The sequence below is a fragment of the Pyrus communis genome, chromosome 10, assembly GCF_963583255.1.
Source record: "Pyrus communis chromosome 10, drPyrComm1.1, whole genome shotgun sequence".
Lineage (NCBI taxonomy): Eukaryota > Viridiplantae > Streptophyta > Magnoliopsida > Rosales > Rosaceae > Pyrus > Pyrus communis.
The window spans coordinates 1,246,648-1,359,700 of record NC_084812.1 but is presented as its reverse complement, the minus strand read 5'-3'; the positions used below and the strand labels follow the sequence as shown (position 1 = coordinate 1,359,700).

The window sequence follows — 113,053 nt, the reverse complement described above, 5'->3', positions numbered from 1 at the left end:
TTTTCAGTCCTGATCTGAACCATTGCAATGTCATAACGGTGGATACCAGTCACACTTATTTCACTATTAATATTGTGATATGTAATGTTTCGTATACCAATCACACTAAAAAATCTCTCTAATATGTCCTATCATTTTTCTTTTCTTTTTTTCCTCTTTTCCTCTCTTTCCCTGCACCCTCTCTAGTCTGTTCTATCATGTTCCCTTTTTTCCTCTTTTCCTCTCTCTTTCCCTGCACCTTCCTCTCTCTTTTTTTCCTCTGTTATCAGGTCCACACGCCAACAGTATTAGATATTAAACTTTTGCTTTTGTTGACTCAATATCTTGACTTACGTTCAAGTATCATCCTTCGGCAACGGAAACGCAGCTGTTGCCATTTTTTCAGTCTGTGATCTGAGCCACTGCTATGCCATAACGGTGGATACCGCCATGACAGCCCACGAAGCCTCCTCTTCGTCCTACTCCCAGTCCAAACTCTGGAAGTACGACGTATTCTTGAGCTTCAGGGGTGAAGACACGCGCTATGGCTTCACGAGCCACCTCCACGCGGCATTAAAAGCCAGAGGGTACCAGGTCTTTATTGATGAGGACGATCTACCAAGAGGGGAAGAAATAAAAGAGAAACTGTTTCGTGCAATCGAAGAGTCGAGGATCTCTGTCATTATCTTCTCAAAGAGGTATGCGGATTCGAGTTGGTGTCTTGACGAGCTGGTGAAGATCATGGAGTGCAGATCCGAACTTCAGCGACGTGTTTTGCCAATATTCTATCACGTCGATCCTTCGCATGTCAGGAAGCAGGACGGAGATTTAGCCGAAGCATTTCAGAACCATGAAAAGGACATCCGTGAAGAAAAAGATGACAAGAAACGTGAAGCTAAACAAGAAAGGCTAAAGCTGTGGGGAGAGGCTCTCACAAAAGCTGCAAATTTGTCTGGCCACCATCTTAAAAACGCTAGCAATGGGTAATCATTCAGCTGCTTTTCAAGATTTAAGTTGTATTACTCTAATTAACATGCTTAATTAATACACCTTAATCTCTCACATTGATCCTTCACAGAAGCTGCAAATTTTAGTGAATGACTTAATCTCTCAATTAATTGACATGCTTAATTTATATTTTACATAATCTAAACATTCATTCACATGCTTAATGAATACACCTTAATCTCTCATAAGTAACCTAAACCGTAATTGGAGTTTAATTCATACGCCTAACTTTTAGTTATCAATGAATTCTTTTATTCAAGTTCATCATAAAATCACATACTAGCTGGTAGCTAGTTAATATACACACACACACACACACACACATATATTATATGAAGGGAAGAAGGAAAGAAAATTGTTATGTACTGATATCTCCTACCGAGCCTTCATTGAGTCCCACTAATGCTTATGAATTCAATTTTCAGGCCCGAAGCAGAGTTCATTACAAAAATTATTGACGAGAATATTTGTGAATGGCTCACCAGCACTAACGAATTACATGTGGCCAAGCACATAGTTGGAATCGATTCTCGCGTTCAAGATATTATCAGTTATCTTTCAAGTGGTGGATCAAATGATGTTCTCATGGTTGGAATTTGGGGTATGGGTGGATTGGGTAAAACAACAGCTGCCAAAGCCATTTATAACCAAATTCATCCTCAGTTTGAATTCAAAAGTTTCCTTGCAGACGTTCGTGATGCTACAAGGAAACATGATCTGGTTGATTTGCAAAAAAAACTTATTTCTGACATCTTGAAAAAGAAGCATGAAATAAGCTGTGTTGCCGAAGGTATCGGTCTGATAAAACAACAATTTCGACATAGAAAGATACTTGTTATCGTGGACAACATAGATAAAAAGGAACAACTGGATGCAATAGTTGGAAGTCATGATTGGTTTGGTCCTGGAAGTAGAATTATCATAACAACACGAGATGAACGTGTACTACTAAATGTGGACAGAGCATGTCAGGCTAAGAAAATGAATGAAGAAGAAGCTCTTGAGCTATTTAGTTGGCATGCCTTTAAAAATAGTTGTCCTAATCAAGGATATCTTGAAGTTTCAAAAAAGGTTGTTTCTTACTGTGGAGGTTTACCACTAGCGCTTGAAGTTTTAGGATCTCTTTTGATTAAAAGATCGTGGGCAGAGTGGGAAAGTCAATTGGAGAAATTAGGAAGATATCCAGATGGACAAATTGTAAATCGACTCAGAATAAGCTATGATGGGCTAGATGATTCAGAGAAGGCTATATTTCTTGACATATCTTGTTTCTTTATTGGAGATGACAAGGACTATGTCGCAAAAATATTAGATCGATGCGGATTTTTTGGAACAATAGGAATCACTGTCCTCCGTGAACGATGTCTTGTAACTGTTGACGGCAACAAGTTGAATATGCATGATTTGCTTCGAAAAATGGCCAGAGTGATCATTTCTGAAAAATCACTTGGTCACCCTGGAAAATGGAGTAGGTTGTGGAACCATCGAGAGGTCGCCAATGTCTTGAGAAATAAATCTGTAAGTACATTCCCAATAAAATTTTGCATTAATGCATCCTACTTGAAAACATATATGTAACGTACGTATGTCTATTATACACTAAACAACATTTACGTGTAAATATATTCACCGTAGGTGATTTTGCCTAATGAATAATAATGCGTGTAAATATATGCAAATAATCCGTTTCTTACACATTTTTGTTAACAGGGAACTGAAGAAGTTGAAGGACTTGCTCTAAATTTCCCTGATCCTTGGCCTCGAAGCTCTAAATTGTGTAGTTTCAGTACAGAAGCATTTGCCAATATGAAGAAACTGAGATTCCTTCATCTCAAATACGTTCAGCTCAATGGAGAATACAAACATCTTCCCAAAGAGTTAATATGGTTGTGTTGGGTAGGATGCCCCTTAAAGTCCATACCAGATGACTTTTTTGATCAACCAAGACTAGTAGTTTTAGATATGCAGTATAGCAAACTGGTACAAGTTTGGGAGGGTTATAAGGTACGATCAATTACACATGATGATGTTCTGTTTCTATTTCTTTTTGGATTTCCTTCTTTTTTTTATGACATCTTCCCTTTGGATATTAATTTCAATTTTCCTTTGGTTTTCTGTAACAGTTGCTAGAGAGGTTGAAAATCATGAATCTCAGTCATTCCGTATCTCTAATTAAATCACCGGACTTTTCACAAGTCCCAAATCTTGAAGAGTTGATACTGGAAAATTGTCGGAGTTTGTCCGAGATTCACTCCTCCATTGGTCAACTTAAAAGACTTTCTTTGGTGAACCTTAAAAAATGCGAAGAGCTTCGTTCTCTTCCAAGGGATTTCTATAAGTTGAAATATGTTAAGACTCTTCTTCTTAATGATTGTTTCGAATTCAGAGAAGTGCATGAGGATTTAGGGGAGATGATATCATTGAGAATACTTGAAGCAGAGTGTACAGCCATAAGACAAATACCATCTTCCACAGTTAGATTGAAGAATCTCACTCTTTTATCCTTAAACAGTATGGAATTAGGTCATGATGCAATCCCTCAGGATCTTGGGAGTTTAATTTCTTTACAAGTTTTGGATCTTCAAGGGAATGATTTTCATATCCTACCCAGCCTCAGTGGTCTTACAAAGCTTGAAACATTGTGGTTAAATGATTGCTTTTACCTTCGTACAATCCCTGATTTACCAACAAATTTGAAATTTCTGTATGCCACTAATTGTCCTGCATTGGAAACAATGCCTAATTTTTCGGAAATGTCAAAAATGAGAGAGTTGAAGGTAGGGGATTCACCCAAACTCATTGAGGTTCCAGGCTTGGATAAGTCATTAAACTTCATGACATTGATTGATATGAGTAACTGCACCAATCTCACAGCTTATTTTGGGAAGAACATCCTACAGGTATCTCCCCCTATCCCTCTCATTACCTTCTTATCGTGCACATGCACACACAAACGCACGTCTTCATGTAGATATCCATATATATATATATATATATATATATATATATATATAAGACACTTGCATTGTATATGTAGGGATGGACTTCATGCGGATTTGGTGGCATTTTACTCTATGGGAAGTTTATTCCTGATTGGTTTGCATTTGTTAGCCATGGCAATAAAGTTAGTTTTGATATTCCCCCGAATGATGGTCGTACTTTTGAAGGGCTGACTCTGTGCTTCTTGCACAATTTTGCATTTGGAAGTAATTTTGAATTTAGCATTACTGTTATAAATAATACCAAGCGTACCAAGTTGCAGGTTTACTTAGGCAACGGATATTGGGATAAGCCTTCAAACTATAATGTTTGGCACATACTTTGGCAAGGACAACTCTCGAACGATAAGCTCAAATTGCAAAGTGGGGATAAAGTTGAAGTTATAGTACTTCCACATTCAAGAAAATCTGATTATTATAGGTCATTAATGAGAACAATGGTTAATCTAGTGTGGAACAAACCTATGAAGGAAAATACGCATGATTTGGACCAAGCTAGTTACGTTTTTGACCAACATCCAGCCCGGTTCTATGAGGAGTCATCTGATAATTATGAGCCATCAAATGATTATGATCTCAGTAATTCCATCGGTAGTACTATAGCAGTGCATGCTCATGGTCCTCTCAGCCTTGCGCATTCACGTTTTTCCTCGTCGTCTAATACTTTTCCTGCAGGCCATCATATTGAGCCTCAAACTCGTCCTGAGAATCTCTCAGTACCCTACCCAGTGGACGAAGATCCTCTTACGCACCTCTCTCTGTCTCTTGATTATTCATCATCTACTTGTTCAGGTAACATTCAGCCACACACCTGAGTCTCTTGGCCTTTACCATTTGGAGTTAGTGAGACTATGAGAGTTGAATAGATTGTAGGGCTGTTCATGTTAAGATAAAAATATCCTCCACAAGACTAAGAAATGATGGATTTCTCAATAGAAAATCTCCGAAATTTTCTCCATTTTCAAACATTTTGCCATCATTTGCTATCAATGAGAACAATGGTTAATCTAGTGTGGAACAAACTTATAAAGGAAAATACACATGATTTGGACCAAGCTAGTTATGTTTTTGACCATCATCTAGCTCGGTTCTATGAGGAGTCATCTTATAGTTCTGAGCCATCTAATGCTTATGATCCCAGTAATTCCATCGGTAGTACTATAGCAATGCATGCTCATGGTCCTCTCAGCCTTGCGCATTCACATTTTTCCTCGTCTTCTAATACTTTTCCTGCAGGCCATCATATTCAGCCTCAAACTCGTCCTGAGAATCTCTCGGTACTCTACCCAGTGGACGAAGATCCTCTTACGCGCCTCTCTCTGTCTCTTGATCATTCATCATCTACTTGTTCAGGTAACATTCAGCCACACACCTGAGTCTCTTGGCCTTTACCATTTGGAGATAGTGAGACTATGAGAGTTGAAATGATGGATTTCTCAATAGAAAATCTCCGACATTTTCTCCACTTTTCAAACATTTTGCCATCATTTGCCATCAATGAGAACAATGGTTAATCTAGATTGGAACAAACCTATAAAGGAAAATACGAATGATTTGGATCAAGCTAGTTGTGTTTTTTACCGACATCCAGCTCGGTTCTATGAGGAGTCAGCTGATAATTATGAGCCATCTAATAATTATGATCTCAGTAATTACATGGGTAGTTCTATAGCAGTGCATGATCATGATCGTGTCAGCCTTGCGCATTCACGTTTTTCCTTGCCTCATGGTATTTTTCCTGCAGGCCCTCATATTCAGCCTCAAACTCGTCCTGAGAATCTCCCAATACTCTTCCAGCTACAGGGTCCGGCAGTCAGTGACAGAGGAGATCAGATATCCAGCCCAATGCAGGAAGATCTTCTTGCACGTCTTTCTTTGTCCCTTCATCATTGGAAGCCACAAAGTCCGGCAGTCAGTGACAGAGAAGATCAGATAGCCGACCCAATGGACGAAGATCCTCTTTCGAGCCTTTCTTTGTCTCTTGATCATTGGAAGCCACAGGGTCCAGCAGTTAGTGACAGAGGAGATCTGATAGGCGACCCAATGGACAAAGGCCCTCTTACGAGCCTTTCTTTGTCTCTTGATCATTGGAAGCCATAGGGTCCAGCAGTTAGTGACAGAGGAGATCTGATAGGCGACCCAATGGACAAAGGTCCTCTTACGAGCCTTTCTTTGTATCTTGATCATTGGAAGTCACAGGGTCCAGCAGTCAGTGACAGAGGAGATCAGATATCCGGCCCAATGGACGAAGATCCTCTTACGTGCCTCTCTGTCTCTTGATCATTCATCATCTACTTGTTCAGGTAACATTCAACTAAACACCTCAGACTTTTGGCCCTTTCCATTTGGAGAGAGTGAGACTATGAGAGCTGAATAGATTGTAGGGCTGTTCATGTCTCTGCTCGCCATTCCTTTGTATTTTTGGCATTTCAAATATTTTGTTTTTATATGATTAATTTAACTTAATTTTAATTGGGTGAGAATTATTAAGGACTCCCAAGGAAATGATGTGTTTTATTGTACCGCTAATTAAACCAGGGGCGGATTAATTAATGAAAAATTCTGGGAAAATAATCTTTTTAGATTACATTTTAAAATCAAATGAGATGATTATTAATAGTTATTTTAATAGTTTAAAGAAATAATTTAATCATCAACCTTCACATCATCATCATGTGATCTATAAATATAGTCCAAAAAGATGATCTTTTTAGCTTCACCCTTAATTAATGTTGAATCATTTTTTTGAACAAACGATATTATCTGCATATCCAGATGAAAAAATGATTGCGGCCTAGAGAACTCTTCATTGGTTCATTGGATATACTATCAATAACTCCCTTTTCGTTCCCTGGATCCTTTGATATTGATATATTACTCCACGTTTGCAAATGATTGATATATTATAACTTTGTTCGACCTCAGAGTTGCTAACTTGCTTGCAATTATATGAATTCAGAGAACTTGTCTAATGGTCGATTTCATCAATCTTCGTCCAAGAATTCAGAGATTTGTCATCGTAGTCGATTTCATACAATGCAAAGCGAGTTACGCGGAAGGTCAAGCTAGTAATGCCCTCATCCAGAGCATTAACCAGTTCTCGAGCTTTTTTCCTCTTCTTCTTCTTCCGTCGACTTCCCGTAGAGGAGGCTCAAATATGGCATAGAACCTGCATCCATCAAATATTGCAGACAGACGGATCATATGAACATTCCCGTAACCAACAAGAAGAAATTAAGATGGAAGCTTTCGTGAAAACAAAAAAATAACAGCTCAAAAGTTAATGTAAACAGCAAACTTGCTGTTTACAGGGAAACGCACCAAACTCTGCCCGGAGACCCTCCATCACCTTCTTGATTCTATGGGAAACATCAACCGGTTAATGGCCTAAACGGAATATGTGTACCGCCTCCTGCAGCTTTCCCTCTTCCCGTCTACCGCCACCATCGCATCTCCATCTTTGTCTGAGCAATTATTCTCCATGCTCTCAGGCTTGTGGTTGCGTCCCTTGACCGAAACTATGCTATTCACATAACCAACAAACTCACCTTGTGTTGCAATGAATATACATACGCTTTTTAGTACAAAGATTAAAGCAAACTACGCGTCCATCATTGTGAACCATAAGAAACTGATTCATTCTACACAATAAGCTTCAAATCAAGGTCACACCGCAGGGGTAATCGTTGGAGCTCAGATGGTTCGGGTATACTATGAAATACCTTGCCCGCCTTCAGGGTCATCAAAAGTGTCATAAACAGATATTTCCTTATCTTGCTCAATTCCCAGCCAAAAATACATTCCCCTGAAGCACATCAGGAACCTGTCAGGCCAAAACAAAGTAGTTTCAGCTTCTAAAGAACGGTGTCGAGGTCTTTCCAAGAATCACAACTGATGGTGTATGCTCCCGTTTTGTGTGGAGTAGTAAGTGTCATAATGTCATCTAGCTCTTGAGTATAAGTAGTAAAGGCCACAAATTTGTACTCGTTAGATTTGGGATCATAGCCAAATCGAGGATGAAAATCAGTATCAATATGTTCTGGCCAATTGTAATCCTCCTGCGGGTCCAAACCTAATCTGGCCACATTGGAAGGCATGGCTCATCGGACACAAACAAGAGAGTAGCTATTGCTATCCTCGTCATTGATATTATCATCGTCTTTGCATAACTTCAGCAACAGGAATACTTGTTCAGTTTCCTCCTCCTCATGCTGCCGCTGCACTACTAATCTCTTGAAAAGAAGGTCGAGAGTGGTGAGGCTGTTGTTGGCGGAGTTGGAGAGGTGCTTCAATGTGAAACTCGGATTGGTGATGCGAGCATACCACCATTTACAGACGCATTTGAATCGCATCAGAGTTTTGGGAGGCAGATTTGATAGGATTTCCACCAACATATCTTGTCCCATTTTCATTTTGCTGCTGCTACACTACTACTCTCTCTCTACATCATTACACACACAAGCAAAAAACGAAATTAACAATCTAATCTGTAACCCTAATATGAATAAATCAAATACGAAATTAACAATAAACAAAAACTTTTGTATCAATTGCCTAACTAATTATGAAAAAATAATTTACTTTCGGAAGAAAAGAAGAACACGAAAAACTGATTTAGATATTTGATCAAAACTTGGATTAATTTTGGGAATTCAAGGTTTAATCATCATAGAAGCTGTCTGATTAACACTAGAAAGGAGTTTATGATTAATTGTTAGAGAAACTACCTGAGATGAAAGACTTGCACCCTCGACGGATAATACACCAAGTCTTAGGGGCGTTATCCAAATTCGACATACATAGGGTATCCTAGCCTTGCTATGACATGTCATATCAGCCCTCAGACATATCAAATGCGCAGAACGAGCATGTCAAAACATATCTAGTGCCATTTCAATTGAAAGGCCATGATAAGCGAAGTTAGTGGCAAACACTCGACCGAAGGGCAGCCCGGAAATAATAACCAGTAGACTGAGCAAGGAGATGACGGCTTTCGGGGACAGTTTTCGAAGAAGGAAAAACACGATCTCAGAATATATCTAATCTCACATACTCCAAATTTAGACGAGTTACAAAATTTAAGATTTGCATCATAAATTCAAGCACAAAGGCGATATTTGAGATCCCAACTCGAACATCATGAAATAAATTTCAAAACAGGCATTGAAGTCGAAACTGAAATTTCATAGAATTGAGAGTTGATTCATACAGAAAGAACAAGTCCTCGCTAAAGGTCAAAATCCTCGAGCTTTCGAACCCTGTCACCAGCAGGCAGCAACCAAACCCTGAAACCCTAGAACACAAAAACAAAGTAAAACAACAAAAAGCACTGAACTTTAGCATAATTTTCGTGTTCCTTATCTTCTTCGTGAAATGTCAGCGAGGGGAGTGGTATGGCGGCCACTTCAGAGCTCTGTCCCCGGTGAGTTTGCCAGCGCCGGCGTCGATTTTCCGACGAGTTTGCCAACATCATGAATTAAATATCACCGTCATCCCATTGGTAACCACCCTGTCCATATGCAGGCCCTGAATCCAGAAGTTCCCTGAATTCAGAAGGCCATATTAAGCAGGGCGATCACCAAGAGGAGGAGAGTAATGGTAATATTCTGCAACGGCGGCTCCGGCCTCCAGACTCAGGTCTGCGAATTGAAGGTTAACTAATTGTAGGCAGCCATCGTGCTCGTTTTATAGGGTCTGTAACAACTAAAACCCTAGACGACGCCGACAGAAGAAAAGCCTTCTAATTACTTTCACCCAAAAGCCCAATGGACAATTTATTCCAGCCCACATTAAATCGGCCCTTAAATGAAGACAAGACTGCTAGTTACATCGAAAACAAGGCTGCTAGTTACTTTGAATTTCAAATGTGGTTCGAATTTTACTGCATCGAACATCAATTGGGAATACCTCATTTTGCCGAGAAGGCTTATAGGATAACTTCTTTAAACAAGGACTCAATGATTACTTTGTGGAAAAGACTTGAATAGATAGTCAGCCGAACTTGAAATAGTGTTATGTTGAAGTCATTTGAATGTTGTAGAACGCCTTGTATTTATTTATTGGGACATGCAGGCATTGGACGATATTTTGATTTTAATTGTACTATTCCTTGCACCATCATGATTATTTTCCCTTTACGAAGAATTATGAAGAATTGTTGCAATTGACTACGCAAGTTTAGTGATGGTTGTCAATGAAAAAAGGGAAAATAATCACGATGGTTAGTTTCAGTGGTGTAGCCAAAATTTTTTTTGAAGGAGGGTCAACTTTAGTTTTGAAGTAGGCGATGCTATGTACTGCTTCTTGGGCCTCGAAGAACAAGTGAGAGACCGGGAAAGGCGCCTGAATTCATAAGGCTTGCGTTCAGTCAACTCTCGTGCCGTCTTTCTCATTTAGAGACCCTGAAGCTGGACATCAGGGGAGCGGTTAGCATACTTAACCCATGTTATTTGGTTGAGATCGAGTGTTGTCGCGTCCCTTACTCAGTTGTTGTTGGCTTTCAGGTCTACAATCAGAATCATGTGTTTCCCGCATTATCAAATCTAAAGCATTTGGAATTATTAGTGGATGCCGACTACTGTCTGTCCCTTGGTCGCTTAGCGTCTTTCATGAAGGCAGCTCCTGACGTGCGCAGCTTTGTTTTGGGGGTATGTATGTATTGTATGCCTTTGTTATTGATAGGTTACCAAATAAAAGTTGATATATGTATGAATGTTTTTGTGCGTTCATATCCTTTCATCTCTCTGTTACCTGTATTCTCGAAGAACCAAAAGAATGAATAACGGGGTTTGTTTTGAATCTGGTTTTGTTTGCTTTCCTTGTTGCAGTTGGGGTTCAGAACTTCCAACAAGGACATGGCAGTACTAGAGAAAGTTTCCAAACAACCCCATCACTGCCTCAAGGTGGTATTGGGGTCACAAGTGTTGCGTAAAGCATGTCAGGTACTTGGTGAAGAATGCTGTTGCACTGGAGAAGATTGTTATAAATCCTGTCCGGTTTTGGGGTTGGCCTTGGGGATTCGATAGCGATGCCCTACTGGAGAATGAGAAAGAGAATGCAGGAGATCATGCTATCCAACACCTCAAGAAAAAAGTGCCTACTAATATAGAATTTGTGTGCCTGTAGGAGTGCAGCGCCGCAGTGCTTATTCGGAAGCAGCTACTTGAATAACTATTAATTTTAGTGGCTGCAGAACTTGGCATGGAATGAAGATTTGTAAGACAATTTTCACCGGCTTTTAATTTCTCCCCTTAATAATTTTAGTGTTTCTTTAATTGTTTTTGGTGTTTTGTTCTAGATGATCATGTAAAATTATGATTGAACTGAATGAATCCGTTTTTCCAGTAATTTTTCTTTTGATGATTTGTAAATTTGGTGACCAAATAATGGAGTGCTGCTCTCTTAAACTCAACTTGATTTTCTTTTTAAATTGCACAGAAGGAATAATTTCTTGTCTACAGCTAGTTATAATTTAAATTCAACTTCATTAGGTGCGAACACAAGCTTAATTACCGCAAGAAGTTAAACGAATGAGCAGATTTTGGAGAAAGAAAGTAAAACTAACTCCAAGATGTAAGGCACCTCAAACCAGTTTGCAGTACTTGCACATTTCAAAGCAAAGGGCAATACAAGTAGAAATACTATTATTCTAGCAAAAACTCAAAAGGTTAAACAAAGATTAATTTGCATCTACTTTGATCCCAATTAGTTTTGGGTCTGATGTCGAATAGTATTTGCAATAATTATTCTCATATGAATTAATGTCGAGAAATTTGAAGACGGAGTCCAGCACGTACAATTTCGGGACTCCCACACCCATCATCCCCTGGTCTAGGAAACTTCTATCTTTGTTCACTACTGTCATATTGGTGGCAAAGAAATAACCTTGCGGTAGCTGGGCCTTCTTGTTCACTAGAAGTACCCTCAGGACAGACTTTTATGAGTTGGGTTAACTCGAAATTTGTATTGACTTTTTTATTTGTCAGCCTCCCCTGCAAATCTACTTCTGATTTCTATCGTTTTTGGTGCTGATGTGGAGCCACCCACTGGTTTACTAAAAAGGACAAAAGAGTTTAGAGAGACAGAGAGAAACATAATGAAAAGCAACTGACATAAAATTAATAAGAATATTTAAACGACACTTAAACCCAACTTGATTTTCTTTTTAAGGTAGCTCAAACCAGTTTGCAGTACTTGCATATATCAAAGCAGAAGGCAATACAAGTAGAAAGATTGTTATTCTAGTAAAAACTCAAAAGGTTGAACAAACATTAATTTGCATCTACTTTGATCCCAATTAGTTTTGGGTCTGATGTCGATTTGTATTTGCAATAATTATTCCCATATGAATTAATGTCAAGAGAAATTGGAAACGGAGTCCAGCACATACAATTTCAGGACTCCCACACCCACCATCCCATGGTCAAGGAAACCTTTATCTTCATTCACTACTGCCATATTGGTGGCAAAGAAATAACCCTGCGGTAGCTATGCCTTCTTGTTCACTAGAATTACCCTCGTGACAAACTCCTTATGAGTTGGGTCGACGCGAAATTTGTACTGACTCTTTTTATTTGTCAGCCATCCCTGCAATTTTACATTTAATTCAATCATTTTTGGTGCTGATATAGAGCCACTCATGGGTTCACTAAGAAAGAAGGACAAAAAAGTTCAGAGAGACAGAGAAACGTAATGAAAAGCAACTTACATAAAATAAATAAGAAAATTTAAAAGACACTAAAACTCAACTTGATTTTCTTTTTAAGGCAGCTCAAACCAGTTTGCGGTACTTGCAGATATCAAAGCAGAAGGTAGTACAAGTAGAAAGATTGTTCTTCTAGTAAAAACTCAAAAGGTTGAACAAAGATTAATTTGCATCTACTTTGATCGCAATTAGTTTTGGGTCTGATGTCGAATAGTATTTGCAATAATTATTCCTGGATGAATTAATGTCAAGAGAAATTGGAGATGGAGTCCATCACGTACAGTTTTGGGACTACCACACCCACCATCCTCTGGTCATGGAAACTTTTATCTTCATTCACTACTGCCATATCGGTGGCAAAGAAATAACCATGCGGTAACTGGGCCTTCTTGTTCACTAGAAGTACCCTCAGGACAGACTCCTTATGAGTTGGGTCGATGCGAAATTTGTACTAACTCTTTTTATTTGTCAGCCTTCACTACGATTCTACTTTGATTTCGATCGTTTTTTGTGCTGATGTGGATCCACCCACTAGCTCACTAAAAAAGAAGGACAACAGAGTTTGGAGAGATAGAGAGAAACGTAATGAAAAGCAGTTGACGTAAAATAAATAAGAAAATTTAAACGACACTTAAATTCAAGTTGATTTTCTTTTTAAGGCAGTTCAAACCAGTTTGCAGTACTTGCAGATATCAAAGCAGAGGGCAGTACAAGTAGAAAGATTGTTATTCTAGTAAAAACTCAAAAGGTTGAACAAAGATTAACTTGCGTCTACTTTGATCCCAATTAGTTTTGAGTCTGATGTCGAATAGTATTTGCAAAAATTATTCCAATGTAAATTAATGTCAAGAGAAATTGGAGGCGGAGTCCAGCACGTACAATTTCGGGACTCCACACCCACCATGCCCTGGTCTAGGAAACTTTTATCTTCATTCACTACTGCCATATCGATGGCAAAGAAATAACCCTACGGTAGCTGGGCCTTCTTGTTCACTAGAAGTACCCTCAGGACAGACTCCTTATCAGTTGGGTCGACGCGAAATTTGTACCAACTTTTTTTATTTGTCAGCATTCCCTACAATTCTACTTTGATTTCGATCGTTTTTGGTGCTGACGTGGAGCCACCCACTGGTTCACTAAAAAAGAAGGACAAAAAAGTTTATAGAGACAGAGAGAAACGTAATGAAAAGCAACTAACATAAAATAAATATGAAAATTTAAACGACACTTAAACTCAACTTGATTTTCTTTTTAAGGCAGCTCAAACTAGCTTGCAGTACTTGTATATATCAAAGCAGAGGGCAGTACAAGTAGAAAGATTGTTATTCTAGTAAAAACTCAAAAGGTTGAACAAAGATTAATTTACTTCTACTTTGATCCCAATTAGTTTTTGGGTTTGATGTCGAATAGTATTTGCAATAAGTATTCCCATATGAATTAAGGTCAAGAGAAATTGGAGACAGAGTCCAACATGTACAGTTTTAGGACTCCCAAACCCACCATCACCTGGTTTTGGAAACTTTTATCTTCATTCACTACTGCCATATTGGTGGCAAAGAAATAATGATGTGGTAGCTGGGCCTTTTTGTTCACTAGAAGTACCCTAAGGACAGACTCCTTATTAGTTTGGTCGATGCGAAATTTGTACTGACTCTTTATATTTGTCAGCCTTCCTTGCAATTCTACTTTGATTTCGATCGTTTTTTGTGCTGATGTGGAGCCACCCACTGGTTCATTGAAAAAGAAGGACAAAAGAGTTTAGAGAGACAGAGAGAAACGTAATGAAAAGCAGCTGACATAAAATAAATAAGAAAATTTAAACGACACTTAAACTCAACATGATATTCTTTTTAAGGCGGCTTAAACCAGTTTGCAGTACTTGCAAATATCAAAGTAGAGGGCAGCACAAGTAGAAAGATTGTTATTCTAGTAAAAACTCAAAAGGTTGACCAAAGATTAATTTGCATCTACTTTCATCCCAACTAGTTTTGGGTTTGATGTCGAATAGTATTTGCAATAATTATTGCCATATGAATTAATGTCAAGAAAAATTGGAGATGTAGTCTAGCACGTACAGTTTTGGGACTTCCACACCTACCATCCCCTGGTCTAGGAAACTTTTATCTTCATTCACTACTGCCATATCGGTGGCAAAGAAATAACCATGCGGTAGCTGGGCCTTCTTGTTCACTAGAAGTACCCTCATGACATACTCCTTATGTGTTGGGTCGACACAAAGTTTGTACTGACTCTTTTTATTTATCAGCCTTCCCTGCAATTCTACTTTGATTTCGATTGTTTTTGGTGCTGATGTGGAGCCACCCACTGGTTCACTAAAAAAAAGGACAAAAGAGTTTAGAGAGACAAAGAGACGTAATGAAAAGCAACTGACATAAAATAAATAAGAAAATTTAAACGACACTTAAACTCAACTTGATTTTCTTTTAAGGCAGCTCAAAGCAATTTGCAGTCTTGCAGATATCAAAGCAAAGGGAGTACAAGTAGAAAGATTGTTATTCTAGTAAAAACTCAAAAGGTTGAACAAATATTAATTTGCATCTACTTTGATCCCAATTAGTTTTGGGTCAGATGTCGAATAGTATTTGCAAAAATTATTCCCATGTGAATTAATGTCAAGAAAAATTGGAGACGGAGTTCAACACGTACAGTTGCAAGACTCCCACACCCACCATACCTTGATCTAAGAAGCTTTTATCTTCATTCACTACTGCCATATCGGTGGCAAAGAAATAACCCTGCAGTAGCTGGGTCTTCTTGTTCACTAGAAGTATCCTTAGGACAGACTCCTTATCAGTTGGGTCGACACGAAATTTGTACCGACTCTTTTTATTTGTCAGCCTTCCCTGCAGTTCTACTTTGATTTCGTTCGTATTTGGTGCTGACGTGGAGCCACCCATTGGTTCATTGGAAAAAAAAATGACAAAAGAGTTTAGAGAGACAGAGAGAAACATAATGAAAAGTAACTGACATAAAATAAATATGAAAATTTAAACAACACTTAAACTCAACTTGATTTTCTTTTTACGGTAGCTCAAACCAGTTTGCCGTACTTGCAGATATCAGAGCAGAGGCAGCACAAGTAGAAAGATTAATCCAATCCTAATCCACAAATACTTAATGTTAGCCTCTTCAATCAAATTCTACTTAACCTAAGACTAATCAAATCCTAATCAGCGAACATGACTTGAATATTTGTATGGCAAATAGACAGCAAGCGAATGCTCAAACCTGGAATGTGTAGCCACTGGTATTCTCCATGTGTATCACTCCCGAAACACGTTAAAAGCTTTGGCAAGTAAGCAAACTGCAACATCGATACAATGACAAACAGGATTTCAATTACACACTGCCAAACCATCCAAAACTTTACTCAATAAGAGAACAATTAAAACATATTATATTGTAATGAAAAAAATTGTAAGGCCACATCCAAATTGAATCGTGCATCTTTAGAAAAAACTGCAAAAAAAAAAAAAAAAAAAAAAAAGAGAAAAAAATCAGATTGCAAAACTATCTATGTAAACACTTAAAGTCTTTGTAAAAGAATATACTATAATCGAACAAACAGCATAAAACTCACCAAGTTGCTTCAAGTCATGAAGCCTGAAATGCAATGAAACCAATTCATTTGCAGCAAACAACATACACATATTTCTTTTGACACAGAGGTATACAAAAACCAAGCTACCAGTAAAACTCCTACGTATCAATAAACTGTACCCAACACCAATGGCCCACTAGTCTTAGCGACAATGAAGCTGAAGCCACCAATCTCTGGTGGGATGAAACTGACAATGAATTGAGAAACTAAAATTGTAAAAGAAAAGTAATAATAGAGAGAAAAAGAAATATCGGTGTAGCATATTCTCATAGAATTTGAAACAGTATGTGAACCTGTGTAATAAAATAAAAAATATAAAAAGCTATGAAAGAAACAAATATCTGAACATTAACAGTTTTTTATATACTTGCTCGGGAAACGAAAGCATGAAAGAGAGATCAAACCTGAAAGAAATCAGAAATGACTGTTCAGTGATCTTTGGGCGTGTGTGGGATTAGTATAATTATAATGAGGCATTGAATCTATTTATCTCTGAAGAGTAGTCTGCATAAAGAAAACATAAACATAAGGAGGGTCCTTTTGTGGCCTAGAAAGTGAGTGAAAATAAGCCCAGGAAACGCACCAAATATGATAAAAAAAAAAGCACTCAAAAGCTAAATTGTTATACGAAAATAACACGCGGAAAATAACCCAAGGGAACCTCTGTTGGAGGATACAACGAACCAAAAGAAAAAACGGAGTTTGTGGTAGAGGAATGGGCTTAGGGTGCCGATGGGTTAATACTGAGTGTCGATGGAGAAGCAAATCTGGAAAATGGTTGAAAATGAACACCCCAATCTCCTTTTCAGAACGTGGGTTGTACATGAAGATGACAGTTGCCGTTTGTTTGGATAGTTGGATAGTGCTTATATCAAAAATCGGAGTGATGTTTTCATTGTCCATTTTTTTAATCTAAGGGGCCACATTCATTGATGAAATTTAGGATGAAGCTTTGAGGGAGGGTTTGATTCATCCAACGAATAAAAACAATCTTGGCTAAGAGTGTAGAAAAAGAATCTCACGTAAGCATCTCCCATGTGTGTTGTGTTTCATTTCACTATGTTACCCCTATTATAAGCAGTTACTTTTGTGTTGAATGAGGACATTATGAGAATATTGACAGCTTCACCAAACTACCCCTATTATAAGCAGTTACTTTTGTGTTGAATGAGGACATTATGGGAATATTAAAAGCTTCACCAAACTGGCCTTCTCACTTTATATATATAGATATATATATATATATATATTTTTTTTCTTCAAATCTCTCTAGAAATATATATAAGCAGCTAAATGAAATACAAGGACGAAAACCCTAGCTTCGAGAGTGACCGCCGTTTGAACCCTGAACCATTGAGATGGATGCCTTCGGTAACAATGGCGAATTTCCAATTGATCCAATGGCTGGGCAATTTCCAATTGATCCAATTGAAGGGTAAATCTGTTGTTTGGAGAGTTTTGATTTTCTGTGTTTGCTGTGGACAATTAAAGAAACACTAAAATTAATAAGAGGAGAAATTAAAAGCCGGTGAAAATCGTCTTACAAATCTTCATTCCATACCAAGTTCTGCAGCCACTAAAATTAATAGTTATTCAAGTAGCTGCTTTCGAATAAGCACTGCGGCGCTGAGAGAAAAACGTAGAAAAGAATAGAGGGAGAAAACGTTTTTTTGTAGAAAATAATACAGAGAGAGCAGACGTTGGCTTTTAGTTGAAAATTGGCTTTTAGCTGGAAATAATAGGATACTCAACCCATCTGAAAAATGCTGGCAGAGAATAAAATATGGCCCCACTCCACTGTGATAGGAAGCACCATATAATAATCTCCATGTCCATTCAAACAAGATCACCAACTCATTCGATAAATGAAATAGAAGGGCAAATACCCAAGCTTCTGAGAGTGACCTCCGTTTGAACCCTTAACCCTTGAGATGGATACCTTCGGCAATAATGGCAAACTTCCAGTTGATCCAATTGATCCAATTGATTGGTAAATCTGTTGTTTGGAGAATTTTGATTTTCATTTGTTTGGTACCGCACAGGGAAGTTTGATTGGTTTAATTTCTTTTGGTTATTGCTGTTTTTTGTGTTCTAGGATGCAGTTGGACCAGCATTTTCAGGAGGCTTTGTGGCTTCAGGAGCAGCATTTTCAGAAGGCTTTGTGGCTTAAGAGTATGAGAACTTCCATCAAGGTCTCCTTTGTAATAATTCTGCAGCAGCAGTGGCAGAGGGGTATGCAATTTAGTATTATTGTTGATAATATAAATAAACAATGCAAAATAACGTGCATATTGGTGTGTGCGTGCTCTTTTTGGAAAGATTTATGTTTCTCTTTATCCATTTTAAGAAGTAGGGGTTTAATTTATTTCGTTTGTTGCTGTTTTTTGTGTTCCAGGGACATATTCCAGGGGGATCACCAACAGGCGGCTGCTAATGTTTCTGCAATGCAGGCACTGAGGTGGTTGTGTTTTGTTTTGTTTGTTTTTGTTTCTCTTTTTAAGTGTCGTTTAAATTTCCTTATTTATTTTAATTCTAGATGCTTTTAATTATGTTTCTCTCTGTCTCTTTAAACTTTTTTATCCTTCTTTTTCAGTGAACAAGTGGGTGGCTCCATATCAGCACCAAAAGTGTTCGAAATAAACTTCCAGAAAAGGCCGACAAATACAAAGAGTCACCCCAAAATTCCCGTCTACCCAACTCATAAGGTGTCTGTCTTGAGGGAACTTCTAGTGGGCAAGAAGGCCAAGCTACCAAAGGGTTATCTCTTTGCCTACCGTATGAGAGTACTAAATGAAGATAAAAGTTTCCTAGACCAGGGGATGGTGGATGTGGGAGTCCCGAAACTAGACGTGCTGGACAACATCACCAATAATCACCGACAGGCAGCCGCTAATGTTTCGGCAATGCAGACATTGAGGTGGTTTTTTTTTTGTTTGTTTTTTTTTTCTCTTTTAAGTGTCATTTAAATTTCCTTATTTATTTTATGTCAGATGCTTTTAATTACGTTTCTCTCTGTCTCTCTAAACTTTTGTATCCTTTTTTTTAGTGAACCAGTGGGTGGCTCCACATTAGCCCCAAAAACGATCGAAATCAAAGTAGAATTGTGGGAAAGGCTGGCAAATAAAAAGAGTCGGCAAATCAAAGTAGAATTGCCAGCCTTTCCCACAATTCTATTTTGATTTCGATCGTTTTTGGGGCTAATGTGGAGCCACCCACTGGTTCACTAAAAAAGAAGGATACACAAGTTTAGAGAGACAGAGAGAAACGTAATTAAAAGCATCTGACATAAAATAAATAAGGAAATTTAAATGACACTTAAAAGAGAAAAAAAAAAAACAAAAAAAAAACCACCTCAGTGTCTGCATTGCCGAAACATTAGCGGCTGCCTGTCGGTGATTATTGGTGATGTTGTCCAGCACGTCTAGTTTCGGGACTCCCACATCCACCATCCCCTGGTCTAGGAAACTTTTATCTTCATTTAGTACTCTCATACGGTAGGCAAAGAGATAACCCTTTGGTAGCTTGGCCTTCTTGCCCACTAGAAGTTCCCTCAAGACAGACACCTTATGAGTTGGGTAGACGGGAATTTTGGGGTGACTCTTTGTATTTGTCGGCCTTTTCTGGAAGTTTACTTCGATTTCGAACACTTTTGGTGCTGATATGGAGCCACCCACTTGTTCACTGAAAAAGAAGGATAAAAGAGTTTAAAGAGACAGAGAGAAACATAATTAAAAGCATCTAGAATTAAAATAAATAAGGAAATTTAAACGACACTTAAAAAGAGAAACAAAAACAAACAAACAAAACACAACCACCTCAGTGCCTGCATTGCAGAAACATTAGCAGCCGCCTGTTGGTGATCCCCCTGGAATATGTCCCTAGAACACAAAAAACAGCAACAAACAAAATAAATTAAACCCCTACTCCTTAAAATGGATAAAGAGAAACATAAATCTTTCCAAAAAGAGCACGCACCCACCAATATGCACGTTATTTTGCATTGTTTATTTATATTATCAACAATAATACTAAATTGCATACCCCTCTGCCACTGCTGCTGCAGAATTATTACAAAGGAGACCTTGATGGAAGTTCTCATACTCCTTAAGCCACAAAGCCTTCTGAAAATGCTGCTCCTGAAGCCACAAAGCCTCCTGAAAATGCTGGTCCAACTGCATCCTGGAACACAAAAAACAGCAATAACCAAAAGAAATTAAACCAATCAAACTTCCCTGTGCGGTACCAAACAAATGAAAATCAAAATTCTCCAAACAACAGATTTACCAATCAATTGGATTAACTGGATCAACTGGAAGTTTGCCATTATTGCCGAAGGTATCCATCTCAAGGATTAAGGGTTCAAACGGAGGTCACTCTCAGAAGCTTGGGTATTTGCCCTTCTATTTCATTTATCGAATGAGTTGGTGATCTTGTTTGAATGGACATGGAGATTATTATATGGTGCTTCCTATCACAGTGGAGTGGGGACATATTTTATTCTCTGCCAGCATTTTTCAGATGGGTTGAGTATCCTATTATTTCCAGCTAAAAGCCAATTTTCAACTAAAAGCCAACGTCTGCTCTCTCTGTATTATTTTCTACAAAAAAACGTTTTCTCTCTCTATTCTTTTCTACGTTTTTCTCTCAGCGCCGCAGTGCTTATTTGAAAGCAGCTACTTGAATAACTATTAATTTTAGTGGCTGCAGAACTTGGTATGGAATGAAGATTTGTAAGACGATTTTCACCGGCTTTTAATTTCTCCTCTTATTAATTTTAGTGTTTCTTTAATTGTCCACAGCAAACACAGAAAATCAAAATTCTCCAAACAACAGATTTACCCTTCAATTGGATCATTTGGAAATTGCCCAGCCATTGGATCAATTGGAAATTCGCCATTGTTACCGAAGGCATCCATCTCAACGGTTCAGGGTTCAAACGGCGGTCACTCTTGAAGCTAGGGTTTTCGTCCTTGTATTTCATTTAGCTGCTTATATATATTTCTAGAGAGATTTGAAGAAAAAAAAAATATATATATATATATATCTATATCTATATATATATATATAAAGTGAGAAGGCCAGTTTGGTGAAGCTTTCAATATTCCCATAATGTCCTCATTCAACACAAAAGTAACTGCTTATAATAGGGGTAGTTTGGTGAAGCTGTCAATATTCCCATAATGTCCTCATTCAACACAAAAGTAACTGCTTATAATAGGGGTAACATAGTGAAATGAAACACAACACACATGGGAGATGCTTACGTGAGATATACTTTTTCTACACTCTTGTTTTTATTCGTTGGATGAATCAAACCCTCCCTCAAAGCTTCATCCTAAATTTCATCAATGAATGTGGCCCCTTAGATTAAAAAAATGGACAATGAAAACATCACTCCGATTTTTTATATAAGCACTATCCAACTATCCAAACAAACGGCAACTGTCATCTTCATGTACAACCCACGTTCTGAAAAGGAGATTGGGGTGTTCATTTTCAACCATTTTTCAGATTTGCTTCTCCATCGACACTCAGTATTCACCCATCGGCACCCTAAGCCCATTCCTCTACCACAAACTCCGTTTTTTCTTTTGGTTCGTTGTATCCTCCAACAGAGGTTCCCCTGGGTTATTTTCCGCATGTTATTTTCGTATAACAATTTAGCTTTTGAGTGCTTTTTTTTTTATCATATTTGGTGCGTTTCCTGGGCTTATTTTCACTCACTTTCTAGGCCACAAAAGGACCCTCCTTATGTTTATGTTTTCTTTATGCAAACTACTCTTCAGAGATAAATAGATTCAATGCCTCATTATAATTCTACTAATCCCACACACGCCCAAAGATCACTGAACAGTCATTTCTGATTTCTTTCAGGTTTGATCTCTCTTTCATGCTTTCGTTTCCCGAGCAAGTATATAAAAAACTGTTAATGTTCAGATATTTGTTTCTTTCATAGCTTTTTATATTTTTTATTTTATTACACAGGTTCACATACTGTTTCAAATTCTATGAGAATATGCTACACCGATATTTCTTTTTCTCTCTATTATTAATTTTCCTTTACAATTTTAGTTTCTCAATTCATTGTCAGTTTCATCCCACGAGAGATTGGTGGCTTCAGCTTCATTGTCGCTAAGACTGGTGGGCCATTGGTGTTGGGTACAGTTTATTGATACGTAGGAGTTTTACAGGTAGCTTGGTTTTTGTATACCTCTTTGTCAAAAGAAATATGTGTATGTTGTTTGCTGCAAATGAATTGGTTTCATTGCATTTCAGGCTTCATGACTTGAAGCAACTTGGTGAGTTTTATGCTGTTTGTTCGATTATAGTATATTCTTTTACAAAGATTTTAAGTATTTACATAGATAGTTTTGCAATCTGATTTTTTTCTCTTTTTTTTTTTTTTTTTTTTTTTTTTTTGCAGTTTTTTCTAAAGATGCACGATTCAATTTGGATGTGGCCTTACAATTTTTTTCATTACAATATAATATGTTTTAATTGTTCTCTTATTGAGTAAAGTTTTGGATGGTTTGGCAGTGTGTAATTGAAGTTCTGTTTGTCATTGTATCGATGTTGCAGTTTGCTTACTTGCCAAAGCTTTTAACGTGTTTCGGGAGTGATACACATGGAGAATACCAGTGGCTACACATTCCAGGTTTGAGCATTCGCTTGCTGTCTATTTGCCATACAAATATTCAAGTCATGTTCGCTGATTAGGATTGGATTAGTCTTAGGTTAAGTAGAATTTGATTGAAGAGGCTAACATTAAGTATTTTTGGATTAATTTTTGAAATCGGAGCTCTCTCGCCAGTGATTCGATCGGGTATTGATCAAATCCCTTTTCCATTTTTACCATCACCAAATTGGATGTGTGTTTTCTCTTCATTTCAGTTCTGGGTTCTATCCATTTTGCACTCCTATAATTTCCCAAATCATTTGCATACAAACTAACATAAATTAAAAAAATAAGGAGAGACAATTATGGAGTGCATGCTGATGCTTATTTAATTGAATTTTTTGTTTTTATTTTCATATAAAAGTGTGCTTTTACCAATTGGTTTGCAGCCCTGTTATATTTGCAGAACAGTGCCTCATGTTTATTACAATCATCTTAATTAGTTAGACTTTCAATTTAATGTCATATAACTATTCTTACTCTTCAACTTAATATTAGGACGTGCTATGGCTTGGAGAAATACTACTATGTTTGACACTATTTGACATCGCATTGAAGTATTTAGAGATAAAGTATTGCCTTGATCTCAGCTTCATTGAGATCTCTGGTGCAAACATTGTCTCCTTTATTTATTGTGGACAGATAATAGATTTGAGTTTCAATAATGTGCCCCTGCTGGTTGAGGTATCCGTTTACAAGTGGGGCACTTTTGCTGAATTCATAAGGCTTGCGTTCAGTCAACTCTCGTGCCGTCTTTCTCATTTAGAGACCCTGAAGCTGGATATCAGGGGAGCGGTTAGCATACTTATCCCATGTTATTTGGTTGAGATCAAGTATTGTCGCGTCCCTTACTCAGTTGTTGTTGGCTTTCAGGTCTACAATCAGAATCATGCGTTTCCCGTGTTATCAAATCTAAAGCATTTGGAATTATTAGTGGATGCCAACTACTGTCTGTCCCTTGGTCGCTTAGCGTCTTTCATGAAGGCAGCTCCTGACTTGCGCAGCCTTGTTTTGGGGGTATGTATGTATTGTATGCCTTTGTTATTGATAGGTTACCAAATAAAATTTGATATATGCATGAATGTTTTTGTGCGTTCATATCCTCTCATCTCTCTGTTACCTGTATTCTTGAAGAACCAAAAGAATGAATAACGGGGTTTGTTTTGAATCTGGTTTTGTTTGCTTTCCTTGTTGCAGTTGGGGTTCAGAACCTCCAACAAGGGCATGGCAGTACTAGAGAAAGTTTCCAAACAACCCCATCACTGCCTCAAGGTGGTAGAAACAACCCCATCACTGCCTCAAAGTTTCCAAACAACCCCATCACTGCCTCAAGGTGGTATTGGGGTCACAAGTGTTGCGTAAAGCATGTCAGGTACTTGGTGAAGAATGCTGTTGCACTGGAGAAGATTGTTATAAATCCTGTCCGGTTTTGGGGTTGGCCTTGGGGATTCGATAGCGATGCCCTACTGGAGAATGAGAAAGAGAATGCAAGAGATCATGCTATCCAACACCTCAAGAAAAAAGTGCCTACTAGCATAGAATTTGTGTGCCTGTAGGAGTGCAGCGCCACAGTGCTTATTCGGAAGCAGCTACTTGAATAACTATTAATTTTAGTGGCTGCAGAACTTGGCATGGAATGAAGATTTGTAAGACGATTTTCACCGGCTTTTAATTTCTCCTCTTAATAATTTTAGTGTTTCTTTAATTTTCTATGGTGTTTTGTTCTAGATGATCATGTAAAATTATGATTGAACTGAATGAATCCGTTTTTCCAGTAATTTTTCTTTTGATGATTTGTAAATTTGGTGACCAAATAATGGAGAGCCGCTCTCTTAAACTCAACTTGATTTTCTTTTTAAATTGCACAGAAAGAATAATTTCTTGTCTACAGCTAGTTATAATTTAAATTCGACTTCGTTAGGCGCGAACACAAGCTTAATTACCGCAAGAAGTTAAATGAATGAGCAGATTTTGGAGAAAGAAAGTAAAACTAACTCCAAGATGTAAGGCAGCTCAAACCAGTTTGCAGTACTTGCAGATGTCAAAGCAGAGGGCAGTACAAGTAGAAAGATTGTTATTCTAGTAAAAACTCAAAAGGTTGAACAAAGATTAATTTGCATCTACTTTGATCCCAATTCGTTTTGGGTCTGATGTCGAATAGTATTTGCAATAATTATTCCTAGATGAATTAATGTCAAGAGAAATTGGAGACGGAGTCCGTCACGTACAGTTTCGGGACTACCACACCCACCATCCTCTGGTCATGGAAACTTTTATCTTCATTCACTACTGCCATATCGGTGGCAAAGAAATAACCATGCGGTAGCTGGGCCTTCTTGTTCACTAGAAGTACCCTTAGGACAGACTCCTTATGAGTTGGGTCGATGCGAAATTTTTACCGACTCTTTTTATTTGTCAGTCTTCACTACGATTCTACTTTGATTTCGATCGTTTTTTGTGCTGATGTGGATCCACCCACTAGCTCATTGAAAAAGAAGGACAAAAGAGTTTGGAGAGACAGAGAGAAATGTAATGAAAAGCAGCTGACATAAAATAAATAAGAAAATTTAAACGACACTTAAACTTAACTTGATTTTCTTTTTAAGGCAGCTCAAACTAGTTTGCAGTACTTGCAGATATCAAAGCAGAGGGCAGTACAAGTAGAAAGATTGTTATTCTAGTAAAAACTCAAAAGGTTGAACAAAGATTAATTTGTGTCTACTTTGATCCCAATTAGTTTTGGGTCTGATGTCAAATAGTATTTGCAAAAATTATTCCAATGTGAATTAATGTCAAGAGAAATTGGAGACGGAGTCCAGCACGTACAGTTTCGGGACTCCCACACCCACCATCCCTTGGTCTAGGAAACTTTTATCTTCATTCACTACTGCCATATCGATGGCAAAGAAATAACCCTGCGATAGTTGGGCCTTCTTGTTCACTAGAAGTACCCTCAGGACAGACTCCTTATCAGTTGGGTCGACGCAAAATTTGTACCGACTTTTTTTATTTGTCAGCATTCCCTGCAATTCTACTTTGATTTCGATCGTTTTTGGTGCTAACGTGGAGCCACCCACTGGTTCACTAAAAAAGAAGGACAAAAGAGTTTATAGAGACAGAGAGAAACGTAATGAAAAGCAACTGACATAAAATAAATATGAAAATTTAAACGACACTTAAACTCAACTAGATTTTCTTTTTAAGGCAGCTCAAACCAGTTTGCAGTACTTGCATATATCAAAGCAGAGGGCTAGAAAGATTGTTATTCTAGTAAAAACTCAAAAGCTTGAACAAAGATTAATTTGCTTCTACTTTGATCCCAATTAGTTTTGGATTTGATGTTGAATATTATTTGCAAAAAGTATTCCCATATGAATTAAGGTCAAGAGAAATTGGAGACGGAGTCCAACACGTGAGGTTTTAGGACTCCCAAACCCACCATCACCTGGTCTAGGAAACTTTTCTGCCATATCGATGGCAAAGAAATAACCTTGCGGTAGTTGGGCCTTCTTGTTCACCATAAGTACCTCTAGGATAGACTCTTTATAAGTAGGGTTGACACGAAATTTGTATTGACTCTTTTTATTTGTTAGCCTTCCCTACAATTCTACTTTTGATTTTGATTTTGATTTTTTTTTTCTGATGTGGAGCCACCCACTGATTCACTAAAAAAGAAGGACAACAGGGTTTAGAGAGACAGAGAGAAACGTAATGAGAAGCAACTGACATAAAACAAATAAGAAAATTTAAACAACACTTAAACTCAACTTGATTTTCTCTTTAAGGCAGCTTAAACCAGTTTGCAATACTTGCACATATCAAAGCAGAGGGCAATACAAGTAGATAGATTGTTATTCTAGTAAAAACTCAAAAGGTTGAACAAAGATTAATTTGCATCTACTTTCATCCCAACTAGTTTTGGGTCTAATGTCAAATAATAATTGCAATAATTATTCCCATATGAATTAATGTCAAGAGAAATTGGAGACGGAGTCCAGCACGTACAATTTCGGGACTCCCACACCCACCATCCCTTGGTCAAGGAAACTTTTATCTTTATTCACTACTGCCATATCGGTGGCAAATAAATAATCCTGCGGTAGCGCCTTCTTGTTCACTAGAGGTATCCTCAGGACAGACTCCTTATGAGTTGGGTCGACGCGAAATTTGTACTAACTATTTTTATTTGTCAGCCTGCCCTGCAATTACTTTGATTTTGATCATTTTTGGTGCTGATGTGGAGCCACCCACTAGTTCATTGAAAAAGAAGGACAAAAGAGTTTAAAGAGACAAAGAGAACGTAATGAAAAACAGCTGACATAAAATAAATAAGAAAATTTAAACAACACTTAAACTCAACTTGATATTCTTTTTAAGGCGGCTTAAACCAGTTTGCAGTACTTGCAGATATCAAAGCAGAGGGCAGTACAAGTAGAAAGATTGTTATTCTAGTAAAAACTCAAAAGGTTGAACAAAGATTAATTTGCATCTACTTTGATCCCAATTAGTTTTCGGTCTGATGTCAAATAGTAGTTGCAATAATTATTCTCATATGAATTAATGTCAAGAGAAATTGGAGACGAAGTCTAGCATATACAATTTCAGGACTCCCACACCCACCATCCCCTGGTCTAGGAAACTTTTATCTTCATTCACTTTTGCCATATTGGTGGCAAAGAAATAATTGTGTGGTAGTTGGGCCTTCTTGTTCACTAGAAGTACCCTCACGACAGACTCCTTATGTGTTGGGTCGACGCGAAATTTGTACTGACTCTTTTTATTTATCAGCCTTCCCTGCAATTCTACTTTGATTTCGATCATTTTGGTGCTAATGTGGAGCCACCCACTGGTTCACTGAAAAAGAAGGACAAAAGAGTTTAGAGAGATAAAGAGAAACGTAATGAAAAGCAACTGACATAAAATAAATAAGCAAATTTAAACGACTCTTAAACTCAACTTGATTTTCTTTTTAAGGTAGCTCAAACCAGTTTGCAGCACTTGCAGATGTCAAAGTAGAGGGCAGTACAAGTAGAAAGATTGTTATTCTAGTAAAAACTTGAAAGGTTGAACAAAGATTAATTTGCGTCTACTTTGATCCCAATTAGTTTTGGGTCTGATGTCAAATGGTATTTGCAAAAATTATTCCCATGTGAATTAATGTCAAGAGAAATTGGAGACGAAGTCCAACACGTACAGTTTCGGGACTCCCACACCCACCATCCCTTGGTCTAGGAAACTTTTATCTTCATTCGCTACTGCCATATCAGTGGCAAAGAAATAACCCTATGGTAGTTGGGCCTTCTTGTTCACTAGAAGTACCCTCAAGACAGACTCCTTATCAGTTTGGTCGATGTGAAATTTGTACTGAAGCTTTATATTTGTCAGCCTTCCTTGCAATTCTACTTTGATTTCGATTGTTTTTGGTGCTGATGTGGAGCCACCCACTGGTTCACTGAAAAAGAAGGACAAAAGAGTTTGGAGAGACAGAGAGAAACGTAATGAAAAGCAGCTGACATAAAATAAATAAGAAAATTTAAACGACACTTAAACTCAACTTGATATTCTTTTTAAGGCGGCTTAAACCAGTTTGCAATACTTGTAGATATCAAAGCAGAGGGGCAGTACAAGTAGAAAGATTGTTATTCTAGTAAAAACTCAAAAGGTTGAACAAAGATTAATTTGCATCTACTTTCATCCCAACTAGTTTTGGGTTTGATGTCGAATAGTATTTGCAATAATTATTGCCATATGAATTAATGTCAAAAGAAATTGGAGACGGAGTCCAGCATGTACAGTTTTGGGACTCCCACACCTACCATCCCCTGGTCTAGGAAACTTTTATCTTCATTCAATACTGCAATATCGGTAGCTCTATCTCTAAAGAGCTAAACTTTCAAAGAAATTTGAAAACCATTTTCATCTCTCAGAACGATTTGAATTGGTTCCAAGAGGAGTTGTCATCACTCGTGGAAACACAAGATGAGAACACCAGTGATGAATTTCAACTTCTCTGGGCAGAGAAGCCTAAATGTTTGCGGAGGAGTCAGCCTTCGATAATCTTCGACGCTGCATTTCTCCAACTCCATGCAGCCATCCTTGGAAAAACTCTTGATCACCCAAACCTGTCCATTTCAAATCCAACCATCACCTTCTGGAGTTCCACCTGTAGTGAACAAACTGAGTTGGATTACCCCCATACCTTACTTCATGTCTTAGACAAGCTCCGGATAAACAGAAGAATAAGCCTCCATAAGAGAAGCCCACCACTTCAAAGATGTCAAACTAGACCGGAATCTGCTACCGCTCCACCAAGATATAGGGTCAATGCAATACATAATATAGGCTCGAAAAGAGTAGAACTGCTAGAGGACACGATAGGCGGTGAGCTCAAAGAAATGCCTCCAGGTTCAAGTTTGAGAAGGAAAATGTTGGAACAAAGTACTAACTGAGCATTAGAAGGAAGTAAGGCGAGCGCAGTAAGGAAGGGAGAGGCATTGTAATGGTCACGACCCGGGCATCCAGACTTTCATAAGCATGGATTTTTTTGCAGGGGAACGAGGATTCGCAAGACAACCAAGATCTGGAATGCAGAGTGGATCTTGGAGTTGTTGGGAAAGGGATAGTTTGGCTGTCTCAGTACTCTTTGCTTCTTCTTTGATAGTTTTTTGTATGTAGAAATCTAGAGCCCCAAATGTTTGGGCCGGGGGATGTTATGTTGTACGTATATAACCGAATTACTTGTATCATTATGAGCATGCCAAAAATAGAATGATAGTATCGTTAATTCGTTATGTCAAATGATAGTATCTTTAGTTCTTTATGTCAAATGCATAGTGATGTACAAGAACTGCTTTTAAGGTGTGAAGTGTTTCCTGTAAGAGAGTGGTCATGTTTCTTTGTTCCACACGAGCTAAATGATTGATTGCATTATTGGGGGAAAATGGAACATGAAACCCACTTGAGAACCGTTATTATAATTCTAAACATAGCATTTTAACATCAATATTTTGTTATATAAAGCACACACTGATGCGCCAGAAACATCTTTCGGAATCCCATACAATTTCCCAATAACTTCCATTGTTTTGAAAACTTAATTCCCATCAATCAATTATAGCTAGAGTTTCAAACATGTTAACTAAAAATAACAATAATTACTAACCTTATACACAAACTTTATACACAAAGTAAAGTCAGTTATATGAATTCTAGAATACGTAACCACAGCGCTCAGTTTTACGCAAAATCTTATGTTAACAAAGCTAAAAACAAAATCATCACAAAATTCTAATCACACCACAAAGAGAAATTCAAAGTTTCAAACAATGGCCCATTTCCCAACAGTCGTTAAAACCACAGAAGAGAAACAGAAACAGAGTTATCTATGAAAAGCCCAATCGTTGTGTGCACCCAGCAAACACCCCAATCCCATACCCAGCAACCCAGGAAAGCCCCGAAACAACTGCTCTCTCTCTCTTCTCTCCATCTGTATCCCTCTCAGTCGTATCCTTTTCTACTCTCTCTCTCTCTCTCTCTCTTCGATCTCTCTGCAAATCAGCACGTTCGAGCAAAAGACGCTCGAACAGGTGTCCTTCTCTGCAAAACTTTTAGGGTTTCGAAAACCCCCAACTCCGATTTCAAATCAATCCCCAAACTCACCCTCTATCGGTTAGGGTTCGTCGTTTTCGATCATTTCTTCTGGGGATTTGCGTATTCAGATAAGGCTTATTGGTTCCTGGGCTCTGATCGATCGATTCGCCAATGGCTTCGTCTTCGTCTTCGTCATCAACTGTTGCGAATCGGGACGTTTCTGCTTCGGCTGCCGAGGATGAAGCCGTCATGTCCGTGACCCGAGCTTTTGCGCAGGATGCGTTGCTGCAATTCCAGTCGGGCAAGTTCGATCAGTGCCTTACCGCCTTGTCTGAGTGCCTCAAGAGGAAGCCAAATGATCCCAAAGTAATTCTCTTTCTTTTTCTTTAATTTTGTTTGAAAAGATGAAGCTTTTTTTTTTATTTGATTTTTTTGAAAACCCAATTTCTGAAATGATTATTTTGTATTTTTGTAACGATTGAGGATTCTTGTCACTTCTTGATTATTATTATTTAGTTGAATTAAGTGTTTGATTTGAATTAATTTTTTAGTTTTGAATGAATTATAATTGGTCTTTGGTTGGGTGCTGGATCTTATATCAGAAATTTTAAGCACTTTTAAATTATGGAATTTGGTTGCTTTGCTTAGTAAAAATTGTAGTGAAGCTAATGCGAAGTAAACGAAGTCTTAAGCTAATGCTAAGTATGATGTCGTCTTCTCAAAAAAGCTGATTGCTCCCCCATGTGAGGGAAAATGATCAAGAAATATATCCACCAGTTGTAAAGGATAATTTGTTGAAATGCACTATAAGGGAATGACTGGCTTAAAATACCGTGATCTTGAACATCATTTCTGTACCAAAAACTCTTATTTTAAGTACTTTCTTTAAGATTCTTTTTACTTAGATTGAGATGGAATTATGTTGCTTCTTGATTCTGCATTTTGGTTCAAATGGCTTATAATATGTATTATATAAATGTTTTGTATAACATTTCTAATCTGTGCATATTATGGATATTCTTATTAGATATTTCATAATATCGGACTTGCGGAGTTCTATCGGGATGGTTGTTCAGATCCTAAAAGGTTGCTTGATGTGCTTAATGATGTCAAGGTATCTTAAATTCTCTCCTTTTTCTTCCCATTCTAACACACGCAGAGATATATAGTACTCACATATATACAGACTTGCTTATAGCATTCTTGCAACAACTTTACGTCATTATGTGCTACAACTACCTGAGCTGTTAACGGACAGGTGATGAGAATATTTTGTAATTTTAAAATTGTTGAACTTTTAATTTGAGTGGCACTAAATGAATTAGTGTGATGCTGAAAACTGTTTCTGATTTGTTGACCTCATGAAATATAAAGTTTATGAGAGGGAGATTTGAGGAGACGTGGAGGGTTCACTCTTTGTGAGTGCTTTTGGGTGGAGCAGTGGTAGAAATTTTGGTGCCTTGGAGCACTCTGTGTTTTTCTGTCAACATATTGAGATTATGTTTTAGCTGTCTAGTCTTGTAATTACTAAATTTTTTTTCTTGGGGGTTAGATTTCATCATTTTTGTAGTTTACACTCATTCCTTCTTTGGTGTCTAAAGTATACTTAGGAAGAAAAGCCTTTGTCGAGAGAGGTTAGAACAGTTATAGAACCTTTGCCATGCAGAAGCAGGCAGAGTTGAACCTTAAGCTAGATATCGTATCTGTTGAAAGCCTCGAAACGTTATTGACTGTGTTATATAATTATATATGACTGTAGTGAGTCTGTTAAAGGGGGCCTACAGATGATTTTCAAGTTCATATAATTTAGCGAGGTTATAGTTCTGGGCTTTCCATCAAAGTTGGTAACAATTTGAATGATGAGTTTGGTATTCTTGAGGTTTCTAAGGATGGTGTTGAGAGTAATCTTTCAAGTTTGAAACGAGTAGGTAGTGCTCTGTTTGTCCTCTTCTATCATAAGTTAGAAAGTGAAATCAGACATATATTAGAATTCTTATGATTTGGAATTTTGTATACATTTGTATTTGTTGTTCTTTCACTTCCAATCACTAAACTAGCGTATCAAATTGAAAGTGGAGTACTGAATTCTATTTATTATGACTTTGGTTTGCTTGGTATTACTGAATTGTAGCAACTATGAAGATTATTAGAGCTAGCATTTGGGGACAACTATGATTTGCATTTTGCTATTCACACAAGCATGAGCATTATGCAGGAGTTGTTATTTCCATCAATATGATAAATTGATGTTAACGTCTATTCTAATTTCTTGTTATTGGTGTTGGTTTAGAAGCGAAGTGAAGAGCTTGCTCGAACATCTGCAGAACAGGTGGAGTCTGGCAGCAATACTGGAGATGAAGTTGCGTTAGGGTCCAAGGGAAGTGGTACAATGGGACATCCCCCGTCTGCTGTTTACATGGATGAATTTGACACTTATGTTGCCACCTTAAACATTGTATGTTGCTTCTTCATCATGGTTTTTTTAACATTTCATATTTTTTTACTTTCTCTGTTAACTGTTGATTATATTTTTCCAACAATTAACTGTCTCTAATTCAATGGATGTTTTTGTCGGAAATGTGGGATCTCATGCAGGCAGTTATCTGGTTCCATCTTCACGAATATGCAAAGGCATTATCTGTTGTTGAACCGCTTTTTCAAAATAGAGGGCCTGTAGATGAGGTAGATTAATTATTACCTAAAATTATATTCTTTTTGTACTCGTAATGTTGTGTTAAGTGCTTCTTTATTTGTATGCAGAAAACTGCTCTTAATATGTGCCTTTTGTTGCTGGATGTTGGGCTGGCTTGCCATGATGCAATGAAGTCTGCTGTAAGTACTAATACTAATAGTGTGTGTAATTGATTTTATTTATAATTGTGCAAGATGGTCATTTAGTCAACCATTGTTTTCAAGGCACGGTACTGTTGAATTTTATATCTGCTGAAGCCTTTACCTTAGCATCATGCTGGTGATCCTCTTTCTCTACCCCCAAATGAAAGAGGAGGAATGTTTGTGTCTGTCTAAAGTCTAATTATTTGTTGATAGAACAGTGTATGAAAGAAGCAATGATCACTTAAGTTGGTTTACTGGAAGAAGGGGCACTAGTTTTTCTTGGGCTGTAATCTGTCGTTTTGAGTTGTATTTTGCAAAAAAAGGGAATCCATTTAACTGCACTTTGATTTTCCACCTTGGTTAATCTTGAATTCTGTGCATTCAATGGGTTTATGTCAGTCTTCTTTTTAAAATTTTGTCTTCTTGATAGTACTCTGGGATAGAATGATTTTATGTCTGTCAAGTGTAGTGTAGATGGGTGAAGATAACATCGGTAACAGTGTTATAATTGAGCTGGAGTTCAACTTGCCTGGTTTGAGGGGGATATTGGGTGATGTTTGTTAAACAGTTCGATGATCTTTTCTGGTTCAAGCATTATCTAACTTATAGCTTGATTTTGCAAGTGCTTTACCAATAATTGAAATTGTTTTATTTTTACCTTTTGTTTTTGGAAAAGGAACTGTTATTGGCACTCCAAAAATCTAATTGTGCACTCCTCGTAAAAGTATTTTTCTTTCTAAATATAGAAAGTTTGGGGTGCAAAATTAGATTTTTGGAATGCCAATAACAGTTCCCTTTGTGAAAAACTATTTCATTTTTGGGCATCAGTCTCATCAGAGTTTCAGGGGAGCTTATTTTTTGGATTGCTATTTGTTTCTTAATACCTTCTGTTAAAAATTATAGAACATTCAAACTACTTTAGAGGTTGACAAACACTCCACCAAATGCAAATAAGCATCAGTTGTGTTAAATTCTTGATGTTGGCTGTTGGGAACGTAATTGCTGATTGGATGCGGTTAAAGTTTGAGGCTATCACTAATTGTGAAATCAATATAGATGCTACTTTTAAGCATGGTCAAAGCTCTTCAGTCGTGATGGTTTTTTCAATAGTGATTCAATTGTTCTGTTCATTTGTGTATGTGCTGAGTCCCTCTTCATTATGCACTATAATTAGAGGGGGCTCCTTTACTGGTTAGCTACATCGGGTTAAAGATAAGCTTGCTATGTTTGTATTCTGTTGATTTGATTCCCAACTAATTCTTTTTGCGATTCCTTTTATTCAGGATGTTTTGATTTATCTGGAAAAATCTTTTGGTGTGAGTTCTATGAATCAAGGAGACGGTGGAAGCACTGCTTCGCAACAACCTGCAAACCCAGTTGCAAAGCCTCCATCTCTTTCTACCAATTCACCAGCCGCAGATGGTCCTACTTTAGATTCAGATTCAAATGCTTTGGAGTCTGAGGAGACTAGCGAATATGATAATGTGGCTTTTGACATGGATGTTCCACAGCCAACTGGTCTCTTATCTGCAAACGATATTTCTAGGAACCCAGTTCACATGTCTGCCCCTTCTGTTTACCTGAAGCTTAAGATGCAACTTTACAAGATTCAGTTTCTGCTTCTCACTAGGAACTTAAAGCAAGCTAAACGTGAAGTGAAGAATGCTATGAATATTGCACGTGGGAGAGATTCTTCTGTGGCTCTCCTTTTGAAGTCCCAGCTTGAATATGCTCGTGGTAATTATCGTAAAGCCATCAAGTTGTTGATGGCATCTAATAATCGAACAGACTCAAGGATATCGAGCATGATCAACAATAATCTAGGCTGCATTTATTACCAGCTTGGGAAACATCACACATCATCAGTATTCTTCTCCAGTGCATTGCGTGATTGCTCATCTCTCCGGAAGGATAGGCCTCTAAATCTGTCAACTTTTTCACAGGACAATTCCTTCTTAATCGTATATAACTGTGGTATGCAGTACTTGGCTTGTGAGAAACCACTACTTGCTGCACGTTGTTTTCAGAAGGCTGGTTTAGTTTTCTATAATCGACCTCTGCTGTGGCTTCGATTTGCTGAGTGCTGTCTGATGGCTTTGGAGAAGGGATTAATGAAAACCAATTTGGCATCATCAGAAGTTAGAGTTTATGTCATTGGCGACGGAAAGTGGAGGCAACTTGTAATGGAAGATGGGGTTTCGAAGAATGGAAACTTGGGTTCTTTTGAAAGAGGTGATTTATTTTTGGGCAGTGATCGGCAGCCTAAGCTCTCCGTGTCCCTTGCTCGGCAGTGTCTCTCGAATGCCCTGTACTTACTGAACCGTTCTGAGTCAAGCTATTGTAAGAATTCTTTGCCCTCTAATTTCTTCTTAGACGATAATGAATTAGGGGAAGCGGCAGTTTCCAAGAATTCAAACCACAAGAATTTTCACAGTATGGATTCCGAGGCATCTGCGCTATCTGTAGGCTTGGGTCAGGTTAGCATAAATGGGGACGGAAAAGAGCAAAAGGCGGGAACTACTCAGGAGCTTGTGCAGAACTCCCTTTCATATTATGCTGATGTTCGTAACAAGGAAAATTTGTTGATCAAACAAGCTCTTTTGGCAAATCTGGCATATGTAGAACTGGAATTGGAAAATCCCATGAAGGCATTGTCAATTGCAAGATCTCTCTTGGAACTTCCAGAATGTTCGAGAATTTACATATTTCTAGGTCATGTGTATGCTGCAGAGGCTCTGTGCTTACTAAACAGGCCAAAGGATGCTGCTGACCATTTGATGACATATTTGTCAGGAGGTAACGACGTTGAATTACCATTCAGTGAAGAGGACTGCGAACAACTGCAAGGGGTGAGGGCTGTTGATTATGAAGAGTCGAACGGAGGTTCAATGGCTGCCAAAAACTCATCTGAAGACAGATTAGGTATTGCATTCCTCAAGCCAGAAGAAGCACGGGCAAACCTGTATGTAAATTTTGCTGCCCTGTATGCTATGCAAGGTGAACTTGACCAGGCTCGCCAGTTTGTTGCACAGGCATTGTCCATAACACCCAACAGTCCAGAAGCAACTTTGACTGCAGTGTATGTGGATCTCAAGCTCGGTCAGTCACAAGAAGCTCTTGCCAAGTTAAAACAGTGTGGTCGAATCACATTCGTACCTAGCGGATTGACATGAACAAAGCTTCTTGACTGTAGTGTCGGTGGATTATCGCAACGTCCGGGCCCGCCTCTCAAAGGTAAGCTACTGGGGGTAGATCAGCAATCCTTCATCGGAGGATTTGTACCATACATATAGTTCAATTCAGAAATAAATTTCTGTTTTCTTTTCAAATTTTCATATGTAGGGGCTTATTAATTGGTGGTGTGGCTGTGTTTTGGTTAGTGCGGAAGCCCACCTTTTGGTCATATTTTGAGATGTAGTTGTTCTGATTAGATTTGTGTTTTAGCGGCTAATCGAGTTGGTTAAACATAGTTAGAGATCTCATGTGTTCTTCTAGAGAAAGGAACTGAAAATGTTAATTCATTCTGTATCAACGTTGAAGTCATTTTTCCCTTGCAAGTGTCATTCTTGTAGTATTTTGCCATTCGACCGTACTTTGTTTCTGTCGATTTCCGATTTGAATGTTTAAATGTGGATGATTATGCAGCCTAATTAAGCTTATTAGCACGTATTATTGAGCATTTGATGTTCTTGGCGTCCTCTCAGCTTTTGCTTACCTTTAAATCAACGAATATTATCATCAAGTGGTGACTTAAACTATCTGATGAGTCAATCCACGAGGAACCTTGGACCACAAGGTGACCCTCTGAGAAGGCAATCTATTGTGTGTGTGGCTGGACGACCGCGTGTACAGGAATTAGACGCTAGAGTGAGACCAAAAATTTAGGCGGATGAAAATGTTTTATGTGCGGTTGGACAGTTACGTGGCCTGGACGTCGGCACACTCCAGTCCAGGGCAATCCAGGCCGAGGATGGATAAAAAATACACGTTCCACTGTGTACTCCATTGATACTATAGAATCGAGAGATAATAATAAACCAACAAAGGTACAAAATGTTTGCTTGCTGGGTACAAAAAATTAAGGGGCCGTGTGATAATCTTTTCGCCTGCATATTTCAAAATAATGAAAATTAAAAACGAGATAATTATCAAATAGCCCCTAAATAACCACATTATTGTTGCCAATTTCTTAGACGTCGGACGATTTTGTGGGGAATATGCAAGCATATAACAAGAAAGAAAAATGCTTAACATGCAATTCTTGTTGTAATTAAGTTTTACTGGGAGAAATCTAGTGTTGGTATAAGAACAAGGAAATTCTGCGTTGCATTGATACAATAGCAGCAGAACCAATAAAAAACATACGACACGACGACACATGCACTAGATATTTCTTTGATTTTTTTTGAATTTTGAGATAAGATGATGATGATGACAAATATATATATATAAGAGGTGAACAATGTTCATGTGGCCATGTGCAATGGGTTTGAATGGTCCCCTCCCTCTCCTCCTCTACTTTCATCCCTGCTGTGTTCTTGGCCATTTCCAGGGCCAGATTTACTGGGAAATTGTTGTGATGGTAAATCCCTTTTTTTCTTGATTCTTGACTAATAATAAACTACCTCACCCAGTCTGTCGCCCCGGTTTTGTTTTGACATGGTCTCGCTTGCTGACGATGATATTGTGTGTGCTCCGCTACAAGTCTCTTGCATCTATCGTTTTTGTGGAAGATTTATACTGCCGATGTTGTGCTTGTGGTGGCCATGTAAGAATTTGCCCTTTACGTTTGTTTGTACAAATTATCTTCATATCAATATGTATCGGTCACTGAATTTTCATAGCATGTTTGTGCAGTGAGTGGTGTACACATTGTCTCTAAAAGTTACAGTGCCACACTGTATGTATATGGAAGTTGAATTGACTGAAACCAAAGTATGAATGAGAGAAACAAAGGATTTTAAGGGGATTGTTCTGTCTCCTAGTCCTTGACACAAGGAACAGAAATTTCCTCCACCTTTTTTTGTGTCGAATTAATAATAATTCTCAATTTTGTTCGTAAAAGATTGATATTTGTAGTATTAATCTTTTTTTTTTTTTTTAATATATTATTTTATCATTTTTTTTTTAATTTCTGACGTAACAGTGGTTAACAAATAAAATAGGTTAATTTATTGAGCAATAAGACGTCTCCCTCTTTCTTTAGTTGAAAGTTCAAACAACAGCACTGATTCTCAAAAAGTCGGGTTCCTCAAAGTCCATAGGAATCCAAAACCAGCTGTTGTATACACATGGCTGTCCTTATTTGACATTGACACAGTTCGTGAACACAATATGATTGAGTTAATACGAATTTGAATTTACAATTACACTAATTGTGTATTAGGGCAAATGATAAGAATCCCATGTTAATCCTTGAAAAAATGTCACAACTTAGAATTAACCATAATTACACGATTTATCATTAGAGTTAGCATATTGATGATTGTGGGTTGAGCAATGGATACTGAATAAAGATATTGCTATTCACACACTTATTTTTATCTCCCACACACCTTTATTAATTTTTTGTCATTGATTTTCTTCAATTCATTCAATCTAACGACCAAAAATTAAAAGATATGTGTGAGAGGTGAAAATGAGTGCGAATACGCTACTCCTAAATAAAAGTAGGCTAAATTCGGAGTTCAAAATCCTTATATAATGACGTGATAAAACATTACTAACCCCTTCAAATTATAAGGATGGAATCATAAGACGTCAATTCGACAACGTAAAAAAAAGAAAAAGAAAAGGAATCGATCAAGTACGATCTATATGGCCTCGTTTGCTAGCTCGGACTGTACTAACTATTTCAATCGAATAAGATAAATAGCCACCGGATAATACTGACTAAATTAGTTGGACGTTTGGTGCAATATCGGACTAATGATCGTATTATTTATACTGTGTTTGACACAAAATTGAATTAAAAAAAAAAAAAAAAAATTGACAGGAACCAAATCCTATCTTCATGATAGGAAGCAAATGAAAAGCCCCAAATTAGAGCAAAACCTAATTTGAAAAAAAAGGGTAAATTAAGGATTATTCTTTGGCAACGTTCATCCCCAGTGGTCTGCAATGGTTGAAAGCAATCGGGTCTGGTACGATGTGGGGGTGACGCAATGAAATTTGAGTCTTCTGGGTTTGAGTTCGTGTAGTGGTTCAAGGCGGCAACAGTTCGCAACCATGGGATCTCGTTTCAAGATACAATAATAGTGGCAGACTCGCGTCGCGTGCAAGATGATGATGAGAGCAGTTATAGAGAAGAAGTGGGTCATGGGCAGTGACGATGCGGGTTCTCAGAATGAGTTGATTCAGGCGGCGAAGATGGCTCTGGAGCAGCGCAGCTCTTCGATTCTAGTTCGATCCGCCACCATGGATGTCTGAATAGGGACGGCATGGCCTGGGTTTTATTTGCCACCTCGAATTTTCTGTTTGTATGATGTTGATCGAAGGTGAGGAGGGTGAAGAGAGAAGGAATACTTGGATGAGGTTTCGCGATGCGAGCCAAGAGGTTGAATTTGTGACCCGACTAAATTATACGGGGGTTTTGGGGAGTATAACTTAGCAGGTGTGAGGGGTATTAAAATAGTGGGACCGGTTTAATTTATCCGGTGCTTAGTTAGTACATATGAGCACCAAACACCTTCTACCGTATTACTTATACTATCCGATCCTTTATACGGCGTACAAAACGAGGCCTAGAAGTAATAATTTCATCATCATCAACCAAATGATGTGTCACCAATCGAAAAAATGCACATTAATTAACACTTAAGTAATAATTCAATATAAACAACCACATCATTTAATTTACAAAATTTAGTGTTAAATTTTGGTCTCCGGTTTACCCTGAGAGATTAAAAGATAAGATAAAAACATCTTTGATTGCTTAATTTTCATTCCTGAGATAAAACACACATGCATGCAACAATGTTTTCACAATTAAAAACAAATGGTGGGTACAATATCACATCCAAATTAACATCATCTCAATACCATTAATAATCAAAAGAGGAAAATGTTGGGGGAAATGTTAAACAAATGGACGTAGGGAGGGGGAGGCTCGACATTCTCTCATGACGATTTTCCCTTCCAACGATTGCTCCGTTGGATCCATCAATCTACCAACCTGCAATGCCATAAATCATGACAATATTCTGTGATCGGACAACGTTCATAAGAGAAATTTTCAATACAAGTGTGTTTATGTGTACGATAGCTAAAGATAGATCTAGATAAAATAAATCATTTATTAATTTCTCTTTAATTATTTTAGTGTGGGATGTTTTTGTTGCTTAACATAAAAAAAAAGTTGCTTGCATTTTTGTAGGGAATATTTATGCTCATCACCTTATTTATCTCGGTTATATGAGTTTAAATTTCGATATCTGTGTAGAGGATAGACTCAATCTCAAAATGTAAACTCATCCAATGAGTGGTGAGCATTGCTACCACTTGAAGGCCAGTGGTGAACCAAAATGCATTTAATTCAAAAATGCTACTCTTATCACCTATTTGTATCATCATTTATATCGTCTCTCTAATAGAGATGAGACCCACATATGTTGGTGGACTCTACCTCTATTAGAAAGATTGTACAACTAGATGATAAGTGTAGCATTACTCATTTTTGAAGCCCTAAAAGAATACTCATTTCCAACTTCCAAGACTAGCGATCTAGCTAGGAATGAGTACGTATTATAAACAAAAGAAAATTGTTGTTGTTATTCAAAAATATTAATCTGCACTCTTATTTTATTTCATGTATTTTTATATGTTTAAAGTAGAATAGAGCTTTTTAAAGTCTTAATAACATTTTCAAAACAAAATATAACTTTGTAAATACGAATATAATAAAAAATCCACCCATCCTATAAGGTTCATGTTTCAAGTTAGGCTACGGATTAGATATATAATGTACGTAACTACGTAGCACTAGTTAAGTAATTAATTACTTAATGATTAACCTAAGTACTTACGTGGATTTCTTCTTCTAGAGAGAGCAAGTGAAACCAGGAGGAGGACTCTTGCCACAAGTGACAAGGAGCTGAAGAGCCAGTGGGACAAAGACGTTGAGATTAAGAAGCTTGATTTTAAGAGTAGTGCAGAGGCACACTGCAGCTTCAAGTTCAACAAGCCCTTGCAGCACCGGGCAGCACTCGTTCACCACCGGGTCACCCTGCCCAATGTGGACCAACCCGCCTAGAAGATCCACACAAGCACCAAGTTTCAATGTGTCAATGGGGCACGTGTCCTTGGGAGGCGGACTAGGTTTCCCTTGAGTTGGAGGGCATGGTGTCCCTGGACTTGGTGGCTTCGTAGCTGGGGGCCCCCCTATGACTGGTGGGATTATCCCAGGTGGGATTATTGGAGGAAGGGTCACTGGTGGCTTAATGGGTGGGATTGTAACGGGTGGGATTGTGCTTGGTGGTTTTACGATGGGTGGGATTACCGGAGGAAGCGTCACTGGTGGCTTAATGGGTGGGATTGTGACGGGTGGGATTGTAACGGGTGGTTTGATCGGTGGGATTGTGACGGGTGGGATTGTAACGGGTGGTTTGATGGGTGGGATTGTCACTGGTGGTTTTACGATGGGCGGGATAATGGGTGGGATTGTGACTGGTGGTTTGATGGGTGGGATTGTGACTGGTGGTTTGATGGGTGGGATTGTCACTGGTGGTTTGACAATGGGTGGTATTGTCACTGGTGGTTTTACGATGGGAGGGACTGTGACTGGAGGCTTGACATGAATGGGTGGAACTACTATGGGTCCTTTGGGAGTCTTTGGTTTCGGTTTAACAGGTTTGTGCTTTGGCTTGCCGCAAGTGCCACAGCCGAGGATTGGAGAGGCTGAGGAAATGAAGAGCAAGCAAATGAGGAAGAAAGCATGGAGCTTGATGGACTCCGCCATGTCTGTCTGTCTATGGAGAGAGAGAGAGAGAGTGGCAGAGTGCTGCTGTTGTAAGGGTTCGTAGTGAAACGAGGGTGTTATATAGGAATAGTGATGAGTAGAACAAAACAAAAAACCCTAGGAAGCACATCACGTGAACATGGGGGCAAGCAGCTAAGCTCAAAAGGCAGCTGCCAAACTTTGCTAGTTGGCATAACTTATTCCTTATGTTTGCATGAATCCATTTGCAATTATTAGTTTTGGTTTTCCTGTGCTAGAATTATTAATTGTTTAGTTAATTTGTTACTTTTTAAGAAACAGTAAATTAAAATCCACTATAAAATATGAGAGAACCTCAAAATTTACTGATAATATGAAAGGGAATAAATCCTAGCATCCTAAAGGTGCTACATAATCTGTTAGGATCGATGGGACCAGGAGTAGGAGTCCAATTGGTACCTTGCATGTTCTGTGTAAAAGTTACCTTAGCTGGTCTTTTTTGTTGTAACGTATGTATAAAAATGTTGAATCTAGCTATATTTAGTTTCTTTTGGCACAATAGTCTGGAAATATTTGTTTCATATGCAGCTAGGGTTGTCCAGTTTATCTTTTTGATCACCTATTTCATGCATATACACGAATTCTTCAAGAAAGGAATTTAGTTGCAGTTCATATATATATATATATATATATATATATATATATTTGTTATGATCAATATACTGTTAGGGTGTTCATGGCAAAGAGTTATTGTGAACCACATTATTGCTAGCCTATTGTGAGGCTAAGCCCATCTCCTTCCCCCTTAGGTAGATAATATCGTTTGTTAAAAAAAAAACAAAAAAAAAAAATATATATATATATATATATATATATATATATATATATATATAGATTTGTTAGATTAAATGTTAGATTAGGAGCTGACGGAGTTCGAACTCACGTCGTGATGCAAGGACAACAAACAATAACTTATCGTTGGAGAAAAATTGACTTTGCTATTATTGTAACAAGATTAGTGTTTACGTTGCTTATGGCCTATTACATTGTAGGGAATGCGTACATGTAATTGCTTTACAAAATAATCGTTGAAATTAAAGGGTACCCGTACTCCTTTTCTTTTAAAGAATAATACTGTAAACTAACCCTTTAATATGAGTAATGTTTGAATGTTTCTTTGACTGTAACTTTTGGAGTAAAACTTAAAATTTAGCTTCTAAACATATCCTAACTTGCTCAAATCCTTAGGCCAAATATGAGTTTTAACTCAAAACTCATTTTCGTGGCAGATTTATCTCAGAATTCCCTTTGGGTTAGTGGGCTAGCCACCATATATATTAGTGTATATTTTTTTAGTTTTATATTTATAAATTCATTGAATGCAATGGCTAAGATCTAATATGATCAAATCTAACGATAAAAAAAAAGATCTAATGGTCCAAATTCAATCCAATGCCTAAAATAATTATAAAAAAAAAAAAAAAAAAATTATTTCACGTGTTTCATATTATTTCATAATGTTCCACAAGTTTCATAGTGTCGGTTTAGTGATTTTTCAATATTTATCGGAATCTAAATATTTTTAGGTTAAAATGTTCATAAAATTAAATTAGAGTAGTCTACACAATTATTTCTTTAAGAAAAAAAATTATCCTAAATTCATTATTTAGTAATCTTGGGCTAAAAATTTAACCCATAAGGGTTGGAGCTATAAAAATTGTTTATGAGTTAAAATCTAAATTTTCTGGGTTAAAAACTTTAGTTTTAACCCAAAAATTGGAGATGGTCCAAGGATTATATGTTTCTCGATAGTTTAACAAGGGATATCTCTAAGTACATGCTTGACTGGTGTTTCTAACAATATATATAGTCCCCACTTGAAAGGAGATGAACTGATAATGGCGGTACTGATTTTATCTTCACGTGTTGATGGAATGGGTTTAAATGATATGAGTGTATTATTAACATGTGCAAAGAGCATCAACTTTCTTTATATTTTTACTCAATTTGGATATATATTGGATTTGGAGGTGATTAATTTTGACTTTGAAATAGATCTGTGTGTGTATCAACTGTTGATAAGATATGTAGTCGCAAATGTGAACCGAGATCTTATTTCCTTCCCGATATGATATACAAATACCGATTGAAACTAGTATACTTCCTTTTGAGTCAATTAATTGGACCCCTAGCTCTAAACCAGTTTCAGAAGTTAACCCAGCCATATAATCAATATATTGTGCTAATATATATGATTAGTTTTCTTTGAACAATGATCTTTTACACTAAGGGGAGAGAGATTTGAGTTAAGCCATACAATAGGTCAATGATAATAAATTGGTATTGGACACATGCCATTCACGGAAGTCAAATCTAAGACATATCATTTACAAGTGAAGAGAAATATCACTAGATCGTAATACTAGTTTATTATAATAAAATGCAGGTGTTTGGTGACCATCCCCAAAATATTACACCTAGCTAGTTTATATTATCTTTGCCACATGCTGCTTACATATAGTAGTGCATGTGTGTACGTACTAAAGCAAAAACATGTGGCTTTCTCTTTTCTCAATTAATTATCAATTTAGAGCACAAATAGTAATCCACCATTGATTAATTAACGATTGATAATGAGAGATGCAAAAACATAATTTAGAAGTGATTAATGTTTGATTATATTGACTACGTGCACTGTGATTATACGTACATGCATGACGAGGGACATATATAAATGATTGTACCCATCGACTGTGATCACAAGTACGCTGGTATGTCCCAAAGTGCATGGTAAACAGGACACCTACTAGGATCTCAAAGTTCAAATAAGTCAAAACAGAGCCTCTTGCTTGGTCAGTCAAATGAACTGGAAAACAGGATGACACGTATACGTACGTACACAAACACAGAGAGAGAGAGAGAGAGTACTGGTGGTGCGGTAGATCTTAGGAAACACAGTACAGGTAGGCAAGTATGTGAAATGGTGGTTGAGGAATGGAGAGAGAAAATTGAAAGAGCTAGAGGACGCAAATTGCAATGCATGGTGACCGGGAATGGAAGATATATAGATCAAAGGCATCCATATATCAAGATATATGCAACTATATATACATGATGGGTATCAATATATAGTTTTGGTCTCTCTTTCTCTCTCTCTCTTTGTAAATTATGGTCCGTGACTAAATGAATGAAGGACATGAATTGAGAATGCATATGCAGATGCATGCAGCTACCTAGCTGTATGGTTTTGGTTGCTTGTGGTATCCGTGATTCTGCTTCCCTCATCTTGATGTGATCGGTCTCCTGCCCCATTGCCAAGTGGTTATAATTTTCGCACATCATTTTTTTTCCTTCTACAAATCCTGATTTATATTTCTTTTCTAACTATTTTAACTAATTCAATTTAAAAAGTAAAAATAAAATAACCATGAATAGAAAATGAATTTGCTAAAATAGTGCCAATATAAACCTTTTTAACTAATTTCTCTCCAATTTGGTTTCTTCTCATTTGTCATCATGAGAGTAAAACCAAATTATTTGATGAAATCTCCACTTCCAAATCGTACATATACTATTGATTATATGCATGCACTGACGGATCAGCTTCTATATATACAAAATATTATTACCACGTTGCTTGGTATTCTGTGCCACGATATATATATATATTTAAGCTTAATATATTTTTAGAACTCTGGGAGTTGTAGTTCAATTGTCAACAAGATCCTCGAATCTTATAGATCCGTGAATCATATACATTCATCATACATCGTACGGTCAGTTTTCTTCAGGTATCGTTTGTGTTCAATTTTAAATAAAAAATTTAAAATGATTTCTGACCGCACGATGTACAGTGAAATGATACAACTTACGGATCCCCGAGATACTCACAAAGAGAATCCGGATTTGTTCGATTGCACATTCTTAGTTTGCTTCATTAGTTAAGATAAATAAATTATAGATCGGTAATAAGTACTATTAGCTAACGTATTCATATATAAAGTGTAGGCTATCTATCACTAATTACCCTAAACCCTAAATTCTAAGAGAAGAAGGTTTATCACGAGACAAAAGATTTAACTACAACCCCCTCGAACCCGTGCACACATTAATTATATAATGTACATATTCGGAGGTGAATCATAGAACATAAAAAATTGGGGTACTTATGGACCTAACATACGTCATATCCCTCACGACATAAGATTGAAAGATCTAACCTTCCTCTTTAAAGCGTAAACGGACATGGCCAAAACATATAATGATCAGCACAGTCGCTCATAGGGATATTTCATCCGGTATCTCCTTGGGTTGGGTGGAGATAAAGATACAGTATACACACACATAGTACAAAATTTTCCCATTACTTTTTTATCTGTAATAGTTTAAAAAAAAAAGATCCGACTCCAAGTTGTTCAAAAATGAGCGAGTGCACTTCAATAGGTTTTTGTCGAGTGTGGTGTCTCTACATGCGCAGTAACATAAATGAATGATGTTTTCTTTTGGATCGTGGATTGAAGGATTGAACGTATGTATGATGATATATAGAGTCATGCAGTAAAATGTAAAATATTGGTTCTGCACATTTAGTTTTCTCTTTGTCTCTGTCTTAGCTATAATGGACGGCTCTGGGAGACTAGGACTCTGAGTGCATGCAGATGCGGTGCGACTCCTCTCCTACACATGCATGGCTTGTGGTAGGTCATAATCTATCAAATGGTTGTAGTTTGGGTAGAATGTTTATTCGTCACGTAACAAAAACTGAATTACAACCACATATGTAAATTTCGTATTAATTTCTTTTTCATCGATACTGATCATCATGTTCTTTTTTTCTTCGAAACAAAAGATATTATTTACATTAGAGATATGAGAGTGAGCTAAACTTCATAATAGGCAAACAATAATGTAGTTCAAGTTTGTCTTTAGTGAGAATCAAACTAAAACCTCTGACTTACAAATTACAAATAAAGAAGAATGTCACTAGATTGTAATACTCAATACTGAATATCATGCTCTGAGTTTCTTATGTATGATTATTTTGGCATAGAAAGACAAGGAACAAAAGAATCTAGCTAGGGTCTAATATGTCTTACTATTCCGTCGATAATGGCACAAGGCGGGCACGTGGGCGTGTTTATTTCATTTTTATTTTTCAAAAAGTAGATAATAATAAGTTGATTAGAAATTATTGTGAGTACCATGTTTAAGAATGGGAAATTAATAAACACCCCACGTGGTATACATGTTATTTACGTGGTTTGGCTATGTAAGTTTAGTAGCAACAACAAACTTTCGCTATATCAATAATGAGTACAACGAATAATCTTGCTCAGTCTCTTGAATTACAACTTGGCAACAAACCTGAAAGAATAAGAACAAGAAATGAACTTTTATCTCTTCTTTTCTCTCACACACACATTGCTCTTACAAATACAATATTCTCTCACTTGACTCCTCAAGTGGTATACAACTTATTGTTTTGCTCCTCTTCAAAAACTAGTGCAATAGCTCTGTATATGACATAATAAAGGTCATCTTCAATAAGAAATACTAATCCTAATTGGAATCTAGTTATGGATCCTTCTCTAATTGAGAAACAAACTCCAATCAGGAAAACCACTATAATTGAAAAAACAACTTTATAAGGAGTGTACAATTAAATTTATGGAATGCCAATAATAGTTCCCAATGATTATTACTTAAATTTCATTAGTAGCTAAGCTTGACTCTTCCAAGTTAACAACAAATTTTTCATTTGTCCTTTCAGCTTACTTTAAATTTAGTTATTTATCTATTTCAATCCAATCCTCTACACAAAACATTGTCTAAATTCCACTCCTACCATAGCTTAGAATACTGCTTGACCTTAGTTGAACAAATCAGGGCATATACATTAGTATAAAAATGAAAAAAAAAAAAGATCAATGTATATATGGGCCGCCCCGTAACCCATATATAAAGTAAAAGGGTAGGAGTCGGCCCTTCATCAACCGTAGTTCATTTTTTGTGGTGAAAAGGTGTGAGTCACATTCCTAAGTACAGCCCACGAGTTGAAGGAGCAGGTCAGCCTTTTACAGTTTCAATGTTTTGTCCACCAGGCCTTTTGTTCTTACTATTTGTATTTCAAAACCAAATAACTTCATATTTTTTTCCATTTGATGTAGATTTTTTTCATAAGCGATAAGATAATTATACTAAATTATGATAAGCTACAAAGAAATTTATCTAAGTTCATTTAAATGATAGCATAATTATGCAGAGTAGGGTTCAGTTGACTTGGTTAGACAACGTGTTCTTTCTTACATGCTTAAGTTTGAATTTCCCTTATCATATAGCGTAAACGCGAGATCATTGACAAGGATCACATCGGTAAGTTGCCAGATGATGTTTTTAATATTATCATCTCATTGTTGAGCATGAGGGATGCTATACAAACGAGCGTATTGTTGCCTAGGTGGAAGAACATGTACGCATACATATCGAATCTTGAATTTGATTGGTGTTATCCAGTCGACACAACTCATGAAGAAGCTGTCAAGAGAAATGTGTGTAATTTTCTAACAAAAATAGACAGATTCTCAGCATGTCATTTGGGCACGAAGGTTGTCTCCAAGGTTCCTGTTTCTTTGAAGGTAAGCGAGCTCATCAACTCAATGACCAGTTTTGCTATTAGAAAGGGTATCGAAAATCTTGACCTTTACTGGCAACCGAGCTGGTCGCGCTGACTGGAGAACCGTTGATTTCTCTCCGGCTCAGATCCTTTTACACCGTGAAGAATCCAAATTAAGGTGTTTTTCCTTGCGCGGATGCACGCTTGAGTCAGATTTCAGTAATCGACTCTTGTGTTCTGCGATGTAAATCTTGTTGCTGGACATGTTGAGCCGCGCGTATGTTTCTCTTCTTTAAACCTTGAGTATTTAACACTGCAACGGTGTTTGGGATTAGGAAGATTGTTGCATGATGATTCTCTTCGTCGCTTGAACGCGTTGGTGGTGAGTCTCTGCGAAGGGATAAAGGGGATTGAGCTCAGCAGTTTCTATTACAAGGGTGATAACATACAGCTCTCTTCCAAATCGGTTCCCAATCTGGAGGACGTGCATGTTACGATGAAGGAAGTTAATGTGATCCCTACTTTTGCTCGGTTAGAGAAACAACTTCCTTCCTCATGTCAAGACTATTAACAGTTACCAGCATTCGTTCGCGTAAGTAAAACATGGAAAACTCCGAATGGCTACTTGGTTTTTCGACAGATTAACTTGCCGTGCTCTCAGTTTTTCTTCTTTTTTCCCCTTGTCTTTCGTTGCAGGTTAAGGTCACTCACGATTCACCAAGGCTCAGCGTTTGGGCCGGTGTTTCTTTCGATATCCAAAAATATATATATCAGTTCTCTCCTAGACGCTTTTAATCCTGCTTCAGATATTCCATTTGGCCTCGAACCTTCGCTGCATCTAAGTGTGGTTGCAGAAGAAGCTTTGCGGGGTTCAGATTACTTGGCGTACTTATTTGTAGTTGCTGTCTAAATTACTTTCCAAAATCCGGATACATATGCAGTTTGACATGTACAATGTGTTATGGAGGGGGAAGAAAACAAGAGTCTAATGGCACTGTGAGTCTGTGTGGTGGTAGCAGTTTTTTTGGATTGTGAATTGCTTATTCCATTCAATGAGCCTTGTTAGGAAGAGATTTTAAGATAGGACTGTGCGTAAGACAACTCTCTCGCATGACTTGGGTTCAGTCAACTTTCGTTTCAAAACCCTTTTTGTGAGGGGAAAAAAAAACAACTAAAAAGAAACTTTGTGGGTTTTTTTTGTCAACTAAGAATAGTGTTCGGCTACTCGTAAATTGAGTGGTAGGTGTTTTTACTTAAAACGCATTTCTTATTTATAGATCCTCGTGCTTATGATGAAAATCATTCATATTATTAATCATTCTATAAAAATCATGTATATATGCAAAACAATCAATTAAAATTAAAGTCTTAGTAACCGAATTGTACAAGAACATATGGATAGAAAGGGTAAAAGCATTACAAATTTACAACTGTCTATCTATTTGCTACAATTGATTGACTTAATAATATTATTTTTAAGTTTTTTTTTTTAGCATAAATGATTTTTACATAATAATTTAAGATATAAACAGTTATAAGCATAAATTTATGTAAATCAAGATTTTTGAACAAAAATTTCTACTTATTTTTTAGTAGCAAAATCATTCGTCATGGGCTAAATACTGCTTTTTTATTTAATCAAACGAGACTTGGGAAACTACAAAGAAATTGTGTGCATAGTGGCGGGCGCACGGTGGCATGGAGATGGGACACTTGTAAGCCCCTCATACTCTCACAGACGAACGTAAATTCTGATTTGGGGGAAGATGAAGATTAGGGCTTAGTTGTTGTTGGCTCAGTTCGTCGGAGCCCCGAACCCTAAAACGCAAAATTGCATTAGGGATTAGGGTTCTGAGAGCTTCCATTGGAAAAATCCGAGCTCTCTGAAGACCGAAATCATGAAGAGAAAGCGCGTGGCACCTGCCACTCAAACACAACGGCAGTCTTCTCCCAGAAAGGTACTACTCTATTTTTTCACTTGTTAATTTGAAGAATATGTGTGTGTGTGTGTGTGATTTGTACTTGGATTAAATCAGGTGTATTTGAAGGGGAATTCTGTGGTCAATTTTCAATAAATTGTTTATTTTTTCCTGAATTCTTTAGCAAGTTTAGGTCGAGTTCGAAGAAAAACAGGATTTTGTAAAACCCCAGACGACAAAATTAATGATTGGAAGTGTATTTCGTTTGGAACAAATTGAGATGATTGGATTTCATGTGAAAGTTACAATTTTTCCATTAAATTGTAAGTAGTTGAGCTACAATTTGCAATTTTAGGAGTACTTCACCATCCAGGATTAAAATTAGCCACTAATTGTGGGCCCATGGTGTAGCTTAGCGCAAATCACCCACCGGGCTACCCGGCCGTTGGAGTAGAATATCATTGTATAAGAAAATAAATTAGTTGCTATTGTCAGTTTTTTTGTTGATTAGGAGATGAGCCTGACTTTGATATTTGATCTGTAATCATGTAGTGGAAGATTAGTGGCAATGATCACATCAGTAAACTGCCAGATGATATTCTTTATACCATCGTCTTGTTATTGAGTATGAGGGATGCTGTGCGTACGAGTGTATTATCACGCAGGTGGAAGAACATGTATGCATACATATCAAATCTTGAGTTCGATTGGCATAACATAACCTCCACGCCAGTCGACTATAATTGTGGAACTGTTCCCAAGGGTTATGTGCGTCATTTTCTAGGAATAATAGACAGATTCTTAGCGCGTCATTTGGGCACGAAGGTTGTCTCCTTCAAGGTTTCCTGTTGCTTTGGCAGTATGTATGCTCATCGAATCACTGACTGGATCGTTTTTGCCGTTAGAAAGGGTGTTGAAAGTCTCGATCTTGCCTTTACTTGTGACAAACCAGCTGAACGCCATGATTGGAGAACCGTTGACTATTATCCTTTTCCTACTCAGCTCTTTTTGCACGGTGAAGAATCCAAGCTAAGGCACCTTTCCTTGCGCTCAGTCACACTTTGGTCAGATTTTAGTGATCGGTTTAGAACCTTATCCACTCTTGTGTTGTGCGATGTTAATCTTGCTGGACCCGTTGAGCCACGCATGTTTTCTTCTTGTTTGAACCTTGAGCGTTTAACATTGCAATGGTGTTTTGGATTAGAAAGGTTGTGCCTTGGTGATTCTCTTCATCGTTTGAAGGTACTGATGGTGAGCCTCTGCGATGGGTTAAAGGGGATTGAACTCAGTGCCACCAATCTTACCATTTTTCATTATAAGGGTGATGATACAGAGCTCTCTTTCGAAAGGGTTCCCAATCTGGAGGAAGTGTGTGTTGTGATGAAGGCAATTAATGTGGTTTCTACTTTTGCTCGGTTAGAGAAAGAACTTCCTCATGTCAAGACCATGACAGTTACTAGAGATCATTTGCGTAAGTAAAAGATGGACAACTCTGTGTGGTAACATGTTTTTTTCGAACGAGCTAACATGTCATGCTCTCACTTTTCCTCTTCTTTATCCTTCGTGTTTTGTTGCAGGTCGGGGTTACTAACTATTCAACAAAGGCTCGGGGTTTGGACTGGTGTTTTGTTTAATATCCAAGATAGCAGCTCTCTCCTAGAAGTTTTACCCCTGCTTCAGAAATTCCATTTGGCCTCGAATCGTCACTGCATCGACTATTGTTGTAGGTGTCCGATATAAACTTGTACCGTTTTGCATCAGATTGTTACAGAATATTTACCCCTGCTTCAGATCATGGGGCGTTATCATTTATAGTTGGTGTCGAATTTACTTTCCGAAACCTAGAAATTCAAACTCACATGTATAATTTACTTGGGGAAGAATTCAGAGGATTTTGTAGAATATATGGTGTAAAGTGAAATTTATTAGCATTGTAGTTCTTCGTTTTTATGTAATGGCGGAATTTCAAGTTGATTTTTTGGATGGTTTTTCGTGGTTATTGTTTCTTGTTGATTCGTGTTTCTAATGGGTAAAAAAGGCTTCCCAATCCCATGCTTGTTACAACTTTACCATTGCTTGTACGTGTTTTAAGTAAATGCGGTAAGAGCACACGAGATTTAAGCCAGTTGATCAGAGCAGTGTGCGTTTTGAACCCGATATCAAAACTCCCTCCATAATTAAACAAATAAGAGGCAATTTTGAAATAGACTTCATTTGCATTATTGATTTCAACAAGGAAGCTTTGTATAAGATGCTGATACACATATAAGTACACAATCCAGCCCACCCGACCCGAAATACCGAAAAGAAGAAACCGAAACTTTACAATAAATTGGCAAGCAAGCTGCTGCCAATTTTGTCTAATCATATTCATCAACCGCAAGCCAGTCACTTGAATACTCACCTTCTGAATCTCTCCCTTTCGACCGACCAGCCCTTTGCCGGCCACCCTCGTTTTCCGAGCTTCGATTCAGCTGAACCCAATCATTTGATCCATTGGGTGAACATGCCCTGGCATACGGTCCTTGCCTTAGTCCTGATTGTCTACTAGAAACGTCATTCTCTTCGTCCTCTAAATCGCTGAATGAGATATCATCTTCAGGTTCGTGTTTTCTTTGGCCATCCACAAAAGTGCCAGAACTAATACTCGCACCTTCAGACCACTGCTCAGTGCCCTCTTCGTCATCGGTCTTAAACCTTTCTGTCGTGTTAACTATTTCAGTCGAGGCTTCCTTTTCTTGAGATGAGCTTCCCTCCCCTTGTGTCTTCCCATCCTGGATGTGATTTTTAGGTGAAACGAGAATTGACTTCTCTGGGGCATCCTCCCGTGTGTTCCTCTTGTTATGAAGTTTGTGCAGAAGTACGTCTCTTGCTTCAACAATCTGCAAAGAAAGAAGTTCTATTTTCAAAATAATGCATTTGCTACAAGTAGTGTCCGAAGCTGCATCGTGGAATTGGACACATCCAAAGTTCTACGATGCTATAAAATCGGCTACTAAGTTAGAGTTAAAACGTATAACAAATATGAGGAACAAGCAAAGGACAGACAAGCTACAACATCGAACAAAGTTGTACAAGAGCAGCTGGTGACTGGTTATGCACATCAATCCCATATCTCAACTCTCACTTATGCAAGCTGCGGTTAGAATGGCTATCGTAGAACCTTGAAATCAACATCCAAATATAGTAAATTGAATTTATGAAGACAAACGCGCGCTGAATTCTGTATAAAAGTCAGCTTCCAAAGTGTCCTCAAAAGAAAATCGTACATGTAAATATGGATAAGAAGCGTGACAAAAGACGAGAAGGATAAACTTCTTGCCTTGGGCGTTGCTAGAAGCTCAAAATCATGTTCATTTAGTCTCGGGAGCAACAACAAGAAATAGATCATCCAAAATTGCTCCTCACTCATGGAATTGCAAAGCCGGGCTCTTAGATCTGCAAATCCCGGAACCAATTGTAAAACAGCGGACACATGCTCTCTCTGAGCATCCGACATGCTGAAATCTGCAATAAAACCAGCACAAAATCAAAACCAACAAGCATAAGATTGTAAGAACCAATTGTTCAGTCTGTTTCAATTATCTTGTCAATCGTTGTATCGCAATCACATACAGATTCAGAGGTCTCCGATACCAACTCCGGTATCTAACATTACACAATTAGAACACGAAAATCAAATCGAACAAAAACATCACAGCGAATGCGCAACAGATTTTGAGTAATTTTTGATATCTTCAAAACAAACTCAAAGCTTCCTCCTAAGAAACTTGATCTTTCAATTCACAATCCACAACTTCATAAGAAAATTAAAGCAATAGACACAAAGAAAGTAGGCAAAACTAACATTGCATTCAATTTGAAGTGGAAGCTAGCAACTTTACCATGTTCGAGCGTCATTGGAAAGTCGGTCCAGCAGTCCGGCACCACCGAAATCTCGGTGACGAAACCGAGAACCTCGTCCGTGATCCCCGGCACGTGACCGCCGCCATCATCGCCGTCTTCATCAGCTCCACCTTCTTCTGAAGCTTCCTTCTGAAGCTGCAACAAGCCCGAAGCGAACTTGGAGATCTCAGCGACGGCTTTGTTTCTGTTAGTAGAGAGCAGCGAGAGGCCGGTCTTGAAGCTCCCGCCGATCTCCACCAGATCATTCCGGATTCCCAAAAGCGCCGGCGATTGAGATTGCGATTGCGACTGGGGCTGGGAATTGGACGAGGGAAGGGCGTCGTTGGATGGCGGTGATGGAGGTGGAGCGAGGAAGGTGGCGACGCCGCGGAGTTGGCGGCCGAGGGTTTGGCGGAGAAACGACAGGTCGTTTTGGGGTTGCTTGGGTTCTACATCACGCGGGTCGTCGTCGTCGTCTGGTTGGCGGGGAGAGCTGAAGAGCCAAGACATTGTTTGGTGAATTGAATTGCTTTCTTTTTGGATTTATTGTTGTGAGAACAGCAACATGATGGTGGGCTCAAGAAGAAGCTCTCTCTTCTTCTCATTCATTTTTTTGTATTTTTGTATTTTTTTTTGAATTTGTAATTATATATATAGCAAAATATCTAATGAAATTTTTTAAAAATCTCATTTTTCACAAAAATTGTGAGCGAAACTCGTGGTTTTTACCAGTTTTGTGAAATTTCATAAAAATCATTGTAAAATCTATTTACGTGAGAATTCCACTGCACTATGCGTTTCTGAAAATTTATATAGAATATTTAAAAGATATTTAGAGAAAGCATTTCAAAGATGTCCATATCGACAGAAGTTCGTTTTAATTATTTTCAGCACCATTATTGATTTTTATTTTTATTTCTTAAACAATTTTGTGAATCACGGTAAGACCTCTTAATTACATTTTTCACAAAAATTATACTTACTCAAAAGTTTTTAATTGGTTTTACAAATTTCTTCGTATAACTTTCACACAAATTGTGAGTTATAACACGTTTTCAAATCGGTTTAGTGAATTAAACAATCCAAACAAGTAATTATACCATAATAAAAGCCATTGTAGTATGTCATTTGTTATTAGCAAAGAGGAGGAATAGAATGGTTTGCAAATAACGGGCAACTCCAAGCCAACAACAAAGCTCCCCGCTTTATGAGGATTCAAAGTGGGAACCGTATCTAGTACGCAGCCTTAAACTTGTTTTGCAAAGTGATTGTTTTTACGACTCAAACCATGATCTTTTGATCACAAATGAGCAACATTTCCGTTGCATAACAATTAATAAAAATAGCCAAAGACCCAGAAATCAAATTTCATGTATATCATTGTTATACATATAATATCTATCAACAATCACAAATTTTACAAATAATTTCTCTCATAGAGATGCTTTAAGGACCGAATCAGTAGAGGGCGGAAAAGAGAAAAACAGACACAAAGATCTCCTGCGCAGGTCAAAAGAATTTACTCAAGTCGCCATCGATCCAAATTACGTAATTTTCGATCATCAACGCAAATCGCCGAACAGCTCGAACTCCTCCCTCCGACTGTTTATTTAACAAAGAATCTTAATCCTATGCTAACTGCACATACAAAACATATGGTACACGTCTCCCTCCGAATTTCCGATGCCTCAACGGCTAAAACTGACTATTCTTTCATGTCCTGTTCTTTCTGCGGCTGTAATTCTTGTTAAAAATCTGTTGTTTTGATGGACCGTCTATAAAAGGCCTGCGTATGGGTTGTATGCTTGGACAGGGACACCGGGGCCATAGGGGTGGGTAGGGGCTCCGTGAGGAGTTCCAAAAGGATTCATAGACAGTTGCTGTTGTTGGCCCATCATCATCATCATCTGCTGCTGCTGCTGCTGTTGTTGCTGCAACATGAAGGCCTGCTGCTGGTTTGCCATTGCTGCCATCTGCACAGAATGCGGTGCAGCCATTCTGTTGGATGCATAAAAGGGATCATGAGGTGGTTGTTGCATCATGGCACCATTTACCGGAGCAGGCTCCCATGGGTTGTAGCTCACATTCTGATTGTTTCTTCTGATTGCATCGTCATATAGGCTGTCTAGTGTGAGCAAGTCTAACCCTCCCGCCTTCACTCAACATTTGAATGGCGTCAGCAGTGTCCGTACATTAAGGGAAATAGAAAAGAAAAGAGAAAGGAAGTGTAGTGATAGTATAAGAACAAAAAGTGTGTTTGTAACTAAACACTAATACTGGCCAATTAAATTCCACACGCGTAAACAATACGAGAAGGGAAACTGGTAGGAGAAGAGTACCAGTTTGCTAGAAGCCACGGCACTCTCATTTGAGCTCGGTGCTGTAACAAGTGCCAATTCCCAACCTGTAGCTCCATTTTCTAGAGTTGGAGCTGTGGATGTTGGTTGGTCCGCTACAAGAACCACAATAGCATTTCAGAAAATAAAATTTATTATAATTTTCTTCTTAACCAAGAAGAACATAAGGATCTTCGTGCACGTTTAAGAGAGAGAGAGAGAGAGCTTACAAACTGGAACAATCGCTAAAGCCAGTGCATTCTTGTCATCCAACTCTCTAGTATTTGGAACAGGATCATTCAAACCCTAGCAACAAAGTAAGGCATACATGATTAAACTTCAGAGGGACGACAACGTGCCAAAATTCAAAGGAAAGTAACTAACGAAGGATTATGTGAATTACCAGCAAATCAGGCGGTTCAGCTACAGGTGCTTCCACTTTCACTGGTTCAACTTTCACTGGTTCAGGTAGAGGTGGTGAAGGTGGACGTGCCTCCTCCTCCGGGGCCTTTTTGTACTCTATAGCCAAGATTTCTTTGGGGGCAACCACCTGCCAGGTTAAAGATTAAACTCGAAGGAAATTGTTGCAAACTGCATGTACATAAAGCAGGCAGCCAATACATCATCAATTCTTATCAGCTGGTAGAGAGTTGGTTTGTGTGAGTATTTTTGGATCTGATCATATTGTAAAAGCCAACAGCTTCTAAAAGCCGAATTTGGATCCGGATTTTTTTTTTGTTTGAACTGCTTAGGTAAGTCAAACAGGTTCCCATGGTATTTGCTAATAAGGAAATCTGATGATCCGCTATTTGCTTTCCTGATCAGGTTACGTTGCAAATCTCTTCCAAAATAACAGAATTAATGAGGCAGCACCTTCATACAAATCATACCTGATCCTTGCGAACTGTTGAGACCTGAGGAGCTTCTTTCACGTACTCTTCCATGGCTTGTAAAAACGATGCAGGGGGCTACATCACCCAAAATGAAATCAAGTTGAGAAAATTAAAATTATCCAAGGAATGCAAAGTCTACTAAAAAGGGTCTGCAAGCAAAAAGTCACCTGCTCAATCTTGGTAAACTTTTCTCCACGTCCAATATCAAGACTTTTACATACTTCATAAAACTCTGACAGTCTCTCTGCCTGAAATATGTAGATGAAAATTTAAATGTTGATACGTAAAATAACTTCCCTGTCTCCACCGATAAATTCCCCGAAAAACTACCTGCTGCCCTGCCCTCCGATATATATCCAGAGCCCTCATAGCATCATGGCGTTGCATCTCAAAGAACTGTGGTATTAATCATCATCGTACACAATTAGCTTATAGTGCAAGCTCCAAATGTTATTTCCTACATAGCAAAGATCATATCCTACCTTGTCAACCAAATTGACTGTTCCATCACTTATAGCTTGATAAATCTTGATGCTTTCAGAAGCAACCTGATTGAACGATAGAAGACATTCAGAGGAAAAGAAAACATATTGGCTAGTCATTCTACTAGAATTTATTGCTAGGATCACTTACCATTGAAAGTGCCAACTGAATAACAAAATTATGAACTGCTGCCCCTTGCGGCTGCAAAATAAAATTGATTCGATTAATAGAAATATAGTGACACCCATCAATGGTAATGTATATCAATAATCAACACTTGCTTAAACCCAAATTCATGTTTAAACATATAGTGGCCCCATAGCATAAACCCATTGATTTTGAAGTGCTGAGATATAGACTTGCCTGGCAACCAAGTACACGAAAAAGAAGCTGTTGCAGGGCAGACAAATGCTCAAGCAATTCGGCAGTATCCAGATCTTTGGTCCTCTGCGCCACAATGTTAACTATTAAGTTGCAATGAAGTTTAGGGACAAGAATGTGACTTGAATGTGTGAATAAAAAAGTAGCAATAAAGCTCCGAGGGAAAAAATAAAAGCAACTGCAGGAAAATGAGGTTCTGATAAAACAAACGGTTTTGAAATGTCAATGTGCCATATGTATTGATGTAAAAGGTGATTGCTAATTTGCTATTGCTTCCCTAAGACAATACTTATATAATTGGAAAGGGAAGAATGGCAAAAGAAATATGACATAAAGAAATAAACTTCTTACTGGGCGATCCATCTCAATGTCATATTTCAACACACGAAAGCATTCCAGTCTCTCCTCCAAGAACAAGGCATAAGTGCGGATCCAGGTCGAATAATCCCATGCTGGGCAGTGAAAAGGTCAGTTTTTGAATGGATAAATAGTATGAGAAAAGGAGTCAGGGATGGTGAAGTACCATTTGGACTGGAATCATCTTTGAAATGTGCTAAGTTAAGCATATGGCTTCTACTTCTACCATAATTCATGAGTTCTTCGTAAAACGTGGGGTCCACTTCCCTCAAAGCACGATGAATAACAACTAAAGTTTTCAATGCAACCTAAACACCAACCGATAATCAGTTCGTGAAAATTTCAAGCAAGACGCAATTGCAACTTGCTGTGTTTGTCTAAGAATGATAATCAAGATGAAGATTATTGCTGTTATAGATACATAATCAAAAAGTTCCTGTCAATGGATAACTTCTTGTATGTCTACCGGATGAGAAAATGCACATACCGCCCAGTTATGTGTCTTTGCTAACCTCCTTGCAAGAGCGTGGATGCAGTATGCGACATCAGCACGAGGTCTTGTGGCAGAAACGGCAGCAAAAATAGCTTAACAATAAATAAAAACATAAACCGTATCAGGCATGATTTACCAACTCTTTCTCCAGACGCAGATCATGAAAAATACAACATGCACAGCTGATCTTTATAGAGAGAGTCTACCTCTAATGTACTTTTCCTTAGCGGGACGCTCAACATGATTCGTAGCTTTGACTATCGCAATGTCCAATTCCTGCAAGAATCAATCCACAATCACGAAAATCGGATACATATAACTCCGAGAACCATGGGAAACAACCACAAATAAACCACAATACCTTGTAATCACTGTTGACTTTAGCCAATGAAACTGTGGTGGTGTCCTTGAGGGCTCCAAGAGCTTTCCTGATGCTCTTCTGTGTACCTCCTGACATTCTCCCACTCCTCTATATATCGAAAATCTACATCGAAACCCGAAAAATTCAATCTTCTTTTCATTCCATAAATCAAAACTAATAAATAAGCAAGAAGAAATGATCCAAAACTTTAAATCAAACTAAAGCACTCAGCTCACCCACCACTCAAAATATCAGATTTACGATAAATTCAAATACAAGCTGACAGAAAACTCCAACAAACATCCAAAAACCCTAAATTTCCAAATTCCAGCTTCATAAGTCAGATCCAAGTCCAACTAGCTAAAAAACGAACAGCTAACCACATAACATACTAAAAAGTTGAATAATTCAGCACCAAATACTCAGAAACCCACTGAATCCAATCCAAAATTCAAATCCAAAACACCAAACAAAAAAAGAAGTCAAATTTCCCAGCAGCCAGTAGTTGCAGCTCGAAATAAACGAAATGGCAGAGAGAGAGAGAGAGAAAGCAGAGAGAAAGAGAGATCGGAGGACTTGACTTACCTGAAACCGAACTGATGTGAGAGAGAGAGAGAGAGAGAGCAGAAGCAGAAGAGGAAGAAGAAGACGAAGACGAAGAAGAAGAAAAGTCGACCAGAAGAAAGAGTTCGGTTTTGGTTGGCCCGTCGGCGGCTTTCGACAATTACTTTCTTTTTTTTTTAAATAAAAATAAATTAAATTTCTTTTTGGTTTTAATTATTTAATTAATTTGACTGAATTTCCCATCTGTCAGAAAGACAGAAAATACGGCTGTCTGACATGGGGTAGTAATTCTCTACGATGCTTTACTGCTGCCCTTTTTTACTCCCCTCCACCCCTTAATCTTGCCGCGTATATCAACGTATGTGATTCATTTGATTTTCTTTCCCCTTCTCTAACAAAGTAGTGTTATTTGCGCAACATTTTTTAACTTTACACATTCTTGTTAATATTTTTTTATTAAATTTTTTTCAATTCATTTGATTCGACAACCGAAAAATGAGAAAAATATGTGATAATTAAAAATCAGTGTGTGAATAATGCAACTCTTCTAACAAACGTAAAATATTTACAAAATATATTTATAACGCACTAAAAACATCTTCAATCATTTTATCTATTTTATAGTAAAGTTCTATTTAAAATTTTCAAAAATTTATTTTAAAAAGCTCTCTAAAGAAGATGTCCTTCAACCATACTCTTTGCTTTAGAGGGTTATATCGACTATTAGTCAATACTTAGCTAATAAAAATTATTCATTTATTTAAAATAATATGAAAACAGTTAGCATTAATTATTAAGTCACCAGAGCTCGTTTTTCCCTCCCTATATGGAGGAGCTCGTAGATGCATTCCTATTTTAGAAAGTGGAGCATGATTAAAGTTGTTTTAAAAAAAATTAAAAAAAAATCTCAAAATTCTAGTTAGGAGGTCATTTAGGGAGTCCATTAGAAATTCTTGAATACGCGCCAATAGTATCAAACTCATTTTAAATATGCATTTTCCTCGCATCTTTGAACGTTGAACTTTTTTCCAAGTAAAGTGAATTTACTTAGCCATAAACTTTTTTTACAAGAGAGTATATTTGTATTGAGCATTCCTTGATTAATTAAGTAATTCTTAATTAATCAAAGAATTCATGATCAATCAACCATAATTGGGTTTCACATGACGATGTTTTAAGAGAATAATTCTTAATTAATTAAAAAGGGGTGAGATCTAGATAATTGTACAAACGATAATGTCTTTAGAGATATAAGAACGTTGATGGATCTATTTTTAGAAAGTCGCTTTAGGACAACTCTTCGAATCCAATCCATACCATAAGAAAACTATGGTCCAAGAACAGGAAATGAAAGTTGCTTAGAAACAAGAAAAACAATTAGTGCCAGCTAATTCGAGTATTAATCGTGATTATACTCTACTTAGTACTTAATAGTGGCCTTTCCTTGTTTCAAAAAAAATAGTGGCCTTTCCATTATTAGCAAATAAAATAATTTTCCACCCAACTCATTTGAATATATTAATTTTAACATGAAAAAAAAAATTAGCAATCATTTTCAACGTTCAACCTAATCACATGCAAATAATAAATTTTAACAAATTCCGGCAATTATTGGCCATGATTCTTTTTTGCTGGGAATATATAGCAGTAGCTTTTCGGATCCTTGTGTCTAGACCTTGTGGACCGAGAGATTTGACCATGAGAGAGAGAGACCATTCAAGTTATTGGATTTTTGTGAAATAGATCAATCGGATGAGTTAATTAAGGGCTGGTTTGGTATTGTTGTGGTTTGAAAAAAAACTGATTCTGCTGTGCTGTGAGAATAAGCGGCTGTGAAATAAAGCAGCAGAGTGTTTGGTAAACTTTTTTGTAAAAGTGCTTTTGAAAGAAAAAAAATAGTATTATAGTGTTTGGTAAACTTTTATGTAAAACAGATGTGAAAAAAAGCCGATTTTTCAAAGCTAGGTTTTGCAGCTTCTTGTTTTTGGCTTTTTTTCACCCAAAACTGTGAAAAAAAGCTGAAGCTGAATGTTTACCAAACACAAAAACAACTCCCAGCTTTTTTTGATACCAGCTTTTTTCAGAATCACCTCAGTACCAAACCAGGTCTAAGACATGTGGTTGAAATTGAGTAGTTAGTCTGCAGATTTCGAACACAGATCTAGAGTGAATCTCAATCCAGACTAAAACATGTGTCCTGCAGAATGTATTCTTGTCTATCTCTTTATCATAATTCCAATCATGGACTACAAAATTGACTATCCCATTGAGAAATATTTCGAAAATTAAGAAATAAATAAGAAAATAATTAAAATTGTTTTTTGATAAAAAGAAATATCCCAAAAATAAAGCTCAACGGTCACACCAATTTTCTTTAGTTTATTAGCTCACCAATATTTTTCAGCCAAAGAAAATTATAGCATAAAGTAGTCACGTTTATTAAGCCATTGGTACGGATGTGACATGTGAAAACAACAAGCCACGTAACATATTGATCATAACTCTCTTTGCTTAACTTTTAATGTTGGAGGTTAATTTGAGACAAGCAAGAAAAATACGAGTGGTAACAGACATTACGAGTGGTTTGAGTGTTTTATATAAATTGTTCTTGTTGTACAAGACGCACAAATTATAACAAAGAGATCTAATGGAGGAGGTTAATTTAGACAAACGAGAAATTTTTCTATATAGGATGTCGTATAACAGAGAAACTTTGGTATAACTGACTGATTGAAGCAACTCTCACACTAAATGTGATCAATTGGGTTGGTTGAGACTATCAAAATACAAGGAGCTCTATTTTAAGTAATCAGATATTACGAATGATTTAAGTAACCTACGTAAATTTTTCTCATGTAAAACACACAAACAAGAAGTGAGACCAAGCCATAACACATCCTCAATTTCCCAAAAGAACTACACAATTCATTTTTGTGTTGATTTATCTTGTCCAAATTGTTAGGGGTTTATAATTTACTTTTTGAATGCATTGCCATTTGCCAGCACAGATCCTAATTCCCTAAGCTACTTACCAAAAAGACGATCGCACCCTCCAAATAAACAATAAGAAAAACAATATCATTTTCTTTCTTATTTTTAAATAAGTTTTGAAACCACGTTCTGGAAAATTCATAGTTTTTGTTTGCCAGGGTGCATGCATGGATTCAAACACTGGTGATTCCAGCTAGGTTAGGAGGGGAATGAGATCCGCTAGGAATCTGCCTGGAGTTCGCAAATCAAGAGATCCAAACTGTTTAAGAGAGACAAAGAAATTCGAGCTGTTCAAATTTTTAGATTTTATGAAGTGGATCAGTGAGAAAAGCTAATAAAGAGTCGTAAGATTGTAATAGAGTAATCCAAATCTCTCGGTCCGTAGATTTTGAACACAGAGAATCAGAGATCCCAAATGAATCTCAATCCGTTAAGAGAGACCTTTGTATCATTAAATATAAGTTTTTTGCATATATAAATTAAGTCAATTTACCGAAATAATATATATCTTATTTGTATTTAAATTTGAATCCCGCTGCTCTCTGTATCTAGAATATCCTATTTAAAAAAAAAATTGAGGCTTCATCCACTCTGGTAACAAAAACAACTAACAAGATGTCAATAGCTGGTGCTGGATAGCACTTTTGGTACAAGATTTTGTTGTATTATATAGATTCTGTGCACGCCCCATCCATCTACTCCAAATTTTGTCGCTTCTTCTTCGACGGCTGACTTTTGCATATCCAGAGGTCTAAAGACCCGATCCGTACAATTCAACCTATAGGAGATGAAGAACCAAATGAAAAATGCCAATTGAGAGGTCCAAGCATAGACTTCCAATCAAGAATTCCACATTTGAAAATTGAAACTTCTAAACTAGAATGAATATACGTAGTTACGAGAAATTTTTGAGTTCGACTAGAAGACCACGTCAACAAAGGGTGAAACCTCCTTGTATTGATGATATCCCACACACCCTTTACTGATCCCGCTTTCAACGCAAGAGGGTCTCTCATTTTGTGTGTGGGGCCCGACAAGTGATGGTCCACTTGTCGGATTCAAGAATTTTTCGTAATGGACGAAGCCGTTAAAGTGTTTTTAGATCGATTTTGAATAAGTTTTGGTGGACTTCTTTAATCCCGGATGGATCCATCAAGATTCAAATTCAAAGTTGGCCATTAGTCGCATTGTCTTTTCATGCTTTTGCTTTACCACCATAAAGCGAGAAATTTCAATATAAAGCCTACCATAAAGGACTTACATAACATATTGTCATACGATAAACACATTACAGTGTGTTATTGATTTGAGATATTGTTACCGTTGCCCCTCTACCGCTCCCGAACCGCCCAATGGGGATGAGAAGGAGGGAGGACAAGAGCTCACATAATTATGGTTTTATAGTGTATTCATTGAGATTACAAAATTAATGAAATGAATAGTTGAAAATAACGCTGGAAAAATTGATATTACAAGTGCTATGCTACAAGACTCCGCCTCTGGATTGAGCGAGTGCTTCAAAATTGGTAGAGACGGTTAAATGTCACATTCACGACCTTCGGACAACAGCCGTTGCAAAGCACGGATGGTGGTTGAACTCGAAAGAAACCTTGAGTGAGGGGTCACTGGCTCCAGCTCGGCTAATCACGTTTAAGGCAATGCTATTGTGCTCAGCTACTTGCTCTAGCCTTCGTAGTTCAGCCAATTTTTCTGGGTCGTTCGAAAAACTACTCTTGACCTTCTTTGCGATCTTCTGAGCATCCTTAAAGTAATCGTGCATAACTAGGTTCTGCAAAAAAGGAATAGGTAACAGTCAGCCTACCGGAATATCAAGGAAACTCCGACCAGTGTTAACGGAAAATTCACTCACGGATAAATGAGCTTGGGTTGTAGATTCCACAAACAGGGGGAATGAGACATGGTCCGGAATGCAAGCTTTCTGTAGGAGCTCAAAGTGCTGAATAAACCTCTGCAGAAGTGAGTACACAAAGGACATATGTCATCCGAAGCCTAATTGGTCAGAAACTTTGTGCAAACTATAAATTCGTAAAAAATAAACAGTGAATTCTAAGGTAGCTCCCAATATGCGTTTCGTGCAAGTATTTTTTTTTGGAAACTGGATCGTGCAAGTATACCTCATGCTCAGTATTAAAAGGGCTTCGACTTTGTACAGGCATGTGGTCGTTCTTCAAAGCAGCAAGCATCTGGAAACATTGAATTCATTAAACTGAGGTTTTGAGGTGAAATAGTTGACGCAAAAATTTATTCTATGAACACAGACAGGACCTTTCCTTAGATTAACAATATAAAATGGCCTGGTTGATGATTTAAACAAATTTCTTAGTACCGTCAGAGGCCCAAAAAGACCCTATTCTCTAGACAGCCATCTTAAACGGTACTTCCTAGAAGTGGTCATTCTTCAACTCATAATGCAGAAACTAAAGCACAATTACCATTGTAAGTCCTTCGGCAAGACATATTTGGCACTGAAGAAACAAGACTGCAGGTGGAATCCAATAATCTTGTGCCACATCTTTAACAGAATCCCTTTTCTTTTTTCCTTTCCGTTTACCTGAACAACAAAAACACAGGATGCATCAGACGGTGCATAAGTGAAGTAAATTATCTTTGGAGAGCCATATCACATACAAATGTACAAGATAATTCACACAGATTGATTAAGTTTACAGGGTATAAGAATATTTACCACTGCCATTGCACACCACCGTCTTAAGATTTGTTTTCTGTGCAAGCTTGAGCAGGACAACATAGATATACCAATATACCATGCAATATTCACTGAGCGAATAGAGCTCCAATTCAAAACCTAAAATGAGAAATCGAGAAGCTATCCAGTATGTTTGCTTTTCCACCCAAAGAAGGATGTGTTGGAAGAGTTTCACGCTGATATTCTGTGGAAATTCAAAAGCCAAACTGGATAAGCAAAATTATACTGGTTTTTGCATTTAGGTTTCACTATGCTTACTGATTATCAAACGAAATATGATGGCATTGTAGAGACGATTTAATCAAAACAAACATGGTCTTGTGTCAAGTGATTAGATAAAACATGATGACGTCATCAGCCTCTTATATAGAAACAAGGGGCCTCCAAGTGCATTTGATGATTAATAGAGTAATATTCTCAGAGAGCAGCATACCTCATCATTTGATGTGTTTGCATCGTCTCCAAAATCCTTTCTAAAGGCCATCTCTAACTACAAATCAACATTTAAAAAGCATAAATAAATTCTCCAAACAACATTTAAAATGGACGGTTTTGGTAAACAGAAACATTAGATAACGATAGACGCAAGATACATGTGCTTCATAGGACGATCACTTCAGAAACACATTACCTATTGAGGCCTGAGCAACTCAATGAATTTGAAAACAAAGAAAAACCAATAAACATGTTGATTCGAAGATAATGTGGCATACCTGCATATAAACAACACGCCAATCTTGTAAAATCTTTCCAAGCTTACGCCGTTGCCATGCACCATTTGTGCATAAAACTTTTAGCAAACTGATTACTAACTGCAATACCCAAGATAACGCACGTATTAGAATCAGCACACAGTGCAAGGATCTATAAACATAAAACTAAAACAAGCCTTCCCCTTCTGTTGCATGCACGATTACAACAAGAAAAAAAGTTTTATTAATATTCTATCTTCTTGTGCACGCATAATCAAGCGCTTTTATTGATAAAACATCATATTAGAAAAATAATGAATAGTTCCATAATATAAGATACAGATTTGAAAACTATCATATCCCCAAAAATACAAAAATGGAAGGACAAACTGTAATCAGTCCAGACAAAGAGATCACTTCACCTGTCCCAGTTGAACGATAGATTCCTGTTTCTGAATATCATGGTTCCTTGTATTATCTGGCAAAGCTGCAGCTCGGATGATAACAGCAAAGACAGGATCACGACCATAGAGTTTCCCGTCTTGAACCAGCAGATGCTGTTCAAAAGTTTCAGGTCAATAATTCACAAATATGCTGACAATACTCAGCAATGAGTACCTAGAATAAAGTAGAAACAAATGGCACATACCTGAAGATGAGCCCTTGCTACTAAATCAGGCTGTGATTTTTGAAACTCAACCACAAAGTGCAAAACACTTTCTAATGATGGGTCTAATTGGTAGGAACATATAACATCGAGATCACAAAGAAGTTTAACAAAATATTCAACAGCCTGGCACAACAAAACCAAAGCAAAAATGTTACAATAGTGGAAGTAAACTACTACAATTATCGGTAGCAATTATCTCATGCTCACCTTTTTCCAACTCAGAATTTTTATTGCACGTGGTGGTGTAGGTGCAGATAATCTACAGTTTAAACTAGCATCAAAGCCAATTGGTTCACAGCCAGAAGCCGTAGTTTTATCTTCTAAGTTGCCTTCTTGACTTCCAAAAGTACTAGATCTAAGGAACTCTAAAGAGCTAAGAATGCATTCTAATTCAGATATGCAGGAGGCTATATGTTTTCTTGCCAACTCCAATCCTCTTCCTTGAGGCCGCTTCATAGATAAAAGGACATGGTAAAAATGCTGAAAGAAGAAGAGAGCTCTTTTTATACAACATGGGGGCATAAATATTCAAATGAATAGACATGTTCCCAGATGAATACAAGATAAATGAACACAGGGTAAGACCTTACGAAAGCGTAAGCGGCATAACAAAGCTTTGCAGTAGCCTTCCTCCAATTCAGGATTATTTTGTTGTGACACCAAGTCTGCAACGAAAAGCAAATATATGATGATGATGGTGCCTTGTTCCAAGCTATAATTCAAGATAAAGTAATATTACTGCGAAAGTGAATCTATATCTACCTTCTAACACTCGGGTTTTCGATGATGGTGCTTTACAGGCACGTAATTGGCGGGAAATTGTTTCTTCAACAGCATGTAGCATTGACAAGCACTTTTCATCTCCATCCCCATTCAAAGGAAGACCATATGTCATTGTAAAAAGGTCTTCTTCCTGCAATGAGACAAGTTTGATAACTAATACAAATAAAAGTATTTCTCCAGTGCAAGCCACTATTCAGAGACTAGGCTTGAAAAACAAAATGCACTGTATTGTCCCCAGAATATGAAACTAGAATTCACTCTGAGGATAACAATCATTTACAACGCACTCTTGGAAGCAGTTAGGTATTGATAAAAAAGACTAAAGTAGCATATGCACAAGATAAATTACTACAACTTAATGGAAATACTGAAACAGCATAGGCCAAAAGAGCTGTTGAAATACTTTACTTCATGAGTGCGTGCATCTGAGACAACTGAAATGACAGCCTTGCAGGTTGCTCGTATGACTCTGCAATAAGAATGCAGTAAGGCATGTGAGGATGTCCTATCAAGCCTGAGAAGATAGATGCACGAGAAGACAGTTTGTGCCAATGAATGACCCTTGTGCCATGTTGCCTGCCATTTGAAGATTTACATATAGAAACATAAGGAAAGGAAAGACTGTAATACAGAGAAACAAATGATAGCACAGATTACTTCCAGCGGGAAGTTTAGTGTCTTAAAACATATATCATGAATAGATTTCAAAAAATAACAAGGAAAAAGAAAACTTAAGATCCTAAGTAGCACTGATGTCTATGTAAATTTCATAGCAATCCTAATCTTTTACAATAAACAGCACTCATGAAAAGAAAGAAATTTCGTTTACGAAATTAGGAAGTTATGTAGCAGTGAAGGAGCATATAATAGCGTTACTGCAAGTTAACAATATATAAAAATTTCTTTTCAAGCCTAAAGAGCAGTTAAAGAAAGTTATGTGGCAGATACCTCACAGGCTAGAAGATGATCCATGATATCAATAGTACGTTGAACGTCAACCGTTTTATCAAAGCTAATAGGAACAGGAGCAGCACCATCATCAATTGCTTCATCAACGGAGTAATATTTACAGACCATACCAGCATCCATCTTCGGGTCCATTATCTAATAAGGAACACAAACAGAAATGTTAAATTAGACTAAGCAAACACTTGAAAACCAACATCAGTATAAAGACAATGCAAAACCATTACAGCATAGTTATAGAAGGATTGTGCAACTCTTTAATTCTTAATGCCCTTGATGGTGATCCACCACGTGATACAAAGCAAAAAACACATTTTCCAATTAAATTTTCCCAGCAACTTATTCAAAGATCATAACTGAATTCTGCGTGAATTATTCAGTCTACAATACAACAATGCTGCATGTACAAATAAAAAATAAGAAAAACATTGCCGATGATTTGTTACCTCTAAAGCAGACATGGCAGCAAAAAGATTGAAATTATCTCCGTTAATGAGCATACCATCTTGAAGATCTGTGACCAAAATCCATCAAAAAGCAAAACAAATGAAGCATAACAAGCCAAGAAACGGGTAGAACGTCAATCAAGTTCAAAATCCCACCCACATTAACATTATAAAACGTTTCCACGACTCAAGCTTTGCCATCCAAGCACCCTCGCAACACTTAACCGTGCGAAAACACTAACACAATTCAACTTTGTCCTTCATACGAACACAGCATACAGTCAATGTTTTCAAGAAAAACCACAAAACCTTAGGATCGTATTGAACTAATGGAAACTATACCGCTGCTCTCGATTAACCACGCACACTCACAACACATATATATACATATTTTTGCATATAATCCAGTTACATTAAATTGCAAATATTGACTAAACTACTCTGATCACTTCAAGTTTTATCCTTTATGTAAATTCTTTTACTTCGAATTCGAAAGTCCATATTATATGAAAACACAATAAGCTTTTTCGGATTTTCATCCCTTTACTTTTCTATTTTCCTTCATTTTCTCGGGAACCAGAGCAGCTGAGAAGCTGAGATTTAAGTTTAGAGTAAGCAAACAAGGGGGAAAAGCACAGACCTTTACAGGCGGCGTCGAGGAGGGGCGAGACGTCGGCCCAGACGGTTTGATCGCCGGAAGGAATGGGGGTGCCGCGGTCGGGTAAGGAGAGGTTCGCGAAAGCTTCCTCTGCACTAGTCGTCCCGGCCATCGTTGCAGATGCTTTTTTTTTTTTTTCCACCGCTGCGTTGGAATATCAGTCCTCTTGGTTTAACTTGTGGGTTGCTGCTGCCCACTTTGCCGGCCTTGAGAAAGTAAAACGAGGAAGGAAGACGGTGCGCGTGGACTGGTTGGGTGGGTCGGGGACTTTAGGGGTTATGGGTCGGGTCTGATTTGGTAATCATCATCCTGTTTCCTAGTAATAGTTTAGTCTAAGCTTAATTCAATTTAAATCACGAAAGAGATGCGAACATTTTGATACAACGACATATTTATAAGGAAGTGGACAAATAAATTGGTTGTAAATTTGTCACTTATAAGATTCAAATATAAGACTTCTCAGTTACGAGTGAATATGTATATCACTATACCGTACTATTAAAAAGAATGCGAATTTAGATGCAAATGAGTTTAGGTCGCAAACCCTCCTAAGTTTTACATTAGTATAATCATAGAAATGTGTTTTTGTTAGCATCATAACAGTTTTTTGGAGACACTGTTTATGACGTTGTCATAGTCATTACTATATAATATGTATTGAGAAGACCATATGCTACGAAAATATCTAAATCAACAAGTTATCATGCGTTTTCTTTCGCATCTCATACAAAAAGAACTCAAATATTGTAATATTGACATTTCTGTTGTATGAAAGTCGATATATATATAACTCATTATGAAGTCTTGCAACACTATATACAAACAAAAATTTCAAGTATATGCAAATCAAGAAGGCAGCAAAACATCGAGTCTTCTTAGCCACACAGAGTGGAGCACCATATTAAGCATATCGTAAGGCTGAGCAGGACGATGGACCGTAAAATGCCGGTGCACCTTCGTCACACTCTTTTGCAGTTCCAAATACCTCGAGTGCGAAATCTCTTTCAAGATCGTCTTGATTTCGGGTATTTTTTTCGACGGAATGTACACTGAGAATTTGCTCCAGTCAAGAACATCGCTAAAGGGCAATGAATAGTTGTCAGAAATGAGGACGGGGACGCACCCCATAGAAATTGCTGTGACTACTCTTGGACTTGCCACTTCGTACCCACTAGGGCACAAGCAAAACTTGGCTTTACCCATCAACTTGAAGTAGTCTTCCTTATTTTCTAGGTACTCATGCACTTGCACCTCATTGTCTTTGTCCTTCCAATGCTCCAGCAAGATCTTTCTTATGTGGCCGTGAGATCCTCCGGCGAAGAAGGCAAGGATTGAACCCTTGTCGAGGCTTGTATTTTGCCGAGTTGGACCAAGTTCTCCATACGGTATGTTGATTTCTGGAATGGAGGCGTCTCTTTGGGACTTAAACCCTTCTGATGTATTGGCATTGCATAAAACCCTAATGAAGTTCTGGTAGAATTTGGGATTAGCTTGTGAAATGTCTGGTGCCTGAAATTTAAGACTAACATAATTAGTTTTTTTCGTATAGACAATGACGTATAGTGACCAAATAAACTATTTATAGCATATTTACTTACGGTCATACTCATCATATATATCTTTCACATTAGTTACAAATAGTTTTATATGACACTAACGAAAGATCGAGAAGAGTAAGGGAGGCATACCCAATCATGACAAGAAACCAAGAAATGATCAGCACCTTGGCTTCTATTCCAATAAGGGTATTTTTCAGCTACAACGCCAATATAGTCCATAACAACCCTTTGAAGTTGATCACGGTTATATGTGACAAGAGGCCTGTACAGAAAATTGACGATGTTGGATACACTGATTGGGATGAGGAATAGGTGTGCCTCGTCGGGATGGTGAGCCATGAACCGGCTCTTCCCGCTCTCCATCTCGTCGATAAACAGCCCCTCAACACTATAAATGTTGTCAAAGGGCCCGGTGTGAACCAAGGGATGCTCTCCTTCCCTGTAAACCCACACCTTCAATCTTTTCTCCATCTCTGCGTAGCTCCTAATCCATCGTACAGATCATCATAGTGCTTGGTTAGACTTTAGAGCATGCCTCATACTCATTCCTACCATAACAAAGTTCTATAATTTTTGGGTAAATAATGAACTTGTGCTAAGTACTTATTAACTGAAATTTAAGCACGTCACATGTAAGAAATACATACCACACCCAGAATAGATAAATAAAACTATCACAAATAAAACTATGTAACAAACTTTCAATAGAACTGATAATCTGCATATAAATAATCGTTGAGTGTATCTGTATTAATGTCTTACTGTTATTTGGGTTCTATTTTCAATTAAAAGTTTGTTAACAAGTTTCATCTGCGTAAATTTTGTAATAGGTAAATCGATTAGTTAACTGAGTAATTCAATGATTAAGGTGAAAACATTTTATAGTGTAAAATACAATCTACCTGGATGGTATGAAATCAAGGCAAAGGAATCGACAACAATGCGTAAAATAGGCTTAGTAAATTTGAATCAGATTAATGAACATCGAGTAGAAAGTTTTACTGCACCAACTGAATGCTGAATCAGTGGTGACGAGGACACACAAAAATGGTAAATCCGAATGATTGAATATGGGAAAAATTGGCACAAATCAGTAATTTTATTTCGAATTAATGGAAACATTACTGTAGTTGGAATTATTTTTCATGATTCCAATCGACGGTCCACAGTTTCTAACGAGTAGCATGTGGTTCCGTTTTTTCATGTGAAGTGTTAGAATTTTCATTTGATATGTTAGAACTTTCTTAAGTAAATCAAATTAGCATTAAAACATCCAGAGTATGTTCCTATAAACATTAATTTTTCCTATGACTTTAAACAGTCAAACCCCAATAAAGACAATTAAATAAAAATATGACTGATAGAAAATCAACCATAGAGGGATAATTGTGTTTAGAACTTAACTGATGAAAACAATGTGCATTTCTGTAAATTGATCCTTTTGGGATGAACACCTCTTCATCTTCTTTGTAATTAGACGTTTGATTCTTTTCATGGACTGCTCTCCGGATCGCCTCTCTTGCTCTGGCCAAACCTGCTTCTATTCTCTCCAAATTACTCATTTTCTATTAAAAAACAATAGAAAATTGGAATCAGTGACAAAAACAAATTAATAAATTTACGTATATATTCATGAGGGAATATTTTTCACACTCCTCTTTTATGCGGCTCCACTATTCTGCTTGTTTTCGTTCCTTGATCATTGATTTATTTAGTCTGATGGTTAGAAATAAGAGACGAGCGAGAAAATCATTTCCCATGTTCATGTGCCTAAAAATATTTAATTAAAGTAAAATAAAAAAGGAATACTATTGCGCGGCTCACTTTTTTACGTTCCTCCTTCACTATCCAAGTATTGATACTCCTTGATTCATCGGTTGGCAACAAATATGACGGCAACGATGGTGGCAGAGACGGCGGCGGTGAAATGGGTGAGGATGGCAATGAAGGTGGTGATGAAATGGGTGAAGGGGTGTCATGGATAATTTTGATTCCGGAAATGGGAGTGGGAGACGAGAAAATAATATTGGTAAGGTTGGTTTGGTTTAATGGAGATAAGAAAAAGATAAATAAAAGGATAAGAGAAAGAGTTGGTAGCAGTGCAGTAACGATGTGAGTAGAAGAGCCAAGTTCTGCCATGGATGTGCTTTCTTTCTCACTTCTTTGATAAAAATAAGGGAGGGAGAGGAGGAGAAGGGACACACTATCACGGTATGGGGAGTGAATTGATTTGGCACGGTAATGGATTAATTACAATAATGCTATTATCAGTCGTGCACGCACAAGTGGAGTGGTTTTGGTTGTTGATTCATATATAGATAGCATCTGCTCAATTAACTATGATTCATCGTGAAATACTTAAAGGAAAGGCCTCGAAGGACTCGGTTATGGTATGCAAAATATGGTACATGGGGCTTGTGATATCTGATATGATAAATTATAAATAGAAAGTGTTCAATTCAGGCCCTATAGGACAATTAATGACATCAAATCAAAATATGGATTTGTTTCTATGCAATATATTTCCTATGTTGGCAAAAAATATTGAATTTGTTGTAAAAATAATTTGAGAGTTGGAGAGAGAGGTCGGCGATAGAGGGAGAGGGTTCATTGGTTTTTTAGATTGTGATTTTTCTTCGCTTTGTGTCTGTATTTATACTAATCCTAGAGTAATATATGTCATGCAGTAATAAGATGATAAGATCTCTGAGATTTTATTGAATTCTAAATTAAGTTTACACAATCATGTACCAATTTATGTATGTAATCTCCCTTTCTCGACATGAATATGAAACCCAAACCCATTAGGAATACAAAATCTTGGCAAATCATGGTAGAAAAGGAGAATTGTAAATATTTAAAATTGAATTTTTGCTGAAGAGTATTTTCTCTTTCGTACAAGGAAAGAACTCAAATCCATATAGCCACTAACTCATTTGCCTCACAAGGAATTTGTAGACGAATTTGTGTCTTGTACATGTCTTTATATGAAAGAAGGGACAATGACAATATCGAAAACAAGGTGACTTTTTTTATTAATTATGAAATTCCAGGTCACCAATTGGCCCAGTTTTCATTGTTGGCTTCAGTTTTACATCGAACGAGCAAAGGGGGGAAAATTATGTTGATACATACAATTAAGTCTCGAGCTTAAAGTCAAGTCGTCTCAGCCACACTGAGTGAAGGATCATGTGAATCACATCAAATGGTTTAGACGGCCTATTTATCACAAAATGTGGACGAACCCTACACACCCTTTTCTGCATTTTTAGATATTTGTCGAATGGAATTGCTTGTAAGATGGTCTTAATTTCCGGTATCTTAGCAACTGGAATTTGCACTGAAAATTTGCTCCAATCAAGCACATCACTGAAGGGTAATGTGTAACTGTCAGAAATTAAGACGGGCACACACCCTGCATATATTGCCTCCACAATTCTTGGACTTGCAACTTCGAATCCACTAGGGCACAAGCAAAACTTGCTCTGCACCATAAATTTGGTGTAGTTTAGGCCCTTGGGAAGCTTCCCATAGACTTGAACTTCATCATCTTTGTCCTTCCAATGATCCAGCAAAATGGGCCGGACAGGTCCATGGACCCTTCCGGCAAAGAATGCTAGAATTGGGCGGCTCTTTGCGGCCTGACACAAATTGGATGAGCCCAAATTTCCTTTGTATAAGTAGATTTCAGGTAGTGAGACATCTCTTTTAGGTTGAAATCCTTCTGAGGTGTTCGCATTGCAAAGAACCCTAATAAAGTTCTTGAAAAACTCTTGATTTCCAACTGAAACCTGTGGTGCCTGAATTACGAATGAAATACTAGTTGTTTCAAAATAAGAAATTTTGCATATTTATGACTATTTCAGAGTGTTAACACAGTTCATATGAAAAATGGAAAAGAAGTTTGATGGCACAATTGAAGCAACTATACACGTACCCAATCATGACATGAAGCCATAAAATGGTCAGCACCATTGCTTCTGTTCCAGTAGGGATATTTACCAGCCACGACGCCAATGTAGTCGGTGACAACCCGTTGCAGGCGGTCGCGATGGTAGTCTTGTCTCCGAGTGATAGGCATGTAGACAAAGCGAACAACGTTGGCAACACTCAGGGGAAGGAAAAATATGTGTGCCTTATCAGGATGTGTAGCTCTGAATGGGCTTTCCTCCCTCTCTATTTCATCAATGAATTGTCCCTCAATTCCATATATGTCATTCAGTGGACCAAAATGTATTAATGGATGCTCTCCTTCCTTGTAGCTCCACACTTTGAACCTCTTCACCATCTCTATGTGACTCCTGCACAATGCATATCTTAATTAGTAAACATTTTACAATGCACGGATGACAATGTATGGGAAGTACTAGTGCACTGGATGACTGGATTTGCATGGCTGAAGTTTGACGATCATAATCTAGCCTTACAAACTTTAAGAAAACCCTCTTGGTCAAAGCAAATGATTATTTAGATAAGAGAAACGAGGATAATTTGTGCGGTACATAGAATCTTAAAATTACTCAACTGGTGAAAAGCGTAGGGATTTTTGTAAACGGTTCCTCTTGGGATAAAAGTCTCAATTTTCTGTGATGCATACTTTTTATACTGAATTGCTTCAAGAATTGCTGCTCGTGCTTTGGCCAAGTCTTCTTCAATTCTATCCAAACTAGTCTTACCCTGGTCACCAAGAAATACACTAAAATCAAGTATTAGACAAATTAATTAATATATCAAAATAATTACCATCGCTAAAATTTAACTACATGATGTTTCATAATTACTTTGTTTTTAATTTTCAAATTTTATGTTCATTTTTTTTTTAAACTTGTATGGTAATTATTTTTAATGTTCAAAATACTGAAAACTGAAAGCTACTTTTGTGATGAATTTTCAAAATTTGGCTTGATATTTTTTGAAAACTGAAAAATGAAAACAGTTACTAAACAAGTTTTGAAACTGAAACGGTTATTAACCTGAAAAATGTAAATTGAAATGCTTACTTTGGTAAGATTAGCCTTGTGTCTCCTTTGATACATGGAGCTTGTGAGAAGCTCATCAAAATATGAAACTTGAGGTAGGGCTGTGTGGTTGCTCTTTGTTAGATTGAAAGGTGTAGTAGTAGGCTCATTAAAATATGAAACTTGAGGTAGGGCCGTGTAGTTGCTCTTTGTTAGATTGAAAGGTGAAGTAGTAGAAGCAGTATTGTACGAGGAAACAAGGGGAATAATGACATACTTTTGACCAAGCAGGGAGGAGAAGGTTAGAACGATGAAAATGAGAAAAAAGAAGATAATTAGGGAAAGAAGTGTGGGGCAGCGGAAAGCTGAAGTCATGGCCATGGCTGGCTGGCTAGCTAGCTAGCTTGACTGTTTCTTCACTGTTGTGTCCATTTATAAGAATCAGTGAGAGGGATGAGTCGAAGAATCGGCGGGGAAGACGATGATCTGAACAAAGCTGCATTTTTTTTACTTGTATATAAAAAGGGTAGCTCTTAGCGGTTTAGCCGGGTGAAAATCATCACACACTGATATAAATGCAAAATAATTCAACATGGAAGATTGCTACAGATATCGATAAATTAAAATTCTAGAAAATTTAATGACGAGTATCTTGCAAGTTATGTATTGGAGAAGTCATTAATTAGTCTTTTTCCATGTATATGTACAGCATGGGGAGGAAGAGAATCGTGACTATGTCTGATGAATATGAAAAGGAAAAAAAAAATTGAGAAGGGCGTTTGGCCACGCCTTGAAAAAGTGCCCCTCATAAAGTATGAGATCTTCTGTGTTTTTACTTAATTTCATGTAAACTTATTTTAGTATGAGAACTATTCTAATCAAGTGATCCTAATGAATATTTTCTCAAGTGAATTTATTTATTAAGGCTCGATCAAGGCTCCTAACATATTTTGAGTAATGTTAAAGAGGTTAAATTTCTAAATCAAATTTTGTAAATTAATGATGTGGTTCTTATTGATTAAATTATCACTTAAGTGTTGATTAATATGCTTATTTCCTATTGATGACATATTTTATTCATAAATTTAATTTAACAATTTGATCTCTCTAGTATTATCTATAAATTTTACAAAAAGTAAGAGCTCGTTGTTTAAGGCTAGCTAGTTCCCTAGGGAATGGACAAAACCCTATTTCCAAAGGTATAGACTGAGTTAGTCAAACTAATGTATTTATCAGCTGAATGTGCATCTTGATGTTGCTGCTTTTTGATTAAAATATGCATCTTGATGTTGCTGCTTTTTTATTAAACTGCAAGTAACGTGCTGTTAAAAGTCCAACCCAATTATGGCATGAGAGAGTGTGCATGAGAGAGAGCTCTCTTCAGCGGCTCAGCCCTCTATCTCAATATATTATATATGGCTTAGAAAGATAAAATTTATAGATAAAATTTATAAATTAAATGATATATCATCAATAAAAATAATCACGTTCATCAACGCTTAAGTAATAACTTAATTATCAACTTTCATGTCATTTAGTTTACAAAATTTTATCTACAAATTTAATCTCTTTAGCATTACTCATTATATATAATATTTCATTGAGAGCAACTTGCTTAATCCTCTTCTCATTTTACTTTTTCGATTTTCCTTTTACCTTACAATATTGGTTAATGATCGGAAAATGTATAATTTCTAGGTCACCTTAAAAAATTAACTCTACAAAATCAATTAAATTAGGAATTGTTTAACTGTTCAATCAACATTGTCAAAATTGAAGTGCTTAAGTGAGAAACATGGTTCCGTCAATGTAAAGTGTTAGATGACTAAACAATTTTGGATTTAGTTATTTCTTTGCAAAAATAATCTTTAGTTGGTGACAGAGAAAATTATTAGGATCACTGTTTAACATTGTATGATGAGAAAGAGAACAGAAAAGGTAAAGTGAGAAAAGTTCACAATAAGAAGATTGCTAGTATTTATCTCTAACTAAAATACCTACCTTGGAAGTTGTAGTATGCATGGTGCTGGATTTATACATGACCTACAGGTGATGAGTGGACTAATTAATTAAGTCGATTAACAAAGATTAATTACTCAGTTTATCATGTGATGAGTGGACTAATTAATTAAGTCGATTAACAAAGATCAATTACTCAGTTTATCATGTGATTAAAGGTCAAATAGCGTCTAGCTAGTAGACTACCTTGCCTAATTAAGCAAGTTGTGGGATTCTTTACTTGCTCATGTAGCTAGGTCTCACGTGAGTTCTACATATCCCTGCATGAGAAAATGAGGTTGGTTTTATTATAAAACCAAAGATCGTTATGGAGTTTGAGAGGGGAAAATGCAAACAAGATCCGATATATCTTATGAGCGTAGGTATATATAGTTAGCTAGTTTGTGTCCCATTAATTATTGCTGACAAAATTTTACATCCAAGAAAGACTATAGACCGATCAGATACCGTAAAAATTAACAAGGGATTAAAAAAATTACACAAGGTAGATGACTATGTTGATGAATCATGATCTAAGTTTCGAGCTTAGAATTAAGACGTCTCAGCCACACCGAGTGAAGAATCATGTGAATTAGGTCAAATGGTTTAGAAGGCCGATTAAGCACAAAATGCCTCTTAACTTGGGAAACTCTCTTCTGCATTTTCAGATAATTTTCATACGGAATTGCTCTTAAGATGGTCTTAATATCTGGTATCTTGGCAACCGGAATTTGTACTGAAAATTGGCTCCAATCAAGGGCATCACTGAAGGGCAATGTATAATTGTCAGAAATTAAAACAGGCACACATCCTGCATGAATTGCCTCCACAGCTCTTGGACTTGCCACTTCATACCCACTAGGGCACAAGCAATACTTGCTCTGACCCATTAGTTTTGTGTAGTTTTGGTCCTGGGGGAGCTTCTCATGGACTTGAACTTCATCATCTTTGCCCTTCCAATAATCCAGCAAGATGGGTCGAATTGGTCCGTGGTCTCTGCCGGCAAAGAATGCTAAAATCCAGCGGTTGTTTGGGGCCTGACCTAAATCTGGTGGTCCAAGCTCTCGAGGGGGTACATAAACTTCAAGTAGTGAGACATCTCTTTTGGGTCGAAATCCTTCCGAAGTATTGGCATTGCAAATAACCCTAATAAAGTTTTTGAAGAGTTTAGGTTGGCCTGCTGAAATCTCCGGTGCCTAAAATATGATAAATTATTAGTTGACGTGACGTATACATACACAATTTATCATTTATCAAAATGTGATACCAACATGTAGGGTTCAGTAAAGCATTACCCAATCGTGACATGATGCCATGAAATGATCAGCGCCGTTGCTTCGATTCCAATACCGATACTTATTTGCTACGATGCCAATGTAGTCGATGACTACCCGCTGCAAGCGATCACGACGGTAGTCTTGTTTTCTGGTGATAGGTAAGTAAACATATTCGATGATGTTGGCAACACTGACGGGAAGGAAGAATGTGTGAGCCTCATCAGGATGTGTAGCCCTGAAGGGGTTATCCGTCCTCTCCATTTCATCTATGAAGTGTCCTTCAATGCCGTAAATGTTTTTCATTGGACCAATGTGTAGTAATGGTAGCTCTCCTTCCTTGTATGTCCACACCTTGAACCTCTTCCTCATCTCTATGTGACTCCTGATGATTAGCATCACAATTATTAGACAAAATTATCTTGATCGTGAAATGATGAAATTGGTTACTTTTTCTAACATGATAAAAAATTGTATAATGTTTTGAGAAGAAAATAATAGTAAGTAGTGGTTAATTAGCAATATATACTCAACTGGTGAAAAGCATAAGGGTTTTTGTAAACGCTTCCTCTTGGGATAAAAGTCTCTTCTCTCTCTGAACTATAGTTCCTAGACTGAATTGCTTTGCGGATTGCTGCACGTGCTTCAGCTAAATCTTCTTCGATTCTCTCCAAACTAGTCTTATTCTAATCATAGAACACAAAAAAGTTGTATAATTAGTCAAGACAAGTTAAGTTACCAAATACGTAATTATAACAGAGCTTAATTTTGGTTCCACGCACTAACCTTGTGTGTACAAATCCTTCGATCCATGGAATTTTCCAGAATCCCATTGAAAGAAACGTGTGGAAGGGCTGTGTAGTAGTTCTTTTTACGATTGAAAGACATAGAGAAAGAGGAAATCAAGGGATCATTATTGAGATGGTTTTCAGGGAAAGGTGAGAAGGTTAGGTGGAAGAAAAGAAGAAACAAGAACGTTACTAACAAAAAAATTACTGTGGGAGATCGGAAGGCGCCTCCGGTAGGTGTAGTAGTAGTAATAGTTGTCGTCGTCATATGGTAGTGATTGATTTTTCTAGGTCCATTGATTAACATATATACGTACGTACGCGTACAATCTTTCACTTTCCTTGTCATTAATTTTCTGTTTAACATAGATTGCATTAAGCCGGAGGAACAAGGAACGGTAAAAACAAAGCCAAAGACGGCCCCCAAAGGAGAAACAGATCGAGGCTTAGGAGGTGAAACCAACCCATGCACGAAGAAGAAACAACAAAATAAAACAAGGGTTTTAATAGAGAAATGTATCCAACATAGGTATATCTACAAGAACAAATCTCTGTAGTTAATTAATTAGTATATCTAGCTAGTTCATTTTGTATTTAATCACTTTCTAATACATGAGGATTCTACATATTTTATTTAATCACTTTCTAATACATGAGGATTCTACATACAATGATATGACTCACTTTTATAATTAGAAAATGTGTCAACATGTGTATCAATTTTGTGCATCAAAATAAAATTATTGTTTGGTAACTTTAAGTACCACATTAATTAGTTAATATGTATTGGAATAATAGGGTCATGTTTTGAGTACCACATTAATTAATTAATATGTATTGGAATAATAGGATCATGTTTTGACTTTTAAAAATATTTTTAGGTTTTTGCATGACTGGGTTCATGTTGATCATCATCGACCTTTAAGTATAAACTATAGAGTATCGACTTAGGAACTGATTGACTAAACTTGATCCCAAGAGGTATATATATTGAGTACTTAATTAGCTAGCTAGTCCAACTCATTTGTTTATCAATTTCCCAATAAGGGATATATAAAGTGAATACCTTGGATCACCAATTTACTGTCGAGACTGCTGCCTTTTGATTGAATTGAAAGTAATGTGGTGTTTAAAGGTGACTCTCCAACTAGATCGATAATCCCGATAGAGATATAAATTGAAAATCTAATGGTATCATGGAACTATGTATATATGTTTAAATGTAGGATTTATTTATTTTTATTGAGTTTATATGTAGGATTTTTTTTAATAAGAAAATAAGACAATAGGTTGTGTGATCGCGATCACACCCAGTTCCAATACAGTTGAACAAGAAGGCTTTTCTGGCCACAGAAGGCAAAGCCTTATCCCAAACATGAAAATTATTAAAATTAAAAGTGATTGTGACTGCATTTGCCAAGAAATTCGCCTCCGTGTATACATAGTTCCATGAAATGACTTCAAAAGCAGTCGTTAACCACTTGGTGTCTTCAATGATGTTCCTCAGCCGCCAAGGGGTAGAGCAGATTCATTTAATTGCATCAATAACTAGTTTAGAATCACCTTCACGCAAGCTTTCTTGAATCCCTTTCCTTTACCCAACCAAAAAGCACCCCTCAAAGTTAAAGCCTAAGCTACAAAAATGCTATTCTCTCCCAGGCTTCTTGCTCCAGCGACAAAAGGCAAACCATCTTCGTTTCTGATCACAAAGTCGGCCGTGGCCTTGGAGTTGATAACAGAACCATCAAAGTTGATTTTCAGCAGCCCTCTTTGAGGAGGTTCCCATCTAATTTTCAGATTTTATTTTCTAGCCAACTTAACTCCATTGTTAGATTTGCCAGCAGCAGAATAAAAACGCTTTACTAAGGCTAGAAAGTTTCTCTTTACCTGAATCACCAAGCTTATGTAACCATTCCAACAATCCCAAACGAGTGTTACCATTTACAGGTGATATATCCGGGATTGTAGCCCAAACATGTCTTGAAAAATTGCAATTGATAAACAAATGATCATGATCTCCATTATCTGTGGTACATAAAGGACAGTTGGGACAAATTGAATTAATGCGTTTGTTTAAACTTGCCCGAGTTTGCAACCAGGTGTTGGTACCTTCCACATTCTTGATAATAGTTGATGTCTAGTATTGGTACCTTTGATACTGTTTTGAATCTAAGTAGCTGACTTAACAGAGAAATTATCATTATCATTCAGGTCCCAACAAAAGGAACCATTACCTCATTTAAGGGCAAAGAGATGCTACAAATTTGGTTAACACTATCATCAACAAGCCGTAAAAGTGAGTGCCTCTTCCAATTGTTGTTACAAATGAAATGATTAACTTTCAAGTTCCAATCAATAATGGACATTTAAGATTCAGGGAAAAATGGTTTTTGTACAACTTTTTAGGTATAAGGTACTTAGTTGATGAGTGGTCTGGGTTTAACAGTTTAAGTGGCAAATGTGGCATATATAACAAGGCCTGTAACTAATTAGGGATAAAGAACGAGTAAATTCTACGTTTGTTGATGTCAATATACTAATTTATTTGCATGGACGGTCAAACCTTGGTTAATGGATTTATATGTTCCAACTTCATGCAAAGAGCGGGATTATTCGTGTCTCAATTTCTCAGTACAGTTTCTACTTTCATGGATGAGAAACTGAGAATCTTGTTAATTCCTAACTGAATCTAATTCTAGCCTAATCAATATATGATCATTCAGTGTAATTGTTTAAATCACAGAACAAATTTTTCAACTTTTCTTTTTCCTGGAATTCTTCTAAGTAAAAAACACAATGCATGACAACCTCTGCTTCTCCTCTAAGCTGGCTATCAACAAATCAATAATTTTCCCCTACCCATCAATACAAATAAAGAGGCTCAACCCTCAACCCATGGCAACCCAAAAAAAAGAAAGCTGAGTTCCTTCTTGCTGGTATGTGACGTAGTATTTAAAATTTAATTGTTGTCACATCCAAAGCTGTTTCGCCAGTCTAGCAGTACAAGAATGGCACCATAATGCGCCAACGCACCCAAAACCACCAAAACATGAAAAATCTGATGGCTGTGCCCTGCCAAATCAAACCACCCCGGCCTCCATCTCTCCGGAATCCGAGTGACATAAAATCCGGTCCCCGTCAAATAGAAAAACGCCATGGCAGCCTCATATACTAGAGTGAGGTTGCGCTTTGGATTCCCCCAGTTCACAACGCTGCCATGGATGGCGGGGACAATACCAAACAACCCCATAGACGCAAACAACAAGGCGCGGAACGTGCGAAACTCGCTGCTAGAGAGTTTTGGCGAGAGCAATGTCACGATGGTGAAAATGCCCATGACCGTTATGCCGCCAAGGTAGATGAACTGCCAGCGCGAGTCGCATTGGAAGATGTAGTAGATGGGAGGGAAGAAAGAGGTGATGATCATGGTGGTGATGCCAGCGTAGTCTATGCGGAGGAGCATGAGGTTTAATGGGTGTGAGTGACATGAAAAGAGGTGGCAAATGGTGCTTGAGAGGAGGCAGAACATAGAGCCGGCGAGGAACACATAAAATGGCCAATGTGCCACGCCCATTTCAGCTGATGCTACTGATGATGCAAATTCCATATCCTGAGATGTCATTTGCTTCAAATCGATAAAATTTGTTGTCATCCCCTGTTAAATTTATATACTAATTAATTTTCGAAATCATATATCAAGGAGATTGTGATCACAAGAAGTAGCTACTTATATGAATGCTATAATAATACAATAGTATTAGGAACTTCATTAGAAATTAAAGTCAATTACCGAAATGAAATTACGGGAGACATTTGTGACTCCACTAATAGGCGTGGACCTGAATCATACAAATACAAATTAAATGAGAAGGGGAGAACTAACTTGCATGATTAAGGGCTCGTTTTTAAGTGTTCTTTTTAGAATTCACTTGCATTTTCACTAATGATTTGATTTCAAAAACTTTTCTACCAGAAGTGCTTTCAGCTATTTTAAAATCACTTATAAAACAAGCTCTTATTAAGAGTTTAGTTTCCTAGATGCTCAAGTACTTAATTATCACTTAAAATTTTATTCAATACTATACATCACATATGTGATTGGCCAAAACGCTTATACTATATAAAATACATCAATGTATAGTATACATTATCTCTTACTTAAACAATTTAGATTCTTCAGCTGTTAAATTCTCTGAAAATTTTAAGAGCAGACCCAACAATTATAGATTTAGCAATTTATATTATGCATTGATGGGATGTACTCTAAAATCATAGGGTTTTTGATGTCTTAAGACTAAAATGTATGGAATAATTATTTATATGTAGGGTTGCAATTATTTATTAAAAATAAAGCTAGTAAATTATTTTTAACAAAAAGAGTGGTTTTCTAATAATTTTATCCAAGAGCATTTATCCTATGCTCAGAGTCAGAGATTCTAGGTTCGATTCCTTATTTTCCGACCATTGCTAATATAAAAATAAATTTATTCACAAAAAGACATAAAATTCGAATTAGTGTTGCTAAGTTTCTAATTTTATAATTCGAATTTTATGATCAGTCATTATCCTTTCGTGATTCTAATTTTAAAATTAGTGATATCAGATACAAATAGAAAAAATTCAAAGTTGCCAAAAACAGAATTAGAAAGAGTAAAAGAAAGAAAATCCCCAACCAACCTGGCAAAAAAGCCAAGGAGATCCGCTACCTGAGGCACTTCCAACAAATTCGCCATAGTCAAACCCAGAAACAGAACAAACCCGATCAAATGCCTGTAATTAATTTAAAAATAAAAAATAAAAAAATTTCAGAGAAAATACAAAAATTATTGAAACCATTAAATTCTAAAGGAATTAAACAAGAAAACCCTTCAACTAAAATCTTCTTTTTTTAATGAAAGAAGTACGATATTCATTAAAAATGAGAATACGTACAAAGTAAGAGGATAGTGTGCATAAAAGTGCTTCGATAAAAAACCTTGCCGGAGATTTCAATCCGGCTAAAAGAAAAAGAGTGTCTAGCACAAAACAACTTAACTATAGTTAGCTATCCTCAAAAAATATTAAAATTACATCAACATCAATTAAGGTTGCGATGAGAATTCTCCTCAGTTAAGACATCAGCAAGCATATTAGGAGACCCTTTAACTAAAATCTAAATTCAACAAATAACATTGAAATTTGAATAATTAATGAAGAAATTAACCAAGAAAAATAAACAAATTTGGATTGAAAATTGATCATAACATAATTAAAAAAACATACGTCCAAACGTTGAGGGTTTCGTTATGCCACCGGAAAACGCTAAACAAAGCTTCCGGGAGAGACCAATCGGCCCGGTAGTAATTGAGTATGAACTCATTGTCCTTCATGTACTCCGGCAACTCCCAATACGACATCAACCCGTACCGCTTCGGTTTTTCCTTGTTTTGCTTCTTCTTCTTCTTCCTTCTCCTCTTGTTCTTAATATTGTCTGCAGAAGAAATGTTACGGATTAGGGTTTGTTGATTCTTAATTTCTTCTTCTACTTGTTTCGCAGAAGCAGGAGTTGTTTGTTTTGATGAATATCTCTTCCTGGCAAGAGCTCCTCCTTCCTTGGGACTCATTGTCGCCGGACAAAATAATCACAAGGAGGTTGTGGAGGGAGGAGGGCTTTCGCTTCACAGAGAGAGAGAGAGAGAGAGACAGACAGACAGACAGAGACGAATTTGGATTTGTAGGGTTACAAAATTTATATGGAGAGGGACGGGCTTATGGTTTTGAAGAACCGGAGAATTGGATGGGATAACGGGGCTGCCTATTTAGTACAGTTGGAGGTTGCACAACTGCACCAACCAACCGCCAACTTATACAATTTTATTTTTAATGTTTGGATTACACGATACTAAAAAATATGAAATGCATGGATTGACAAAGACATTTTTGCAAATACGGAAAACACAAAATATATTATTTCATGTGTTATAATAAATGTGAACAAGATAATTTACGCTTATAATTCAAGTCGAATAATAGCACTAAGTCATCGTATTTCGAGTACATATATGGAAGAATTGTTTGCATGGATGGTGGCGTGGGGCGAGCAGCTAGCTTGGCAATGTAAGCATGGTTGGTTGGTTGGTTCAGTAATCCATACCTAAATTATTAGAGAATGCATGACGTCTTTGCCTGGTTTTTATAGGAAGAATGGATATTAATTGGTTAACCATATTTTCATTACGTTCACACCAAAACAAAACTGATCAACCAATTGACACGAAAACCCACTTTTAATTTGTTTAATTCTCAATTTCACATTCCTAATCAGTATATTAATTAAAAAAATTAACATGTATACATAATTCATGTATAATATGAGAGATTTTTTAATGTGATCGGTACACGGGATGATATATCATGTGTCATTATACAAAAGATGTGATATATGTGTTAAAAAGTTAATAATTTAAAAAATAAAATTTCTTATCACTTATATAAAAACAAGTAGTGTACTACTTATGTTCATGTCACAATAAAAAATTTATCCTATAATATATCTTATGGCTCGTCGATCGATGCAATGGTGTCACCCATTTGTATGACAAAATTTACCTCGTTGCTTCCTGATTGTGGATGGTCAAGGATGAGTTCCGATGCATGGTAATTAATTTCATCTCATATACAAACCTAACTACTTATTTTTAGTGAAAAATAAGGGTATGTTCATTAACCCTTTGAAAAACAATTTTTCGTTTTTTTAAATATAAAAATGGATGAAAAATACGTTCGATAGACTGATATGTGAAAATATACATGAAATCGAGAAGCGCCGGAAACAATATTCAGCATAAGTTCTTTAGATGTTTCCGCTGCTTTTCAAAAATAGTTTTCAAATTATAAAAAAATAAAAGGTATATTATAAAACAAGTTACAATTTGATTGAAAAAAAAAAAAAAATTTCACATTTGTCACCATTACCGTCACTAATGCCACCACCACCATCTTTGACATTTTGTTCCAAACATATTTTAAACGTTTTGATTCTCAAACTAAATTGTCAAACGCATTCTCAAATCATAAAAATGCAAATTCTATTTGTTGTTTTCATTTTACAAACTAAGGGACAAACCCTAAAGAGTTTCGAACCTCGAACTTTTTATCTTATTCCTACCCGTTATCCTACACGCCATCAATACTGCCCCTTCTTACCAACCTAACTATTAACTTGCAAGCATATTTTTCATTTGGTTTTTGGTCAAGATCAAAGACGATAAATTGATTTCGATTTATTAAGTATAGATGCACGTCAATATTTCAAATATTTCATCATAATTACGAAGAAATAAAAAAGCCATGAGATAATATTGGTTAACAACTTCCCATACAACATAATTTGGTTTTCCTTTAGTAATGTTTTTTGTTCAAACTAGTTGGGGATAAATCTAATATATTCAATCTCGACCGGGAAGAAGCTGTACGTTAGACATTACGTTCCATAAAATCAATATCTTCTTCAATCTTACAATTTCATTAGTACATCACATTGGCATACCTCACACAAACCAAAAGTTCAAATCTCTCTCTCCCTCTTTTCAATTATCTAAATTTCTCGATTTATCGATTCCGAACTGCGAGATCCGGATAAGATCTGAATTCATTTCGATAAATACATTGTGACCCTACGGACACATGCTCTTCCATGGAAGTTTAACAATGGCACGTCTACAAGTGTACTTGAGGAGGAGACCCACACTTTCGCAAACATTAACATGAGAGCAATTTACACAAAAAGGATTTACTGGGACACCACGATACAGATTTGCCGGGACACCACGAAACAGGTTCAAAATGATTTTGACGTTCTGATCCAATAATGCAATTTTTCTACATAACAATGCATATTAATGGATTGAACGCCACAAGACGATGAACAAGACCTTGTTCCATGTAAATCTTCTCCACAAACAAATATTGCAAATCCACATCTTTCATAATCTACTTTTGGAGAGAGGATTCAATGATACGAAAACACTAAAATTGCGACATCTCATGTCAACACTAACCTTATATATAAAGCCAGGAGACCCTTTTGGAGTCACCGGTTTCACCAAAAATTTTAAGATAAAAATGTCCCTCAAACAAAAAAGTTCAAAAAATGAAATATAATATAATATAAATATAAGTATAAGTGGGAAGAAAGAAAAGAATAAAAAAAATGAAAGGATGAGTGATAGTTGATGGTGCAAGTGCCCAAGCAAAGGGGAAAGGAAAATATAATAAAAAATAAGAAAAATCAAGAATGTTGTGTTCAAAACATCTTAAGAGGCTCGTAGCGCCGGTGATAAAAAAGAAAATAATGAAATAAAAAAATATTGAAGCAATTCACGCATATAAATACATTTAAAATGTGTAAGTCACGTATAGTGCATTGATTCAAAAAATATCTTTTACACACGGTTGTTTATTAAATATTATTTCTCTATTTTTAAACACTTAAAGAGGCATGTAGTGGCAGTTATAAAAAAGTTTTTCCGCACGCGCATAATAATGTGATTCAATTAGTTGTCAAATGATTATATTTTTTTAAACAAACAATGTTATCTACACTATAGAGTTTCTTCTAACATGGTCTAATATTATTCATTTAGTTCAAATATTTGACTTTCTTTTTGTCATAAAAAAAAAAAAAATTATGGAAGCAATTTATGCATATAAATACATTTAAAACGTGTAAATAACGCGTAACATGCCGTGATTCCAAAAATGTTTTTTGTATGCAAATGGGCTCGTGCATGAAGGGCAGTAATGTTATATGTGACAGCACGCCACTGGTGACGGTGTACATGTCCATGAAAATTGCTCACCTGGTTTTGAGTCATGACATCAACAGCTAAGTAAAGGCAAGCTATGGATGAACATATGAAATCGCAGAGAGAGATCGTCCTCCTCCAAATCTGCACATATGTTGACTATTTTTATTTCTTAACTAAAAATATAGCCAGAAAGTAACAAAAGGTTTAAATTTGATGAAAATGCAAGTATTGAGCTTTATGTCGAATCCCCCGGCAAACGAATTTTCGGGGAGGGGGCGGCAAAAGGTTCAAGATATAGAGAAAAACTGCTCATGGGGAAGGCTTTACAAATAATGCACACTTCTAGTTCTTGAGAACTCCTAGTTTCTCCAAGGAAGCACGGATATCGTCGCTCCCGCAACCTTCACTGGTCTGAACTATGTTGGGGGTGTCAAGTGCCAGGACATCGGATAGAGGGTAGTTTCGGTTATTGTGGAGTTGACTGATTGCATTGCTGCCAACTCCCTTCAGTACTACACTTTGGTGCAGTCCACCGAGCAATCCTTCGTAGTCCGTGTCCCCACACTCTCCAGCGAGAACCACCACTTTCGATAAGTCTACCCCCCATCGGAGATATAAATACCTGAAGCAAATGCTTCTTTCAGTGATCAAAGATTCAAAGCAATTCCAAAGCAGTTTTACAATTTTACTAAACCAACGATCGTTTGGATTTGTCGACAACAGGACATTAGCATTCACCTTATTACTTTTGAGTGGTATCTGTAATTAGATTCTACTAGACTATTACCGTGGACGTGATGAGTTCATTCTGGTCCGATAAACCATAAAGCGAAAATTCACTATAAATTAAGTCAATAGTGTAGATAAGTAAGGCATAAATACTGTACCTGAGGGCTTGAGAACGAGATGCCAATACTGGAATTACGTTCACTCTGGTCCCGTTTTGGCAGTAAATTACATGGCATCGTAAAGCCTGAATCCTCAGCACCTTCCGAAGCTCCTTTACCGGGGGTAACTGCAAAGATAAAATAAAAGAATTTCCGATGATGTACATCCAATGTAATATACTATAAAATATTACATGCTTCAATAAAAATTCAAGGGCAATTTTTATAATTAATTGAAGTTGCCCAGCGTATCAACGTACCAATGATTTTCTTGTTAATTTAAGAATTCATACCAAACTGATCCAGAATCAAAATTGACAAACACTTACCTTTCCTGGTGCCTGCACTTTAAAAGCATAACAATAGTCAGTTGAAAGTTGATCAGCTGCAGAAACAATTGCCTCACTCCCAGTCTTCTTATCATTAACTGAAGTTGCCCAGCGTACCAATGTCTTCCTCAATCCTTCTCCACCCCAACGGTATTCAATGTGTGAATGGTAATAAAAGTCGACCACGAAGGGGCGATCCTCAGAATTAATAGATGGATAGTAGAGGTCACTGCCACTGTTACAAATATATGCATCAAAATCTTTAGGGTTCAAGCCCCCGAAAACCAGAAATGAACGTATCTCGATTATGGTCAAGGATGTTGACAATATGAATCCTACAGAGCCTTCAGCCTTTTCCTTTCCCGTAGCCTCAAAAATATTTTTTGTAATTTCATTAAGTTCTGTAACGGTTTCACAATCCACAGAAATGACAATAAGATGTTTCCTCCTCCTCAAAACTGGGAACTTTCCAGCATTGTTATGGTCTGCTTTCTCTGAGAACCCAGCCTTCCGCGTGTCCCTTGAAATACCCTTTGACCATGCCAAAACAGCACTCTCTATTTTACTCCTTCTGTCAGCAGTATTTCCTTCAGAATCTAAACTATCATTTACACTAGTTCCGCTCTTTTCTCCATCCATTGAAAACTTCAAGTTCAAAGATAAATCCTGTATATCTCTCAAGGAATCACTTGGGGATTCTGATTCTGAAGTGTCTCCTCCATCCGCACTTCTCTGCCACTGTGGTTGCCTCAGTTTGCAACTGGCTATTCGGGATAGATAAGTTTTGCAGTGCTCAGGCCACGAAAATAGGTGAATGTTCTTCAACCCATTTTGCCGACATCTTGCCCAAAGCTGCTTATCCGCAACAAGCTTCAGGAGAGCATCGGCAATAGACTGCTGATCATGAGGATCAATAAGAAGACCATTGTCAAGCACCTGCAGAAATAACTCCACTCAGTTTTGGAATTCCGACAACAATTCTATGTACAATAATGTAGAAACTATTATTAATTCTTTACGACCAATGAGCAGGCATACCTGATGTATATCAACAGGGCCTCCATTTTTTGTGGCAACAATAGGTAAACCATGAGCAGCTGCCTGTACAATGAAAGCGCAAAAGTTAAACTCGTTTGTGAAAAAAGAACAAGAAATCATAAATAGTGGAATAGCACACAAAACTCCTGATAAGTTTTAGACTTGCACCTCAATTAAAGTGAGTCCAAAGGGCTCAATGAAAGCTGGATTAATGAAAACACCCTGCAAAAAGCATTAGCAGGAAAAGAGTAGACTGAGAGTTGATTCTTGTTTTTGGGTATGAAATAGTAGCTAATGATATTAAACTAAACGCCACAATAAAATGAGAGTAATGGTAAATTTTTAGTAGCTACAAAATAAAAATAATTTTACAAGAGCACTGCAGGTATACAATGTTGAACGATAGGCACCTTTGTCTTTGCTGCTAGACGATATATATCGGGAACATCAGATTGTTTGTGGTGTTTGGGGTATGCGACTTGCCCATACAAATCATATTTGTCAATCAGCTTGAGCACTGAGAGAAGAAGAGAAGCACTTGTGCTTGACATTTCATCAATTCCATCACGGTTACCCATAATGAGTGTCTGCAGAGTACAGAGGAAAAGAAAAAGGTTAAACAAATGACATTGGCTCAGCAACAAAGTCAATCAGCGGATCAGATAGAACACAAAGGTATCTGCAGCAAGAAAGTGCATTAAGGATTCTAACATACAAGGTTGGCAAGCTCTCTTAGTGGACGACATTCTCCAAATGCTTTGACCAAAGTTGTAATGTTCTTTTTCGGATCTGGTCTAGCAAGGGCAAGAATCATCGGCTTGCGAGGATTGGTAAAGAAACGCATTATCTGCATCATGAAATAATTTGGTTGGCACCAGTCAATGCATAATTCATGAAAACACAAGGCTTGTAAGTTACAAAGCAGGACGTATTGAAACTGACTCATCGGCTATACTTTGAAAGAAATCAGAATAAAAATGAATTAAGAATAACTGGCACCTCAGACCAAATAGGTGGGTCTGGAGAAGTTGGATGGTCTTCATTTGCTTCTGTTTCAGCATCCATATCACCATCATGCGGAACAATATGATGGAACTCCATTCCAGGAGGAATTACCTGCACAGAGCTACAAATTCGTAAGATATGTTTATAAAACGAGCAAGCCATGAGTACCCTTTAAACAGTGCTGATCAGGGTAGCAAAAAAAAACCACACTCGGAAGCATACCCTACTCAAATTGGGCCATTTTTCAAGTCCTCCCCTAGAGTTATGGAAAAGCATTCAACAAGAATATGAAAGATCTCAGTACTTACCACCATGCGGGGCATGAACCTTCCATAACAGCTCACATTACGCCTCATCCTAGCTCGTAGTTTACGCTCCAGTATTGGATCAAAACCATTATACAACCGCCATTGCTCTTCTATCTCCTGTCTAGTGCTGGTAATAACTATTTCGGAGGCATCAAGGGCTAACTCCTCTGCCTCTATCCGACGCATTATTTTATATGTTTTGTTTATCTCATCCCTTGAAAGTCGACCTTGCTTTAAAAGTTGCTCCAACTTATCTCGGCCGAGTGAGTGGCCAGTAAAAAGCATCGGTACATTTAAAGCCCCAGATAGAAGGGCAGCAGAGTCACCAGCATCTGCATAATGCCCATGGATGGCAACAGGCCAGACTGGCTTCCCGCCACCAATTTGTTCACCCAAAACTTTGGACATTTGCATTATGTGGTTCAATGCACCATCAACAAATTCAGGGATGTGTGGCCAGAGTTCTTCTTTGGGAATGTATTTATCTTTGGGACCAAATGGTATACGAATGATATAAGAACCACTGCTCTCCCCCATCTCTTCTTCAAAACCTTCTGCATTTATTGGAGTCAGCATCTCTGTCGGCTCACCATAACTCCAGTCTACATCCGGCGATGACACTTGTCTTGTTAGCAGATCAACTCGGTACACTCCTGGCGTGGTGCCCAATGCCCGTGCAAGTTCTACTACATACTTAACCTAAATGAAAATAAACCCAGTATTATACAGGTAGCTATACAAGCTACCACAGAATGAATTACCATATCAAATAAATGTGCGGTGCAATCAGAGACTGGGAGTGAAACCACATTAACAACAAAATATTACCTGACCACCAGTATCAGAGTCACGACCGAGCTCCATTTGTTCACCTCGTATGAGACCATGAAGGCTGCATGAATACTTGTCTTCAGAAACATTATTAAGAAAACACAAAAATTCATGCAGACCGTGATATCATATTCCGTACAACTCAAAATTGAGAGAGATAGATGGGCGGTTAGTGACCGTCAGACTAAGTTCTCTGTAGCAGCAAGTTAAACTATCACTTCCATGCTTCCATTAAATACTGAAAGCATATCTAATATTATCATTTGAGATGCCATGCAACACTGACCAATAATTCATAGCCATGATTACATACAAAACTTAAAACATTAAAGTTCAGTTCATGCCTTATTAGTACAATATATAGCTTTTTCCCCTTCTGCTGGCTAATCCATGTCTCCATCGCGTCAACGGAGTTAATTCTAGGCAGTCTTCCTCTGTGACTATCACCGTGAGCTGACATGTCACTCACCGTATCTCCCTTCTCTCCCTCAGACAAGTCTTCAGACATATCAGCAGTAGCTTCTCTGCGACCTCTTTCGCGTTCAAGACGACGTTTAGCCTTCCGTTGAGATTCTTCGCCCTCAAGCTGCAGAAGAATAGACAGTGAGAAGAAAAAGATCACATTTAAGCAAAATCGTCGTAAGCTTTCTCTTCTCTTTCTTTCAATTTCACCTAAAATAACCGTCTCATTTGTTAATTAATGCGTATTCATGAATCAGCATCCTCCAAAATCAAAAATCGAAAAGACCCTACAAAGAATTAGTACTTCGAAACAATTACAAATTAAAAGGAGTAAACTTTACATTCGATTTAACAGACACCCCGAAAAACTATTTTTATTATTATTATTATTATTATTATATAATAATGCAGAAACAAATCCGGCAATCTTAGCTTCCAATTTATCAGCACACGAATCAAAGAGGCACAAATCTCACAAAGAACAATCTATATCGAAAATTTACAACCCGAAAAGTAAGCTAAAAGCAAAACCTGCTTCTTCTGGCGAGCCAAGTTCCAAATCCGCCAGCACAAATTCTCCAATCTGGTGTTCCTCTCCTGGGGACTCCTCGTCGCCGAAGCCTGCCATTGATTCCCACACATCATCATCAATCAAACAGAAAACAGAGCAGAAACACAACTTAGAGAAAAAAAGGGAGGGGAGAGAGAGAGAAAGAGTGAGACTTACGCGAACCCAGGAGCGATGGAGATCGGTCTCGTCGAAGCCGGTGATGACCTCCTCGACGAAGTATCGGGTGGGACTGAAGTGTCCTCTCTCCCTTAGCAACAACGACGACTTGGCATCGTCGACGAGTCCCGGTCCCACGTCCAGAATGGCCTCCAGGTAACTGTTTATCCAATCGTTCCCCGCCATTAATCACCAAATCTGAGCTTTTCACCGTCCGCTGGTTCGGCAGCTGATTCCAATTGCGAATTTAGCGAGTGAGAAATGGAAGTGGGGTTTTATGCATGTGAATGCGACTGTTGGGGGGTGGTGGGAAGGAGGGAGGACGTGGCGGTGGCTTTGACAACGATCTTCTCTGTTTTGTTTTTGTCTAAATAGTCCTCTGTCGACATTTGTTTGACTAATCAAGGACCTTAAATTACAGGAAATTACTTCCTAGTCAAAAGGACACTTTAAAATTTAGGACAAAAAATCCAACAAAGTAAAAGATTTGAACCATTTTTGTTTTTTTCTGTTGGATTTAAATACATTTTGTAAAATCTGGCTCGAATAGAGCTTAACTTCGACAACCTGCTTTCTCCGGCACATACTACTCTAGCTGCGCTTAAAGGGTCAATTTGGCTTCCTCTCTGGTGGTCATTTATAAGAGGCACGAATGAAAAGGAAGTTAGAAGTGATCCCTTGTTGAAACAAAAGTTAATATATATCAACCTCTTAGTGGGATCTAGCGCGTAAGGATTGAATCTTTTTGTTACAAATACAATGTTGTATTAACTGAAGCGATTCATGGTAGAAAAAGAAAATTTAGTTTCTTAGAGAACGCTTGCGCGGGTGTTAATTGAATATTTTTCGTTACAAATACAATGACGTTATATCATAAGAATATGTACTCTTATCCTTACGTACTGATAATCTTTATTCCATAAAGCTTTTTTTTTCTTTTTAGGAATATTCCATGTAGTTGGATGTTGAAATAATATTGAATTATTTATAATTTAACCATTTGTTCACTTTAGTTTTCTTTTCTCAAATACTTTTTACAAATTATTTTTTATGATTCATAACGTATACATACTTTTATTATATTGTTGAAATTGTTTTAATGAATATTGTTGATTAGTCAGAGAAAAAAAAAAAAAACAACGAAGTTATGCTTTTGTATCACCAATGTGTATATAAAATAATTTATAAATTAGGAACTCAAATAATTTATAAACCTTTACTATCTAGCCACCTACAAATATTAGGCTTCTCTCTTTGGCAAATTACAAATACGTGCTAGTTTTTTTGTGTTTTTGTTTTAAGGAATAATTGGTATTGAACCATGGTTATCTATTCTTCTAAGTTTAGATGAGGCTAGTTTTTTTTTCAAAAAGTTGATGAGTGGAAGATAGTAAGGAGAATCGGATGAGGCTAGTTAGGAATTGCATTTTATCCGTAACCACGATCAAGTAAATTCACAGCTTACAAAGTATCGAACTCAAAACCTTCAACTTTTTCTTTAGAAAATTGTTGTTTACATTTATCTACTGGGTCACTTGTCGCAAGTACAAATATGTGTTAGCTGGAGATCACCAAAAATTTCTAAAAAACAAAAGGCAGTATTTTATTTGTTGGAAAAGGCAGGTTCAATCTTTCATAATAATAAATAAATAAGGGACTAAAATGTAAAGCAATTAATTACTGAGTTATTAATTAATGCCCAAATTTACAATATATTAATTAATTGATGTCCAATATATTGTGGACAGGTGTCCGAGAGATGTCAAGAGTAGGAGTGCCTTTACACGTACTGCTGCGAGTGTCTGAAATGCACGTCAACTTAATGATTGAGTAAAAAAGATGAAATTACTTTTAATTATTAGAATAATGGAGTTAGGAGAATCTTCTGGTATATGCCATAGAGTGGGAGACAAGTTAGTAAAACGGATTGAGATATTCTTCGAATCTTAATGTCTGAAGCTTAAGATTATCTTTAAAAAAGATGTCAAATTTTAAACTTAAAATTTTAATTTGAAGGTTTATATGACACTTTGACATCCTTTAAACCTTTGTTTTCTAACCGATATGTCAAATTTTAAATATAAAATAATAATTCATATGAATTTTCTTTGCATTGGGAATGAAAAGAAATAAAAGAATAATACTTTAAACCAATAAAAAATTAATAAAAAGTATTTAATAATTAATTAAAAAAAATCTGAAGGTGCTGTCAAATTTGGCAGCAAGGGAAGAGATGTCAATCCATGTCATGCCATATCATATTTGGTTTCTTGGTTGGAAAACATTAATACTGTCTTTTGTTAATGTTATTGCTGATTTTGACAATTTGACATCTCATTTGGAAATGCTTTAAGAATCCCAAATGTCTTTGGCCATTTAATTTTGGGGTTTTTTTTATATGGGTCCAAAGTAACTAAAAATTGGTTCTATTTCAAAAGTCAAAAGTCACTAAAAATTGGACATATTTCAAAAGATGATCTATAAAATTGGACCTATTTCAAAATTATCCTTTAATTTTTTAAAATTTTGTGAGATAAATCAGTAAAATGAGTGAAATGAGTTGATTGGGACGTATGATTGAAATTGAATAGTCTGAACCTCGATATTATTAGGTTTTGGACACATAAATCTATAATGAATCTCGATCTTAATAAAAATAAATAAAAGGATACAAAAAAAAGTAAAAACTAGCTATATTTACTTAACGGACAATACTTGGTTCTACAAAAGTACATCTTACAAATGTGATGTGATGCAGTTAGTTTGTTTTTTTTAGAATCAAGCTTATTAGACTAAATGGTTGTCAATGTTAATTTTGTGTTGGATGCGTTAATAGTAACATAAATCATAACTTGAAAAACAGTAATATATTGTAAGCTTTATGCGTTTTATGGACAACAATTATTACTAAAAATGAATAATATCAATTCTCATCGACAGCGAATCATACAGAAGTTTGTAAGGTCGACAAGTCGAACAAAGTCACAAACATTTGTGTAAAAGCCACTAATCACTGGTAGAGTAAGCATGCTTAGTGCCGATGGATACTGTATTCTTAAGGTAAATCATTATTATTTTAAGATATTGTTGTTTATATAACCCTGATTACCTAAACTTAAACATGTTAAGCGCCAATTGGAACACATAATCCTATCATATTTGGCTCCTAGTGCACTATATTATATAGGGCTTAATCCTTGAAGGTCGTAGAAAATATTTGAAATCATTCCTCACATATTAGTCGTTATGTTCCTTCACGTCCAATCACACAATACATGGCGTAACAATATCGTATTAATCTGAAGCCAAGAAGTAGGTATTGCGTAACAATATCCTTATTTTGGCACTTCTCTATGTGGCACACATTAAGAACGAAGATATCCGAGGTAAAGTAATAGTGGCCGCAATTGAAGATAAGATGAGAAAAAATCAATTAAGGTAATTTGGACATGTGAACCGAAGATCTATAAATGCTCCGGTTAGAAAATGCGATTATGAGATAGAAGCTCAGGACAAAATGAGTAGAGGAAGACTTAGGAATACTTGGTAAGAGACTTTAAGAAAAGACATGGAGTACTTGGAGCTAACGGAAATCAAGCTCAGTAACGTTATAGTCATATAGACGACCCCATTTAGTGAGATAAAGTTTTGTCGTTAATTGTTGTTGTTGTTTTTATTTTTGCCGTGGAGAATCGAATTACTGATTTATTCTTCTCTTAAAACATCACATGGCATTCCCTCACCACTTGAATTAACTCGAAAGGCCCAACTACGCAATGATCAATTCTCATGTGTCGCATTCAAGAATTAAACCATATTGGTATATATGATGGTGATCTTTTTTTTCTTTTTTTTTTTGTAAAATCATACTATCCACATTTCATCGCATGTGCTTTTCAAGGGTTGAAATCGATGAAGGGCCACATGAACCCAAATAAGTTTAAAGGTTTTTTGTCTTTTAAAATGTATCTTGCTATGAAAGTGGTAGACTGCTAGTTTACAAAAACATAGCCATACATCAAAAGAGTTTTCTGCAATTGGATAAGCAAAGCCAATGAAAGAAAAGTTCATAGGATAGTAATACTAAATTGCTCCAATAATTTCATCTAGAATCAAAACTCAATATTTGAGGTGCGCTAAAATCATTTTTACGGAGAAACACATATAATCTATTTTTCTATAAAATCACTTAATTGAGTTTTACCTTTCCCAAAATCACTCCAAACCTCCTTAATTTTTTTTTTTTTTTAGACAAACGATAAGATAGTTTATACTAAATTTATCTGAATTATGACAAGCTTAGATCTCTAGATTCATTCCTTTTATTGGCCAAACGTAATACAAAACGGCAAAAGACTCGGGAGATATTCTATCTAATGCACAACAAAAGTCTACACTTAAGTTGCACAATAAAACTAAGAGCCGTTTGATTATTTGATTTAACATAATATTATTTTTTTTCCTTCAACAAACGATATTATGTACATTAAGGGGTTGAAGGAGTGAGTTAAGCCGTACAATGAGCTAATAATTTTAAATTCGTCTTTGGCGAGAATTGAATCTAAGACCTCTTACTTATAAGTAAAAAAGAATATCACTAGACCATAATATAAAGTGACGATTTAACAAGATTTAACGGTCTTATTTTGTTGTGTATAGGAGAGATCCGACAAATTCATATTTCTCGTCCATTGTCAAATTCCATTTTCATATATTGGGCTTGGACCTTAGAAGACAATTACATGTGGAACCCTAGCAATTCAAGTTTAGCCTAGTGTTGTTTAGAGTGTTATTTCTACCTCCAATTTTAAGAAAATTATGTATACATGGAATCGGATGATACTCAAATATAATGGAAATTGTTCTTTTACAATAGAGCATGATTATCTAGTTGGTTAGACTGTTCTTCTCAATTTTTCTTTGAAAACTTTCAATGTTATTAAAATTATATCATTTCATTTCAAAATAAGTATGAAACACATGAACTACTAGCCTACTAGCAAGACGTTTTACTGGTATTCATCTATATTTACAACTGAGAGATTTCATGAGTTCAAAACCTAATTATTCATTACATTTTCAATGAAGTAGTTTAAAATAAAAACAGGTGAATTGTACACCGCATTATAATCCTTCACACAAAACAATACAAGTCAGGGATGAGCTAGGCAAGACAATTATACACTTTGTCAGCCAAAGGGACTATGGCCAAGTAATAACTCAGTTATTGTCTACGAAGATCAATAAGCCTGGACTAAATGAAGGATATGATCACATTAGAAACTGATCCATGTGATGTTGCGGCAATTAACAACTTTTTTTACCTAATTTGATCCTCTTCTGTTGGTTTATCTTTTAGATCGAGAAACCCAACGCTACTTGAAATTTTCTTCTTAGAGGCAAAGGGGAATTAACTCCATCTTTGTAAATTTATCTTACGTTGCCGATTTCAAACCCGAATAAAGAAGGAGTAGGGCGTTAGGTAGTCGACAGTCGGCTTTCTGTTTTCACTTCGAATTCCTATGAGGTAGAAGTGACATGGTTCTACCTCCCATTAACCACAAGATCACCTTCAAGAATATAAAGACTCCCCACGCAAATTGTAGCTTCAAAGATACGGGGCAAACCAGGATTTTCAACTCGTTTGACACTCTTTTTCTCTAAATCAAACCGAAAAAGCACGTGGCTAGAGTAGTATTGATAATATTGCCTCAAAAAACCATTTTATCATCCTTTGAAGGGACCAAAGGTTGACAATTCAATACCTAAATACCTATGACACATGAATCTTCCATCTCAATAGAAAAAGAAAAAAAAAAAGCAAGGTCTATAATTTTGGTCCTTGCATATTTTTTCATAACCAAGGCTTAGGTTCGATTTTCACTGTTGATAATCTCTCTTGGTGGATGATTTGGTGGAAAAAATAGTAAGGGGATAAAATCACTTGTGTAAGTCCTTAAAAATGTTTGTGATATGCTCTGACCCTGAAATAAGATAACCCCCGTCTCCTTAAACTTTTTATTACAAAAAAGAAGAAGAAATGATTATCACAAATACATAAGAGTCTCAAGACCTCCAAAACAAGCCTACAATTGTCATCACCATTGACTAGTGTGGAAAACTCGTGGTACTTTCCTCTGCAAATTTCAAGGCTTAGAAATATGAATCGGTGTTCATCTAATTTTTATACATCAACCCACTTAGAGCACCGTTCGAAAACACGAGATAATATGAATGAAATCCCTAAATGTTCGAATGAATATCAAACCATTGGAGTGACCCCATATGTAAGCAGAAGCCCATGCTTGTTTCAGAGGCTTCTCTCCGCCGCTGCCAATATTGTCGTCGTAAAAACAATACGAAGAACCCATCGTGTATAGCCAACGAATCAAAGCTCTTGACTAAAATACTGCGAAAAGGGGTGGTTTGGATGGAGCGTTGGAGATGGGTTTTGATGAACTGTCATCCATGGTAGCATTCCAAACTTTGCAAACACAGACACAGTAGTATATCCTTATGCCGGAGCCGTTCAAGGATTTCAACGAGCAACTCCGGCGGTAAGTCGGACGTTTGAGGTTTAGGGTTAGATTTCAATTGTGCAGTTTTAGGGTTTAGGCCCTAGTGCCTCTCTGTTCTGGAACAGGTGAAGCACGACCATAATGATACACGAAGTGGGTCCGGGTCAAGTTTCAGTGTACCCTTCCTTTGTCAGCTCACATTTAACTTTCGGATTCGACAACTTGTGTTTTCCTTTCTTGGCTGCTGTCAATTTCCATCAGGAGACAATTTCATGTGGAACCCTAGAAATTCAGGTTTAGCCTAGTGATATTAGAATGCTGTCCCTATCATTATAACTTGAAAAAAATAATGAAAAGATAAGCTTGAGAAAAAATTCCCTAGGGATCTCCCATGGTGAAGCTGTACGCATTAGAAGTCGTATTTACATAGGATAAAATGAATTCAAAATACAGTGGGACTCGTTACAAAGGATAGAATGAGTCAATTAATTAACGTGTTGGGTCGTTATCGGATCACTCGATTAAAACTCAATAAGATAACGGGTGTAGCACGAACACAACCTATTTTTCAAATCTAGACATTAGGTATGACGATTTCTTGGATGATCTGTTAACTCAACACGAAATGACATGATGCGTTAATGAATCAGGTCGTTATCAGGTCACCTGTTAAAAAACAGTTAAAATAATAGATTTGACACTACACAACCCTTTAAGATAACGAGTATGACACGAAAAATATACGAATACGACAAACACAATCTGTTTGTCATGTCTATTGTGAGAGTATAACTATCTATCCAAAGTTTTCTCAATTACTTATCCACACATGGGCTACTAGCAATAAGTTCTAGTAGTTCTTCTTTAGTTGTAATGTGTCTTGAGAAAGTCTTAAGTTTAACTCACACGAAATTGAGTACCAATAAACAGTGACAAGTATAAGAGTTCACGTCTGAAACGTAATTATCATCATGTGATTGTTTGCGTAGGGCCGTGAGTAAGACCAGGATTGGTGGTGTCGTGATTCGGATTTGTTTTGCAAGTTGTTATGGGTCTGGTGGGTGCTGCCCCAACAATGATCGTACAATTATTGTATTATAATAATAATAATAATATGATTATTTTGTTTGTAACTTGTATTAGAGGAAATTCAACACCACGCGAAAATAGATTCACACTTGATACTTTTTTTTTGGACGACAATCTACACCGTTACATAAATAAAAAGCTAAGAGTTAGTTTAAAAGTGTTTTTAACAACGCTGAAAGTGTTTGTCGTAAAAATGATTTGGAAACTAATTATTAATAAAAATTCAAATGAATTTTGGAAATCACTTAAAAATTCTGCAAGAAGCACTTGACAAAATTCAAAAATAATTTGCTAAAAGCACTTTCAATTATTTTAAAAATATTTTCAAGAACCCAAAGTATATTTTCTTTGCTTTAGTGTTAGGATTTTCTTCTTTATATCCATCAAATGGGAAGGAAATTGAAATCATACAAGAAACAAGAAAAAGTTTGGCACTTGCCAGGCTAATTTTATGTATTTATTAATTTGTGTTCAAGGATAATATATATACTTTACAACAAGTCAGTTATAGATTATAATAAGATCCACTACTTATGTGAGTCGAATTTCTTATTTTTAAACTGTAGTGTTAGTGACATGACCAATTTGTTTTTAAATCATTGATTTTGATGAAAGAGTAAACATTGATCCGTATAGTTTTTGACACTCCAAAATAAATTAAATATTTACATTTCTACCCTCACCAATTGCATTGGGACGAGGTCAGATGCTAAACTAAGAGTGAATAAATTGGACCTTAAAGTGTGGACTGTTTTCCGATACTACTGATAATGGAAAAAAGCTTTCAAACTCAGAACCACAACTATATGAGATAAAATCAACTGAACTACAAGACACTAAATCAAAATAAGACCTTGAAAATATGATTATTATGGTAATTTTATTTTGATGCATATGGAATATATTTTTCTCCAAAAGAAAATTATAATATACTGACACGAAATGATCAAAAAGCCCTTCACCGGGCAGGATGATACTTACAATGCAAATGCAATTTCCCAACGGTCAACCATCAACATTTCCACATTTTGAGGTTATATTTATTAGTATAGTTTACAAGCATCACTTACTTTAATGCATCACAGACGGACGGCTCTGGCGGATTACATCACAGTCAGAATCACCACCTTCTCCCTCTCCCCTCCTTCCTACCACCAACACCAACAGCAACGTCAAAGGCCGGTCCTTTTCTTTTTTCTCCCTGCAAGTTTCAATCAATTGTAACAAAGCAGTGGTTTTGGCTTTTGACATTTCCAGCCTCTTCAGCCGCCTCTCAGAGTAAATTCAGGTGATTTTTTTCTGCTTTTTTTCTTTTTCTAATCAGCTAAGCCACTTATAGGTTCATAGTACTGGTTTGTGTAGAGAATTTTTAGATGTTGGGTTTTGGAGTTTGAGTGGATTTTTGTACAAGTTGTGGATTTTATGATTTGGGTTTCAAGCAATTCAGTGAAAGTTTGGAACTTTTGGTGGTTTGAGGTCTTGGGATTGGTTTTTGGGATAGTATACCAGCTGGGATTTCTGTAGAGCTTCTAAATGTTAGGGTTTTGAGTTGAGTGGATTTTCAAATGGGTTTGTGGTTTTTGTGAATTGGGTTTCAAGTAATTCAGTGAATGTTTGGAACTTTTGTTTGTTTGAGGTCTTGGGATAGTATCCCAGCTGGGATTTCTGTAGAGATTCTCAGTGTTAGGTTTTTGAGTTGGGTGGATTTTCATATGAGTTTGTGGTTTCTTAATTGGGTTTCAAGTGATTCAGTGAAAGTTTGGGACTTTTGGTGGTTTGAGGTGTTGGGATTAGTTTCTGGGCTCCTTAAGTTTTTCGTACTTATCCAATTTCCAGTTGCGAGTTGAGTATTAAAGGCTTTGGGTGAATTCGTGGACACATCAAGAAATCGAATTCTCTAATGGGGAACTATGTGAAGATATGTAACTCAAATTTCATCCATTTTGTCTGTTGAGGATTTCAACCAGTCTGTAACGAATAGAGGCTCAAATTGCTCATTTCAGTCACTGTAAACTGGCTTATTTGGAGCAGTTTGAAGTCCTAAACTACCAGTAACAATACTGGCGGAAACGAAAACTGTCAGTAACTTTGATCAGTCTTGTTTTTGGTGATCTCTCTGTAACTGGGTTTTGTAAACTTTTGTTGAATTCGAAAGTCCTGTCCAAACGCTAAAATTAGTCGGCTATGGAATTTCTGTATTGGTTGGTTGAACTACTCAAGGTGTGTTGAGGATCCTAAAGGTCTGTGATTTTGTGCATATTATCATCTTTCGGCTTTTCTTGGTGGATTTTTGAAGAACAGAACAAACGGAGAGGTTTCATCATCTTGTAACTCCTAAATGGGAGTTGGGCAGATTATCCCGTTTAGAATGGGCATCTCAGTGTTAAGTCTGTTGCTGCAATTGCCAGCAATCTTTGCATCCAAGTTTGTCATACAGTCAAAGGATTGTAGTGATCACATTGCCTATTCAAGCTCTCATGGTCATGAATTGTTTTACATAAACGGGAATTCAGTAGAGAAAACTATATTCTGCGCAGCTCTTCGGACATACTATGCAAATGGTTGCATTTTAGAAGGCAACCTTGGAAGTTACCATTGTCCATCAGACCTTTCACTAGGTATGCATTAATATGATATCTTGCTCGGTTTCTTGTTTAAACGATGCTATTTGGTCAAGCTTTTTGGAGTTTAATTTAATTAAGTATTGCTGCTTTTGCAGTTGATTTTACCTTGAGGACAGGGAGGAAACTTCTGCAGAAGGAGTCAAGGGATAAATCCACTTTCGACAACAGAGAGGAAAAAAATGATTTTGCATATATGTCTGCGACGAAAAAGATTGGAATAGCAGCAAGTGGAATGTTTCTCACGTGTTGTGTTTTTCTATGTCCTTGCATTTTTAAGAAAAGGAGAGAAAGTGTGCACAGAGTTCTTGCAAGGGAGCCAAATTCAAGTGAGTGTCTTGCATCAACCCTTCTGTCGACTATTCGGCAAACAAATTGCATTCCTATTAGTTTACCTACCTTCTATTAGTTTCCACACACTGACTTTTCTTTCTTTCATATTTTGTTATTTAAGCTAAATTGATTATCCTTTTGCAGCGGATTCAGTTTTTTCTTTTGAAGTGAGTTCTTCAGATCCTGAAAAGATCCTGGCCAGTCCGCATCGTGTGCCACGTAGTCCGCATCATGTGCCGCCTAGTCCTAGATTTTCAATGTCTCCAAAGCCCATTGGAATTGGATCAGTACATCTCAGTTTGAATCAGATTGTAAAAGTAACTCACAACTTCTCTCAATCGCAACAAGTAGGTGAAGGAGGTTTTGGAACTGTATACAAGGCTCGGTTAGATGATGGCCAAGTGGTTTCTATCAAACGTGCAAAGAAGGTATGAACAGTTCATAATGTTGAAATATTTCTATCGAACATTCGAGTGGATTCTTAAGGATGTTTTTATCTCATGTCCGTGATTCAATCAAATGATTGCTATTTTTTGTGACATGGAAACTTTGTAATAGGAACACTTTGAGAATTTGCAAACTGAATTCAGCAGTGAAGTTGAACTGCTTGCCAAAATTGATCATCGGAATCTTGTAAAGCTACTAGGTTATGTTGATGAAGGAAATGAGCGTCTTATCATTACGGAGTATGTGCAGAACGGTACTCTTAGAGAACATCTGGATTGTAAGCTTACTCAAATCCTTTCATAACAATAGCTAGTTCTGATTTATAAAGTGATGAGATCGTAAATAATTATGCTGCTACACTGGCAGGTCTGCATGGGAAAATCCTAGAGTTCAACCAGCGACTTGAAATTGCTATCGATGTTGCTCATGCCCTTACCTATCTTCACACATATTCTGGTAACAAAACTCTTCATTTAATACATGCATCACAGTTTTCTATTTAAGTTTCATCTTTCTGGATGCGGATGAAAATTGATTTCATTTGTCAACCTGGTTGATGTCTAATCCGTTATTCATCACACAACAGAAAAACAAATCATCCATCGAGACGTGAAGTCCTCCAACATTCTTCTCACAGAAAGCATGAGAGCCAAAGTGGCCGATTTTGGATTTGCAAGGCTTGGCCCGGTGGACACAGATCAAACACACATTTCAACCAAAGTGAAAGGAACTGTCGGTTATCTTGACCCTGAGTATATGAAAACCTATCAACTCACCCCGAAAAGTGATGTTTACTCGTTCGGGATCTTACTAATAGAAATTTTGACTGGCCATCGTCCAGTGGAGTTGAAGCGACCTGTTGAAGAGCGGGTGACACTCAGATGGGTAAGTATAGTCAATATTCAACGAGATAAAATCACCAACTATGTTGCGTGGTATTAAAATGAGATGTGATTAGCATTATTGTTATAAAATGATTGCGAATGAGCTCTTAGTCTTGTCATTTGCTCAATAATGTATTTGAACCAGATTAAATTCGAACTGTAACGATTATATCCGGATTCAACATTTTGCAGGCCTTCAAGAAGTTGAATGAAGGCAGGGTGGCAGAACTGGTTGATCCTTTGATGGAGGAAACTATAGATGCAGAGGTTCTGATGAAAACCTTCGATCTGGCGATCCAATGTGCAGCCCCCATCCGAGTTGATAGGCCGGACATGAAAGCGGTGGGAGAGCAGTTGTGGACAATAAGGGCAGACTACCTTAGAAGTGTCAAGAGAGGGCAGTAGTATAAATAATGTGAGAGACATCTTCCCCCTTATTCGACCTTACCCTGTAAAAACAATTTGGTCACAAGACACGAGTTTGCTTTTCAGTTTGGCCTTTTTTTCTTTTACGCGAAATCATTCTGCAACCTTGAAAGCAAACACATTTGAATTTAAATGTTTAGCTGTAATTTTTGGTTGTTTGAGCATTTGTTGTTGTTCCCAACTTAATGACCTGTGCCCAATACCCTCTGGTGGTATCGTGCTCAATGGGTTTCAAGTGTAAAATTTTATCATAAAAGTCCAATGTTTCGTCTCCAAATGTGGGACTTCTCTTCCAACTTAGTACTCAGGACCTGGTTTGGGGAACTTGAAGCCCAAGACATCCCTAGGGCCTCGATACTTAGGACTCGACCTAGGAACTCTGCCAACCAAAACATGGACGCGAATCTTCAGCGCTAGGGACCCAACCCACGGACGGACACCGACTCTACTCAAGTAGAATGACTTCAATGGCAAGGGCACGGTAATAACACTAGTTTCGTGTTGATAATATAAAGATATCTGTAAACTTTTGTCCATATGATGTTTGTATCATTAACACGGATGCCTGTGCCATAAGTTGCTGTCCTGCTCGAGGGCTATAGCCACTAAAGCTCTTCAGACCGGAAACCCCATGACCTTTTTGTGCTATTTTCCTTCCGTTGGCTGGGTACTTCAACCAGAAACATCGTTGACTCATTTGCGGCTCGGCAGGGATAAAACCTTTGTACAATACTGAATTAAAAGACAAAATTTAGGTATGTGAACGGTGAATGATCAACCCTCAAAATTTAGGTATGTAAACTTAATGTAATACTAATCACGAACTTAAATGAAAACATGAACCGTCTTTGAATTAAATATGATGAATGTATTAAGGAAGATAACAAATCTTCCATTTCTGTTGATGTTAAACAGTTAAGTAAAAGCTAAATGTGGTTAGTTTGTTATTAACTATAGTTAGTTAGGATGGTTATAAGTTTAGTTAAAATAGTCAAGGGTAGATTTGTAAAGAGCCAAAGGCTATATATATTCTCTTTTGTGTAATTGTAATTTCATTGAGTAAACTACAATCTTGTAGAAGAAGTTTTATCATTCTATATGGTTTCATCGCCCTCATCAACACCCGGATTATTCCAAACTCAAAGTTTTTGATTGCCAATGCTTTCCACAGCTTAAACCTTATACTCACAGTAAATTGGATTCTAAAAGCAAGTGTTGTGTGTTCTTGGGCTATAGCCTTCAGCACAAAGGTTATCGGTGTTTTGATCCGATTGGTAACCGAGTCTATATCTCCCGCCATGTGATCTTTAATGAAGACTACTATCATTTTCAGTCTCTGCCCCTTTTTCCTCCTCGCTCTGGCAGTGTTACTCCAGTTACTTCTCCTTCAATGGATCTCTATTTTAGCAAGTATACTCATCCTGCTTCTACTCCTCCTCCTGATTCTTCCCCAACTCCTGTTGCTTCTACCCCTCCCGGTGCTTCTCCCACTCTAGCTGCTTCTCCAACTCTGGTTGCTTCTCCACCTCCGGATGCTTCTCACTCTGCTTCTACCTCTATGATTAACACTCATCCTATGGTTACTCGATCCAAAGCAGGCATCTATAAACCTAAGGCTTATGCAGCAACTAAGCATCCTTTGCCCCTTACATTGGATTCTGTTCCCAGTACGTATTTACAAGCATCTAAGTTTGCTCACTGGCGAGCTGTGATGCAGGATAAGTACAATGCCTTACTCTCTACAGGAACTTGGTCCTTAGTTCATTCTCATTCTTCTCAAAACATTGTTGGTTGCAAGTGGGTGTTTCATGTCAAGAAGAAACCTGAAGGTACTGTGGATCGTTACAAGGCCTGACTTGTTGCCAAAGGCTTTCATCAACAAGCAGGCATTGATTTCCAAGAGACTTTTAGTCCGATTGCTAAACCGGTTACCATTTGCATACTCCTTAGTCTTGTTGTTCAACATAATTGGTTTCTAAACCAGTTAGACATCAGCAATGCTTTTCTTCATGGGGATTTAAAAGATGATGTCTACATGCTTCAACCTCCGGGCTTTATTGATCCTCTCTTTCCCAGTCATGTGTGCAAACTTCAGAAATCGTTGTATGGTCTTAAGCAAGCCCCTCGAGCTTGGTTTGAAAAACTGTTTCAAGATCTGCAGGACTTTGGCTTCCATCAATCTTTATCTGATGCATCTTTGTTTATACTTAATGGTCCTCAATTGGTTATCGTTCTCGTTTATGTTGATGATATCTTTGTTACTGGCCCTAATTCTCATCTCTGTCATAAATTCATTCACCAGCTCAGTGATCGATTTCCAGTGAAGGATCTTGGTCCTTTACACTATTTCTTGGGGCTGGAAGTCCAGCGTTCTTCTCAGGGGATTTTTCTTCATCAAACTAAATATTTACTTGAGATCTTCTTCACCGGACCAATATGCAGGGTGACAAACCTTGTTGCACACCCCTTGGCTCCCATAAACTGGATCATACTGATTCTCTTATACCCCATCCCACTGAGTATCGCTCAATTGCTGGAGGTCTTCAATACCTCACGTGGACTCACTCGGAGCTTGCCTTTGCTGTCAATCAACTCTGCCAGTTCATGCATTCTCCTCGTGACCAACATTTACAAGCTGCCAAACGTGTTCTTCGATTTCTAAAAAGTTCTGTATCTCAGGGCATATGGTTTACCAAGGGTACTGTTGATCTCTCAGCCTACTCCGATGCTGATTGGGCTGGCAGCACGTTTGATCGATGCTCCACCAGTGGCTACTGTGTCTTTCTTGGTCCCAACCTCATCAGCTGGAGTGCCAAGAAACAACATATTGTCGCCCGTTCTTCTACAGAAGATGAATATAGGTCTCTGGCTCATACGGTTGCTGAACTCACTTGGGTTTGTAAAATCCTTCGTGACCTTCACTGTTCTCTTCCTAAACTGCCTACATTATGGTGTGATAATATTTCAGCCATCTCCTTAGCCTCTAATCCTGTTTTTCATGCTCGCACGAAGCATGTTGAGATTGATTATCATTATATTCGTGAACTAGTTCTAGCTAATCTCCTCAAAGTCCAGTTTGTTTTTAGTGCCGATCAATTAGCTGATCTTCATACCAAATCTTTGTCTACACCTCAGTTCCGATACTTATGTTCCAAGCTTCCCATTGGAATCCACTCTGATTCTTCCTCTCGCTTGAGGGGGTGTATTAAGGAAGATAACAAATCTTCCATTTCTGTTGATGTTAAACAGTTAAGTAAAAGCTAAATGTGGTTAGTTTGTTATTAACTATAGTTAGTTAGGATGGTTATAAGTTTAGTTAAAATAGTCAAGGGTAGATTTGTAAAGAGCCAAAGGCTATATATATTCTCTTCTGTGTAATTGTAATTTCATTGAGTAAAATACAATCTTGTAGAAGAAGTTTTATCGTTCTATAGAATGCACCATCTAATAATTAGATGAGACTAGATTTGGTGTCAGACCCAACCCAATGATGGACAGAGGCAGAGCCATGAAGGGACTAACATTTTTGTCACGCAGAAAACTTTTGTGTTATGCTTATGATTTCCATAGCTTTGTTGTAGGTTAAAAGCCCCAATCTGACCTTTTTTTTACTTTAATTTCTTTCATTGAAGTTGATTTGAGGTTGGTGGCTCCTATGCAGTTCTGATAATCCTTTGATTGTGGTTTTTGAGGACTCTAGTGTAGAGGGAGAAGGAAGAAAGTCAATGAGGCTTCGACTTTAGGTTTAAGAAAGAGGATGACATGGATGACACAATACCATACCCAAACAACAGTGGTCAGATGCTCACCACAGGGAAGAGTAATTTTTGAAAGATGAGAAGGACATTTGGAATTAAGACTTTTAGGCCTTTCCTAAGTTAAAATCCTAGTTCTGTCACTAAAGTTGTATGCTTGTGACGTGGTTCAATATTTCAACATTGAAGTAGGCTTACATAGTAGGATTTCTGCATGGCATTATTTGTTATGGTTCGAGTGGATTTTTAATGAAGTTTTTATTCTCATGTCTTGATGTAGATGCTACATAGTTGGTTCTTATCCTTCAGAGACTACGAGTGTAATATGAGCATCCGTCGCCGAAAGGACCACCCTAAGATGATCATCTCATTGCTATTAAATGATTGCTATTTGTTTAACATGGAAACGCATCAACTCACTAGTCACCACCAAAAGTGATGTTTACTCGTTCGGGATCTTACTAATAGAAATTTTGACTGGCCGTCGTCCAATGGAGTCGAATAGATCTGTTTAAGAGCGGGTGACACTCAGATGGGTAAGCTGTACCACTAAGATATATTGGGACGTGATACTACAACTTCAACGAGATAAATCAATAATTATATTGCTTTGGTATTAAAATGCGTATGATAAACAGTATTGGTGTCCGGTTTTGACATTCCACAGGCATTAAAGAAGTTTAATGAAGGAAAGATGATGGAATTGATTGATCCTTCAATCAAGGGAGTTGTAGAGGCAGAGCTACTCGTGAATTTTTTTGATTTGGCCTTCCAATGTGCCGCCCCCATCGGAGCTGATCGGCCGAACATGAACTCAGTGAGAGTGCAGTTACAGAATATAATGGAAGACTACCTTAGAAGTGTCAAGAGAGGGTAGTATATACCTCGTGCTGCATTCAACTTACCATGTAAAATTGAATTTGATAAGAGACTCGCAGACACTAGTTTGCTTTTCATTTTGGCCATTTTGTCGACATCTTTTTCACCCTCGAACATATTTTGAATGTGTACTTTTCTCAATATCTTTGTCCGTTACACTGAAAAACTACTACGCGTCACGTGCAGCCAAAAAACCCAACACATTTACATTTAAATGGTGACTACTTTCACATGATTTTAAGTACCGGCAGGGGTTGTGTAGCTGTAATTTTTTTTACTATCGAGTGCGGGATAATTTAGTTTGGAAGATTAACATGTAGTTAAACATTGAAGAGCTATGAGACCATCTTAATTGAAGGACTAAAAAACTGAAGTATATATAGCATTTTACAGAGAAAAAATACTTTCATCAGATAGAAAAAAATACCACCTTTCCTGGTTTATCATGGTATCTTACTAAACTCTATCTATACTCCGACAATGTAAGCTACTGCCCTTTACTCTGGAGGCCATGAAGAAGTCGAAAAATAATGAGATGTCGGACTTGTCGTGATTTCATACCCTCGAGTGAAGATTATTTA

General features: G+C 37.1%; 14 protein-coding genes and 1 long non-coding RNA gene across 19 annotated transcripts; 5 read left to right on the top strand and 10 right to left on the bottom strand.

The window, feature by feature from the left end:
* The first annotated feature begins 375 nt into the window (after positions 1-375).
* On the top strand, positions 376-6,634 carry LOC137747417 (disease resistance protein RPV1-like). The gene is made up of 7 exons (XM_068487522.1): positions 376-962; positions 1,413-2,505; positions 2,698-2,991; positions 3,111-3,887; positions 4,025-4,778; positions 5,223-5,339; positions 5,731-6,634. Exons 1-7 carry the CDS (start codon positions 430-432, stop codon positions 6,084-6,086), a joined length of 3,924 nt encoding a protein of 1,307 aa, XP_068343623.1. The 5' UTR covers positions 376-429; the 3' UTR covers positions 6,087-6,634.
* Positions 6,635-6,770: 136 nt separating this feature from the next.
* On the bottom strand, positions 6,771-9,643 carry LOC137747418 (uncharacterized). The gene is made up of 3 exons (XR_011069961.1): positions 8,714-9,643; positions 7,308-8,427; positions 6,771-7,155 (listed from the first exon to the last, which is right to left on the bottom strand). It is a non-coding gene; the product is annotated as an uncharacterized lncRNA (long non-coding RNA).
* Positions 9,644-22,937: 13,294 nt separating this feature from the next.
* LOC137746882 (uncharacterized) lies at positions 22,938-24,544 on the top strand. Its single transcript, XM_068486899.1, has 3 exons — positions 22,938-22,967; positions 23,547-24,009; positions 24,186-24,544. The coding sequence occupies exons 1-3, from the start codon at positions 22,938-22,940 to the stop codon at positions 24,542-24,544; spliced, it is 852 nt and encodes a 283-aa protein (XP_068343000.1).
* A 5,869-nt stretch (positions 24,545-30,413) lies between these two features.
* LOC137748234 (uncharacterized) lies at positions 30,414-37,109 on the top strand. Of its 2 annotated transcripts, none has more exons than XM_068488351.1 (6): positions 30,414-30,944; positions 31,606-31,692; positions 32,872-33,033; positions 33,174-33,260; positions 33,339-33,410; positions 34,697-37,109. In XM_068488351.1, the coding sequence occupies exons 1-6, from the start codon at positions 30,750-30,752 to the stop codon at positions 36,584-36,586; spliced, it is 2,493 nt and encodes an 830-aa protein (XP_068344452.1). In that variant the 5' UTR covers positions 30,414-30,749; the 3' UTR covers positions 36,587-37,109. The 2 variants fall into 2 exon arrangements, with proteins under 2 accessions (XP_068344452.1, XP_068344451.1); XM_068488350.1 differs by having other exon boundaries at positions 30,416-30,944; positions 32,869-33,033; positions 34,697-37,108.
* A 3,212-nt stretch (positions 37,110-40,321) lies between these two features.
* LOC137748535 (36.4 kDa proline-rich protein-like) lies at positions 40,322-42,405 on the bottom strand. Its single transcript, XM_068488702.1, has 2 exons — positions 41,438-42,405; positions 40,322-40,587 (listed from the first exon to the last, which is right to left on the bottom strand). Exon 1 carries the CDS (start codon positions 42,367-42,369, stop codon positions 41,452-41,454), a length of 918 nt encoding a protein of 305 aa, XP_068344803.1. The 5' UTR covers positions 42,370-42,405; the 3' UTR covers positions 40,322-40,587; positions 41,438-41,451.
* An 8,236-nt stretch (positions 42,406-50,641) lies between these two features.
* Positions 50,642-52,859, top strand: LOC137747541 (F-box/LRR-repeat protein 25-like). The gene is made up of 3 exons (XM_068487671.1): positions 50,642-50,919; positions 51,433-52,351; positions 52,458-52,859. The coding sequence occupies exons 1-3, from the start codon at positions 50,860-50,862 to the stop codon at positions 52,469-52,471; spliced, it is 993 nt and encodes a 330-aa protein (XP_068343772.1). The 5' UTR covers positions 50,642-50,859; the 3' UTR covers positions 52,472-52,859.
* A 198-nt stretch (positions 52,860-53,057) lies between these two features.
* On the bottom strand, positions 53,058-55,383 carry LOC137747540 (uncharacterized). The gene is made up of 3 exons (XM_068487670.1): positions 54,765-55,383; positions 54,203-54,387; positions 53,058-53,762 (listed from the first exon to the last, which is right to left on the bottom strand). Exons 1-3 carry the CDS (start codon positions 55,273-55,275, stop codon positions 53,241-53,243), a joined length of 1,218 nt encoding a protein of 405 aa, XP_068343771.1. The 5' UTR covers positions 55,276-55,383; the 3' UTR covers positions 53,058-53,240.
* Positions 55,384-56,117: 734 nt separating this feature from the next.
* On the bottom strand, positions 56,118-60,792 carry LOC137746991 (putative clathrin assembly protein At5g35200). The gene is made up of 16 exons (XM_068486993.1): positions 60,655-60,792; positions 60,070-60,192; positions 59,915-59,984; positions 59,703-59,800; positions 59,382-59,523; positions 59,210-59,310; positions 58,841-58,924; positions 58,628-58,678; positions 58,477-58,542; positions 58,325-58,390; positions 58,162-58,242; positions 57,992-58,069; positions 57,505-57,651; positions 57,332-57,407; positions 57,105-57,217; positions 56,118-56,918 (listed from the first exon to the last, which is right to left on the bottom strand). Exons 2-16 carry the CDS (start codon positions 60,163-60,165, stop codon positions 56,541-56,543), a joined length of 1,647 nt encoding a protein of 548 aa, XP_068343094.1. The 5' UTR covers positions 60,166-60,192; positions 60,655-60,792; the 3' UTR covers positions 56,118-56,540.
* Positions 60,793-64,877: 4,085 nt separating this feature from the next.
* Positions 64,878-70,766, bottom strand: LOC137748288 (uncharacterized). Its single transcript, XM_068488417.1, has 16 exons — positions 70,550-70,766; positions 69,910-69,977; positions 69,446-69,601; positions 68,906-69,073; positions 68,477-68,627; positions 68,300-68,379; positions 67,922-68,194; positions 67,694-67,837; positions 67,467-67,601; positions 67,066-67,164; positions 66,786-66,842; positions 66,332-66,536; positions 66,078-66,196; positions 65,760-65,828; positions 65,495-65,593; positions 64,878-65,413 (listed from the first exon to the last, which is right to left on the bottom strand). Exons 1-16 carry the CDS (start codon positions 70,677-70,679, stop codon positions 65,174-65,176), a joined length of 2,193 nt encoding a protein of 730 aa, XP_068344518.1. The 5' UTR covers positions 70,680-70,766; the 3' UTR covers positions 64,878-65,173.
* Positions 70,767-71,413: 647 nt separating this feature from the next.
* Positions 71,414-73,688, bottom strand: LOC137746482 (probable glycosyltransferase At5g20260). Of its 2 annotated transcripts, none has more exons than XM_068486504.1 (3): positions 73,531-73,688; positions 72,256-72,610; positions 71,414-72,076 (listed from the first exon to the last, which is right to left on the bottom strand). In XM_068486504.1, the coding sequence occupies exons 1-3, from the start codon at positions 73,686-73,688 to the stop codon at positions 71,414-71,416; spliced, it is 1,176 nt and encodes a 391-aa protein (XP_068342605.1). The 2 variants fall into 2 exon arrangements, with proteins under 2 accessions (XP_068342605.1, XP_068342607.1); XM_068486506.1 differs by having other exon boundaries at positions 72,256-72,611; positions 73,565-73,676.
* Positions 73,689-75,263: 1,575 nt separating this feature from the next.
* LOC137746462 (xylogalacturonan beta-1,3-xylosyltransferase-like) lies at positions 75,264-77,465 on the bottom strand. 2 transcript variants are annotated; one of them, XM_068486477.1, is made up of 4 exons: positions 77,127-77,465; positions 76,652-76,803; positions 76,064-76,427; positions 75,264-75,926 (listed from the first exon to the last, which is right to left on the bottom strand). In XM_068486477.1, the coding sequence occupies exons 1-4, from the start codon at positions 77,463-77,465 to the stop codon at positions 75,264-75,266; spliced, it is 1,518 nt and encodes a 505-aa protein (XP_068342578.1). The 2 variants fall into 2 exon arrangements, with proteins under 2 accessions (XP_068342578.1, XP_068342579.1); XM_068486478.1 differs by lacking the exon at positions 77,127-77,465 and having other exon boundaries at positions 76,064-76,428; positions 76,686-76,791.
* Positions 77,466-79,615: 2,150 nt separating this feature from the next.
* LOC137746457 (probable glycosyltransferase At3g42180) lies at positions 79,616-81,033 on the bottom strand. Of its 2 annotated transcripts, none has more exons than XM_068486469.1 (3): positions 80,891-81,033; positions 80,378-80,741; positions 79,616-80,278 (listed from the first exon to the last, which is right to left on the bottom strand). In XM_068486469.1, the coding sequence occupies exons 2-3, from the start codon at positions 80,726-80,728 to the stop codon at positions 79,616-79,618; spliced, it is 1,014 nt and encodes a 337-aa protein (XP_068342570.1). In that variant the 5' UTR covers positions 80,729-80,741; positions 80,891-81,033. The 2 variants fall into 2 exon arrangements, with proteins under 2 accessions (XP_068342570.1, XP_068342571.1); XM_068486470.1 differs by having other exon boundaries at positions 80,378-80,742; positions 80,925-81,030.
* A 2,667-nt stretch (positions 81,034-83,700) lies between these two features.
* On the bottom strand, positions 83,701-86,851 carry LOC137748730 (heptahelical transmembrane protein 1-like). The gene is made up of 4 exons (XM_068488905.1): positions 86,407-86,851; positions 85,822-85,914; positions 84,935-84,983; positions 83,701-84,799 (listed from the first exon to the last, which is right to left on the bottom strand). The coding sequence occupies exons 1-4, from the start codon at positions 86,745-86,747 to the stop codon at positions 84,104-84,106; spliced, it is 1,179 nt and encodes a 392-aa protein (XP_068345006.1). The 5' UTR covers positions 86,748-86,851; the 3' UTR covers positions 83,701-84,103.
* Positions 86,852-90,028: 3,177 nt separating this feature from the next.
* On the bottom strand, positions 90,029-95,864 carry LOC137747375 (probable sucrose-phosphate synthase 1). Its single transcript, XM_068487474.1, has 13 exons — positions 95,521-95,864; positions 95,325-95,414; positions 94,676-94,917; positions 94,329-94,392; positions 93,501-94,199; positions 93,187-93,303; positions 92,903-93,034; positions 92,598-92,774; positions 92,356-92,409; positions 92,188-92,250; positions 91,150-92,085; positions 90,821-90,948; positions 90,029-90,555 (listed from the first exon to the last, which is right to left on the bottom strand). The coding sequence occupies exons 1-13, from the start codon at positions 95,704-95,706 to the stop codon at positions 90,276-90,278; spliced, it is 3,168 nt and encodes a 1,055-aa protein (XP_068343575.1). The 5' UTR covers positions 95,707-95,864; the 3' UTR covers positions 90,029-90,275.
* Positions 95,865-104,158: 8,294 nt separating this feature from the next.
* Positions 104,159-108,002, top strand: LOC137747057 (calmodulin-binding receptor-like cytoplasmic kinase 3). The gene is made up of 7 exons (XM_068487061.1): positions 104,159-105,745; positions 105,847-106,077; positions 106,226-106,509; positions 106,640-106,805; positions 106,895-106,984; positions 107,115-107,413; positions 107,605-108,002. Exons 1-7 carry the CDS (start codon positions 105,466-105,468, stop codon positions 107,815-107,817), a joined length of 1,563 nt encoding a protein of 520 aa, XP_068343162.1. The 5' UTR covers positions 104,159-105,465; the 3' UTR covers positions 107,818-108,002.
* The last annotated feature ends 5,051 nt before the right edge of the window (positions 108,003-113,053 follow it).

Excerpts from the sequence above, each read along its gene's own strand:
- LOC137747417 (XM_068487522.1), top strand. The coding sequence starts at position 430 with ATGACAGCCCACGAAGCCTCCTCTTCGTCCTACTCCCAGTCCAAACTC. Across the intron at positions 2,506-2,697 it reads ATGTCTTGAGAAATAAATCT|GGAACTGAAGAAGTTGAAGG; the intron begins GTAAGTACATTC and ends TTTTGTTAACAG. Across the intron at positions 3,888-4,024 it reads TTGGGAAGAACATCCTACAG|GGATGGACTTCATGCGGATT; the intron begins GTATCTCCCCCT and ends TTGTATATGTAG.
- LOC137746882 (XM_068486899.1), top strand. The coding sequence starts at position 22,938 with ATGGAGAATACCAGTGGCTACACATTCCAG. Across the intron at positions 22,968-23,546 it reads CCAGTGGCTACACATTCCAG|TATTTAGAGATAAAGTATTG; the intron begins GTTTGAGCATTC and ends ATCGCATTGAAG. Across the intron at positions 24,010-24,185 it reads CAGCCTTGTTTTGGGGGTAT|TTGGGGTTCAGAACCTCCAA; the intron begins GTATGTATTGTA and ends TCCTTGTTGCAG.
- LOC137748234 (XM_068488350.1), top strand. The coding sequence starts at position 30,750 with ATGGCTTCGTCTTCGTCTTCGTCATCAACTGTTGCGAATCGGGACGTT. Across the intron at positions 33,034-33,173 it reads ATGTTGCCACCTTAAACATT|GCAGTTATCTGGTTCCATCT; the intron begins GTATGTTGCTTC and ends GATCTCATGCAG. Across the intron at positions 33,261-33,338 it reads ATAGAGGGCCTGTAGATGAG|AAAACTGCTCTTAATATGTG; the intron begins GTAGATTAATTA and ends ATTTGTATGCAG.
- LOC137748535 (XM_068488702.1), bottom strand. The coding sequence starts at position 42,369 with ATGGCGGAGTCCATCAAGCTCCATGCTTTCTTCCTCATTTGCTTGCTC.
- LOC137747541 (XM_068487671.1), top strand. The coding sequence starts at position 50,860 with ATGAAGAGAAAGCGCGTGGCACCTGCCACTCAAACACAACGGCAGTCT. Across the intron at positions 50,920-51,432 it reads GGCAGTCTTCTCCCAGAAAG|TGGAAGATTAGTGGCAATGA; the intron begins GTACTACTCTAT and ends GTAATCATGTAG.
- LOC137747540 (XM_068487670.1), bottom strand. The coding sequence starts at position 55,275 with ATGTCTTGGCTCTTCAGCTCTCCCCGCCAACCAGACGACGACGACGAC. Across the intron at positions 54,388-54,764 it reads TCCAATGACGCTCGAACATG|ATTTCAGCATGTCGGATGCT; the intron begins GTAAAGTTGCTA and ends GTTTTATTGCAG. Across the intron at positions 53,763-54,202 it reads AGCTTCTAGCAACGCCCAAG|ATTGTTGAAGCAAGAGACGT; the intron begins GCAAGAAGTTTA and ends CTTTCTTTGCAG.
- LOC137746991 (XM_068486993.1), bottom strand. The coding sequence starts at position 60,165 with ATGTCAGGAGGTACACAGAAGAGCATCAGGAAAGCTCTTGGAGCCCTC. Across the intron at positions 58,070-58,161 it reads AGTTTACCAAGATTGAGCAG|CCCCCTGCATCGTTTTTACA; the intron begins GTGACTTTTTGC and ends TGGGTGATGTAG. Across the intron at positions 57,652-57,991 it reads CAACAGTTCGCAAGGATCAG|GTGGTTGCCCCCAAAGAAAT; the intron begins GTATGATTTGTA and ends TTAACCTGGCAG.
- LOC137748288 (XM_068488417.1), bottom strand. The coding sequence starts at position 70,679 with ATGGCCGGGACGACTAGTGCAGAGGAAGCTTTCGCGAACCTCTCCTTA. Across the intron at positions 68,628-68,905 it reads CAGATGCACGCACTCATGAA|GAAGAAGACCTTTTTACAAT; the intron begins GTAAAGTATTTC and ends GTCTCATTGCAG. Across the intron at positions 66,197-66,331 it reads GGTGGTGTGCAATGGCAGTG|GTAAACGGAAAGGAAAAAAG; the intron begins GTAAATATTCTT and ends TTTGTTGTTCAG.
- LOC137746482 (XM_068486504.1), bottom strand. The coding sequence starts at position 73,688 with ATGAGTAATTTGGAGAGAATAGAAGCAGGTTTGGCCAGAGCAAGAGAG. Across the intron at positions 72,611-73,530 it reads AATGCACATTGTTTTCATCA|GAGCTACGCAGAGATGGAGA; the intron begins GTTAAGTTCTAA and ends ACGATGGATTAG. Across the intron at positions 72,077-72,255 it reads TGGTTTCTTGTCATGATTGG|GCACCAGACATTTCACAAGC; the intron begins GTATGCCTCCCT and ends CTTAAATTTCAG.
- LOC137746462 (XM_068486477.1), bottom strand. The coding sequence starts at position 77,465 with ATGGCCATGACTTCAGCTTTCCGCTGCCCCACACTTCTTTCCCTAATT. Across the intron at positions 76,804-77,126 it reads ACAAGGCTAATCTTACCAAA|GGTAAGACTAGTTTGGATAG; the intron begins GTAAGCATTTCA and ends CTTGGTGACCAG. Across the intron at positions 75,927-76,063 it reads TGGCTTCATGTCATGATTGG|GCACCACAGGTTTCAGTTGG; the intron begins GTACGTGTATAG and ends TTCGTAATTCAG.
- LOC137746457 (XM_068486469.1), bottom strand. The coding sequence starts at position 80,728 with ATGAGGAAGAGGTTCAAGGTGTGGACATACAAGGAAGGAGAGCTACCA. Across the intron at positions 80,279-80,377 it reads TGGCATCATGTCACGATTGG|GCACCGGAGATTTCAGCAGG; the intron begins GTAATGCTTTAC and ends ATCATATTTTAG.
- LOC137748730 (XM_068488905.1), bottom strand. The coding sequence starts at position 86,747 with ATGAGTCCCAAGGAAGGAGGAGCTCTTGCCAGGAAGAGATATTCATCA. Across the intron at positions 85,915-86,406 it reads GAAACCCTCAACGTTTGGAC|GCATTTGATCGGGTTTGTTC; the intron begins GTATGTTTTTTT and ends AATTAATTACAG. Across the intron at positions 84,984-85,821 it reads CTCCTTGGCTTTTTTGCCAG|GTCCACGCCTATTAGTGGAG; the intron begins GTTGGTTGGGGA and ends TGTATGATTCAG.
- LOC137747375 (XM_068487474.1), bottom strand. The coding sequence starts at position 95,706 with ATGGCGGGGAACGATTGGATAAACAGTTACCTGGAGGCCATTCTGGAC. Across the intron at positions 93,035-93,186 it reads ACCCACCTATTTGGTCTGAG|ATAATGCGTTTCTTTACCAA; the intron begins GTGCCAGTTATT and ends TTCATGATGCAG. Across the intron at positions 92,410-92,597 it reads GTCTAGCAGCAAAGACAAAG|GGTGTTTTCATTAATCCAGC; the intron begins GTGCCTATCGTT and ends TGCTTTTTGCAG.
- LOC137747057 (XM_068487061.1), top strand. The coding sequence starts at position 105,466 with ATGGGAGTTGGGCAGATTATCCCGTTTAGAATGGGCATCTCAGTGTTA. Across the intron at positions 106,510-106,639 it reads CTATCAAACGTGCAAAGAAG|GAACACTTTGAGAATTTGCA; the intron begins GTATGAACAGTT and ends ACTTTGTAATAG. Across the intron at positions 106,806-106,894 it reads TCTTAGAGAACATCTGGATT|GTCTGCATGGGAAAATCCTA; the intron begins GTAAGCTTACTC and ends CTACACTGGCAG.